Source organism: Haliotis rufescens, unplaced genomic scaffold (assembly GCF_023055435.1).
Source record: "Haliotis rufescens isolate VD_foot unplaced genomic scaffold, xgHalRufe1.0.p SCAF_2, whole genome shotgun sequence".
Taxonomy (NCBI): domain Eukaryota; kingdom Metazoa; phylum Mollusca; class Gastropoda; order Lepetellida; family Haliotidae; genus Haliotis; species Haliotis rufescens.
In genome coordinates, this window is record NW_025963890.1 from 26389641 (window position 1) to 26533819 (window position 144179).

General features: G+C 39.3%; 3 protein-coding genes across 9 annotated transcripts; 1 reads left to right on the forward strand and 2 right to left on the reverse strand.

Annotated features, from left to right (window-relative positions):
- Positions 1 to 5050: 5050 nt before the first annotated feature.
- On the reverse strand, positions 5051 to 70967 carry LOC124120538 (cAMP-dependent protein kinase catalytic subunit beta). Of its 7 annotated transcripts, none has more exons than XM_046483379.2 (10): positions 70502 to 70967; positions 46696 to 46757; positions 35074 to 35202; positions 33828 to 33926; positions 24939 to 25021; positions 18036 to 18162; positions 13240 to 13335; positions 11897 to 12019; positions 7125 to 7289; positions 5051 to 6808 (listed from the first exon to the last, which is right to left on the reverse strand). In XM_046483379.2, the coding sequence occupies exons 1-10, from the start codon at positions 70719 to 70721 to the stop codon at positions 6683 to 6685; spliced, it is 1230 nt and encodes a 409-aa protein (XP_046339335.1). In that variant the 5' UTR covers positions 70722 to 70967; the 3' UTR covers positions 5051 to 6682. The 7 variants fall into 7 exon arrangements, with proteins under 7 accessions (XP_046339335.1, XP_046339333.1, XP_046339334.1 ...); XM_046483377.2 differs by lacking the exon at positions 18036 to 18162 and adding an exon at positions 18346 to 18472; XM_046483378.2 differs by lacking the exon at positions 18036 to 18162 and adding an exon at positions 18638 to 18764.
- Positions 70968 to 71182: 215 nt separating this feature from the next.
- On the forward strand, positions 71183 to 73129 carry LOC124120539 (RTX-I toxin determinant A from serotypes 1/9-like). Its single transcript, XM_046483385.2, has one exon. The coding sequence runs from the start codon at positions 71864 to 71866 to the stop codon at positions 72740 to 72742; it is 879 nt and encodes a 292-aa protein (XP_046339341.1). The 5' UTR covers positions 71183 to 71863; the 3' UTR covers positions 72743 to 73129.
- A 101-nt stretch (positions 73130 to 73230) lies between these two features.
- LOC125381913 (repetin-like) lies at positions 73231 to 74233 on the reverse strand (the record flags this gene model as incomplete). Its single annotated transcript, XM_048399271.1, has 1 exon — positions 73231 to 74233. A coding segment is annotated over one exon (939 nt), but the record flags the coding sequence as incomplete, so codon positions are not given.
- Positions 74234 to 144179: the final 69946 nt, after the last annotated feature.

Genomic DNA, 144179 nt, shown 5'->3' on the forward strand with positions numbered 1-144179 from the left:
CACATGTTACCCCGTTCAACGTAGTGGTCCGTCACATCAGCATGACACGCACGAGATTTACCCCCCAAAAAAGAACATGCGCAACGGGTGTGTTTGGGCGAGCACTTCCACATTAGTCGAGTGTATTTGGACGAGCTATACCAACCCAACCAAGAACAACTGTTTCCTTCTGTTCAGCAAGCATGTGTTGATTAAGACCTATTCTACCCCGGATCTTCACGGGTCTCATTTCAGTATTGATAAGAGTATAATCAATACTTATCTTCTGTCGTATACAACATTGGCGACAACTTTCTTCATCCGACGAATGTGTATTGCGATACAAGATACGATGCTATAGATACGGAGATTACACCTGGCGTTGATTGATAGTGGACCTTTAGTGTACCAGGCAAAACACTTATTACTAACATCCGACGTTACTTATAGGGAATGGAAATGTTTATGTTGTCACCGTTCCCCTCGATGTTGATGAAATAACCGAGAACAGGCGTTCCAAATACAGAGAAATAGAGGATCAATTCTCCAATGTGTATTATTAATGCATGAGTGACGCGTGAGGCTGTATTATTTTATATCCATAAACTCATATACCACTCAAAGTTTGCAAAGGATCAACTTTTGGTAATATCAAAACATCACCCAACACATAAAGATTGAAATATCCTGGTACACAATGATTGAGTAACCCATATACTACCTTAATTTCATGATGACAGAGGCATGCAGTATTGCGCACGATGTGCACGAAATACGTGAAAACCTGTCTTTGGATACTAACAGAACTGTTGCATATTATCAGGCACCAGGCACGTTTGGATTGGGCTGAAGATCACGCCAATTGGCCAGACCAGAACTTCGCTCTAATAATTTTCACGGATTAATCGAGATAGCGTCTGAACGTCAGGATTCCAACGTAGCCGAACATGACCGCTATAGAGGGGATCAATCATGATTTAGGTGGGATCAGTAGAGCTGGAAGAACACAGATCTCCATGTCTTACAGCAGGGCACGATGACAGGTGTGCATCACAGGGATGACATTCTGGATGTATACACAGTAAAAAAAGTGTTGCACCCCCACATTAATACGTTTGATACATCACAACATTTAAAACGCCCGACTCTGGTTTTAATGGTAGGTATTCCTTGGGGATCTGATGTTAAATGTGTAATGTTTTCGGAGGGAAGATGATCACCAAAACGTAGCAATCAGCACGTGAATTGCATGGTGCATGACATTTGCAGATTGCAGTATCTTCTTAAGCTCAACATCGCCTATAAAAGATGTTCTCTGACAGCCCAGTTTATTGTAACCCACAATGCCGGGTAGACGATTGTCAGAATCAGTCAAGTGGCAGATTATTGGCCTTCATGGAGCAGGTCTTTCGTTCAAGGAGATTGGCAGAAGAACCGGACATCACTACTCAACAATAAGCCGTTTGGTCAGAAAACACGCACAAACTAATGATGTAAGGAATCGCAGACCCTCTGGCAGACCACGTAAGACCACAGTTAGAGATGACAGAGCGTTGTTGAGGGTGGTAAGGCGTCATCCATTTGCTACAAGCACAACCTTGAAACGTCTTTGGCTTCCTCGTCAACAGTTCAGTACCCAGACCGTGAGAAATCGTCTTAAAGCTGCAGGGTTGAAGTCCAGAAGGGTTATCAAGCGACCTAAACTCACAGACAACCACAAACGACTACGTCTAGCCTGGTGTAGACTGAGACAGAACTGGAACTTGAGGTCCTGGAGAAGAGTCCACTGGTCGGACGAAAGCAGGTTCCTTCTGCATGTTGTGGATGGCAGAGTGAGAGTATGGAGGCGTCCTGGAAAAGCTTATACTGCAAGAAACATCATGCCAACTGTACCATATGGAGGTGGATCTGTTATGGTCTGGGGATGCTTCTCATTTGATTGTAAGCTTGATTTAGTTACCATACGAGGCAACTTGACAGGGGAGCGCTACATCCAAGAGGTGCTGAATCCAGTTGTGGTGCCCCATTTTGACAATCATCCACTGGCCACCAGACCGATATTCATGGATGACAATGCCACACCACATCGTTCACGAGCTGTGACTCAGGTTATCCACAACAATGCTCTGACGCAGATTCCATGGCCAGCAATGAGTCCAGATCTGAATCCTCTGGAACATGTATGGGACATTTTGGGACGCTTGATTTATCGTCGGGACCCTCCTCCACAGAACTTGCGTGAATTGGAAGCAGCATTACACGAGGAGTGGCAGCAGCTGCCCATGGAGCGATTCCAACGTCTGGTGAGGAGTATGAGACGAAGACTTCAAGCTGTGATCCAAGTGCTTGGTGGAAGTTCTCGATATTGACTTACTGTGTTCGTCAAATCTCCATATGACATTCTTACCCTATTGGATGAATTTGGTCACTAAAAATTATTGAGATGTCACCATACTTAATGCGTCTTCGTTGTTCGTTCATTTTTCGTAAAAGTTCAGCATGAGATTATTACATGCCATAAGGTCATGGAATACCCCATTTAAGTTCATTGTATAGACAATACACTGGTTTGTTGGTAAACACGAAATCCTGGTTATAATATTAATTCGGTTATCTTTACACCCTTTCAAAACACCCCTCCATGAAAAAGTATAGGGGGTGCAACACTTTTTTTACTGTGTATATACGAGACCGTATGCTGCTGCAATCGGACCGGACTTCATCCTCATGAACGATAACGCCCTCCCTGTTAGGAGCAGGGTAATTGATGTCTACTTTGTGCAGGAGACCTCAACCCTATCGAACACAAGTGGAACGAACTGTAGATCGCCCTTCCTTTCGGCAACTCTACACAACTCGTTAACACTCTTACTGAAGAGTGGGACAATTCTCCCTTGGCAACTTATGAAGATGAGATGACGATGCCAGGCTGTTATGTCAAACACATGGATCACATACACACTACAGAAAGTTGTGGTCAGTGACCAAAATATTATAGGGTCTCCCGGACAATGAATTTGGTTTTCGTGACATTTTTGACGTTTCCGTCAGACTCATTTTGACGGGTGACCTGACTGATTATTGATCAACTGTTTGTTTGCATTGTGTGGCACATGACAACGGACTTTGTTCATGTTATAAATAGGTCTTCACGCAATTTTGTCTTTTGCTATTTCAACAGATGCACACAACTTGACGTATTACCTTTCAAAGTGGTGATCCTTATCAAACGTTAAGTGGTATATTTAACGCATGTTCTTATGATGTACAGCAGCGCAGCATCGAAGTTTGGACGATATTAAGTTATGAAAAAATGTGAAGAACATAAGAAATCAGTATCAACTGTCATTACCACAAATCTGAATCATTTAGAAATAATCTCGGAATTGGTTCTGTCGAAAGCTGAGGTCTGGTTATTCACCGTTTGCTAATAAATGTAATCAATATCAATGGGCACTCAAAGGTGAATATATCACAATTTGTGTAATGTACATATGTTATGCATAATATATTAAATTTAGCAAAACGAACTTTGAACCTATAACATCCAAAATGAGCAGCAGAATCAACATTGAAAAAAAAGGTTTTTGTGTTATTATATTCTATGGTTAATCTTTAAAACACCGGAATGAAAATTGTTTTTATAAAAAACGAGAATAGCATGATTTAGTCAGTAACAACATTGTGCCATTTTCTGCAGAAAGACACAATAATGTGATTATGTGTTCACTAGAGAAACTGGATTGACACCAAAGGGCAGAATGAAGTACCAATAATGTAGCAATACATTACCCCTTGTTGAATTATTTATGTGGCTATTAATGCCCACAAAACACCATGAAACTCCATTTATTTATAATATTCTCAAGAGGGTATTATTTTGACTAAACCACTTGGGTAACACGCAATGTTGGAGAACTCTACCATGGCCTTTGTGATTTTAAGGCATCAAATAAATGGGATGAGACCTCACCTTTAGCCTCTTCTGGTGAATATCTGCTACGGCCATCTTATACACAAGCGTATACACAAGCGTACACTCATGTACAGTTCAATTCTCATGGTACAGCTATTAATAGACCCTCACCCCAATAAGTAGCTGAACCCTCCACGTGGTGAGTTCTCTATCGGCCTACATTCAATTTCGCCAACAGTCTTAAAACATGACAGCGTCTATTATTGGTTGTGTATTCATGGGTTTGGAGACCAGCAGCATTGGGGAACCGAAGTGGGATTTTCCTTCCACAGTGGAGGTGATCCTCGAGTCTCATGATGCACTGGTCCAAATGCACTTAGTCTAGGACTAGATGTGGCTCCATGATCCAGGTTCTTTGCCCTGTCTGCCACCTCAACCATCTTGATTTGCTTCAGGAACTTGTGAATGTTTGGGTGAGATTTATCTATTCTAATTTCAGAGCAGGGAACCGGGCGTCGTGGTCTATCCAAGTTGTTGTCACGTAAACATTGAATATTAAACATTGAAGGGGGATTGTGCGGTGTTCTAACTCACAACGGTTCCAGAGTCTTGTAATAGTGCTTGGTGCCATGGAGTGAATGAGTATGGTTTTAAGCCGCTTTTAGCAATATTCCAGCAATATCACGGCGGTGGACACCAGAAATGGGTATCACACACTATACCCATGTCAGGAATCAAACCGGGGTCTTCGGCATGACGGGCAAATGTTTTAACCACAAGGCTACCCCACCGCCCCTGGTGCTGTGTAGAAAAACCTGACTACAGCTGAAGATGATTCTCCTGTTTGCAGTCGACAGTCAAGGCAGAAATGACATTCATTTTTTTAAACTTAATTTTGTATGGATGTCAGATATTTAAAATTTTACTATTTTGTTTTTTTTGTTTTTGTTTTTTTGAGTATACATAAAAGTGAGAGTGTTACTCGATGTAACAAACTGTTCACATATCATGTTAATGAAGAAAACAATACAAACCTTTACATGCTTATTTTGCTGTATATTACTTGTGTTATGAGAGGAAAGATGTTATTCCTCCATATCAGCAGGGCCAGTGTGGTATTTGAGTCAACTTTTGGCTGAAATTAAACACGAGACAGTGGTCTTTTCTCTTTAATGATGTCAGATCTAGCGTTAACAATCTCCAAATATGCCATATAATAATTAAAGCTAATAAACTTTGTTTTATACATCAATGCTGTACAACATAACAAAAGGGACAATAGAAAGATTTCTAGTTTCTCTTCTACAGGGTAAAAATGCTTCAATGTACTCTATGTACAAATTAATACACAATCTTGGAGGGAAAGTAAAATGAATAAAAGGTTAGTGAACCCCCAAAATCAGCCTGAAATGTCACATAAAGTATTAGCTGAAACAACCTGCTTCCAAACGTGACTAAAAATTCATGGCCTGGAATAAATATTAAGTTTATTGTTTAGATAAGTAAGTAAAAAAGCACAGCATTCATTCCCAAAATGTTCAAAATTGATCTTAATGATACATGACATCATATTCAAGTGTTTGAATTACAACAGAACAAGAGGTTAACTACATATAAACACAAACATAAACCTGGGGAACGTTGATCAGCACATTTACACACTTTTCAACTTGGCAGCTTGGACAAGCATTCATTCTTCTAAAGAACACCACACATGTACATTGTTAGATTTCAACATGTTAGAAACACAGGGTGCCACTCTAGTCTTGTTTAGAAAAATGACAACATTTGTGCATATGTGGAAACTGATGTAAAGACGACATGGTGAACATAAAATGAGAAATTTAGTTGTTTTGTCAAAGCACCTAAATCCTGTAATAGTAATTATTATTTTTTGTTCAAAGGTACACAATTTGACTTAAATTTAAGTGATTCAAAACCAAAAGCATAATCCAGAAGACTGCTTCTAAGGAAAGCTGTACAAGTAACTCAATATACAATACTGTGAAACACATTTCCATACATTGTAACATAAGAGCACTTATAACACTTGGATATTTAGCATCTCAGTGATGCCGACACTCAAAATAACTAACTAGAGGTTTTGACTTAAGTAAATTGATCATCACATAGATAAATATATTTCACAGCGGTTTGACTGTGCTTTAAAACCCAAACATACAGTTACAAAACATTAGTTGACAATGGAGACATGCTTTGGGCAGTGCTGACTTTCTCTGTAAATGATTCACATACATTTGTGTAACAGGGATTATGAGAGAGCATTATGTACACAGCAATGCCATGTTTGAGGACTTGTCTATCTTGTTAATTGCATTTGATTCCAAGAAGAATAGACATGCCTGAGTCGTGACTTGTCACCCGTGTTGTGAGTGTCAGTCTGATCTCTGTTGCAACACACATTAACCACAGGTAGTCTTAGGTCTCAAATTGAGCAAAACCATTGACTACTGTTGTAACATGTAGCTCTGACTAGTCTCACAAGGCAAACAAACAAGCCTGAATTGAAAAGTCCCTGCTCAGGCAATCAAGTCGTGTATGCAATCAAGAAAAACCAGAGAACGGTTGACCAATTCAAACAACCGATTGCTTCCTGCTATCACAAACATTTGTCTCCTTACAATGTTCCAAGGAGTGTGAGACTCGCGCAATTCTTTCCGACAACATATTGCACGATCAGTAGAGGACAAATGCCACTCAATTTGTTGTTTGGGAAGATGCCATGCATGAAATGATCTGTGCTCAGCACAGGAAACTTTAGGGGGCTCAGAAATCTGCAAACTCCTTAGCACACTTCTCAGTTGAAGATATGCGCAGAGGTTCTTCATCATACTCGTCAAAATTGCTAGAGTCACCTGGTCCTTTTTGTTTAGGTACAAATGGCGCTTCCACCTGAAAATAAATGGCACAGTTGTAGCATTAACTAAATGTCTTCAAATTGGATTTAACATTAGCTTTAATCTAATAATGAAAAGTATATGTTTTCCTGTCTCTCACAATCTGCTGCAGATAAGATATCTCAATTTAGGCCTGGGTACATGATATGATATTCACAACTTAATTTTGAATCATTCTAGAAAGGTGAAATATGATAATATTTTTAAATCGTTTAAAGTCATTACCATAAAACTCTTCTTTTTTTCAGAAACGAAACGAAAGGCAGACATTTGATAGACATGTATTAATATATCAGATTGTTATTGCATACTTTTTTCTGGTAGACTGCTATCCAATCTGTTGTGTTGAACCATTTGTGAGTTTTGATATCATTGACTCCATTTTTCAAGTTTCCAAAACGCTTGGTAAGGTCAACTTGAAGCAGGTTCCGGAGCAAATCTTTCAAGTCTCCACTGAAGTGGGATGGGAAGCGTACCTACAATACATAAATGAATCAATCAACATTCATCCCAGATTACTTATCACATGTACAAAATTAGTAAATACAAGAGCTCATATCAACTAGAAATGGGATTGGAAGGACTTGTAGAAGTAGTCCCCTTGACACCATGTCCATTAGGCCTGGATCTACAGTCAAGTCTCGTTAATCCGACACTCATTAATCCGACTCTTGGCTTTATCCGACACAAATGATGGGAACCGATTGATTCAGTGCTATTTACGAGGGGTGTTCATTAAAGATTTCCCCTGACCCACTTCCGATGGACCTAGTGGAATGAAACTTGGCATATGTATTAGTCTTTCTCCACATAGGAACCACCAAGAGTTACACACTTCTCCCATCGTTTTATGCAACTATGGAGACCTCGCTTGTAAAAGGCCTCATTTTGCGTCTCAAACCAGGACTTGACTTCAGAAATCAGTGTTTCATCATCTGTGAAACGTTTTCCCTTCAAAAATGACTTCATGGTTGGAAAGAGGTGGTAGTCAGATGGTGCAAGGTCAGGAGAGTAAGGAGGATGTGGAAGGATTTCATAGCCACAGGACCGCGCTTCTGTCTGGGCAACATGAGAGTTGTGTACTGGAGCATTGTCTTGCAGGAGACGGACACCCTTGGTCAGCATGCCACGCCTCTTAAGCTTGATAGCATCCCGCAATTTCCGCAGCAGTGAAGCATAAGCTCCTGTAATTGTGGTACCCTTTGCCAAGAAATCCATCATAACTACTCCGTGCTGGTCCCAAAACACCGTGAGCATGACCTTGCCTGCAGAAGGTTGGACACGTGCCTTCTTTGGGGATGGTGACTCCACATGCTTCCATTGCATCGACTGAACTTTAGTCTCAGGATCATAGTGATGGACCCATGTTTCATCCTGTGTGATAAGTCTGTCAAAAAAGTTTGCCTGTTTTTTTTTGGCACATGTCCAAAAGATCCTTTGAGCAATTGACTCGTTCCTGCTTTTGGAAAGGTGTGAGCAGCCTGGGAATGCAGACACCTTATGCATGTTCAAATTGTCATGGATGATTTTTTCCACAGACCCTACACTGATCTTGACATCTTGTGCTAACTGGCGAACAGTTATACGTCGGTCTGCCAAAATGGCGGTCTCCACTTGATGGATAGTGTCCTCATCAATGGCTGAATGGGGGCGACCAGGAATGGCAGCTGTTTCCACGGATGTCCGACCACACTTGAACTGGCGATGCCAGTGTTTAACAACGTCATATGATGGGGCATCTTCTCCATAAGTTAGTTTAATTTCATCGAAAGTTTCTTTTGGTGTGCGACCTTTTAAATGTAAAAACCTAATCACTGTTTGGTATTCTACTGGCTCCATTGTCACACCCTACTCGATCATAACACCTGTAAAAGTGGTAAGATTAATAGTTTGGTGCTGCAAATTCAGACATAACCCATAGATACATGTATCATTACACATGTGAAATTTCAACCAAATATGATAACCCTAAGTGATTTAGGGGAAATCTTTAATGAACACCCCTCGTAGTCCCGTTAATCCGACATTCTCGCACTACGACACACTTAATTTGCAACAAATTACCGAAATCACTCATTGATCAGTTTCGTTAATCTGACACAGTGGTCAGCGTACTCTGTGGTCATCTGCCCGCGAGTACACAACCCCGTGTTTTGACACGCACTGGCTGCAGAGATTAACTTAACAATTAACAGGAAAAGCTATTCAAACCTGTATGTACAAATGTTGTTTACAAATTGAAGCCAGATAAATGTGCATGAAGCCAGTTTATAATACGAACAGGTATAAAAAACATGGTCGACTCACCATGTTCGACTGGTATGTAAACAAGAAAGCATGTATGACTTCATTAATATTCAAAGCCTGGCTACTGATCTTGGATCGGCAAATGCGATTGGAGCGACGCCACGTGGTATTGCTGTTGGACAACGCCCCATCCCATGCTACTGTCGACTAAACTAATGTGAAATGTCACTTTTTGCCACCAAACACCACATCGCACATTCAGCCACTAGATGCTGGGATCATAAAGAATTTCAGTCTTTATTATAAGAAACAGCAAATGAAATTACACAATGCTGTGTCAAGCGAGCAGGGGACTTTGAGAATTAATGTGCCTTCAAAATGTGAGAAACAGAAAACACTGACAGACTATTTTAAGTAGATGAAGCAAGTTGTTAAGACAGTAGTGTTGCATTTATACGAGGAAAAGTGTTTCGCTGATGTGATAAATTCAGTGAGTAATGTCTCTATTGTTATGTATAAATGGGAAAATTATTATTATTTTTGCAATGTCATTAATTATAAATTAAGGAATAAATGAATAAACAACATAACAATATAAATATTTCGTTTTTAATGATTTTATTACAAGGTACACACGGTTATTATCTATCGTGAAGATGTCCGATTTTCGATCACAAATCACTTAATTTCGTTAATCCGACATATTCGTTAATCCGACACAATCATGTGCAACCAACGATGTCGGATTAACGAGACTTGACTGTATATACCTGTAGATTGTTAGCCTAAAAAAAAGAAAATTCTTGGTTCTCAGGCACCGCTGCATAATCACAAAGTCCGCCGCACGTTTCGTTTTTATTTCCATTTTTAAAAAAATAAAAAAATCCTTCATATTCCATGTCTCGAACACATAACCCAAGCAGTAAAATGCTACAATACTTTAAAACCATGCGATCCAATATAGCGTGCAGTTACTTCCCTTTACATGGCACTGCTTTACTTCACATCTCGTTTTAAGGTCATGGCGGCAATAGGAGTTTGTGTGCTTATTTTGCTGTTTGTAAATTTGATCAATGAGACATGAAATTTACAATAACATCACTAGACATAATGATTTACAAATTCAATGGTATTTGTGTACTGTATGCCGAACAATGTTTCTTGGCAGAGATTAAGATTACATGTGTATTTCTCTCGTAAAATGAGCTAGAAATAGAAATAAGCTGTTAGCACATTTTCTCCACGATCTATGATTGATTTAGTTTAAAAAATACTTAATGTCATGGCCAATATCATAACTGAAAAGAAATATCAATACAAGGATAGGGAGACCAAAGACTTTGTGTCTCTAATGACTAATGTTCGTTTCAAAGTGAGTTCATGGTGAGTTTATGTGATTTGTCGATCAGTTCATACACGATTTTCGCCGAAATTAATGTAGACACAATTGAATGAAATCTTGGATAAAAGTAATACATGTATAAGGGAGTACAAATGTAAGTCCAGATACACAATGAACACTTTTATAGCCAGAAAGTGTAATAATAGGACTAACTTGCGTACTTCAGTACGGATTTGTTGACACGCTACTTCCACAGTTGTGTGCTCAGGATAACATCTTCATGTTGTGAAATAAACTTGAAGATCATTGTATGTGTGTATTATGCGCACACTTACTGTATTCCAGTATTTTTTGCATCAAAGAATACAGTTATGTAGGGAGGCCCTTGCCCAGGTTGATTGTACACAACTGTATATTTGGTAACATTTTAGTTTGAAGAACAAAAATTATGAAAAAATAAAGGCCACCCGCCTGCACTATATTTTCAAAAGCAATTGTGCTGAGAACCAATTCTTTAAAAAAATTTAAGCCTTTGACATCAGTTCTTGATACTGATACAATGTCTTGTATTATACAAACACCACAAATGAATAAATCTAGTACCGTATTTAATATAATACAGATGTGTAGAGGGGCGTGTGCATAATACATGCATACAGTGAGTTCTGAAAGACATTACCGTGAGCATGTAACACCGGAAATACCATGTCAACAAATCTGTACTGAAGTATATAATTTAATCCTGTTATTACACTATCTGGTCATAAATTGTTCACTATATATCTTGACTTATTTGTCATGTAACTTATTAATTTTATTCAAAATTTCATTCAATATTTTCATAAATTTCGGCCAAATCATGTAAACTGATAGGCAGATCTCACCAACTCATCATTATTTACAGCAATCACGATCAGATTACCGCTATTGATGCCTTGAAACTAATCTTAGTTGACAGAGAAAGGATATTTATGATTAATAACAAACCTAGGCTTGTTAAAAGTCATATTTGTTGTCATTTGATGTCAACTAGTGTATTTGCGATTGAAATAACCAAAAAGCAGGAGGCATATCGTAAATCAGAATCGAACCTCTTGATCAAAATTGAATGTCATCACGTGTGGAAACAAGCAAGTGAAATTTCAGTGTCATTATGTTTACATTGTTTGGAAATGTACTTTGGTTTGAGAGAATTTAGTAGCATGGTCAAAGTGTAAATGTAAAAACATTTAAAAATTGCAAAAAAAGAAAGCTATGATTTGAGTCCCACTAACTATACACATACCAAGTTTCATTATATTTTGAAAGAAAATAGTCATAAGAAGCTTCAACTGTCAGTATGGTCAAAGGGCAAAAGTGAAAAATTAAAATAATAGCCTTAAATAGGTGTTTCATTATGGCTGCAATAGCATTATAACATGATTGACTGTGACATAATTATGTTCTACTGGTCTATTATAAGCGACCAGTTTTAAAATGCAGATTGTATCTTACCTTTCCTGAGACAATTTTCTCATAGATCTGGATTGGCTGATCAGCAAAGAATGGAGGGTATCCTGCAGCCATCTCATATATGAGGACACCAAGGGCCCACCAGTCAACTGCCTTGTTGTAACCCTGCACAAACAAATATTCAGTTTGTCAATAATGTCAACAAGATATTTAAAAATGAATGAAATCAAGAATAACAGTGCAACAAGGCCTGACTTTTTAAGAAATAATTTTGTGACCCGTCAACCTTATGTTGTGAGGGAATGCCCATACATATTAATTTTTACCTTGCCTGTTCAATACACCAATATAATTTCTTAAACGTGAAAGATACACCCAAATGTTAAACAAGAGTCATCAAAAAGATGACATATCCCCCCGGCAGCTGTCTGTAAAGTAACCACAAGTAAATGTGCTATTCTGTATGGTTTTTTTTATGCAAACAAATGACAAATTACAAGAAACAATGACTAAACAAGTGTACAGTCACGAAGTCATCTATATCCCCCACCCATTTTAACACGTTATGGTCCCAAACCAGGTAAGTGACCCAACATTTCTTTTAGCCCATTTCAAAATAGCTGCAATGGAAATTCTAAAATAAACATTTCTAAAACTTATTAACTTCCTTAATATCAAATGGCACCGGTTCAGTATATGTTTTGAATAGGTTTTGAGTTATGCTCCGGAAACGAACTCTACCCTATAGAACCTAAGTCCAACTTGTTGCCATGGAAACGTAAAAATTAAAAAATAATAAAATTCCTTAATAGCAAAAGGCACAACTTCAGTATGAGACTGATAGATTTGCCAAGTTGCGATCAAATACACTGAATGGTTTTCGAATTCTGCCCCAGAAACGAATCCCATCCCCAATTGAGTCTATGTCCAACTTCATTCCATAAAAATTTAAAAAAATAAAAATTAGAAAAATCCCAAAATATCAAAAGGCAGCACTTCAGTATGTGCCTGATAGCTTTGCCAAGTTTCGATCAAATACACTGAATGGTTTTGGAATTCTGCCCCAGAAATGAACCCCATCCCCAATTGAGTCTATGTCCAACTTCATTCCATAAAAATTTAAAAAAATAAAAATTAGAAAAATCCCAAAATATCAAAAGGCACCACTTCAGTATGTGCCGGATAGATTTGCCAAGTTTCGATCAAATACACTGAATGGTTTTGGAATTCTGCCCCGGAAAAGGAAATGATTACGGACGGACAGACAGACTGGGTGATCGCTATATCCCCCTGCATTATGTGCATTATGAAAAAGTAAGACATATTTACTCATTCATGGCTGTATTAGTACGATTTGAGCACATGAAAAGGGTTGTGATTTGTACCTTGCTGAGGATGATTTCTGGAGCCAAGTATTCTGGTGTACCACAAAGGGTCCAGGTTCTACCCTTCACACGCTTTGCAAAACCAAAATCTGTTACCTGTACAAATGATATATAGGGTACATCATATTTAAAATAAATTACACACATTGAAAAGAAGGATAAATGTATCTTATTTCCACATAGGCTGCTTACATTGCAAGGTTGGTTTTCTGCATATGGTATGGAGTATGAAAAGATGCACTTTTTATTTATTGACTTAACAGGACATTTTATCTATATTTTAAGCCAAATTTTATGAATACAATATTATTAAAATATTCTGCAGACATGACCAAAGATCAGGCATACTTGTCAGCAGATAGTATCCAAGAGATTACATTAGAATGCAAAACATTTGAATCATTGAAAAGAAACATCTTTTAATTTATCAGTTTGTTAAAAATGACTATTTCGAATGCACCACAGAAATTGATGAATATCTCCCATCAGACAACCAGATAACTGAAATTAACGTTAATTTTGAAAGATGAAAGTCTGGCATGAAAACAAATAAGTTCAAACCATCAGAAACAAACATTATTATTGTTCATCATTTGTACTACATTTGGTTTTACTAACTTTACTGTGCACTTCTTAGAAATATATGTCAGTATTTTCTAGAATGTGAATGTATTCAACTTCCAAATAACTTAAGTTTGCTCTAGACATTTCATAAACTGTCGTGCCAGCCAGCCAGCCATCCAGCCACAAGCCTTGCAGGCCATGCAGACTTTCACTTACCTTACCTTTCGAAAGGGTTGGGTTGACTGGCTGGCAACACCTGGTTGTCTGAAGGGCTACAGAGAGTGGCAACGAGAGATATCTCTATCTCGCTGACATAATAGTATACATTCATAGCAAACACTAGCAGCAGTCATCCATACATGACATAAACAAATCAATGGAAGCCTTGTAGGATTTGACATTTACATTTATTGGTAATTAAAGAATATCTGTTACTTTTTGTCTATAAAATTAGCAAACAGGAACTGGCATATGTGATGACATCTACTAGGAATAAACAGCATCTAATACATAATAACACATTCTAACTCATGCAAACTCAATACACAAACTAATCTAGCAACATCAAGTCTGCTCAAAACTGTGTGATAGCAAGGTACAGAAGAAGAGGTACTTCCTTTTTGAAATGTGAAGTAAATTGCCAACAGGCTTTATATGACAACTACAAATGGTGAAAATGTCTTCTTGCTCAATACCATTGATATACTTTTGCAACTCCAACAATTTGTTGATACCACACCATGAAATAATCCCAGGCAATGTCACAAACCTAAGACCCAGCTAAAATATTGGACAGCTATGAAAGACTGCCATCAGTGCCAAGTGTTCATGCAGTTATCCTGAATAACCTTTCTAGGTGGAGTATGTGAAACAAAACCATAAAGCAAAACTTGAAAAACATTATTATAATGGGCTTAACAAGGTTGAATGGTTGGAACAAACTTTCAGTAAGCAATAATAATATTCTAAGAAAAAAATGTGTTCCAAATCCCACAATTCGCCCAAAATCAGACGACAAATATATTGTTCATTATACACCATTAGCAACATTTTTACATTTGTATCCTTATCCTGCATATCTCCTTAATGCATTTACTGCTTATCTTATGACAAAAGAGACAGCGCCTAGCGATGGTCCTGGGTGAAAAAAGAAGAAGGCTGTTTCCATCTTAAGTCGTCTTTTTGTAGTACCATCGCCACTGTCAAGTGATGCCACATCAAATCATATTACAGTTCGTCAGACAAGCTATCAAAAAGAGATTCTGAAGCTATAGTGGGGAGGCAAGTCTGCAACGGATGGGTCCTTTGACATGGTAATGCAGGTTAAGTATACAAATGTAAAAAAATATTTCGATTTTATTTAATGTTCTTACTTATCCTGCATTCAGATGTCGTTTGTTTGTTGTTTAACATCGCACACAGCAATATTCCAGCTATATGACCGGTCTGTAAATAACCGAGTCACGATCAGACAATCCAGTGATTGACATCATGAGCATCGATCCACACAATTGGGAAACAATGACATACATCAATCAAGTCAGTGAGCATATGACGATTCTGTAAAATGTCAAACCGATCTTGAAAGTTTGAAGCTCTTCAAGTTTGGTATAGCTAATGTCTATTCAGATACCTCAGCATGAGGTGCTGCCGAAGATTGATGAAACCTGACCTCCTTTGAATGCTGAAAGTTCTATCACTGTCCGTAAGTGGTCTAGACGAATGGCTTTGGTCTCAGTCAGGTCTTGTTCTAAGGGCCAGATGAGAAAGCCTAAGCTTAAGTAAGTGTCTGACCTCGGCCTCAATGAAGACGAACCTAACATCTGGGATGCTAAGCATGGTCAGCATGGATGAGCCATTCATCCTTCATCCTCTGAGGGTCCTTCTACGTCTGGTCAGCCATTTCAAAGGCATGAATAGGAAAGTCATCTTTCCTTCACTTTGGCGTCTTAAACGCTGGTGCCAGCATCAACTTGGATAACTTTTTCTTCGAACGCCTCACCCATACCCCTGAGTGCGGGATCCGGTGATATCAGTGTAGGGTGGGGTAAAATGGTGTCCTTGTCAAACCTGGGCCTGGGTGATGGACCTACCACTCGTGAGTCAGTTTGCCATTCAATCTAGCATCTTGGCCAAACTGAGGTGGGTATTCCCTATCGCAGATCCTCGTCCGATGCACCTTCAGAAACCTTGGAACTGTGGCAATTCACTCAGCACAGCGATGAGCAACTTCTGGTAAGGTGCGTAGGCCTCACTACCAATGAGTGCTTGGCTGAAAAACGCCGGGTGAGACTGAACCCTGAGATGATATCCACGTATGGGTAAGTAGTATAAAAGCTTACTGACGTTGTACCCGCCGACATGAAGGGCATAGATGGTAGACGCTGACATACTAATAAGCGCTTGTGTCGTCTCCAGCGCTGAGGTTTGGTGGCTTGAGTGGCTGGTACATTGCCGCAAACGCTGGATACCACCGTGTCATAGGCTGCTGGCACATGGGCATACAAGTTGACGTATCACTGGCATCTGGTACGGCAGGCACTGATGAAACCGTAAATGCTAGGGTTGTATCATGAGCTGGTGTCTGATGTAGCTGGAATATTGGCACAAGCGTTGGATGCCTCCATGTCATAGACTGCTGTCCAAATGTGCCGAAGCGAAAACTCTATATAACGCCAAAGGCTACAGGTATTTAAATATACATAAGCATGTTAACACCTAGCCGAGAACTTGACTACCTTGGTAAGAATCAAAATAGCAGAAAAAAAGACTTTTTAAAGTCTTTTTACGTTGAAAACACCTGCATATTAATACACAATCAAGTGAAAGTAATATGAAAGCAATTCATCACCCATCGTAATTTAGTGTGGTAGCTGAATGCTAACCACCAAATGAAACGACAAGTTAGAGAGCCAAGCGAGACACATCCTTCCATGTTGAAGACAAGCAGTAATATGATTTGACGTCACATCCAGTCACAAGACAGTGGCATTGGTCCTACAAAAAGTTGACTTGAAATGGAAACAGCTTTTTCTTTTTTTTCACCCAGGACCATCGCTAGGCCCTGTCTCTTTTGTCATAAGGTAAGCAGTAAATGCATTTAGGAGTAATGCAGGATAAGTAAAAAATTTAAACTTTTCATGATTACACATTGGTGTGTTGGCATACAGCCATGCAAAACGGAAAACCTACAACCATATCTACCGGTACTACAATGTGTTTCCACTAACCTCAACCACAACCTGTGCTTCAACTACCAACAAACACGATCAGTTTACTATCTCAGCCCACACTTCATACCATGTACGGATTGGTGACAATTAAATGTGCATTTACTGCCATTAAGGCATCGTTAATGTGTTGTTAGTGTAGCAATAATACTATATTTAAGTACTAGTGATACATTAAGGTCTTTGGTTGTTAGTTACTCACAACCTTAACACTTCATTGCTCCATCATAAGGATGTACTAAATCTTACTACTGTAACGTCTTCCTGTTTTTACTTATCAGTTCTTGAGTATATTACCTTCAGAGTGAATTTGAACATAAATATCAGGGGTCTGTAAATAATCGAGTCACGACCAGACATTCCAGTGATTGACATCATGGGCATCGATCCACACAATTGGGATACGATGACATGCATCAACCAAGTCAGTGAGCCTGACCAACCGATCCCGTTAGTTGCCTCTTATGACAAGCATTGTCGCCTTTCAGGGCAAGCATGGGTTGCTGAAGACCTATTCCATCCCGTCAGTGACAAGTATTTCAGCCAACAGACTGGGGTGAAATTAAATGTAACAACCCCAAAATGGTATTTACTAATTATTGCAAGGTCACAGTAAAAACAATACTTTTGTCATCACTTGTCTTAGTTAAGTATTGAAATCATATAATCACGACATGCTCAAAACTTGCATTGTCTAGTGCGCCATAAAGATAGTTCCATTCACACCTTCAATATGGTTTTCCTCTTATATTATGATAATGCTAGGGTATGTATGTGTATTTTGTTATTAATTGTGTGGACAAGACATACATACTGTTTCATATGGTAAAACGTCATAATCTTTGGATAATTTGGCTGGAAGTTTCTTTAACTAAAGCCCCATCACCACAAGGTCACAGAAGCATGTGCTAACCTAAATTACCCAAGGCATACAGAATATTGGAAATATATATATGTGGTAGAGACAGAGCAATCAGTTGAGCTGAAGACACCTCGCCATACCTGTAAGTAGCCTGAAGAATCAACCAGTAAATTCTCAGGTTTTAAATCTCGGTACATAATATCCAAATGGTGCAAGTATTCCAGCACCAACACAATTTGTGCAGCATAAAATCGGGAATGCGGCTCACTGTCAAAGAGAAGTACAAAAACAATGGTTCAAAGTAACTGAAAGACAAGTTGACTGTAACGACGGATAAGAAAGTAAAACACATTGTCAAGAAACATGTTGGCGTGGACACAATAACAGCAGGACTGTACTACACACGGTCAGCCCTGATGGTGGATAGCATGTCCAGCACAGTCAACTTACTTTGATATAACCTTGTGGGTCAATTAGCATATTTTCTGGTTTGAGATCTCGGTACACTAGATCCAGGTAGTGAAGGTATTCAAAAGCCAAAACAATTTGAGCGGCGTAAAACCGGGAGTGGGGTTCACTGAAGCAAAGCAAAAGCAGAGGGTTACAGGAAAAATAAAACTAAAGACCAACAGAAAAAAATGGGAAAAAAATGAAAGGAATGTATAATGTGTTAATAGTAACAGTAGACTACGGAACATTCTCAACTACATCCAGTTAGGTGGCTTTATGAGAGCCAACTTACTTTGACAAAGCCATTAGTGTCAATGAGGATATTTTCAGGCTTAAGATCCCTGTATATAATGTCAAGGGAATGTAGATACTCAAACGTCAGCACAATTTGTGATGAGTAGAATCTGGCATGTTGCTCACTGATCAATAAAGAAAAATAAACAAAATTCATTACAAAAAGGAACAGCTTATTTTGACTTTAAATTCTCTTTATGCATACTGAAATAAAATGATCAACTGCTTGAGATTACAACGCCTGGAAAAAATTGAAATCATGGAAATATAGCAGGAAACAAATTTGCAACAAAATTAATAAATAATAACAATTTGCAAAATGTACATATGAACGTTGTCTTCAAACCTGCAATGAAATGTTCAGAAAGAACAAAAAGGTTAGTCACTAATTGTAAAGTGTGGAAAACATAGAAATCTCTTAGGTAGTTAATCCTACACCAACAATACAATATTAGAAAAGATTGGGAAGACATGGAAATATAATAGACAGTGAAAATTATATTAATTTTGTAATTGCGTTTGTCATCTAAGTATTCATAAATCACAGAAAGAAACACCAAAGTAGAAATGAACATTGTTCTGATACCCAAATGTAAATATGATCCACATATATTATGATGAATTTCCTGATTTTGTAAAAGATATTTGTGGATATAGATATAGATCACTATAATCATACCTATCATCTACAAATATGACCACTTGATACTGTGACCAGTGATAAGACTGATTATCAAAATGTTGTACTATATGAACAAGAAACTAGCCCATAGCTTTTTTTCGAAACTATGGACTAGTGTCCTTGATCAGGAACAATAACAAATTGCAAAGGATATGCATTACATACAAAAACAGAACAAGCCCCACAAGACGCTCCATAAAACAGTTTTACACGCTGCAATGCTAGAAGCCATCATGTAGTAACGTAAGTTCATTGTTACAAACAAACTTAAAAATAAAGCCTGGAGTCTCTGTAGCTCACCTGAAACATTTGACCACAAAGTTTTACACCACAGTAACAGTATTTTGGCAACATCACTCTGGAAGACACCAAGAACTGGCATCACACATATTATTTTCGATGCAAAGAGCAAGCAAACACTCTAAGTACTAGTCTCCCCAAAAGAAAGAAATTGGAAAAGGTGACACAAATTTCAATAAAACAGACATCTCATCTGCATGTAGATCAAAATATATACTGTGACACACAAATATTTGTAAAAGATTTTCAATTTTTCAATTATGATTGCCGTGTCAGCCACAGAGTTATATGAAGGTCAAAGGTCAATGTTGAGTCGAAGGAAAAAACACAAACACACAACAATGTTAATGGGCACACATGACCGAGATAAATCTGGGATAGCATCAAGTGGAAGGAAGCCCCCATCTTATAAAAAGGGGAATTAGGATGTTTATTTTTACTAATAGGAAAGATGTTCACACATCGACTACACAAATGAAACATAGTGGCACCTTATATTTGCATGAGCATTATCACCCTTTGGAATAATCATTTTGTGGGTATGTGAAGTGCGACCGAGATTTATCTCTGTTATTAGGATTTAACAGCAATATATCCAGAAATGGATGAATAATGGGCTAAAATTATATTTTCAATATGCCCATAATGGTTGCCATCATTAACTCTCAGCAGAATCGTGCAAGCACATTTGGGATCACATCTAAAAACTTATTCCTCAACATCATAAAAGTGTGGCTTCAAGGTAGAATGATGCAACTTTAAAAAACTATTTAAGGGTAAGTGAAGCTGAAAGATCATAGCGGGGGAAATATTATAGAGCCACAAGTCTCTGTAGCTCACCTGAATTATGAAGAAGTAATTTTATGACTTTATGGTGACCAACATCTATGGTGAATTAAATCAAATATGTGCAAAATATTCTTGGAAAAGAATGAATAGTGCCACGAGACAGTACCTCTCCTGCATATGAAGTTTATAGTTTCCAACAAACACCCACATCAAATTTGCTGTCAGCATTGATATTCAAATATGTTATGGGTAAACACTGAGAACTAAAACAAAACACTCAATTCCATAGGTTTGACCGAAATATGACGTAATCTAAAGAAGCATACATTTTAAGCTTCCAAAGTCTGGCAAATTCAGAGAAGATGCTTACAGAGCCTAGAATGCATGCTTGGAGAATGTAAGAGCATGATTTAAATATTGCAATAAGAATTTCAGAACACATATGATGAGCCCCACTAAGACCTACTCATGTGACACATTTCATTACATTTTAAAAACAAATGCCACTGAAGTATCCTTACATAGGTTTGTCAATATGGTTTGCCTTTGCTGGGGTATGTGAAAGTCAAAGGACGACATGTCGTAGCTGGATCAAAAATCAAAATATTCCCCCAAAATGTATCATATGTTATTTTGCATGATACATTCAAAAATGCCTCAACATAAATGATGTTTTCAATATGGGTGGCATGGTGGCCATATACATAATTGGAATTTGGTGAGCAGTTTTTAAAGACACCACGGCTGGGATCACTCATGGAAAGTTTCAGCTTCATTGAATTGTAGTTTCAGAAATGTCTAAAATGCAAAAGATGGACAGACACCTGGGCAGAGAGTTGCTGACCAATGCACTATAGCATATGCTCACTTGACTTCTAGTCAGGTGAACTAATACACACAGACACACCATAAAGTACACTATTAACATTTCGCATGTATGAATTACAATACTTTCCAAGCTTAAAGGCTGCACTTGAACCAAATACTCAACCAGGCAGCATATTTCTTGCAGGCATGAAAGTGACTAGGTATTCTCTGTTGACGAAAATGGACAATATTGGCTATCAAGCTGTCAACCAAGTATCTCCAACTAAAGCAACAGCTGTCCATGCAACATGGTGTCAACTTTAGGGGATGATGCTCTTTCCTTTGCCACTGTTAAGAAGTGGGCAAATGAATTCAAGAGGGGAAGAGAGAGCCTTGAAGATCATGAAAATTTTCAACTGCAACCACGAGGGAAAATGTTGATAAAATATATGATATCATTATGGATGATTGACACACCACACCTCACATAGCCAATACAGTAGGCATATGAGACTTGAGAACATTCCGTAAAAAAACCCCAAAAAACTCGGCTTGGCAAAGTTTCAGCAAGCTGGTTTCCAAGACTACTGACTCCTGATCAGAGATCAGAAACACTCGAGGTTCATCATCTCAGCTCAAACCCAACTGATTTTGTTGAGTGAATTGTACCCATGGATGAGTGTTCAATTCATTGCCATAAGCCATAGACTAAACAACAGTCAAAGCAGTGGAAACATCTAATGTCTTTGACAAAGGCAAACTTTGTTCCTTAAGGTGGTAAACTGATGGCCTTGGTTTTCTGGGATTCCAAAGGAAACCTACCAATGGACTACCTCCTGAAAGGTCAGACCATTAACAGCCAATATTGTGCTACCCTGCAAAGGCAACTGCATGAGAATATCAAGGCTAAACATCGTGGAAAATGCATTTTGTTCCACCAAGAGAATGTGCCTGCGCACAAATCTGAAGTCGCAACAGCTTCAAGATGAGACTGTGGCTTTGAACTCATCGAACATCTCCCATATTCACCAGATTTGGCACAGTCAAATTTGAATAAGAACTGTCTGGCAAACAATATGCAAATGATGATGATGTCATTTCTGCTGTTGAGGACTTTTTACACACACCACCAGGAGGAAGCCTTCTACACCAGTGGGATCCAAGCACTCCAGCATCATTTGCAGAAGTGTGCCGCAACTAACTTCCAGGGCCCCGTTCCTCAAAGCGATCTTAGCGCTAAGATGATCGTAAGCCTATTTTTAAGCATGGGACTTACGATCACCTTAGCGCTAAGATCGCTTTGAGGAACGGGGCCCAGTCCATTATAGTTAGTCTCAGAACTTTTCAGCCTCCATTCATACAATTTGATACTTGTAGAAATGGCTGAGCAGTGGGCTCCTTGTATGTATGGTCGGCAAGTCATTCTCTTCAAAAGTCTTCTTTTCAAACTTGGCATCCTTTCTCTCTCACATTTTCATAACCAAGTTCCTTTAGTCTGGATCCCTCTTATCGGCAGATGCCTCAAAATGCTGTATCCAAACTGTCCTTGCTAAATCTGTCTTTTTACTTGGAAATTTGAAGAGTACAGCCCCCCATGCAACACACTACCTATTTGGGCATCCTTAATAAACCCACAATAATGGAAAATCACTTCAGTGTCATGTTCATTAAAGCAAGAATGGGATGCACCACTACAACTACAGATCAGCCCAGGGATTATCCTGGAATTTTTTAAAGAAAATCTCCCCTGGTTCAAAAGCAATAAGAATTTGTTTGCATGTAATGGGATTTTGCTCATTTTCTGAGATATTTCGTCTTCACACAGTGGAAACTAATTGACTTTTGGTATTTGTGACTTGAATTATGTTGCAATTAATGTTACTTGATTTTATAGATATATCCTCAGATATCCTATTTTCGAACATTAATTATTCCGCTGCGAATATTTAAAAATACTTAGCATTATTATCAACAAAAAACTACATTCGTATTTATATTTCTGTTCATTGTCTTCTTCAGGAGAAATAACATTAATATTTATCTTTGTTTATGTATTTCTGTTCATCTTCGACTTTAGAAGGAAATATTTGCGGGGACAATTATAGATCTTTTAGTGAGCATGTTTACCACCATAAGCTGTTCATTTTGTTTGCATCAAGGAGACACACATCTACAGTTATCAAATTTCTAGGTCTTCGACAATGTATGTTTGGATCGTAATTTAATATATTCAAGTTATGACATGAAATTGTGACTGTTGTAAACGGTGTTACTGTTGGCAAAAAATGAAGTATTTACATTCCAGTGCTTTCCAGTGCTGTCTTATTTCCGTCTGTAGTGTGTACCATTATCAGTGCTGATAAATTTGGCCGAAACTTTCTTAACACGCAATGTTTTCTTTTTGAGGTAAATAAACTACTGATAGTTTTGATATTTTGCAAGCTGAGCATTTATGCATACCATACAAAACTAAAAATATACGCAAAGCCTACTCGTTAAACAGTTATAGAGAGTTTCATTTGGGGGTGTCCTTCGACTATGCGCCTGTCAAACGGGAATGAGGAATTCAGATCTTCAGCAACATTAGGATTCAGCATATCAACATGGCAAATCTTGAAAACTTTAAATATTCCTTCACCAAACTTGGCACATGGATAGGTCTAGTTTGTTTGTTTGCTGTTTAATGGTGCACTCAGCAATATCCCAGCTATATGACGGCGGTCTGTAAAATAATTGAGTCAGAACCAGACAATCCAGCGATTGACATCATGAAACATCAACCTGCGCAACTGGGATGTGATGACATGTATCAACCAAGTTTCCTCTTATGACAAGTATAGTTGCCATTCACGACAAGCATGAGTTGCTGATGATCTATTCTCTACCCAGATCTTCACGGGTCACATAGGTCTGGTGGTTAAATGGTGCCTTTCGATCTGACTAAAGTTTGTTTGTTGTTTACACCAGTCAGTTATAATCCAATAGAATCCCATCAAACCAATGGTTGATACTATGAGTAACGCCCATATTGTTGGAGGATTGTGCAGAACCGTCAGGTGATATTTTGTCGCAACAGCATCATAACTGTGACATCAGTGGCCTAACAAGCCTCTACAGTTGTAGTCATGAACAGTATCAAGGAGGTTAACATATGTGGCAGTGAAAGCATAAAGACGTGGGAGGAAACCATTTCCCAACATGTGATCCAGAAATCTCATTTTGTACATTTTGTACATTTTGGTCAAGAGGTGCCAGACAGAACTTGATGCTAATGGTTCTCACGACCTTGACCTTGTTTCATTTTCCAATTAATGTCTTCATATTGGACAAGTGTCGACTGTTGTCCTATGTGTAATATGTCATCACTCATCAAGTGTTCAAGATGTATGAGGTGTTTCATCTAACTGTTGTACAGCGGACTTCAAAGAATTCCCCAAAGGCCAATACCATTCAATTGTTCAAGTAAAGATAAAATATCAAGGGTAGTGTGTCAGTATAGTTCTATGCCGGTTTTAGCAATATCCCAGCAATATCATGATGGGGGACACCGGAAAAATAGGCCTCACGTGTTGAACCCACGTGGGGAATCAAACCTTGGCCTTTGGTGTGACAAGCAAAATGTTGATCAATAATAAATACTAATATGGGATTAAGATTGCATCATAGGAAATGATTAAGTATCAAATTTCAATGGACCGACAACATGCAATGATTTATGTACCTGAAACGTCCTATCCTTCTTAAATGTGAAAACATCTCTCCACCAGAGACAAATTCCAATACCATGTACAGGTTAGTGTTGTCCTGCAACAGAAGGAGAATAGAAAAATCAAGAAAATTACATGAATTTGGAAATTTATCACATTATTATACTTATCCTGACACATTGCAATTACTTTCTTCACTTCAATCATATCACCCAAAACACAAAATGTGCCTCTTCTAACTCCTGAATCATGTATGGGGATAAGTATACTTATATCATGAATATCTAAATTCATGTAAATTATTTCTTATCCTGACACAACACATTGTCATGTTTATCGCATCCTATGGTGGTGAGGTCTGCAGCTTGTGTAACAGGTAACTACCGCCACATTACGTGAGGATTGGACTGTGCCCTTTCACAAATCCTGGAAATACCTGTCACTGCCTATGTCAAGCTATGTTTCATGGTCAAGTACTTGTGTGGATTCAGATACATGGTATCCAGAGAAACAGAACTTTTAAGTTGTAGCACATAACAAACAGAGCCCAACAATCCCTCAGAATATTTATTTTGACACTATGTTGTGACACCAGGGAAATAGCTGACAAAGCACTGAGCATAGTTTTGTAGCAGAATGTCAAGTGGTAGTCAGTAACAACAAAATCCAAGCCATCCCTCAGAATATTTACATTAAAAGACACCAGAAAAATACCTTGTCAGCAGTCAGTTGGGCCACGTCCATGACACACAACACGATCTGACACATGGAAAAACAAATATAGACTTCATACATCTTCAAAGATCCCCCAGACAATAGTTGGTAAAGCCAGTGTCTGTTCGTTAAAAGCATCCCTTGATGACATCACCCACTGAGCAAATGGTTTGTTGTGACATTGTGGATGCCAGAGCCTGATTTTGTGGGGATGGTGCACTTGAGGCAGAGCCAAACCTGCATGTTGATATGCCTGCAGAATTGTCAACCAAAGTCAAAACGCCATGGTATTTTTCGTGACCTTGGCTATTTATTAGTTGCTAAAGGAAGAAACAGCCTCTTTCTCCTGGAAGTTTACAAGTACCTTCGAAGAGCATGCACCAGACATAATGGCTAATCAGCACGCCCTGCATGACAAATGCCCTAGAATTGTCTTCACCTAGTTGTTGGTTTCTGGCCATAATCCCACATAAGACTCATGTGAAGAAACCTTGGTATCTTGTCAAACTTTCTCTGGATCCAGAGCATGCATTTCTCCAATACGAGCTGCTGTAGCCAAGGCCATAAGTAAAAGTGTTTTGAGTCAAAAACTCTAATCCTGCCTGCTCTATTGGTTCATACGGTTGTGACACAAATTGTTGTAGCAATACCCCTAGGTCTCAAGCCTGCAACTCTTTAACCTACATGTGCTAGTCTTCACGAACCTTGAAGCTGCCAGTACAGAAATTATGTCAGCAACGTTGATGCCTCCTTTACCACACACCCTGTAATTTCTTGGCTGTGAGAAGAGAGTAGCCACAATGAACTGAGGCATGGCCTTCATAGGATTCAACCTCTTGATTGATACAAATAGTAGGATACAAATGAATTCCACTTGGGTGTCACAAAGCCTTCTAGTAGAACTCCTGTGTATCCTGCTAGAAAGCATTTGTATCAGCCTCATCTCCCTCAACTTCTGCAGTACTCTGGGTAGTATTGCTGGTGGCGAGAAAGATTTCCCGAGGAGATGAGGGAACAACGTGATCCCAAGGCAGAGAGTCAGGTTTTTGGAGACATGAGACATCTTATCGTGAAGCGATTGAATTTGGGTGTGTCCACCCATTGATCTATCCAGTCAAATCAACACAATCAAGGAAATATTTTCTCATTGGCAAGCACATGTGTATGCTTGAGTGTGATGAGAAGGAAAATGATAGATCAAGGACATAACTCCTAATTGGTTACCAAGTCCAAGGGGTGCCCTTTGAGGTAGAAAAGGCACATTTTGGGTTCAGTGTTATTATTAGATCAAAGTGAAGAAGGAAATTGCAATGTGTCATGTCAGGATAAAAATTAACTGCATTAATTACAGGCTTCCAAGTTCAATTTTGAATTAACTTGTCATTTAAGTAAAATATTTAACCCATTGGCCAAGTGGAATCTTTACTGGCCAGATTGTGATGAAATGTGCTTCGATAACAAAAAGGGCAAGCCAATCGATTGTGAAACAACAGCTCATATTTGACAAGCTTACATACACTGTTTTCAAGATATATAAACAAATCTTCAACAAGTATCGCCTATGCAATATTATATAATCAGTGGTTGATTTTAGGGCTGACATCAAGGCTGTCTTCAAGATATGACCAACCAACGATCAAAAGTATCAGTCAAATAGTATTTTTTACATTTGAATACTTATCCTGCATTACTCCTAAATAGATTTACTGCTTACCTTACTACAAAAAGAGACAGTGCCTAAAGATAGTCTTTGTAGAAAGAGATAACACTGTTTCCATCTCAAGTCCCGCTTTTTGTAGGACCATCGCCGCTGTCATGTGACCAGATGTGACGTCACATCAAATCATATTACCACTTGTCGCCCAAAGTTATAAAAAAGAGAAGGTTCTGAAGCTATAGCAGGTCTGCGATGGGTGGGCCTCTAAGACGTAGTAATGCAGTATAAGTATACAAATGTCAAAAATATTTAGATTTTACTAAATGTTATTACTTATCCTGCATTACTCCTTAATGCATCTGTATCAGGTATCCAGGTATGGAGGAGTATTTAAAAGCCTCAATAATACCCTTGAAAAGACAAACTACAGTCAAATAAGCGTAAGGCAAAAAAAGCAGTAGGGCTCGTTTAGTCTTATTTACAGACAGACCATGAGAATTGAGGATAAGTCTGTGTACACAAACTTGTAAAAACAGAAGATATCATTAGCTAAATTTTTACATGCTGTGTTACCAAGCCTAAGCTGATAAAAAGCTTGAAAATTCCTCTCACTGGGCAGGAAGAGAAAACTGGCTTACCAGAAGGCCAAAACTGTGAACGCCTTCGACGTGTTCAAGAGCCACATCACAAATATATTGACTTGAGAACACCATGTCAGACCTCTAAAATATCCTTGTATGATTGTTCTAATAGAACAATTGCTGTGAAGAGCCATGGCAGAGGCGATCTCGGGAGAGTTGTTCACTCTCTGCGGATCAAGTCTAGCAATCTCTAGGTTGCAGGATGACTGCACATAACCATAGAGATATGGTGTTGCAACTAACTTCGGTCCTGGACATACAGGATACTGGAATGAATAGCCGTTTCTGCAAACCACACCTACTTTTGGAGTGGCAGATGAAAACTTGTAGTGCGCGCACCTGACACAAAAGGAGTGCACCCTCATCTTCAAAGCCCACAATCGTCAAGATTGGTGGAATGCTAAAGAACGATCAGGTTGATCTAGAGGTTGATTTTTCGCCATGAAATCCCAGCACAACCTGAGATGTACTGCTCCCTGCATACCAATGCTCATAACGCAGCGCAGGGGCTGATCCTCAAGCCTGAAAGAGCGTAATAAGGCCTTTAGTTCCGGGACCTTGGTCATTTCGCGATTCTCCAGAACAGCTGAATTAAGTACTACCAAATACATTGTAATGGTGCTACCGTTCAAGTGTCTTTTGGTACCCAAATGTAGGAGGTATTCGGCTAAGATTTGAGGAGACCCTGTCGAGGGATTTGATTTTCAGCCTTACAAAAGGGATCAAATGATCTCCACTTGTCATCGTTTAACCCTCTGGTTGAGGGATGATGTGCCAAAGGAATAGTCTTAGCTGCCCGTGCCGAATAGCCCTTTGCGCTTAACGCCTTTTTAAGACGAACCAGGCATGCTGATGAAACCTGCCTGGCGATGGGTGAGGTAGTTTGCTGTGAGGATGGATGAGTAGGTTGGACGACTCTAGGAGGGATTGTGGATCGTCTTCTGCAAGGTTTTTGAGATCAACAAACTATCCCCTCGCCAGGCCACCAAGGCACGACCAAAGTCAGAGCAAGGCTCTTTTATTCTTTAATCTTTTACATCACCCTGGGAAGTAGTATAGGTGGGGGAAAAGTGTACGCTTTTAGCCCCTGCCAGGGGATGCTGAACGCATCCCCTGGGATTGATGTATGGTTGCCCGAAGCGCTGACGTACCAGTTTGAACACACCTGAGTGGGGATGTGCTGGACAAGGAATTGTAGTCTCAGATGATCCACTAGATGAAAGAACCTGAATGTCTGTTGAAGAAGGGTGTGGGAGTACATTGTCCCTTGATTGCGCAGGCACCACACCACCATGCTGTTGTCGGTGGATATTGCAAATTGGGTGGACTGTCGCTGCTCCTGCCAATGTGAGATGGCCAGAATGCAAGCATCAAACTCCAAATTGTTTATGTGCCAAGTTTTATTGTGCGCTCGACCACAGGCCTGAGGCTGTCTGGCCCTTCAAGTGAGCACCCTACCCCTGAAGGGAAGCGTCTACAAACAGATTTAGCTTCGGTGTTAGCCCAGATCAGGAGATGCCTTCTAAGACGTTTGACTCTTAACGTCCACCAGTTGAGGTTAATCCTTAGGTGGACTGGTAGAGTGATACCAAAAAGTTGATCCTGCCGTCTGATGTAAGTAGGCAGTAATTGTTTTATTGGACAAAGTTGTAGGCGGCCTCTGCTTGTCAAATCCTGGGCTGAAGTGAGTAGTCCCAACACTTGCCAATGGTGTAGTATGCGTGATTGTTGGTGTAAGATCTTTAGCCATCTGTCCCTCGGCACTGATAGAAGGTCCAGATCTGTCTGAAACAGGCACCCTATGTACTAAAGCCGATAATAGTTAACTCTGACTTCACCTCCTTGACTATCCATCCGAGTTGGAAAAGCAGATCCCTGGTGAAATCCTGATGGCGTACTAGGGATAACGTGTCCTATGTAATACTTGAATCTGATGTTCCTCAGGTGGAGAAAGGCAGTTATTGGCTTGATTATCCATGTATATAGCCATGGGCATCACTGCCCATTGGTAGTAGACCCAATTGAACTGGAACGCATCCAGCAGAATGAGGGTGATCAAGGAATCCAATGCGCTATTGTTCTGAGCAGTCTCAAAGTTAGGTGGACACTCAAGGTAATGCTCGTTGATAACGGAGAGATTGTAAATCATCCATATCTTGGCGGAGTCCTTCATGGGAACCAGAAAGGTGGGAGAGTAAAAGCCTGGTGTCAACACTGGGGCGTGTACAATCTCTACAGCTCTTTTCTTCAACAAAATGTCTATGTTGCAGATGATAATCCCAAGGTGGAGGAGCTGTGGTCAACGGTGGAGCTACCTCCATGTCTAGACGATAGCCCTAGCGCAGTACGTTGAGTACGAAAGTGTCCTTCAGTATGGCCCAGTTCTGCCAGAATAGGCATAGTCTCCCACCTATGGGGGTGGTGGCGTTTGGGACGATTGGGGGTGGGAGCTCTCAGTTGTAATTGTCCCACTCTTCAGTGTTTCTGCCTCTTATCACCATCCTTGCCCTGAAATTTACCACAGCAAGACTGATATGAGCCTTGTGGTTTGCCTCTCCCATGCCCTTATCACGAAAGGAATCCTGGTCCGAATCCCAGTTGGAGAGCGCTAAGTAACCAAGCCTGCGCGTAATGGCAATCTCCGCTATGGCTACTCAGAGGTGGTTACTTATTTTGTCAATCTGACGTTGTAACAACGCAACCAGAGTCTATGTAGTTTGGGTTAATCGCTGATAAATTCTGCTCCATCGCACGTGAGGATGAAGGTTTTTAGTACCCGCTAAAACTGATTTCAGTCTCAATGAAAGCGAATCTGGCGTCCGGGGCTTTGAGCGTGGTTGATCTCATTCTCTGTAAGTCCTAATTCAAAGCATGTGCCTGATCCGCTACAGCGAAAACATGGAAAGGAAAATCATGCTTCCTAAACTTGTTCTTTGAATGATGGCGCAAATGTAAGCCTTGAACAATCTACGTCTAGCGCCCTAACCATATCCTTGAGCAAAATTTTCACTGGTATCGATGTGGGCTCTGACCATATGGTATCCTTCTTATGGATACCCCGATACCGGGGGAAGGCACTACTGACACGAGACTATCTGCTACCCAATCAGGCCCCTGTGCTAGGCTAAGGTGAGTATTCCATTCAACTGAGGAATCTCCATCCTGACCGACTGATACTTCCGATGAATCCGAATGGCGGTGATGCTCTCTCCTTGTAGGTGAGCGACTTCTGCTATGGTGTGTAGCTCTTGCTCTAGCAGAGAGCTTTGAAGAAGCACCAGGTGAGAGTTAGAGGTGTAACGATACGGGAGGGTCGCGATACGATACGTATCACGATACAGGGGTCGCGATACGATACGTATCGTGATACAGTGTTTACTGGTACAAGCTAAGCCAAGTTGATGTCTTTCTGCTCTCTAAAAGATGTGACAAGTACAGTTGAAGAAGATATAAGGTGTTTATTTACTGTTATAGCAAATTGTCAGCAATACAGTATGTTTTACTGAAACAACAAACTGGCTTTGAAACTGTTAAACGTATTTCATGTTTAAAAGTACCCCCTCTAGCTGGTTCAATATTTTGGGAGAAAAAGAAATTTGAATATTATCCGCAGAAAAAAATTACACCGTACCCCTTCAGCGAAGTCGGGCAAACGAACAGGTGATGAGAAACTTTGTCAGTACAAATTCGAAATTTGAGATAAAAAATCACCAGACATGTTAATTTACCTTTTAAATTGTATTTTTTGTTCAGCTAGGCATTGTTTTATATCCAGGGATTAAGATTACCTTGTGCATTTTCTCGTAAACTAAGCCGAACACAGCAATCAGCTGTACACACGTTTTCTTGGAATCTACCGGTGATTCGGTCAAGACACACCCAATGATATAACTTTACAGGATTTTGATGCAAGGATTGGCAAAAGTTGTATCTGAAACTATTTTTTTATCAGGAATAATATATATTTCAATATCTTGTTAATTTAGATGCAGCTTTTACTAAACATATTTAAAATAATAATAACCCTAAGCGAAGCAGCTGATCGCTATTGCCGGGTATTATTTTTTACATGGAACCAGTCTGACCAGTCACTGTCAAGGCTCCCCTGCACGTGATCACGTGATCGCGAGAATTACGTGTTGACATAGAATCGTCCAACAAAAACAAATATGACTTTTAACGAATCAAAGTATGGCAGTTATGATATATGTATCCATTCTCTGTCATCTAAAGTTTGTTTCAAGGCGTCAATAGCGGTAATCTGACCGTGGTTGCTGTTAATAACGGTGAGTTGTGCGATCTTCCGATCGCTTCACACACGATTTCGCCGAAATTAATTAAAACAATATTAAAAGGAATTTTGAATAAAATTAATGAAATAAGTTACAAACATAAGTCTAGATATACAAAGAACACTTTTTATAGCCAGACAGTGTAATAACATGATTAATTTGCGAACTTCAGTATGGATTTGTTGACATGTATTTCCGATTTTACGTGCTCATGGTAATGTCTTTCCATGGGGGAAAAAACATCAAAACTCATTAATTTGTGTATAATGCGCACCCCCTTCTACACAGCTGTGTTTTTTGGAAAAAAAGCGTGCACTATACTCAAGGAAATATGGTAAGTAAAACTGTGTTATGAAAATATAGTATGTATCGCGATACATGCTTTCCAAATCGATGCATCGTATCGTGGGCTGTGCATCGGGATACAATACTGTATCGCCGTATCGTTACACCACTAGTGAGAGTGAGCCTTTGCGAGTTGCGACAAAATACATGTATGAGCTGTGGCGTTGGCGCTAACCGAAGTTGCAGCAGATCACATATTTGGCGTCTGATAAACGTTAGATGCAGGTGTAGGAGCTAGCGCTTGAGTTGTCTGATGCGTAAGCGTAGCAGCTGATGCTGAAGGGTGGTACGTTGGTGCAGGCGCCTTGTACATCTGTGCCATCAACTTTGCATCCAATTTTTCTCCTGGTACGGCGCTGAAGCCTGAGCATACACCTGTTGCGCTACTGGGTAGGTAGGCAATGCAGTGCTAAGCTGACCTAGAGTTGATGACATTGCAGGATACGCTGAAGCCCTGAGGCTGTAGTCATTGTAGAAGCACCTATGACGGCGTAGGCAACAAGCCCTCGGTGCAAGCCCTTTTGATGAGCTGCCTGTAGGTGTCGACTGGATCGTGGCTTGTGCATCTCAATAGAAGCACCATAAGACACATGCGGTAGTGTAGTTGGGATCGTCACAGTGAAGGCCATGGACGCCTGAAAATTTTAAACAGGTGCAATACTCACAGATGAGCCTGAAGTTGTAGAACATGGAGGTGAATGAATGTCTGCAGTCACTATCACAGTGGACAACGCTCCACCCGACAGTAAGGGTAGGGTGGTAATAATTGGAGACTGGAGGCTGGTAGCGTCCTGCAACTGAGACATCTTCCTCACACAACTACGGGTCTGCCCGTAGTTGCTGTAAAATATGTTTGTGAATGACCTGTCTATAAATGGAGAAGGTGAACAAAAATTACATTTGAAATTTGGAGGAAAATATGAAAGGAATACATCACCCACCGAAGACATAATTTAGTATGGTAGCAGAAGCTTACAACCAAACTAAACCAAACGTTGGAGTCCCCCCTCCAAGTGAGACACATCCTTTCTGGTTGGCGACAAGCGGTAATATGATGTGATGTGACGTCACATCTGGTCACCTGACTGGCAATGTCCTACAAAAAGCGGGACTTGATATGGAGAAAGCTTTTTTTTTTCACCCAGGACCAGCGCTGTCTCTTTTTGTCGTAATGTAAGCTTACGTAAATGCATTAAGTAGTAGTGCAGGATAAGTGAAAAATATGTTAACTCTAAAATGATAAAAAACACTCACCTTAAACGAATACTCTAATTTGACAAGAAATGGAAAATCTATGGCATTCAATATTTTCTTCTCATTTAATGTATGCTCCACTTGTTTTAATTTGACAACCTGCAAATGAAAATACACAATCGTGAAAGATGATAGCAGTGAATAAATTATTTTATTTTATTCAAAAATAACTCACCAGGTACATTCAAAGTGAGCTATCTGTCAATTGGGAGTCAAACCATCAGCTATTTAAGGGAAAAGGGGTACACGTTTTGACAAACTTTAACAGAGGGCAGATCAAGTCATGATCAAAATTTCGCTTGCCACATATTTCAAATCACTTGTCTGCCAAACCTTTGGATCGGCGTGCAAAATTTCAATCAACACATGAAACTACACATATCAGATTTCTTCCACTTCTGAGAAAAAATGGCTGTGTAATGGCTATAAATAGAGTTTTCAATATGAATTCATATAGTCATATTGAAATATCGGGTTGCCCTGTTGAGCAAATACCCCCAAAAAATGTAACGTGGGGGTTGGGTGGGGGTAAACCTAGGCTGTGAGGCTAAGGTGGGTATATGGTACTGGTGGTAGTTAGTGTTTCAGTTAAGCTGCAATATATATGCAGGCCCTAATAAAGAAAGAAAAAGGGGTTAAACAGTTGTTGATTTTGGGGGTGGAGTTGGGGTTGGGGGTGATCTTGGCTAGTCATGTGTTGAGCCGTGGCTTGGTGAGCGTGGGGTGCTGGTGGCTGGCTAAGTGAACAAGGAGTTGAATAGTATGGTTGATTCGGCCTAGGGGCGCGGACGTCGGAGAGGTCGGTTTGGATGGTGAATTTGGATCTCGATCCTATGTTGGGTTTTTGATGTTGTAGTTAGTTCGTGGTTGGATTTAGGTTTCGGGCGGGTCTAGAATCGTTTTGTATGTTCTGATTTTGTAATAAATGAGGCAATGGCATCGAAGATGTTTTGTGGAATGTATGGGCAGAATAGTTGGCTTTTTCAATATGGCTTACTGGCGGCGATTATGAACATCAGATTTGAGCCTCTTGAAAACATTGGGGTGTCACCATTGGTGGAGACAATTGTGTGAAATTTCATCTTCATTGGTCCAGTGGTTTCTGAGATGTTTCTGAGATATACACTTAATTTTCAGACAGGTGTGATATTAATACAAGATTGAAAAATACTCCATTTAACCTGGCAGTTAAATCACCCATAGGTACACATGAAAGAAATCAAACTAACATTTACCACATACATACCTTTTGCTTATCAAGGATTTTCATGGCAAGGTAGTTTCTAGTTGCTTTGTGTTGTACAAGCATGACACGACCAAAGGAACCTGTTCCTAATGTTTTTATTCGATCGAAGTCGTCGAGACATGCATTTGCCTGCAGATACAAAAAGGAAATCATTCATTTATTTAGTCGCACAAACCTGCAGTGAAGCTAGAAGCAAAAGACAAAAGACACTACACTAAAACACATTTGTACACATTGATATCATTTTGTGGTGCATAGTGTTTGATATTTTTCATAAGTAAGTGTTTGGCCTGTAATGATACACTAAGTCTTGATATACATGATAGATGTATCCCAGTCATATGTTCACAATGTGATACAAATGTCAACGAGCTCATGCTAGAAAGTTATTTCAAGATGTATTTGTGCAACAAAAATGTAATTAACTGACATTACGTTGATTTGCTACATCTAAAGGAAGATGAGAAGACCAAGGTGAGAAATAAACATTTTCCAACTAAGAACTGAATTTATATGCATTGTTTTGTATCGATACAGCAGCTCTTATCATTTCATTGTGTAACACGGTGTACTGAATTTTGAAACTAAATCCTATGCCAACAGCAACCTTAACAAAGTCATCTGCACTTCCAGTTTAGTTGTATCACTTCTGATTTGGGAAAACATGTCAATACCTCTAGCCACCTTATTAAGAAAGTTATTTGTACTTCCAGTTTTATGACTTTGACATTCAATTTAATCACGTGATTGATTATTTCTAGTTGAATTCTTGGGTATTTGCTCTTTTCTAGTTGAATTCTTGGGTAATTGCTCTTACAAACATCTAATTCCAACACAAAAGGTTGGCTAAGTACACAAAGAAGCAGAACTACCTCACAAATTACTATTCAAATGACCTTGACTTTCAATCGACAACAATGAAAGAGTGAAGGTGAACGTTACATGCACTTTCAGTTTTACTTCACATGAGTAATGCAACTTTAAAACAGAAAGTCTTATGTTTCTAACTACAAAGCCTGCTGAATGGTTTGATATATTGAGAAAATTAGTAAATAAATGTGTTTCCTTGTGTTTTATCAATAATGAAATAAATTATGTACATGGTACAGCAAATCTCAGAACATTAGTATTTCTAGTACACACTGTCTACATCAGTCAGGGTGGCCTCTTTGGGATGTGGATTTTCAATTCCTACCACAGGCCCCGGTTTTTTGCGTGCCTGGGCAATGTCACTGAAGCGTGTGTAAAAGGACTGAATATCCGTGTATTGGTGTCACTTCACCATTAGCGCTTAGCTGATTCCCGGTCTTCATTACCACCAGGAGACTTGTTTAGGTGGCCGCGGCCTGTGCGTTTAGCAGCTGAATGCAGATACATGAGAAGACAACGTGTGTGTACTTGAATGTGTGCCATTTTAAACTGACGTGTTGCACAATCAGGATTGTTAGTTTGAAAATTATTACGTGAACTTCATGAGTTTAGTGGTTTATCTATCCATTATAGCACACAATGAATGGTCTACGATTCAGTAGATGTTGAGAGTTCACATTATGTGTGTGTGTGGGCATTTCCTATATCAATTAGCAGCTGATTAGCTATTTCATCCACGTCATGGAACAGTAAAGGCATATCGTTTTGATTGTTTATTTCAGGATGTCAGAAATAAAAGTCAACGGAAGAAATCAGTATGCCTGTTATCTTGTTTCTTTGCTTTATGAAATATGTAGTCCCAACAAATATATACGTTCATTCTGTAATCATGTTCAGATGTCATCATTAGTCTGACAGCTCCATTATTAGTTAGCACGATCAGTAATAATTATGGGTTACATCAGCAGTCACCATGTGTTTCAGGCGGGTATTTATTTATAGCAAGTTCACTGCGCGTGTTATGTCAACAATATGTTGCAAAAGCTATAATTTACACTATAGCAATTGCAAGAATAACAAGCATGAAATACTCACATCCCCCGCCAATATGACATGTCGGGTGTGTGCAATGCATTAGCTCCTGATCACTGGGCCTTTTTGTAAAGAAATATAGTACGTTTTTCAAGATCTGCTCCGGAAACGAGGACTACCGCCATTTTCAGTCTAAATCAAACTCGTTGCCATGGAAACTAGAAAAATAACTTTAAAAAGAAATCCCAAACTATCAAAAGGCACAAGTTCACCACTAGACCTATCAATGTGCAAAATATGGTGAAGAAAAATGGTACGGTTTTCAAGATCTGCTCCGGAAACGAGGACTACCGCCATTTTCAGTCTAAATCAAAGTTGTTGCCATGGAAAGTCAAAAAATAATTTTTATTTAAATCCCAAACTATCAAAAGGCACCAGTTCACCCCTAGATCTATCTATGTGCCAAGTTTGGTGAAGAAATATTGTACGGTTTTCAAGATCTGCTCCGGAAACGAGGACTAATGCCATTTTCAGTCTAAATCAAAGTCGTTGCCATGGAAACTCGAAAAAATTTTTTTTAAAAATCCCAAACTATCAAAAGGCACCAGTTCACCACTAGATCTATCTATGTGCCATGTTTGGTGAAGAAATATGGTACGGTTTTCAAGATCTGCTCCGGAAACGAGGACTACCCCGGTACCACCATTTTCAGTCTAAATCAAAGTCGTTGCCATGAAAACCTCGAAAATTTATTTTTTTTAAAATCCCAAACTATCAAAAGGCACCAGTTCACTACTAGATCTATCTATGTGCCATGTTTGGTGAAAAAATATGGTAGTTTTCAAGATCTGCTCCGGAAACGAAATGTGACTGACGGACGGACGGACAGCACTCATTCCTATATCCCCCTTCCCACTTCGTGGCAGGGGATAACATCAAGTATCAAAATAAATGGGGAAGAAAACATGATCTTATTCAATGACTAGACAGATGGTTTACGTACTTGTCTTTTATCGACAGGTTGGATTTCGCTTTATGCAAATATTTTTACCCGGGCATAAATTCCATTGGTTGGTCAGTCGATTGGGCCACACCTGCAGGATTCAAGTTTTTGTTTTGTATATATTCTTTAACCGCTCCCACGGCACGAGTCTATGGTTTATGAACGTCCGTCTCATATTTATCGTCATCATAACACATTTCTTAGTGTCAGGTAAATCTTTACATTGGTGCCATGAAATTGAATCTTTTCGTCAGAACTTGCATATGGTACTGCTGCTATACATGGTATCAGGAAATATATATGTAGTGCTGTCATTCCCAAAGAGCCACAATAGAAGCGCCAGTGGCTAACATCATGTTTGCCAACATAGTTATTGTCTACAGTAATGGCAGACCTAAGTGTCATTACTGTTCACACATCACTACAGCCAACAATGTTTACTTCTTCAAGTTACATAACTCATAAAAATGGCAGTGGCAATATATTGCATTTAAAAGTTCCAAGTAATACAGCTTTACTAACTAACTAGAGAGGAAAATTAGTATATACTTTGGGTTCGGGAATTAAATTTCATATGCACTGAACTTGAAAACAGAAAGTTCCATTCCTCAAAGATTGTTATAATGAAGTTATATGAACTTACAGTTTTATGACTTCGCTTCCACTTTGGGAAAACACATGACTAATATATGATATCTTCAAGACAGAAAGAGCCGAGATTTCGAGGCGACGAAAGCCAAGATGTCATTTGATTTACATTACACGCGATCCCAAGAAAAGATGTAAATAATTACTTTGTAAGTTTGACAACTTTTAGACATATTTTTGTTGATTTTATTTATTACTTTGTAGATCTATACTATATTTAAAGATTTGCCTGAAATGCCTTTATTTTGCTCATTGACATGTTTGATCAGGACCTGTTGTCTAAGTGTGTGTGTCCAAGAATTTTATTTTTAATAACATTGCGGGAAATAGTGAATAATTTCTTAATAAAAAATGATAAATTGAAATGGAATACATATTTCAGACATTGTGAAATGTGATAGATTTAATAAATGAATGATATGACAGGTAGGTTATAAATTATATACTATTTTGACAAGCTTGAAAGGGTTAGACTGGCTACGGACTGGAACAGTTCATCATTTGCGTCTGGGGTTAGTTACCTGCTGGGCTACAACCAGAAGGCCAAAGCTACAAATGCCTTGACGCCACATCATGAAGATAATGGCTGGCCAAGACAGTGTCAGACCTCCAAGAACATCCTTCCATAATTGCTCCAATAGAACAGTTGCTATGTAGAGCTATGGTGAACTGACTGCAATGATCTCGTGAGGATTATTCGCTCTTGGAGGATCAAGGTTAGCGATTTCGTAAGCCTACAGGATGACTGCGCGTAACCATTGTGATATGGTTGTGGAAAGACAGTATAAGGGAATGAACAACCTTTTCCTCGTGCCACGCCTAGTTTTGGAGCAGCAGATGAATACTTGTGGTGCCCGTACAGGGCACAAGAGGAATTCACCCTAATATCTTCGACCCCTACAATCGTAGAAATTGGTGGAATGGTGAAGGACCAGTTGGATTGGCCTGGTTGCCTGCTCCCTGCGTACCAAGGTCAAAGCAGACACATGTGTTGTCAACTGCATGCAACTCACTCACCCATGATGCAGTGGCTACAGCCATGAGAAATATTGTTTTTGTGGTGAGGTCCAAAAAAGGATGATGCTTTTAGGGGCTTTAAGTGGGGCCAGCTCAATCCTTGATGTCCCAAGCAGGGGGACAGAATTGGCCTTCTGATCCTCAAGCCTAAAAGAGCATAGGACTGCTGGTAGTTCCAGGACCGTAGTAATTTTGCGATTCTCCGGAATGGCAAACACAGAATCAAGCGCTACCAAATACGTTGTAATTGTACACAAGTGTAGGATGTCTTGGCTAAGAATTGAGATAACGCTGTTGTTGGATCTTCATTCTTTGCCTTACGAAAGGTTTCAAATGATCTCCATTTGTCATCATAAAACCCCCTGGTTGAGGAAGATGTGTCAAAGCAATAGCCTTGGCTGCTCGCCCAGAATAGCCCTTAGCGCTGAAAGGGGCATCTGCGGTAGGAACTACCACTCTCTAGTGGGCGGAGCTTATACGAGTGATCTGTCAGGTCAATATGACGTCATGCTAACACACAAATTTCATTGGTTAAGGCATAAACGGGTGATGTCATGTAAACACCCACCCACATGGGCCGTTTGATAACAAGTACGTAAGTTTTAATGGTAGTAAATATCCATCAAACGATTCCAAGACTTTTTAACAAAAGCGTAGGTCTTGGGTTTCAAAACCTACCTGCCATGTCTTCTTCACATCTTCATAAAATTATACTCCCTGTTGATTTGGCATGACAAGGGTCATCCATATTTTTTGTATGTGTTTCTCCCCTCAAGCCTCAAGAGAGCGGGCGGACGAAATAAAATATATTACATATTAAAAATGTCTTTCAAAAATTGTGTAAGATCTTTTATGACAATTTAAAAAAAAGTTTAAATACTTGGTACAAGAATCTAGTTTATGAATTAATTGATGATGTAGATCTCTATCTAGTCGCCTTGCTTCGGAAACAAACTTTTAATAAACCGAAGAAAGATAAGGTTGACCTGGTTCTTTTATGATGCTGCAAAGGTAGATCAAGTAGTATTTCTTTTATTAGATCGGTGTGCAATTTTCCACAGCGGCAGGAACAATTGAGACACAAAATTAAATTTTGTATTATTTCACACCGGAATGGAGATAAATACGGACAGCCTCACATACTTCGAAACGTTGTTCAGATAAATATTTGTTCACATTCATTCTGTTATGTCTGTGAACATGGATTTTAACATTATTTTCATCAAGCTTATTCAGGTTGCTGGCTACACAGATCATCCTCTCTTGTAAACTACTTTGGCATGAACACATGTTTGGTCTTGATGCTCAAAGCAACAATGTTTCTCTCAGATGCATTTTTTTTCCATCCATGACCAGCATCTGTCATTCTTCCACATTCTTCCTGGTCAGTTGATTACAACAATGTAATACAAACAGCCTCCTTCACAAGATTCCTTCCAAATACCCAGGGTTACGACCTTGGGATGAATTAATAAAGTCATTTTCATTTTTAGAAAAGAAATGTTTTCGTGAATAATATTATACTGAACAACAAAAGTTCCTGTGACATTGAATAAGATTTAATGCAAAGTTATGTTTTTTACCAAATCTGAAACAATTTCGGTTTGCAACAGATAAAAGACTCCTGTAAGTGTTCAAATGGTTTAATTTGCAATACTGACTTCAGAAAATGCGTGATTTCATAAACAACATGAACATACCAAAATGTCAATTTACAAATCAATAGCGCGTGTCCACCTCTGGTTGCAATGCAAGCAACACATCTTCGTCTCATGGAATGGACCAGGCATCGCACAAAGTCCTGTGGGATATCTGTCCATATCTGCCTGAGCAGTTCCTGGAGTGTCTGTGGAACACGTGGTTGACATCGAAGGCACTGACCCTACCATTCCCACATCAGCTCGATGAGTTAGAGACTAGGGGAGCAAGCCGGCAAGGGGATGACATTCACGTTGTTTTGTTGAAGGGAATCCTGAACAAGTCGAGCAATATGAGGCCGGGCGTTGTCATGTTGAAAGGTAATGCCTGGGCCATGACGAAACAAAAATGGTTGAACAACAGGGCCGATGATCTTGTCGCGGTAGGGCTGTCTACCACTATCAAACGGGTCCTCTGTCTTGCTGTTATCCAACACCATACCATAACGCTTCCGCCCCCGAACTGATCTTCTTCCATGACACAATGATTGATGAAACGTTCACCTCGACATCAGTACACTTGAATCCGTCCATCGCTGTGGCTGAGGTGAAAACGAGACTTGTCAGTGAATAGAACTTGTCCCCACTGCATGACCATCCAGCGCAGACACTCTCTGCACCACTGTAGACGTGCTTGACGGTGGTTTCCTGTCAAAATGGGACGTCTTCTGGCGACAATCCCTGCACATCTGAGGTGACGACGTACGGTTTGTGAAGATATTCGTTGAAGGCCAGGGATGCTTCTTGCAGTCACTGTTGCTGGCTGGAATCGATTTTGTAGTTGTGTTGTTCCTATCCAGTTGTCTTGTCGATTATTGTTTACGTGTGGCCTGCCTCTCCGAAGATGGTCTGCATTTGTCTGTTGCCAACGTTGCCATTAACAACAAATGGTTTTTCTGCGGACGTTAAGTTGTCTTGCAACATCAGGTTGACTCGATCCTGCTTCAAGCCTACCAATGGCTCGCAGACGCTCATTTTCTGACAGGCGTGGCATTTCGTAATGTTGAATAATTGCGTATTTTTGTTGTTTTTCTGAGTGGTTGTTGTCAGCATGATGCTAAACAATGCATATGGAATCCCTTTAACTCATGTTTTTATACCCATTCTTGGGTAGTGAAATGCATGGGGCTTGCATAAAAGTCAACTTTTGCATGGAATGCATGCTTGTCTGTAGCAGTTGCGTTTTTGTGACTTGATTCCATACATGTACTACAATATTGAAAACCTGTTTGAGAATTACACAAAAATATTGGTGTTACAGGAACTTTTGTTGTTGAGTATATTAAAAAACATCCTGTACATGGTACTTTTGGATTGCACTGCAGATTTCTTTTTATTACTTTCTAAACTTTTTGTTTTCCCCCTTTCTGACCACGAGGTCTCTTAGCAACCACGCCCCACGAGAACATCCAAGTTGATTGCTGCTTACAACTGTCAGGAACTTTGCAAGCAGGCTTGTCTTCAATATGAGCAACAAAACATTTTCATGTGACGTTTAATTTGACGGAGAGTTGTTCGAGATGATCAGGGAGCCTTTGGTCATTTCGATTATGACATTGGTGACTCTATCGTGGAGAAAGTTCCAATTCAAGATGACATAATTCCAATCGTCAACTTGAATCGACAAGATAGCGCCTCTCTTCCCGCCCTTGCAAGTGCAACAGAAACTTTGACAAATTCTGTGCCTATTCTTGGGATTAGAGCATCAGTGTCACAGTGATATTTCATTGTGGAACCAATGAAGCCGAATATGTATGTTCACACTACTTTTGTCAACCATGTGTGACATAGCACATGCAATCGCAGTTAGGGAATGTTGCGGAATGAAGGCTGTGTACATATCCTTGCATCCTGAATTAAGGAGCCAGGAACTGTTGTATTGGACGCAGATATAGGCGGCCTCTGATTGTCAGAGCCGGGGCTAAAATGTAACCCCAGCAACACTTGCCATTGGTGAAGCGTGCAAGATTGTCGCGTAAGATCTTGAGCCATCTGTCCCTTGGTACTGATAGGAGGTCCTGATCTGTCTGAAACAGGTCTCTTATAAACTGGAGCCGGTAAAGGGGAGTTCACTCCAACCTCACCTTCTTGACCATCCATCCCAGTTGATATAGACTAGTAGACGCCTGGTGAAATCCCTATGCGCATCAGGGTGGACGTGTCTGGATGAATCAGGAGACCATCATCTATGTAAAACTCAGACCGGGTGTTCCTTAGGCGTAAAGAGGCAGCTTTTGGCTTGGTTACTGTTTAAATAGCCACAGGGCTACTGAAATGCCAAACTGCAGGACTGCCCATTACAGGAACCTGAGGAGCCTGCAGTCGGAGGGATGGATAGGTACATGCAGGTACGCATCCTACACAATGAGGCTAATCAGAAAATCGAAAGTGTTGATGCTTGTCCTGAGCATGTCTTAAGGTGGACGCTCGAGGTAGCGCTCGTCTAACACGGAGATATTGTGGATCATTCGCATCTTGTCTTTTTTGGGTACAAGGAAGATGGTATTGCTCAAAATCTACAAGTCTGGGAATGGTCTAGATGGTTCAGGTTAATCTCCGATCGTCCTGCTACATTGTTAGGGTTGAAGACACTAGTGCCAATGATGGTTGAGTAATCTCCTGATTTCTGTCTCCAAAAAGGCAAATCTGGCATTTGGGAGCTTAGGCGTAGTTGGGTTTGAAGAGCCAATCTGCAAGTTTCTCATCCAAAATGTTGTCCTGCTCTGCTGCAGCGAAGTCATGGATAGGGAAGTCATCTTTCCTGGACTTTGGCGCCTTGAACCATGGTGCAAGTGTCAACCTGGAAAAGTCTTCATCCAGCACCCTGACCATGTCCATTAGGCTAAGCCACTGCCCCTGAAAGCCCTGAAGATGTAGTCATAGTTGATGCGTCCGGGGATGCATAGGTAGACGCTGGCTCCAGCCCAGTAGAAGCATCTTAAGACGCATACACCAGCATCGCTGGGACCGTTACTGTGGAGGCCAGGGATGCCCGAAAATTAGAGACAGGTGCAAACAATGGTGTCTGGCGCTGTAGTAGGCGAAGGCAAATGTCGGCAGTCCCGAGAACCATAGATAACACTCCAACCGATGAGGGTTAAGTGGTGATAAACCGGGGAAGGGTGGCTGGAAGCGTCCTGGGACTCTGAGATCTTCCTCACAACAAGATGGGCTGCTGTAGATTATGTATGTGTGTGACCTGTATATAAGTTGTGAAACTCGACGGAGAAAGGTGAGCAAAAATTATATTTAAAATTTGGACTGCATACCCGAGTGCAGTCCAAACAAAGTGGATGAGGATGTTCAGAAGATACATCACCCATCACAGACGAAAGTTCACATGGAAGGGTAAAGCTAGCCACAAAATCAAGCCAAAAGCTGGAGGAACCAAATGAAGCACAACTTCCCAGCAGGAAAACAAGCAGGAATGTGATCAGATGTGACGTCATGGATGGTCACATGACAGTGGCGATGGGTCCTACAAAAAGTAGACTGAAGATGGAAACAACCTTTTTCTTCACATAGGACCATTGTGAAGCGCTGTCTTTCTTTGTTGTAAGGTAAGCAGTGATATGCATTAACCCTTTGGCCCCGACTGCCCGATTTATTGGGCAGCATAAACCAGTGCCAAGTCCACGGCTGCCCGATAAATCACAAAATGACACGTCATTCCATGGAATTTCCCAGTCTTTTTGGCGCGATATGTTACCTGTTTTCGTGACAGGTATTGTTTCTTGCTTGAATCAGTAAATCTAGTGTAATGGCGGCCAACTACGATTCGGATAGCGATCAGATGCCTAATAACAACTTTATCGGGAATAATTATGTGTTTGATTTGAATAATTTACGCGAAGGGGAGAGGGAATTTCGCAAATATTTTGGTGAAGATTTTGTTTTGACAAGGTGTCCTTCTCCCCCCTCCAACTTTCAAGAATGGGAGTGGCAGTGGGACTACAACAGTGGAGACATGAGGGGTTTGGAAGAGGCGACCGGACTCAAGAATACTTATTGACACGGTGAGGAAAGAGTTGTGCTATTGATTTTTTCCAACTGTTTTACAATGATTCTGTGTTTGAACAGATTATCAGGCCGACGAATGAGAATGCAGCCTACATGAGAACGAGCGATCACAACCACAACAAAGGTGAGTGGCATGACGTATGTCTTTCTTTTTTAAAAAAAATTATTTTTCTGATCGCAATCCGAATTGTAGTTTGACGGTTTGTCATATGTCCTTGTATTATGCTCAATTTGAATAAAGTTTATTTCCATATTTATGTTTGTTTTCTTGATTTTTACATCTCAGTTTAAATTTTAGTAACTGTAATAATTATTTATTTATTAATTGATTTAATAAAGTACTGATTAAAATTATTATGCAATTGTAAATAGCAGTGTATTGTAAATATGTTATCACAACTTGTATATTTGCAGAACTTGAATTTACGATCTTTCCGTCCTTTTACAATCTTTCCCTCCTATCAGATCAATCTGTGATATCTTCCCTGTGATTTCATTCTTATTGCAGCTGTGGTTCAATGTTCAGGTAATGTGATAAATTACTATTTAGCTACTTAAATACTTAATTTTTGTTTCAAATCCAGAAAAAGAACAAAATATATCTGATATTTGTGTTTTTACCTGTGTTAACGAGTTTATCTGCGTTTAGAAGTTTACCTGTGTTAACGAGTTTACCTAAGAGGCTGTAAGTGTATCATAAGTAATATGTGACATCAGTATAGAAAACAAAGTCAGTACCAAGTGTTGTAAACTTGTTTATTTGTTTACAGATGTCCATGAAGAGGATTTACCTGTAACACCTTGGATAACCTGTGCCGTCCAAGATGACAAGACCACCGTGTTATGTTTACCTTGCATCTGTGATTTATTTTTGTGATGTTTAATACAATTTGAGCTGAAATTCATTGTCTGTTTTCATTTTTTCAGTGTTTTCAAGTTTTATTTCACTTGTAAACACCTGTAATTAGAAAATAACAAAGGTTAGAGACAATAACAACAAAGAATATTACAGTATACTTAATCCTCTTTACAATGGTATATGATAAATGTATATTAAAAGCAAGTTTCTGGTGGAAAAAGATGTTTCACGTGCAGAAAATGCATGTGCATCAAAACTGTGTTACATCATGTCGTGTTACATTTTGTTTTGTTTTATTTAGGTTGTGCTTGCTATTATGTCTCCCTCAGTCCAACAATGATATAATTGATTTCTTTCCTTATCATATATGAATGCTACACTCACTATTCATGCGTTAATGTCTCTCAATATCAATATCACATGTGCTTCTGTTTTTGAGGAGTACAATATAACTATGCATGAAAAATCTCACTTACAACTGCTGGCTTTTCCCATTTTGCAGTGAACTGTTCTTTGGCTTCAGCAAGAAACTGTTTAACTGAAATAAATAAACAAGTATTAAAAACAAGTAGCGAGTGAGTTGGCTTTAGCATGCATAATACCACTTTGAATATTATTTCCATTATATGCGAGTGTGGCAGCTCAATGTGTAAATACAGTACCTGGTCTTACACATTTTAGCACTATAGTGAAATCTTTAAGCATAGGTATGGTGCCGACATCCAAGGATCATCAGAGTGAATATGGGAATCCAACCCACAACCGTGGCACTAGGAGGAGACAAAACACATTTCACTAATTGACTCTTTGAAAGAGACAAATACACTTTGTGACTTTTTTGTACAGCATGCTGCGACAAAATCAGATTTGATGCTAGATTTGCCAAAATATGGGCCAACAGACCTTATTGTTCACCCAGCAATGATATGGTGAAATACTGATATCTTTACGGAGCTGTCAGAGTGAGTGAGTGAATGAGGTTCAGTGATATCACATGATCATCAGATGTCAAAAATGTCAAAGCCCTATAAACATGATAAAGTGACACTTAATGTAATGGGCTTCACAATTTGTACCCATGGACCTATAAATAGCAACCAATTGTGCATGTTTTATTTGTGTGGGATTTGGTTTGTTGTTTAACTCTGCACTCAGCACTATTCCAGCTATATGACAGCGCTCTGTAAAATAATCGAGTCTGAACCAGACAATCCAGTGATAGGATCATAAGCATCGATCCACGCAATTGGGATACGATGACATGCATCAACCAAGTCAGCGAGCCTGACCACCCGATCCCGTTGCTCTTACTCCTTCATGTTACTCCTAAGGCGACACCATTTCACGCCTGAAGTCGTCGATTGACGCCGATTACGGTATCATTTAGTGCAACCAACTCAGTAAGCACTCCATTTCATGTCATGTAGTCCCTGCAGTCTCCTAATATTAGTGGTCGAAACAAAGTTTCAACTTTTACAACAGAAAACACATAAAATCATAATAAGTCCAGTCAGTCTACGATTTGATGGTTTGGCCTCTTAACCAATTCTGGCAGAAGCCATTGTTATTGCAAAACAATGGGAATACATGTAAATTAAACACAAAAAACCGAGAAAATCTGAAACGGGGATTATAGTGTATATTGCAACTAAAATGTGCAAAATAATTATGAAAATGTACAGGTAATATGCCATGTACAGGTAAAGGGAGACTCTTGTTTGAAGCGAATTAACACTGAATGATAATGTTTCCAGTAATTGGTGACCGATTCATAAATTTATCATATAACTTACCATTAACAAATAAAACATGTTTGTGCATGTTTTAGTGTGTTGTTATTATTATAATAACCATGCATTCCTCTGCTAACCATACATGACAAGGGCAGCTTCTTTATGCACATATGTTGTTACATGCTTAGTTTTAGTGAATCATTAGCTTAAGAAATTAACAGATATCTTGATTGCATTTCAACCACAATCAAATGATTATTTTATTAATATTGGACAGCATTATAATATTACTGGACAGCATGCTAGCAAAGGTACAGTATGTTTGGCATGTTTGGGTTTTGATTTGATTTGATTTGATTTAATATAAACCCAGTGATCTATCATGTATCTACTCATCTCAATTCTTGAGTATAGAAGCCAGGCAGCATGGTGCTCATTCCATCCAGACCTTTGACCAACTATCAGAAGGCCCTGATGATAATCGCAAGTGAACCACCTTCCAGTTGTCTACAGTCGATTGTACATGTGTTGGCAACCTCATATGCGGTTCTGGTCTACAGGAACTGCTGGAAACACTATACGCTCCAACCAGTCACTGCTTAGTGGTAAAGCTGCAACCAGAGCTGCCAAAGGCATTTCCTGGTAGATACTACACTGAATGCCCATTATGTTGTCAAAAACATTCCAGTATCAAATCCCTACATATGGAGACCTTACATCAGTAATGAGGCTTCTTCAGATATTCAACAACACCCTACTGTAGATTTCCGCAATGTCAATCCTGTCACAGCATGTACTGTTGATATGGATTTAGATCTTTGTAGTTCCCTGGCTGAATCTACTGGGGATGTTTTGTTTGTTTGTTGTTTCACGCGGCACTCCAATATTCCAGCAATATGATGTCAATCCAGTGATTGACATCATGAGCATCGATCCATGCAATTGGGATAGGATGGCATGGAAAAATCAAGTCAGCGAGCCTGACCACCAAATCCCATTAGACGCCTCTTACGACAAGCATAGTGGCCTTTTATGGCAAGCATTGGTTGCTGAAGACCTATTCTAACCCAGATCTTTATTGAGGATGTATCCAACAACAACCTTTCAGAAGCAGCAAAGATATATGACATGCCTCTAAATGACAAAATCTCAGCAGGGTGCGTATGTGATGTGGTTGTTCCTGACCAGAGTTCTGATAGAACTGGATACCTACAAAAGAATTGTTGGGAAATATACAAACAATTAATAGAATTCTATGCTCTAAGGAAGGTTCCTGCAGAAAAGGTATTCAAAAAAGTGATCAAGCCAGATCAACCACAAAATTAGACAAAAACGACAAAGTCCTGGTTTGATGGATAAATAGTTTTAACATACATGTTGACCCTGCACTAAGCAATATTCCAGCTATATGACGGCGATCTGTAAATAATCAATTCTGGACCAGACAATCCAGTGATTTACATCATGAACATCGATCCACGCAATTGGGATATGATGACACGCAACAACCATGTCAGCGAGCCTGACCACCTGATCCTGTTAGTCGCCTCTTACGAAGCATAGTTGCCTTTCACGGCAACTATGGGTTGCTGAAGACATATTCTACCCGAATCTTCACAGGTTTCTGACAAAGCGTAAAGCAAAAGATAATATTTTATGACTTTCTCCAACCTAAATTTTCGTAGACTTTCAATATATTATTTTCGCTAACTATCACAATAATTAAAAGGTTAAAAGTGGAAACATTCATGTTTCCCAGGAATTGCGTCCCCAATGAAGACAGGATATTTTGCAAAAAATCTAAGAACATGTAGCAGGGAACCAGCTCTGGAAAAAATAGAATTTATGACACCAATTTTCTAAGAGTCTTAATTAGTATCTCTTAGATGATGAGCTTGCAAAATCTCTTGAGCTTCAGTAATTTTCTAAGAAAACTTGACCCCATTTCACTTCTCTCTCTAACATTTCATATCTCTAAGGGGCACTGGTGGCCCAGTCGTCTAAGGCGCCGGGATTCGCTGTGTAGAGTTGCGTCCCTTGGGCACGCCAGAAACCTATAATTGCGGGTTCGAAACCCGGTTCGCCCCGATTATGTTTCTAGTTTTGTCAGCACCATACCTGTGCTCATGGGTTTCACCGAAGTGGAAGTCTGAGACCTGCATCACTTCCGGCTTTCCTCCCACACTAAGCTGACACGCCGCGATATGACTGGAATTCTGTTAAAAGCGGCGTTAAACCCTACTCACTCACTCACTCATATCTCTAACTTAAATGTTTTTTTCAAAAATGTTCGAAATACTAATGAATACATATCACAAAACGTTTAAAATACCAGTACATCGTGTGTCAAAAGCAGGCATATTTTCACCTAATTGGTTTTACTTAGCAAAGTGTACATAAGCACAAGTACCAAGTTCTGAATGACAAGGTTGATTGGTTGGTTGCTTTTTTTAACGCCACACTTAGCAATATTCCAGCTATTTGACGGCGGTCTGTAAATAATTGAGTCTGGACCTGACAATCCAGTGATCAATATTATGAGCATCAATCCACGCAATTGGGATCGATGACATGCATCAACCAAGTCAGCCAGCCTAACCACCCGATCCTGTTAGTCACCGGGATCGGGTGGTCAGGCTAGCTGACTTGGTTGATGCATGTCATCGATCCTGAATGACAAGGAACTGTTCTGACAGATGTACTGTATTTCACATGCACCCACTGCTGACGTGTCCTTTGTCAAGTTGGCAGCTTTGATGACATTAAATCACCTCTCATTATAATGGCCAAACAACTATCAATATGGTTGTTCGAAAAGGTGTTGTACATAGTTTTAGATCTTTTATTATCAACCAAAACTGTCTCCCACAGGAGATATGCTTGGGTGAGATCAAGACATATCTACATTGCAGATATCACTGCAATGAAATTGCATCACAATGCTTTGCAAGTCATTGTGACATCATTGGTTACCATGACGTCACAATCAAATGACATCACTAATGGCTCGGCTACTGGGCCACATTCCTCAAAGCGATCTTAGCGCTATGGTGATCATAAACCCATGTTAAAGTATGGGACTTATGATCACCTTAGAGCTAAGATCACTTTGAGGAATGGGGCCAAGAAGCAGTAAGCATTACTTTTTACACTTAAGACACTGCTTATTACTGTCTTCAAACTGAAAAAGTTGAAAGAATGATGTTGGATGATAAATAAAGTCTCACCCTCATGTCTTTTGATATAAAATATATCAAGACACGTTGGTGCAAGTGGAAAAACTCGACAAGCATCAGTGGGAGCATTGATATGTTTGATATCAAAAGACACGAGGGTGAGATTCTCTATTTATCGGACAAGTAAATTTTAGCTGGACCGGTATTTTGGTTTTGCTATCGGCCCACATGACCGGCAGATAAAATGCCACCAGAAACACTGTAGATCATGGGGGGAGTAACTTGAGCGTCAAGACATTAGCCCATTACGACATATCACAAAAAGTGTACCGGTACTTTATCGCAGGACTTCGATCTTTTAGAGAAGCATCTCAGAAATCGCAATACATGAATCATCACTGCAATAAATTGCAATATGGAAGTCAGGCCAATACCCACCACTTGTTCTTAGGTGTGAGTTTAGTTAAAAAAAGAAAATACAGTAAAGAATGTTTCTAAATTGTGTTAGACTTGTTAGACATGTTAGATGAACCAAATGAAAAGTAGTAACACTCAACTTGGGATGAGAAATTCTTGTCAATTTCACTATGAAAATATCTGATATGTAGGGGAAAGAATACTTAAATTATTGATTCTTCAGAACTTTTTAAGACTGATAAATTAAAAAAATATATATATAAAAAATCTCAATTATTGAGAACTCGAGACACAGTGTAAAAAAATAAGTGTTTTCTTTGAAATTGTCCCATGAAATTGCATGCCAAATATGAGCTGTCCAATAAAAAGCAATTTCAAACACAAACAGTTAATAACATGAATAAGGGACTCTAAACACTGGAATGGATATTTATCATGACCTTGTTTTGGAATACAACTTGCGCCATATACAATTTGAAACAAGATTTTCAAACATGGATTAATGTTTATATTGCAGGATGTTTTTAGTTACCAGTAAACTATGAAGTGGCTTTGCATGTGTGACATATTGACAGCCTACTTTTGGTTCCAATATCACCTTATCAAAGAAGGCTTTTACACATTTGAGCTTGGTCTTGCAAGTAACTAAATGATAATATGCAGCCACAGGTTTCAGAGTGGGTGACAGGAATTCTCCAAGCCCATACAATCCTAGGTAGCAAGTGCGTATTGGTGAGGACAGACCAACTATGTCTACACACCTATGGCATCTGTTTGAGTTTCCCAGCCAGAAGGCCAATCCTGATCGGGGATAGACATGGTCACTAGTCTGTTTGTTCAAGACTAGTGAAGACTTGGTGGGACTAGTTGTTTAATTTGTTTTATCTAAAACTCTCGTTCTTTCACATCAACCACCGGTCCAAAATGAGCTTCAGACTAGTTTGATATGACAACTGCTGTCTACCTGTACAGATAACACATCAACATCTCCAGCAGTGCAAACAACACGTGCATTGGCCAACACGTTAGTGTTCTTAATGTTAATGTCTTACCCTGATGTGTCACTAATCAAACATGTCTTGGATATAAAGAGAACGCTTGTGATGTCATCCTCTGATATGGAATGCCACTCCCCAGAGTTTTCTTCAACATTAAGTAGCCTTGAAAGGAAAAAGGTGTCATGTCTGCATCAATGCACTAAAGTACTCACGGAAATGAAAAAAAAACTGGGTTTTTTATCTCAGATTTTAAATAAATGCAGTTAATATACAAAATATATAAATATTCAAACAACTCAATTAGTACTAATAGGGCCTTGGCACAAATACAGCGTATCAAAGGTTTTTATGTCTTTTTACACGTAAAAGTGTGTAAAAATATGAACAAAACAGACTTGTGAAACTGAGCATAACCAGGTGTTAGTAGATCAAGGTGAATGTCCATGACCTATGACGACAGGTGAAAACAGGTGCTTGAAACCCACGTGCATGTGATTTGTCAGTGGTTAGTGATTTGTGAGTGGTTTTGTGGGATAGTGAATCATCGTCAAAATATCAGAACGTAAAAGTAACATATTCCCTTCTCAAACAACAACTTACATGTCATTATTATTATGTACATGAACATAGCTGTTATTTTTATTGTTGTTTTGATAACTTTTTTCCAAGGCTAATTTGCATAATGCCTATAGCTTGTTTCTGCCATGTCAATTTGGGCTTAGTTTTATTTTTGAATGTTGAAAGTGCCTACAAATTACCTCCTGTAAAGTACATTTTGTATTGAGCACTGAGATAAAACTAGCAAATCCAGACTAGTACTTTTCCAGTTGTTTTGTTATTTCGTATTTACATCTACGTAATGCTTTGTGTCGATTATTAAATCCAGCAAAACAGGTTTTTTTCATTTCCATGAGTACTTTAGGTGGACATACTTGTGCTCTCTGTGTGAACTCAGCTCATTTTCATATGGCAGGAGTTCAAACAATGTTCTTTCCATGTGATGTCATTCCACTCATGGCAGGAAAATGGTTTCAACTGTTTTCATTGTTCTTATTATGTCACAATAACTTTTGCCTTTGAGTACATAATACCACAACTTTGGAAAATACTTCATTCTGATTGGTCAATCAGGGGTTTCATATCCCAAAATAGACCTCAAATTGAAACAACTTATTTAACAAAAACTTACTAAAGAGTTACATAATTATAGTATAGAGATTGAGACTTAGATTTTTTCAGTCTATAAACCTCATACCTTTACATCACAATGAGCCATGTGACGGTCTAATATTCAGTGTTTGAAAAGCATGGAAGTCATGAGATCGTCGTCACAACCCTAATTCTAAAAGATTTAGGGTGTTCCTAGATTCAAATACTAACAAGAGTTTGCCACTAACGTGGCTATATCCCCCACCCCTGTTGCAGAATAATTAAATCTAAACAAATCCTAACCTTTTTTAACCGAGGTGGAACTTGTCATGGAAATTGTAAAAAAAAGAAGAGTTTGGAACCTAAGTCCATCTATTTGCCACGGAAACGTAAAAAATAAACATTTCTAAAATTGCTAAATAGCAAAAGGCATCAGTTCAGCATGTACCTGACAAACATGCAAAGTTTCATGAAAAAATATTGAATGGTTTATGAGTAACGCTCCGGAAACGAACCCTACCCTCACAGAACCCTAATTCTAAAAGATTTAGGGTGTTCCTAGATTCAAATACTAACAAGAGTTTGCCACTAACGTGGCCATATCCCCCACCCCTGTTGCAGAATAATTAAATCTAAACAAATCCTAACCTTTTTTAACCGAGGTGGAACTTTTCATGGAAATTGTTAAAAAAAAGAAGAGTTTGGAACCTAAGTCCATCTTGTTGCCATGGAAATGTAAAAAATAAACATTTCTAAAATTTCTAAATAGCAAAAGGCACCAGTTCAGCATGTACTTGACAGACCTGCAAAGTTTCATGAAAAAATATTGAACCGTTTCAGAGTTATGCTCCGGAAACGAAACATGACGGACGGAGCCCGTTTCTGTATCCCCCGCCAACTTTGTTAGGCGGGGGATAATCTAGCCACTAACGTCAAGGACCCACCCCCCCCCCCCACCTAAAAATTGCTAGGAGCAATGTGCGGCGAGAACTAGTAACTCTGCAAGACATCAGATCTCCAGATAACTTTTTGAGCAATTGAGTTTTTACTTGAAGGTTTCTATCTTAATCATGTTAATTGGGTTATTACATTTTTGATTAGGTAATCCATATTCTATTCATCACTCTAATAGGTAAACATTTTGAGATTAAAAAGTGTATGCAATAATGTTTTAGATGTATATAGCGGTTCTCAATACAGGCTTGACTCTGAAAGTAAATAAGCTTGTAATTTAGTTTCGAAAAATTAGCTTCGCTGTATGCATGCTTAAAAAGCTTAATTGGGCATTTACTCGTGCTGTTTCTATACATTTGAGTTTTTCATTAAATACATGCGCTTCTGTACGAAAATTAAATGAAAGTAATTGGGTTTGAATATATATATTTATTTAGGGGGGGGGGGGGGGTAATTTTACGCAAATAGGCAGGTTATCTGTAGCTCTTTCTTTTCTTAGGGATGATCACTTTTTATTGACTACAGATGTCACGATTCACCAATACAACGATAATATTCTCTGACAATATGATATGTGAAACGCACTTACCTGTATCGATTCATATTTTAATCCTGTAATCGATTCATATTTTATTTCTGTATTGTGTCACAGATGGACCCATATACTCAATCATTTCTTTTTGTGGGCATATCTAAGGTACTTCATGAACAGGGAATTTGCTATTTCTTTAATGATAGAAAATACTTCTGTTGACAGTATGACACTCAGGTACAATAAAGTACTGATTGAATGAGACATATATATTTTCCAATACGAGAGCAGATATTCAGGAAGTTGCAAGCCTTTATTAACGTTTATACCCAATGAATCATAAATAAATGCAAAATTGTATCGCGATATGTATGATATCGTGAGCAAAGTATTGTGATGCATATCATACCAGGAGACATGTCTTATCGTGACATCCCTAGATGCTACTTGTGTTCAATGCCTCTCACATAGAGGTATATTGAAAAAAACAAGCATGAAATACTCATATCCCCCACCAATATGACATGTCCAGTTGTGTGCAATGCATTAGCTCCTGTGAACTATGTTCACTGACCTTTTTGTAAATGGCCTTATTGCAGCACTAAAAAGGTTCTTACCTTACTGGTGAATTAATTACAGTTTATGATAGAATATGTAACTGAGTTGTGTTATTACTTAAATAAATTTCTAAAATTTATAAATAGCAAAAGGCAACAATTCAGCATGTGCCTGGTAGATATGCAAAGTTTTGTAAGAAGGTATTTAACAGTTTTGTGTTACACTCCGGAAATGAACACCACCCTTATGGAACCTAAGACCAACTTGTTGCCATGGAAACGGGAAAAAAAATAGAAATTTCTAAAATTCCTCTAGGACTATAGTACAATCTCTGCCTTAGGTCTCAAAGACCAGCAACTAGTTTTTAGTTTTTGTGAGAATCCATCGGAAGCAAACTCACGATCTTCGGATTGGTAGCCCAACAGCTAACATACTGAGCTACGTCCACACTGTAAAACTTAGTGCAAATTTACCTAGTCATGCCTAAGACGTTATGAGTGAGTGAGTGAGTTGGGTTTAACGCTGCTTCTTACAGTATTCCAGTTATATTGCGCTGTGTCAGCTTAATGTGGGAGGAAAGCCCAAAGTGATGCAGCTCTCTGACATTTACCAATTCGGTGAAACCCACGAGCACGGGTATGGTGCTTGAAACATAATCGGGGCGAACCAGGATTCGAACCCACAATTATAGGTTTCTGGCGTGCCCAAGGGACCTAACTCTTCACAGCGAATCGCGGCGCCTTAGACTGCCCCCACCCCCCTAAGACATTATATAAAGGGTAAAAAAGGTGACGGACACGTACGAAGACTACAGGTAGGCATGATGTCACATGACTTTAGTCTATGGACACCTACGAGTGAACTCCGACGCCATTTGGTACACTTGTCCCATTCCGTAATCTACATGATACTGAGTGATGAGGAATGAGACAATATGGCGCGGACAGCGCCAAGCGTCAGATGTTGAATTCACAAGTATGCATGAATGACAGGCTTTTAATAATTCGTTGGGTGAGTTTGTCACAGAAAAGCATGGGAGGATACAATGTAAGGATATGTGGATCATAGTAAGGAACTAGGAAGGCATAGGCATGGCTACTGATGCCACAGGGGTGAGTCAGCTTTTGAAAATGGGGTCAAGGTCACCAAAACCGACTGGTGTCTGCATATACACCATAGTTCCAAATATGAAGACAATCCAGTGTTTAGTTCTTGAGATATCGCGGCAACAAACAGGTGGGACGTACGGACGGACGTACGGACGGTCGTGAATACTATATCCCCCGCTTCGCGCTTTCGCGCGGCGGGGGATAATAAACATTTCTAAAACTTATTAACTTCCTTAATATCAACTGGCACCAGTTCAGTATGTGCTTTTTATATATATATATAGCCTATTAAAACTGTGTTCAATCTTACTCCACTTATTTAATTACATGTATTACTATATTGTGCCTGAGAGTTAGAACACAGTTTTAATAGGCTAGCGCTTTCAACTCGTACCACGTACAAGTCTCATCAGGCCATAACTGAATAACGGACATGAAGTAGTAACGTATAGTTACGTGACGTCATAACATTTAGGAAACTATGACGTCACAATACCAAGGTGACAATGGACAAATAACTTACACCTTTACATTTAACTTAGGCGCGTATTTATGAATGAAATGTTGCTCTTTTTGAAACAATGTAGGTTCATAATCAAAATTTAGCTTATATAGCGGGAAAACTAAAAAGTTGCCGTTTCCACATGCTTCTAAATGTTCACTGAGTGGAATCGTGCGGTTGTGTGGCTGCTTTATTTGTGAACGGTGAAGATTCATTCTTCTTTTTAATTTAAGTTCTGTCTTTCCGATATACTTTTCATTGCATCCACTGCAAACAATCAAGTAAATAACATTTCTAGTATCACAAGTCATATTTTGTTTTACAGTAAATTTAGTGTCCTTTGTAATTTGGACTGAACAGCCTTCAATTAATTATATTGCTGCAAGTTAGGCAACGTTTGTCACCGCACTTAGACACCTGTGGAGTGATGACAACAGAATCAAATTTAGAACTTGTCAAAATCTTTCTAAGATTTTTGGGTTGTCTCTGGCTGTTGATAATTTTGTATTTGCTCAATATCTTCTCCATTTTAATACTTTGATTCAAAATAGGCAGGTATCGTTGAACCATGGAAAATGTCTTTTCATGATTAGGGTTGAAGGTAGATACTAGAGTTAAATTATTCCCCATATTGTTTTCTTCAGACTTTTCTCTCAGTTTTAGTTGCTTAATACTTAGCGCCTTCTGTATGCTACCTTCAATTAGCTTTGCTGGATAATTTTGATCCAGAAGGAAACTCTTAAGTTCAGCAAGGCGGGTAGTTTTAACATCATTCCCGGAAACAATGGTACAAATACGTCTTGCGAGACAGTAAGGGATATTTCGTTTTGTATGATACGGGTGACATGATCCGAAATCCAAATATTGGTGTGTATCAGTATCTTTATAAAAAATATCAGTTTGTACAAATCTCCCAGATAGTAAATTGATTCTTACATCGAGAAAGGTTAAACTGGATTCGCTTTTTTCCATAGTGAAATTGAGTGACGCATTAAGTGAATTTAAAATTTCATGAACAGCTGTAAGTTGACTTTCACTGGTTTTTAATATGATAAAACAGTTGTCTAAAAACCTTTTCCATGAATATTCAATTTGTTCTTTCATAGATTCACCAAGAGTATCTCTCACCTTATCATATAACAAATCCCAACACAAGGGTTGCATAAGTAGGGGCTACCTTAGTACTCCTTTCTTTTGGGAATAATAAGATCCATCAAAATAAAACATGTTATTGGTAATAACCAACTTTAATGCATCAATGATAAACTCATCCGAAAATCTATCTGATATTTCATGGCGGTATTCTTTCAGCCAGTATTTGATAGCTTCCAGCCCGAGCTCAGTTTCAATATTACTATACAAACTAACAACATCAAAACTAACTAACATAGATCCTTCCGGTACCTCAGTAGGTAATTTACATAAAAAATCAATGTCATCTCTGAGAAAACTTTTTACATGTTTACATAAAGGCTTAAGAATAACATCTATGAAATTGCTAAGACGCTGAGTACAGCTCTCGGGTCCTCCCACAATTGGTCTAAATGGTAAATCTTCGAGATTTTCAATAGAAATAACTTCACAATTTTTATCATTAATTTCCTTTTGAATACATTTACTTTTACGTAGTTTGGGTAGACCCTAAAAATAGCGGTTTTAGGTTCAAAATTGGTAAGATAGTCCTTTTCTTTGTCTAGAATTTCGTCATCATACTTATCTAACAATTTCTTAACCTTATTCTGGACAGATTTTTCTTCTCTTTTACTAGAATTGCTATAATATTGATCATCATTTAAAATGGACATTATCTTTCTTTGATAAAATGATTTATTCATAATAACAATAGCACCCCCTTTATCGGCTTCTTTAATAACGATGTCTGTATTATTTTTAAGATTAGTAAGGCCTTTCAATTCACATAGGTTTTGTTTTGTTTGTTTTACATAAATAGGAGCACTTTCAAGTCTGTCACAAAAGTCTTCCAAATATTTTTCTCTCCCGAGTGGAGGTATAAAACTGGATTTATTTTTCACCAGACTTTCACCATATTTCCTATTGCCTGCGTCATCATCCCATTTAACGTCGTTGTCCTCTTCAGGTTCAAAATATTCAGCCAGTCTCACTTTTCGAGTAAAGTTCTTTTAGTCTGTTTTGATAGCCTCCTGATTGGGCGTAGGTGTAGGTGTAAACTTTAAACCTTTTTTCAGTAAACTGACTTCATTTACACTGAGGGGATGACAAGATAGGTTTATGATTTTAGGATCTTTTATGTGATTCCCTGCCTTTTCCACCTTGCGAGTCTTGGCTTTTCGTGGAAACTGCCTCTTGCTAAAAAATATTTCTTGATTGCATTGCCGATGTAGGTAACGTTGTCACCATTACACTTGTTTCCAAACGATTTGTTTTTATAATCACGTCCTGGTCCGTTGGGACCCTGTTGTCGGCCATATGTTTTAATATTCTTTAGTTTATCCCCACCTTTGTATCTATTACCGATGCGCCTTCGTAGTCCACTCAGTGAACATTTAGAAGCATGTGGAAAGGGCAACTTTTTAGTTTTCCCGCTATATAAGCTAAATTTTGATCATGAACCTACATTGTTTCAAAAAGAGCAACATTTCATTCATAAATACGCGCCTAAGTTAAATGTAAAGGTGTAAGTTATTTGTCCATTGTCACCTTGGTATGGTGACGTCATAGTTTCCTAAAAGTTATGACGTCACGTAACTATACGTTACTACTTCATGTCTGTTATTCAGTTATGGACTGATGAAACTCGTACGTGGTATGAGTTGAAAGCGCTAGCCTATTAAAACTGTGTTCAATCTTACTCCACTTATTTAATTATTACTATATATATAGATAGACATGCCATGTTTGGTATGGATATATTTAACGGTTTATTTGTTTTATTCAATAAGTGAACCCACCCTATATTAAAACTTAACTCCATCTTGTTGCCATGGGAACTTAAAAAATATAAATTCATAAAATTCCTAAATAGCAAAAGGTACCAGTTCAGCAAGTCAGATAGACATGCAAAGTTTTGTTAGGAACTTTTGAATAGGTTTTGAGTTATGCTCCGGAAACGAACTCTACCCTATAGAACCTAAGTCCAACTTGTTCCCATGGAAACGTAAAAAATTAAAATTTATAAAATTCCTAAATAGCAAAAGGCACAACTTAAGTATGAGACTGAAAGATTTGCCAAGTTTCGATCAAAAACACTGAATGGTTTTTGAATTCTGCCCCGGAAATGAACCCAATCCCCAATTGAGTCTATGTCCAACTTCATTCCATAAAAAATTTAAAACATAAAAATTAGAAACATCCCAAAATATCAAAAGGCACCACTTCAGTATGTGCCTGATAGATTTGCCAAGTTTCGATCAAATACACTGAAAGGTTTTGGAATTCTGCCCCGGAAAAGGAAATGATTACGGACGGACGGACAGACAGACTGGCTGATCGCTATATTCCCCCGCATCATATGCCGGGGGGATAGAAAGTACTACAATTTGTACTTTACTCAGAAAGTGTTATCCCAAATATAACATTTGTTATAAACATGATAAATACGCTATAAAATAAAATAATGCATATAATAATTACAACTATTAGATAAGCGATTGTGTATCAGCTGATCGGAAAAACATGTGAGACAAACAAACTTGAATAATGATCTTCAACAGGCGCTGATTGGCGGTTAAAAAATAGCACCTTTTTTACAATGCTTGAGGGAGCTGCAAGCAAGACACACAGGTATACTACTATTCATTTAGTTTTAGTGATTTACAGTGATTCTTATGAAACAAGTTTTCATGTTATATGCCCAAATGTAAAGAAACAGGTGGGTACAAACAATTGAATACCCTCCAACAACTGTGAATACCCAATCATAATCAAACCCCTGGGTAAAATACCCAAATAACCAAAAGCTTATCTAGAGCTCTGAAGTGCATTTATTTGCACACTTCGTTTCTTCAGGATGTACAATCCCCTTAGACCCCTGTCTCAGGTCGAAAATTAAGCCCTGTATCCAAACATGTCACTACAATCTTTATTTATGTATTCTAAAGAAGTCCCACAGTAGATAGTGATCGGACTGGCGACGTTTTGATGTGTGCAACATCAAAAAATATATAAATAAAAAACTGCATTCCTGTGTATAATAATGAAACTGACTGTGGACTAACTATGGAACAACATGTAAGCCATATCTCAAAGTCCTGCTTGTTTCATCTCAGCAACATTGGAAGCGTTCGGCATCTACTTACAAAAGAAGCTGCACACACTTTGACTAGATCTTTTGTCATATCACGGCTTGACTATTGCAGTAGTCTCATGAGTAACACAACAAATGAACAACTCCACAGGTTCCAATGTGTACAAAATACAGCAGCACGTATTGTCACGAAGACATCAAAATGGACTCCAGTAACACCTGCTCTGATGTCAGCACAGTTGCTGCACTGATTACCACTCAAAGCCAGAATTGAATTCTAAATTCTAACCCTGGCCTACAAATGCTACATGGAAACAGGCCCATTATATCTTAACGAACTACTGCCTAAATACAAGCCTTCCAGATGTCTTTCTTCTCAGAATAAGCACCTGTTATTCCAAAGTCCCAGAAAGATGTCTCAAAACTTTTGGTCAGAGATCTTTCCAGTTCTGCGCTTCCTCGCTGTGGAACAAACTACCATCTGATCTTAAGCTGTCATCATTGTTTGCATCCTTTAAGGCTCATCTGAAAACATACCTTTTCAGACAACACTATCCACTCTAGCTCTACTCACCTTTCATCAGCACTATTTGCTACAACTATGTAGCGCCATGAGCATTAACTTGGTGAATGGAATCTGGCGCAGTATAAATGGACTTATTATTATTAAAACTGCCTAAGTGAAAAAATAAAATATGCTTACCGTATTCGACGTAATAAGCGCCCCGCTCTAATAAGCGCCCACGACGATATTTGCTAATATATTGGCGAGTGAACAATCCCAATTAGCACCCTTCCGATTGATCAATGTACACAAGACTTATTTATTCGTATATAATACACACTCGTGTGTTATATGCACCGTTAATTATGGGGAATTAAATTCTGAAAAATATATCTGTCGTACATAAACATTTCAGGCTGTCAGCATAAACCACAAAATGTATCTTTCAACTCTGTTTTTTTTACCAAAATAATATTCTAATAAGAGCCCCCTATTTCTAATTTTGAGAGCGCCCAGGGCGCTTATTACGTCGAATACGGTATTAGTTCCCATTTACCATGTTTACAATCCATATATCTTACTGAGTTAACACGGTTAAGTAGAAACCAAAAAAAATAATATATATCAAAAATAGACATGTTCATAAACTGGCTTCTGCTGCAAAATGCATCGCCTCAGGCTCATGTAGATCATCGAGAAGAGCTTGTGTACACTTGATGACCATTGACGTCACAGGGGATTGTTTCGCCAGTGTATCTGGCCATAAAATTACACACATTACATCCTAGGGTATTATGACGTGTTTGAACAAGTTTGTGGTACTGTATTCTAAAGGTAGGCCTATTTTGCTTCTGAATTTTTACGTTTATTTCATTTTTTTTCTTAATTCAAGTGGCTAAAATGATCAAAATTGGGAACTAATATACATATATTATTGTTTCAATTTACAATTTCCATTATTATGCACAGGAATGCACATGCATACCCATAACCTTCATAAGAGTTCGTCACTTATTCGACCCTTTTCAGTTCCGTAATGTTGTAGGCATGACTAGGTTGTTGGTTTGTTGTTAAACGCTGCACTCAGCAATATTCCAGCTATATATGACAGCAGTCTGTAAATAATCGAGTCTGGACCAGACAATCCAGTGATTGATATCACGAGCATCGATCCACGCAATTCGGATCGATGACATGCATCAACCAAGTCAGCGAGCCTGATCACCCGATCCCGTTAGTCGTCTTTTACGACAAGGATAGTCACCTTTTACGGTAAGCATGGGTTGCTGACATGCTGAAGACCTATTTCTACCCCGGAATCTTCACGGGTAGGCATGACTAGGTAAATTTGCACTTAGTTTTACAGTGTGGATGTAGCTCAGTCGGTTAGCTGTTGTGCTATATCAATCTGAAGGTTGCAAGTTCGCGTCTGGCCGATTCTCACAAAAACTAGTTGCTTGTTTTGGAGACATGTGACCTAAGGCAGGGATTGTCCTCACGAGAAGTTGTGGTACTGTATTCTAAAGGTGGTCTGAAAGAGTATGTTGATAACTGGGTAAGACTTCCGCCCATATCTCCTAACATACACACACACACACACAAAATGAAAAGGATTGAGTGTCAATGCATACATAAACTTTTGGAGGGGGGGATACGGGCAGAAGTCTTTCCGATACCTCAATGTCACTTAATGAGATTGTTTTAATGTGCAGAATACCCATGGAGTATAAAATGAAAGAACAGCAAAGAAGATATTAAAAGGACACACTGTACTTCAAATAACTGATGCACATCTTCTACATTTGTTCAAATTATGAGATATTCCTGGGGCAAATAATGTCAGATTTCACGGTAGAAACTGCAAAACATCAGCAAAGAGATGTAATTGTCTTCAATGAACATCAACTATGATACATGACTGCTTGAAGCTGTAATGAACGTGATGGGTCCTCAGTTTCCATGACAACTAGTCACCTGTCAAAGTGACATATACTGTATAAATTGTACATAATTAACGACAATATTGTTCAAATCATAGCAATGTAGTGGTACCAAAGAGAAGAAGGTAAAATACTATGTATGCAACCCTATCTGTAAGGCAATGCACACCAGATATAGTGACGACGAGAAGCCATTGCAAGGTTCCACAGTCAAAGCATCAGGCTAACAAATTTGACCCATATCCTGCTGTTATTTGCACATATCTGCTCACCATTTTCAGCCGGATCACCCTTTTTCGCCGTGGCAGTATTACCCATATCCTTTTCTTGGGTGTAACTCCCCTAAAAGGAGGCTCTTTCGTGAATGATTGTTACAGAAAATCCAAACACAAGGTCACTATAATATAGTCTACAAGGCCTTTCCACCATGAAAACGAATGGCTGACAACAGTATTCTTCCGTGCCTGCGATCCGACAAACACACTAACACTTTCCTAACTGCAATGTCTAGTGTGGAAAATCCTATTTGGAAGTCGTTGTCTTGATGAAATATACACACTAAATACAACAAGGCGAGTAAAATCGTAAGATCGATGGTGAATGATTGGGAATTATTTTCTCTCGCGGCTGTCGAGTCGTTCTCAGACTGCGCAGTGTATTATGGGATGTAGGTCGTAAACATTATGTATTCCTCCAGTGTGGCTTGAGAGGGCCTCTTTGCTGTACATGCTTCAATAAAGGCATGAATACTTGCTCGTTTTTAGTTCAGCTTCCTGCAATTTTGTGCTTTTAGACACACACATTAGTATATATATAATAGGCCCTATATACTCTGAATTTGTTAACACTCTATCGCCTAGGCCTAATGAATGCGCAAATGAGACTTGCCTTTGACGACCTAGTCTAATAATAGCCTACAAGTATGAAATGTGAACAGTCTTCCAAAATCGTACTATCCATGATATAACAATGCTAAACTCTAAACTGAGCCTCGTGAATCTGTGTGTGTCAGTGATACGTTGATTGTATAATTTTTGTAGCCGCTAACTTAGTTAAAGTACATAAGACGGGAGCCATACAGCCAACCACAGGACCATGCCGTCTCTAGCCTAGATTTAACTTGGCTAATAATAATAACAAACTCGCAAATTGAGGTAATATAGCAAAAGTATGAAATTAATTAATCGACGAACAAAAGCACAGACAAATAAATATGAAAAGACAGAGCCCCCAAAGTTTGTCTTTAAGGTATTTCTAATCTGTAGACAGCAAAATTACGACGCCCCACACGTAGCCTAGCCTAATATGGAACCGACCAAAAACGTACAAAAAGATGGGTGATAAATGGGTTTTGAATGACTCGAACTGAATTCAACTTGTTATTTGGAGCGAGCCTAACGCCTACTTTCCAAACAAGTCATAAATTTTTTATACCATGAATTCGTGCAAAACATACAATCACAAGTACCCGCGAATCACAATATTATACCAAGACTCCCAAAGCGTCTACCCAAAATATAGCGTTGATACTGAACCTGTCACACCAAGATCATTTGCCTTATAGGCCTGGACATAGAGCACCACAGGACTTATCTTTCATCCATCAGTAAAAGCATGTGAACGATAAACAAACCTACCCTCGGGCATCGATTTACCTTCCTCAAGGTCCATACTTTGTTTATTTTTCACAATGATTTGTGGCATTGTTATTGACGTTCTAGAATTTAAAATGGCGATAACGTTAGCGCGTCTCGTCAATTAACGGGGAATCTCGCGCTATTAGCCTAATGATAGACTCGATTTTCATTTAAATCCGCTTTACAAGGGCTTCAGACGAACATGAAAATATACGTATAGGTGATGCTATGTTATTGCTAACTAATTATGAGGTTGGTGTATTATTTTAGTGATTGCAAACCGATTTGGCAATTTGTTGCCACGGGGAAGCCGAATAACTAACTGGCTAGCGAGATAGACAGATCAAGGGTGTATGGTTATGGTATTTTTACGCATGCAAATAAACATTTTACTGTAGTAACTGCCTTTTTAGGATGGCTACAAGCAAATGTAGTGTGTGTGGCGAAATAGCGTTTGTGTATATACATATACACAAGACAGTGCAGATGATCATTTCAAGAAATACTTGACCCATAACAGTCTATTTGCTTCGGGGCAATTCTATATTTAACATTAACATCTCAAGGCTGGTTCCTTTTGTCACTGTTACTAAGAATAGTGTAATGCAATTTCGTTGTTTTCTACGCGTCGTTGATCACAAGAAGCTACTCCATATACTCAGACGTTTGTAGTCAGTCGCTATACATAAAGGAATAAAGGAGATTTGACAAGCACAAATATCTGGAAAGTGTGCTTACACACCCGAAGAGAATACTTAATTATATATGTCATGCAACGCTCGAATATATGAATATATGAACACACACACACACACACACACACACACACACACACACACACACACACACGTCAAGTGTGTGTGTGTGTGTGCGTGTGTGTGCGCGCGCATTAATTTAGTGCTCAGCAAGGATGAGTGGAATGGATGTTTACTCCGTGTCTGTGGCTCCCATGCCAAATGTCATGCAACGCTCGAATATAATTTCTGCTTTGCAATGTCATTGCGATTTCTGATCAATACTTAGGCTAGTCCAGAATAATAAGATTCAAACTAATGAATCTGGTGTCGCTTGAAGAGGCAGTGCAAGCAATAAAGCATCACCTAGTCCCTTCATGTATGACAGTTACCACTGTCATCCAATGTGCAAGGCTGTTCTCGACATTATTCATTATGATATAACAATGGCATACGTGGTGATCATACGGCATACCGTCCTATAAAGACACCTCACAAGGCATACACCACTGCTGTATGTCATAGTACTCAATAAAATGCAACATGCAAAGCGTGCATCACAACTGTGTGCCATTGTGTTCTGTAAGTCAGCAACATGCATTCATAAGAATGTACGTTACAGTGTCCTTAGGTAAGCCACAAACAAAGAGTACATATGGATGTACGTCATGGTGTCCTCAGGTAAACCACAAACAAGTTACACATATGGATGTACGTCACAGTGTCCTTAGGTAAGCCACAAACAAGGTACACATATGGATGTACGTCACAGTGTCCTTAGGTAATCCACAAACAAAGTGTACATATGGATGTACGTCACAGTGTCCTTAGGTAAGCCACAAACAAGGTACACATATGGATGTACGTCACAGTGTCCTAAGGAAAGCCACAAACAAGGTGTACATATGGATGTACGTCACAGTGTCCTTACGTAAACCACAAACAAGGAACCAATATGGATGTACGAGTTTAGTGTGAGTGGAGCAACATGCAGGACATCGACGACAGTTGTGTGTGAAAGTGAGCAACATGCAGGACATCCACGACAGTTGTGTGTGAGGGGAGCAACATGCAGGACATCCACGACAGTTGTGTGTGAGGGGAGCAACATGCAGGACATCCACGACAGTTGTGTGTGAAAGTGAGCAACATGCAGGACATCCACTACAGTTGTGTGTGAGGGGAGCAACATGCAGGACATCCACTACAGTTGTGTGTGAGGGGAGCAACATGCAGGACATCCACGACAGTTGTGTGTGAGAGTGAGCAACATGCAGGACATCCACGACAGTTGTGTGTGAGGAGATTAACATGCAGGTCATCCACGACAATTGTGTGTGAGAGTGAGCAACATGCAGGTCATCCACGACAATTGTGTGTGAGAGTGAGCAACATGCAGGACATCCACGACAGTTGTGTGTGAGGGGAGCAACATGCAGGACATCCACGACAGTTGTGTGTGAGAGTGAGCAACATGCAGGACATCCACGACAGTTGTATGTAAGAGTGAGCAACATGCAGGCCATCCACGACAGTTGTGTGTGAGAGTGAGCAACATACAGGACATCCACGACAGTTGTGTGTGAGGGGAGCAACATGCAGGACATCTACGACAGTTGTGTGTGAGTGTGAGCAACATGCGGGTCATCCACGACAGTTGTGTGTGAGAGTGAGCATCATGGAGGACATCCACTACAGTTGTGTGTGAGTGTGAGCAACATGCAGGGCATCCACGACAGTTGTGTGTGAGGGGAGCAACATGCAGGACATCCACGACAGTTGTGTGTGAGTGTGAGCAACATGCAGGACATCCACGACAGTTGTGTGTGAGGGGAGCAACATGCAGGACATCCACGACAGTTGTGTGTGAGTGTGAGCAACATGCAGGGCATCCACGACAGTTGTGTGTTAGGGGAGTAACATGCAGGACATCCACGACAGTTGTGTGTGAGTGTGAGCAACATGCAGGACATCCACGACAGTTGTGTGTGAGGGGAGCAACATGCAGGACATCCACGACAGTTGTGTGTGAGTGTGAGCAACATGCAGGGCATCCACGACAGTTGTGTGTTAGGGGAGTAACATGCAGGACATCCACGACAGTTTTGTGTGAGGGGAGCAACATGCAGGACATCCACGACAGTTGTGTGTGTGAGTGAGCAACATGCAGGACATCCACGACAGTTGTGTGTGAGGAGAGCAACATGCAGGACATCCACGACAGTTGTGTGTGAGGGGAGCAACATGCAGGACATCCACGACAGTTGTGTGTGAGGGGAGCAACATGCAGGACATCCACGACAGTTGTGTGTGAGGGGAGCAACATGCAGGACATCCACGACAGTTGTGTGTGAGGGGAGCAACATGCAGGACATCCACGACAGTTTTGTGTGAGGGGAGCAACATGCAGGACATCCACGACAGTTGTGTGTGTGAGTGAGCAACATGCAGGACATCCACGACAGTTGTGTGTGAGGGGAGCAACATGCAGGACATCCACGACAGTTGTGTGTGAGGGGAGCAACATGCAGGACATCCACGACAGTTGTGTGTGAGGGGAGCAACATGCAGGACATCCACGACAGTTGTGTGTGAGTGAGCAACATGCAGGACATCCACGACAGTTGTGTGTGAGGGGAGCAACATGCAGGACATCCACGACAGTTGTGTGTGAGAGTGAGCAACATGCAGGACATCCACGACAGTTGTGTGTGACGGGAGCAACATGCAGGACATCCACGACAGTTGTGTGTGAGGGGAGCAACATGCAGGACATCCACGACAGTTGTGTGTGTGAGTGAGCAACATGCAGGACATCCACGACAGTTGTGTGTGAGGGGAGCAACATGCAGGACATCCACGATAGTTGTGTGTGAGGGGAGCAACATGCAGGACATCCACGACAGTTGTGTGTGTGAGTGAGCAACATGCAGGACATCCACGACAGTTGTGTGTGAGGGGAGCAGCATGCAGGACATCCACGACAGTTGTGTGTGAGGGGAGCAACATGCAGGACATCCACGACAGTTGTGTGTGAGGGGAGCAACATGCAGGACATCCACGACAGTTGTGTGTGAGAGTGAGCAACATGCAGGACATCCACGACAGTTGTGTGTGTGAGTGAGCAACATGCAGGACATCCACGAAAGTTGTGTGTGAGGGGAGCAACATGCAGGACATCCACGACAGTTGTGTGTGAGAGTGAGCAACATGCAGGACATCCACGACAGTTGTGTGTGAGTGTGAGCAACATGCAGGACATCCACGAAAGTTGTGTTGTGTGTCCGTGAGGAACATGAGCAAACAAATGTTTCAGAAAATGCTGGGAAGTGGGAATGAGCACACTTTTCTCTTTCTCAGTGTAATAATTGTGCTTCACGGCATGTATACATTTGCATGGAAGTGGTGATCTGTCATTAATTATATTAGATATATTTCTTTGTACCCGCGACTCCACGTCCCCTAGTCCTGGTCGTGTTGCCTATGCTTATACTTGGATGATTTTCTTTCATGGGTCAGTAAATCAGAAATGTATTTTTTCGTACAAAATTGAAGGATTACGACGCCTTTCGCGCAGGGGATAGGTCAAGATCTTTGCTAAGCGAAGGAATATGCAGGGAAAAATTGTTGCCAATCCATATGTACATTCATCTCTTCATTGTGTGTGGTACGTCAACAACATTTTATAGACAATTATGTTACAATCATGTTTGATGGAAGTGTGACGTCCGTTTCATGTGATGTCTTATTCTAACTTGCTACAGAAAAGTTCATATTGTCCGACTGAATAGAATATTGTTGTTAAAATAGTGTAAGAGGTAAATGTTGTCTCCAACATATACGCCGTGTTATTATGTTCAGATGCCGCAAAGACGCCAAGCGCTTAGTCTGTGGAGCGTGCTCAGCCCTCCCTTCCTTACAATATCTCCCATGTGTAGTCATAATGCCCCGCTATAACACCTTGTACGCGGATTTACCGGAGATGATTCGAGTTTGAGTGCCGTTTATTGATAATCACCACACATAACAATCAACTGATGTGAGGAGCCGTATGTATACAAATATATTGCCCTGGACGTCTGCTTAAATGGTTACGATGGACTCTAAACTTACCGTCCCACAAGTATAACCTTTGCAATTCCCTTCTCATGCGATCGTCTTTGACACGAGTGGCCTCCCGCGTGTCATACTTCTTCAGAAGCTGCCCCTTGTCTCTCCTTAGTGGGGGGAGGTCGGGACAGCTAGCACCCTTTCCAGGGGATGCCTTTAATTTACTTTCCTCCTTCTTTCTGTTCTTTTTATCAGAATCAAACAGATCCAGGAAGAAATCCATCTTTGGATTCGACTGTAACCCAGTCTCTTTGTTGTGATACTCGCATCCGTCACTATCTCGGGATCAGATCGCAACAAACTTCGTACAATTCTTACTGTACTTCCACAATCTTTCCTTGACCCAACTAGTTTGTGTCCAGACTCTCTAATGGCAACCAAATTGTGCTCTAGTTTCAATGTTTATGCAGATCCGGTGCTGACGCCAGGAAGCTGTAGAGCGGGGTGCACTCTGCGCCGCACCCTCACACAATAGGAGCAAAGGAAGACAGAAGCTGGCCCACAGGCCGACAGGGCGTTGAGTGATCGAGCGAGACGGGTCACTCAGTTGGACAAAAAGGTGGACTAACCAACATAGGTTCACATTGGAATAAATGGCAACTAAGTTGATACAGTGACAGTGAATAACATAATATATGGGGTGACAGTAAACAGCTTACTATACGGGGTGACAGTGAATGACGTAATATATGGGGTGACTGTGAACACCTTATTATACGGGGTGACAGTGAAAAACGTAATATATGGGTTGACGGTAAATAACTTACCATACGGTGTGACAGTGAATGACGTAATATATGGAGTGACAGTGAATAACTTACTATACGGGGTGACAGTGAATGACGTAATATATGGGGTGACTGAATAATTTACAATACGGGATGACAGTGAATGACGTTATATATGGGGTGACTGATTAATTTAATATAAGGGGTGACAGTGAATGACGTAATAAAAGGGGTAACAGTGAATAACTTACTATATGGTGTGACAGTGAATGGCGTAATATAAGGGATGACAGTGAATAACTTACTATACGGGGTGACAGTGAATGACGTAATATATGGGCTGACAGTGATCTGCTTACTATACAGGGTGATAGTTAAAAACGTAATATACGGGGTGACAGTGAATAACTTACTATACGGTGTGGCAGTGAAACACGTAATATAAGGGGTGACAGTGAATAACTTACAATTCGGTGTGACAGTGAATGGCGTAATATATGGGGTGACAGTGAAAAACGTAATACATGGGACGACAGTGAATAACTTACAATACGGTGTGACAGTGAATGACGTAATATATGGGGTGACAGTGAACAGCTTACTATACGGGGTGACAGTGAATGACGTAATATATGGGATGACAGTGAATAACTTACTATATGGTGTTACAGTGACTGACGTAATATATGGTGTTACAGTGACTGACGTAATATATGGGGTGACAGTGAACAGCTTACTATACGGGGTGACAGTGAATAACGTAATAAATGGGATGACAGTGAATAACGTAATATATGGGGTGACAGTGAAAAACGTAATATATGGGGTGACAGTGAAAAACGTAATATATGGGATGACAGTGAATAACGTAATATATGGGGTGAGAGTGAATAACGTAATATATGGGGTGACTGTGAAAAACGTAATATATGGGGTGACAGTGAAAAACGTAATATATGGGGTGACTGTGAATAACGTTATATATGGGGTGACAGTGAATAACGTAATATATGGGATGACAGTGAAAAACGTAATATATGGGATGACAGTGAATAACGTAATATATGGGATGACAGTGAATAACGTAATATATGGGATGACAGTGAATAACGTAATATATGGGATGACAGTGAATAACGTAATATATGGGGTGACTGTGAAAAACGTAATATATGGGGTGACAGTGAAAAACGTAATATATGGGACGACAGTGAATAACGTAATATATGGGGTGACAGTGAAAAACGTAATATATGGGGTGACTGTGAAAAACGTTATATATGGGGTGACTGTGAAAAACGTAATATATGGGGTGACTGTGAAAAACGTAATATATGGGGTGACTGTGAAAAACGTTATATATGGGATAACAGTGAACAACGTACTGTATGGAGTGACTGTGAAAAACGTTATATATGGGATAACAGTGAACAACGTACTGTATGGAATGACAGTGAATAACGTAATATATGGGATGACTGTGAACAACGTAATACGTATATGGGGTGACAGTTAACAACAGTATACATGTATATGATATGTTTAGTAATTGTGTATTGTATCCATCGTATGTTCTGTGACTCTCACGTGTATTGTTTCCTTAGCATGTGCTGTGACTCTCACGTGTATTGTATCCATAGTATGTCCCGCGACTCTCACGTGTAGTGTATCCATAGTATTTTCTGTGACTCTCACGTGTATTGCATCCATAGTATGTCCCGCGACTCTCATGTGTACTGTATCCATAGTGTGCTCTGTGATTCTCACGTGTAGTGTATCCAAAGTATGTCCTGCGACTCTCACGTTTAGTGTATCCATAGTATGCTCTGTGATTCTCACGTGTAGTGTATCTTTAGTATGTCCTGCGACTCTCACGTTTAGTGTATCCATAGTGTGCTCTGTGACTCTCACGTGTATTGCATCCATAGTATGTCCCGCGACTCTCACGTGTACTGTATCCATAGTGTGCTCTGTGACTCTCACGTGTAGTGTATCCATAGTATGTCCTGCGACTCTCACGTTTAGTGTATCCATAGTATGCTCTGTGATTCTCACGTGTAGTGTATCTTTAGTATGTCCTGCGACTCTCACGTGTACTGTATCCATAGTGTGCTCTGTGACTCTCACGTGTATTGCATCCATAGTATGTCCTGTCACTCTCACGTGTATTGCATCCATAGTATGTCCCGCGACTCTCACGTGTACTGTGTCCATAGTATGTCCCGCGACTCTCACGTGTATTGCATCCATAGTATGTCCCGCGACTCTCACGTTTAGTGTATCCATAGTGTGCTCTGTGATTCTCACGTGTATTGTATCCATAGTATGTCCCGCGACTCTCACGTGTACTGTATCCATAGTGTGCTCTGTGACTCTCACGTGTATTGCATCCATAGTATGTCCCGCGACTCTCACGTGTACTGTATCCATAGTGTGCTCTGTGACTCTCACGTGTATTGCATCCATAGTATGTCCCGCGACTCTCACGTGTACTGTATCCATAGTGTGCTCTGTGACTCTCACGTGTATTGCATCCATAGTATGTCCCGCGACTCTCACGTGTACTGTATCCATAGTGTGCTCTGTGACTCTCACGTGTAGTGTATCCATAGTATGTCCTGCGACTCTCACGTTTAGTGTATCCATAGTATGCTCTGTGATTCTCACGTGTACTGTATCCATAGTATGTCCCGCGACTCTCACGTGTACTGTATCCATAGTATGTCCTGTCACTCTCACGTGTATTGTATCCATAGTATGCTCTGTGACTCGCACGTGTACTGTATCCATAGTACGCTCTGTCACTCTCACGTGTACTGTATCCATAGTATGCTCTGTGACTGTGTCCTGTATTCTGTGTGGGGTAACTGTCCCGTGTCCTGTATTCTGTGTGGGGCAACTGTCCCGTGTCCTGTATTCTGTGTGGGGTAACTGTCCCGTGTCCTGTATTCTGTGTGGGGTAACTGTCCCGTGTCCTGTATTCTGTATGGGGTAACTGATTACTAAGCGAGTGTTATCGCACTGTGTACAGATTACTACGCAAGCGTTATCGCACTGTGTACAGATTACTACGCGAGGGTTATGGCACTGTGTACAGATTACTACGCAAGGGTTATCGAGCTGTGTACAGATTACTATGCGAGGGTTATGGCACTGTGTACAGATTACTACGCGAGGGTTATTGCACTGTGTACAAATTACTACATGACGGTTATCGCCGTGTGTACAAATTACTAGGCGAGGGTTATCGCCGTGTGTACAAATTACTACGCAAGGGTTATCGCCGTGTGTACAAATTTCTAGGCGAGGGTTATCGCCCAGTGTACAAACTACTACACCAGGGTTATCATACTGTGTACCGATTACTACACAAGGGTTATTGCACTGTGTATAGATTACTATGCTAGGGTTATCGCACTGTGTACAGATTACTATGCGAGGGTTATCGCCCTGTGTACAAATTACTACGCGAGGGTTAACGCACTGTTTACAGATTACAACGTGACGGTTATCGCCCTGTGTACAGATTACTAGGCGAGGGTTATCGCACTGTGTACAGTATTCTACTTAATAAATGCTACGTGGAAGATACACTCTCTTGTTGTGACTTCTGTGGTGACTTTACCGTGCACCTCTAACCGTGTATTACATACACAATGTTATTGCCTTACGATATGCAGCCTCGTGGTGGAGAAGCCGGTGAAACGAGATACATCCAATAGACGGCCTGGCATGTGGACGGGGACACCTCATGCAACTTATGGACTGTACTTGTTAAGTAATAGCGTATGCTAGTGGCCAGATCAAACACCAAATAAATACAATATCGCGGTGCATTACATAGACTCAGGGTACGTTTAGAACTTTCAAGTTGGCACAGAACCGTTCGGGCGGAACAGGCCAAACACTGTTACTTCTAACGCGGGGAAGCGATCAGGTGATCGTGTATTACTCCGCGCTCCCCTGCAGCAAGAAGGCGGTTGTAGATATTGGGTTGTATATAGGTACAACATTGACGTCAAGGCATGTCTTGCCATTAGGCATAATGTGCGTCAACATTTAAAGTCGCCTCAAGGTCATTCCATCACAAGCTCACATGGAGTAAAGAGTACTTCCGATCACTGCACGGCACACTCAGGTGGCCTTACAGGAACTCCATACATGTATTGATCCATGAATGTGTTGTAATCTGATGGGAAAGACAACAAAATCCTCTCTCATGTAATTTTACTGCCTACAACATACTTTAAAAAAACGGACGGGGTGGGGTCCGGACCCCCTGGACCCTCCTCTGGATCCGCCTATGAATCACTACAATTAGAAAACGAAGATCATACATTTTCGCTCTGAAATTCTAGTCGACTGAAAAACGGACAATACACTATCATTTTGTACAGAGCACCTGTCATCTTGAAAACCAACACATTTAAATACACGCACGTTGTACAAAAAGATTTCCCATTTCGCAATGAAGTGCAAACCAACCCCTCCCTTGAGATGCTCGTTCATTTTCTCTAAGTGCCTCGTACATATACTATTTATACACATGCGAGTATGTTCCATGTTATACAGTGATTAAATATGTTTTTGTAATTACTTTATTTTAACAACGTGTAAGAGTTCTAAGGCACAAGACACAAACACAGTTCTTCAATGCGGTGTATTTGCGTTCTAAGACAAAACGAGTTATCTCCCTTCAACAAAACACTGATCCTCAGTCCACGAGCATTTTCTGTCCTGACGTTTGTCTAACTTGGTTGGTTTCCTGTGGTATCCTTGGTTTCCAGGGTTGCTGTTAGTCTCACTTCTAAGATAAGACTTTTTGGTATACCCAGCAGATAACTATCCAGATACAGGTGGCGAGAGATAGAGGACTGGACAGTGTTGCCTTGGGCAGAATGTGGATAGAGCTCGCTGTTAGTAACACAGTCAGCTGTGAGCGTGCTCAGTTCACTGGAACCATAGTCGACAAGGGAGAGCTTGTTGCGCGCAACGGATCCCTACACTCACCAAGGTCGAGGCAGACGCTCCCTTGGAGCCTTTGCCAAATATACACCAATATAGCTCAGTAGCAATAATGCATATATTTATAGTTGAACAATACATTACAAATACCTATCCGTTGTCTAAATTAAGCAATTAAGCACGCGTGCGTGCGTGCGTGCGTGCGTGCGTGCGTGTGTGTGTGTGTTGCTGCTTGTACTAGTCCGGACTGATGCCGATTTATAGTGCTAGCTCACTGAGATACCATGCCGCAGTTTAACATGAATACCCCGATCAGACACAGTATACTGACTCCGAGCAGACCAGTCCTCGGTTTAGGTATAACGCGGCCGGGGATCGAACCTCGAACTCTCCGCTCTCCGGGCGGACGCTCTACTACTAGACCACAGAGGCGGTCATTTACCCAGTGACCTACGCAGTAAACAGTGTAAGTCAAGTACAACAGACTCGAAGGCATAAAGCTAAACGACGATATGTGGAAGTGTATGAAGTTACATTTACGGAGACATCCGACTACGAAGCTGTTGATTCCTACTGCTGCCCTCACCCCGCCCCCAACCCCCCCCCCCCCCCCCCCCACCCACACACACCTCCCCGCCAGCTGACACACGGAGTGCTGTAGGTACAATGTGTCTGAGCCAGTCCCGGATAGCTATACATAAATTTGGAATAACAAATCGCATCTCCTGTATTGTGAAAGGAATATTGGTTTGGTAATGAATCGTAAGGAAGGTCTAAATTGAAACATTCCCCGTGTTTTTATGTGTGAGCGTGCTTCTAGGAACACCTCAGGTCGTGTGTTACACTGTTCAGTGCTCGAATGAGAAGGTTTGAATTCAAGTGACACCGCACCAAGGAGCGTCAATCTTTGGTTAGTGGTCCATCAGTTCTGTAAGCGATTTAAGATCGTATTTGGTTAACTATGCCCGCTGCAGCAGAATAACACTGCTCATTCCGACACTCCGACACTCACTTATTCCACCAGAGTAAGCCACATATGGTTGCGAGTGGTTTTGGCATTACATTTATCCTCCAGGTAGAACCAATAATGAGGGGGGGGGGGGGGGGGGGGGGGGGTGGGGGGGGTGATGGGGTTGAGTGTTAGGGGGTAGACATAAATAGCCTCCATCAACAAAACCACAACATGCCTGTGAATCAATCAGGGAGAGTGCATATACGATGTTGGTAGACACGCTAGTTGAACAAAATTAGAGCTGAACAGGCGGAGAATATTTCAGAACGTGTGCTAATTTTGCCAGCATCCCAGAGATGGCAAGCCCTTCATCCCCGGGGAATGGGTGTTGCAAGGAAGGACGGGTCTATAAGTGGTACAGGGAATATAGCACAACTTATGGCGGTAAAACCGAACATGTAATGAGCCGACAGAAATATCTTCCCCACATTTGCCTCACCAACAGTTTGCAGGTAAAGGAGAGAGCGAAACGTTCCCTGTGAGGCATTACTACCTGACTCGTACTCTTTTAATTCTATCTCCTTCACCATTAGCGTTAAGACATAGCAATGCTCGACTGCTCATCTTCGGTTTGGATGATAAAGTTGCCTTCACATTGTAATATAATTATCTTCACACGACAATATAGCTGCCTTCACACGACAATACAACTGTTTTCACACGACAATATAGCTGCCTTCACACGACAATACAGCTGTTTTCACACGACAATATAGATGCCTTCACATTGTAATATAATTCCTTCACTCGATAACATAGCTGCCTTCACACCGGTAATACAGCTGTCTTCACACGACAATATGACTGCCTTCACATTGTAATACAGCTGCCTTCACACGACAATACAGCAACCTTCACACGACAATATTGCTGCCTTCGCACGACAATACAGCTGCTTTCACAATGCAATATAACACTACCACATTATAATATAGCTTCATTCACACATCAATATAGTTTACTTGCACTGTTAAAGTGAAAATTTAATCGCCAGAGTGAAGGGTATTTTCCAGTCGCTTGAAGTACATTTTAAGCTGAGAGATTCCGTATTAAAACAAGAAATTGCTACGCGAACAGCATGTCATCGCTGTCATTGATTGTTTGGAGGACGTGGCACGTGCAGTGTGTTGTGCTGGAGAAGATCAACTGTGGTGTTTGGGTAATGATAGTAGAGAAGAAGATTCATCAATATATCACAGTTACCCTGCTGCACCCAACACTGGCTATAGAGTGCGCGAGAGGGGTTTTAGGTCACTTTGACAAGTATTTCAGTTATCTCGTCAGCTAATAGTGAGAGTAATCACCAAAGTGATGCAGGTCTGAGCACTTTGGTGAAACCCATGAGCATTGTTCCCACGATTTTAGGATCCAGGCACGCATAAAGGACGCAAATCTGCACAGCATATTACGGCACCTAAGACAGCTGGGCTGTCCGTGCCCGTTAGCTAAAGAAACAGCACACGGGTAGGGTGTTGGCCACGCGGAGCGTCACCTGCCCGAAGGTACAGCTAGGGCATATACAACTCGCCTGACAACTTATATCATGTAAGGTTCCTTTGTTAGGGGTCGGCGGCAGAGCATTAACATAGCATGATCCAATTTATCAAGGTGAAAATCAAAACTGTTTTTTTCAGGAACATGTTATTTGTGGACGATCATAGGGGATATTATAAATCCAAAGTCGCCTCTGAGAACTCTGCAAGCAGGCAGGATAATCATTAGGCTCACCATCTGCAGTAAGAGTGAATGTCCATTATGATACATCATAATTTTTCTCGAATTGCAGAGATCGTAGGATAAGCTTACGTACTGTGTCGTGTCATATGTCAAGTCGCTGGCACTCTATCTACAAGCACATCTAGCGTGTATTGTGTCGACCCTGGCCAAACGTAATACGATACACCTATACCACTCGTCTATACACACTATTAAAATGCTTGGCGTTGACTTGTGTACATTTTTAGGAAGCGAACAATTCGTGGATGGCACTAGAGACCATTCTGTCCCAGCGGAAGACAACTGACATTTTTTTTTCATGCTTGCAGACACTCATCCTTGCAAGCATTCCTTATAACGTTCAGTAGGAGACTTAGAATCCCCCGCACTTTACTGTCTGTTTCATGGTATGAACGTATTCGTGTAAGATACAAACTGAAACCATTGTGATGACTATTATTTGACAGGAACATTAGCCGTAAATACGAATCATTTCTTTATCAAATTATGTTGGCTGTCAATGGTCAGCTGATCAAAAACGACATTGCATATGCAGAAGATTGTGAGTCGATGTCATTTGTCATATATTTTCTGATTTGGACCTTCAGTTAGTAGTACAGAATTAATAAATCAATGGACAATGGCATACCTCCTTTCAGTCACGAATCAGCCTCTTTGTATTACTTGTATGGATTGCGTACTATGCTATTAGCCATAGAACGTTGGGAGACATGTTAGACTATCAACTTACGCATATCAAGCGGGTATAAAGGGTGATCGATCTTCTTTCAATGACAGTCCATGAACATACTTTATATCATTATCCTGCCACGTTAAACGTTCACAGTGAATAAGCATGTATTGTATAATAAAACATGGCGACACAAAGCAATGAGCTCAGCATAGCGTTACCAAACAAAACTATTCAGGTGTTATCCTGCTTTGTCTTTGCCATCTCCAATTACATTGTTGTATCTGCCCTTCTCTGTCTGTGATTGTGTTTAACCATTTGAATATGAGTGTATGTAAATGGTCCCCCTGGGCATTCCGTTTTAGAATTGGCCCCTAGCAACCTATAACTGTCGCCTGACGTCTCGGCTAGGAGGTCAGGCTCGCTGACTTGGTTGAACTTGTGTTATCGAGCCCCGACGGCGAATATCGATGCTCATAATATCAAACACTGCTTTCTCTGGTCTAATCAATTATTTAGTGTTATTTGAGCATGTATGTGCTGAGTGTGTGACACGACACACCAGCGCATCCCCCATTACAAACAGCTCGATATATTGAACGGTACGATTCAACAACGATTCAACGATTCAAGGAAAATAAATTTTATCAAAATTTATCACAGTTGAAGACCTTTTACTTCAGGGATATCCAGCCAACCATTAGACCATTATTATGATTCATATCCATAAGCTCTCATATATTGGTGTCGCACCAACGCTTTCACAAAATATTACCATCCTTCAACCAGTGAAAAGACGTGTCTACATTGCTAAAGTTCTAACTGGAATTGAAACATTGTAAAACGCTATAAGAGAGGGCAACTATGCACTCCATTCGTTTCACATATGTACGTGACTAACACTACCGATAATACTAATAATAAACACAGAAACGTTTTCAGCCTAACAGAGGGGAAACTAGGAAGCTATCCACAGATGTGCAAGACTTCAATGGAGCATTTTGTTTCCATGGCAACTGTAGAGTTCTCCCTCCTCGCCATCTCCCATGTAAACTTTGGAGAAGTTGTATATGGATGTAAACACAGTGAGAACTGGCTGGCAAGCACAGAACACCAGCCTCTTCATCCCAACCAAAAGCTGCAGGGACATTGCTTGTTATTCTCATTCCAGAAAAAGCTCCTAAAATGATAGCTTTTAGCTTGTTTAGCGTTCCATTCCGAGTGTGTGTTTCTAGGTCATGTCGGGTAGTCAGTGTGTTACCGTTCCATATCTACACCACGCTGATCGCTATAGTCTTATTGATAAAGCTACACAATAATATCTCAATCCTGTCAGGACAACCTTTCAAGTAGCGTGTTTAGTCGGTCAAAGAGATTATCGCTACAGTGATTACACCTACTTAGATATAACATATTACAGTGCTACCCTGAAACGCTGGACATGTATTGCATGTTCGTAGCATTTATTGCAGTGTATAAGGCGCCCTGTGGATTTATTAACAACCTTAGTTACATGCCAATGTCAACAAGCACACAGTGAAGGCTTACCTCCATGATATCTTTGAATACTGCTATTGTTTCTAAAAAAAATCGCAATAACGTTATTCGGTAACAGGACACAGCACTCCAACCGAGTGTTTCTAATAGGTTAGACAAATGCATGTTAGTGTTCGACAGTTAATGGAGCAAAAAGTACTTACAAAATGTCTTAGCATCGCCAGACTTTGAACTTTCTGCCATTTCGAATCAACCCAATGCAATCGATCAGCAGTACTCCTTGGGTTAATGGCACTGTCACCGCCCAAACACGTTGTGAAAGTAACTGTGTACAATGTCAGTCGAGACAGGTGTCCAGAAAATTATTAATTTTCTTTGGTACTTGTGGTCCACAAGGAGACGCGAGGCCCTAATGATGCCAAGGGACGGAAGGTGGGTGGTGTGCGCCGACTCCGCACCACTACAAAGTACGTCCTGTAGTACAGCCCCGCCTCAACATTCAACTGTTATCGCTGTAGGAGCGAGCTCGCCAATGCGCGAACTTCGGTCGGTAAGCAGGGTTCGAGTCCAAGCAGGGGTTGTTGCTTACTCTTGTTGAACGGCTCAAAATGAGATTTACTCGAACTGTCGTCGAGAGCTAACGGTTATTCAAGCCAAACAATAACGTAAGAGGAGTATGGCTAGAACTGAAACGCTCGACTTCACCGGCGCTGAGGTAAACCATTACCAAAACGTCCTTCTTGAATATCGGTCTGCTATATCTAGCTTCAGGTACAATATAACGAGACGCGCTCTCTTCACTTAGTTTGTTTGTACAGAAGGGGGTGATTTTTCCGAGACATTATAAGCACATACATGTTTCTTTCACGTCATCATTCACTTAATGAATTCTCTTTTGTAGCGATATAATTAAGGATTGGCTGTGCATTTCTTTCGGTTCATTGAGGTATGAATCGAAAAACCGATGTGCAAACTGTATGTATCCGCGTATTCATACAGTTTGCACATCGGCTAGTCAGACTGTAACGAGCCGGAACAAATGTGTCCGGGAGAAGGCGGCTGTTTCAAATGACATAGTCAGTTACCGCCAGATTCGAACATTAGTTCCCTGAGAACGGGAAGACCTAGTTGGAAAAATGCTAGTTAGAAATGAAACCCGAAGAAATGAAAGTTGTGGCACCGAGGCGAGCGTGACAAAAACAGGCGAGCGAGTCTGCACATTTGCAGTTTCATTCCTTCTCAGCCCTGGGTCTCAAGGGTTGTATGGACAAGGAATATGCATGAAAGTCGCTAAATGTCCAGTGCATGGCGATACACGTGAGCAGAAAGGGAATTCCCTCGCATGTAATATTAGGATTCCCCGACATTCCGTAGTAATAAAGGTAGTAAGCCTCGGTGGGCGTGGCTTACTTTTTACATTCATTGGGAAATGAATGGTATAACACGTGACCAATTCAGCTAATCAGAATGCAGGAATTTCAATGACCACAGGGAAAATTTTCTTATTATTTCTTGAATGATATTTGTAGCGGAACATGTTATAAATTATGTGAGTCAATGACTAAAACAAAGTACAGTTTGTTGTGTTCTTTAAACATAACCCGCGGATGGCTCACGTTCATCCCTGTTTTCTCTCTCTCGATAAGCTTGCACGTAACACATCGAATTATATGCATGCATGCTGCTACTTTACACTGACTAGATAGATGCAAACACCTGGTCCCCTGGATCACGCAGCGTATCTAGATCAAAGGTCCAACGGAACACCAAATAGTGAACTCGGTGGTGATAACAAAGTGCTACAATAACATTAATCGACGCTTCTAGCTCGTGTGTAACAGAGTGACATGTAATATGCTGTACTCGCTTGCATCAGAGAGACATATATAATATGATGTACTCGCTTGTATCACAGAGACGTATATAATATGATGCACTCGTGAATATCAGAGAGACATATATAATATGATGTACTCGCTTGTATCACAGAGACGTATATAATATGATGCACTCGTGAATATCAGAGAGACATATATAATATGATGTACTCGCTTGTATCACAGAGACATATATGATATGATGTACTCGTGAATATCAGAGAGACATATTTAATATGATGTACTCGTGAATATCAGAAAGACATATATAATATGATGTACTCATGTGTATCAGACAGATATATATAATATTCTGTACTCGTGTGTATCAGAGAGACGTATAACATGCTGTTCTCGCTTGTATCAGAGAGACATATATAATGTGCTGTACTCGCTTGTATCAGAGACACATATATAATGTACTGTACTCGCTTGTATCAGAGATATATATAATGTGCTGTACTCGCTTGTATCAGAGAAACATATATAATATGCTGTACTCGTGAATATCAGAGAGACGTATAAAACCCTGTTCTCGCTTGTATCAGAGAGACATATATAATGTGCTGTTCTCGCTTGTATTAGAGCGACGTGTAATATGCTGTATTCGTTTGTATCAGAGAGACGTTTTATATGCTATACTCGTGACTATAGAGACATATATAAATATGCTGTACTCGTGAATATCAGAAAGACATATATATTCATGCTGTACTCCTGTGTATCAAAAAGACGTGTCATATGCTGCACTGGTCTGTGTCAGAGTGAGTGAGTGAGATTTTACGCCGCTTTTAGCAATATTGCAGCAACATCACGGCGGGGGACACCAGAAATGGGCTTCACACATTGTACCCATGTCGGGAATCGAACCCGGGTCGTCGGCGTGACGAGCAAACGCTTTAACCACTAGGCTACCCTACCGCCCGTGTGTGTCAGAGAGTCATGTTTGATATGATGTTGTATATTGCTATGTGTCAGAGCACATGTGACATGTGAGATTGATTGTTTAATGGAGTACTTAATAAGAACACTTATGAGGAGTGTTTCAGATTGCTGTCATTCTCGTCCCCCTCCTGCAATCTCACAATAAAGAAAGACGTCTTAACATACAATTATGTACGCTTCGTAAGCTTCGATAACTTGGTACCTGCAGCATCAAGAAGACACGCCATTGATATAGAAGTGGATCCAACAAAAAAAACAACTACAAAGGGCCACGAAACTCACTTCAATGTGAAGAACATTAAATCTTACGTTCAGACATACCAGACATTATGGCTATTATAGACACAAATTCCACGGTTAAAATGACTCCAAATGGCTACAAATTTATTCAGATTGTCAGAGAAGACAGGGATTGTGGCGGGATAGTGTGTACCAACCTGTAGACGTGGAACTCGCCAACTACTTTTGAAATGCTGCCATTACAGTCCACGCCAACAAGCAAAGTATGAACGTTTCAGTAATACACATGCCCCTGTAAAGTAAACATTACTTCTTTGAAGAGTTTAACACACTCTTGGAATCACTGACGACTTTATTAATCACATGGGTGACATGAAGAATATAGACGCATTGAAACTCCTCTTGGAATCTTCATTCACTCAATGTTCATTGAAATAACTAGATATGATTGTTCTGTCAAGTCCGACCATCTTGCGCATCTGTTCACTACATGTGTCAAAGTATCTGCACGTGAGACAAAGAAACTTTCGTTCAGAAAATGGAAAGACATCAGGGTTGATATCTTCCAATCTGACCTATCGACGTACCGGGCTAACTACCAAGAGATTTCAGTGTTTAAATATATGAACTTGTACAAAGGCAATGTTAACACATACATTGTAACACTGGATCCAGATGCATATTGGTGCAATGATGAAATCCGCATAGAAAAACGAAAACATAACAACCTTGAAAACAACTTTGGAAAACAAATCTGAAAAGCAAATACTTGATGTGCAAAGGAACTACGTCACGTCTTTGTCTGAAAAGGCAAAACTGATATTCTACAATGATGCGTTTAGGGTTGTCACTGGACAGAAAGGTGTTTTCACAGACGCGTGTGTATGCTATTCAACACTTCTTAAGATGAACTTTCCAAGTACTTCTTGTACAGAATCACCACCATAAGATCAATACGTACCACTGATACATACATGCATGGATGCATACATACATACATACATACATACATACATACATACATACATACATACATACATACATACATACATACATACATACATACATACATACATACATACATACATACATACATACACACACACAGACGCACACACAGACACACACACACACACTCACACACACACACACACACACACACACACACACACACACACACACACACACACACACACACACACACACACACACACATACATACATACATACATACATACATACATACATACATACATACATACATACATACATACATACATACATACTATATGACCCACATTTTCAATCTCTCCTTAGCAGAGTCAAACCTTATCCAATTGATGTTGGAAGTAGATATCACTGGCCGAGACTGCTCTGACAAGGTTCCAGAACAGAAAATGCAGGATTGGTATTGCAGGATGGAATATATACTACACGTAGGGGAGACAACAGTCAGCATGCATTAACGGCCATATGTCAAGCAAGAAAGATATTCTGTTCGGCGTACACCAAGGATCTGTTCATGAGGTCTATTCTATTTACAATCTACATTATATCACAGGGAGACATTTTCCAGATCGCAACACTTTGGGTTTAACCTTTTAAGCCGATGATACTTAGATTTATCTTGCCTTCAAACCATCAGAGAAATCTGCTGTGTTGAACGGGACTTTCATATTCTCCTCAAACTCAAACAGACAAGGAGTTCACCGCCATAGTTCATACACAGGCAGCTGAATAATTACCACAAGCCCACAGCCTCGGAACCTTTGCGACAACTTTGACTCTTGTCTTAATCTTGAGTCACGAGCCAACACCACCTGCAAGATCATGCCATCATATCAGGATGATGTCCTTGTCATCAAATGTGTAAATGGACAATCTCCTTAATAGCTTAACCATCTCCTTAATCACCACCAACCGATTGTTGAGGTCCAGTGAACAGCACTTTCTGCAAGTTCTGTCGACACGGAATAAAAACGTTTGGCGGTCGCTTTCGAAAGAACAGGACCTTACCTCTTGAACAAGCTCCCTGTTCATATCGGGTCACGACCATATGTATGTACTTCAAAGTCTAATCTTTAGACTTGTTCAAGAATACCTTTAATGTGTGATATATACCAGTCTTAGCCACATCAGACAAACCTGTCTCACTTGGGTCTCTGATGAAGATTCAGCCCTTGAATTCTTTTGTCAGAACACAAAAGCGCTTTTGAGCTGTGATAGCTTAAATTTGAGAGCTATATGTATGCTTGCATGTATGATGTATGATGTATGTGGTATTCCGGTGTTTGTCAGAGAGACAGGTGAGAAGTTAGCGGTGCATTTGTATGTGCACTCCTTGAAAGGGTGATGGCATAGTAGCATTTCAAGGTTAATAAAGTCGAATAACCAACCACACACTATATCTGTAACTATCAGGAGATAAAGACTCTCTATAACGGATGGATTTAAATTACAATAGCTTCATCATATCTCTAGTGATATAACATACACTCTGAACGAAGTTATTTGGTCACTGTATCTAGTCCGGCTTAAACCTTAGTTGTCCTGCACCATTACTGTGGAATATATGTATTTAATGAAAACAAAACAAATCTTGATTTATATAAAACAAGTCTAGCCAGCTCTAACGAGCTCTATTCTACAACCAGCAGCAGGGAAATTAACATAACGTGTAGTGTATATTTCGTGGAACTTGTATAATTACCTATGCTCTAAGATAGTTAGAGAACTTGTACCAGTACGCTTATATTCGGGAAGTCCTTTGTACTCGCAACAGTACGTTGTATCCCGATAGAGTACTGGGACTTGTCCAATAGCTACTATATATACGCCTTAACAGAGGCAGTAGTTTAATAAAAGCGACAAAGCTATAATCATAAGAATTATCTGCCAAAAGCAGAATCGATTGTGCGATTCCGACTATATCATGAGCATGTGGTTATGAATCACTATGAAATAGTGATGACGACAGGATCATGTAAGTAGGGATACGGTAGCAATACACACATCGTTAAGAAACGAGTGCTATAGAATAAAAGCATTGAACGCAATATCATCTTAGAGATTAAAGAAAGCAATATGAATATGTTGTATTGGGATGTATGTATGCACAACGTCTCACGGACATAAATGAGGAATTGATATAGGAAAGAAGCGTTCATAATATGCACAAAGGAGTCACTTCCCTCGGGCTTCAAGTCTATGAAATCTTTTATCACACAAAACATTCCTCCCCTCTTAAATAAAACACTTAAATAAAGTCATGTCATGCTGAAATGTACAAGTTTCACGAAGCGCGAGAGTCTCGCAATCTCGCAATCTCGACTTATCTCGCATTCTCGTGTTTTGGGCATAATTAGCTCGTTTCGAAAAGTCGAGATCACGAGGATGCGTGATCGCGAGAATGTCCCTTACATTATTCCATAGTCTGCCGATCCTCAGTCTGATTGTAACTATGTGATCAAAACTCTATGGTGATGTTTATCGCTAGTAAAATGGATATTTCTTGAAATGCGCACTTTGCATTTCTTGTAATTACTATAAGTAATATTCCTTTTCGGCGGAATGGCTTGTTTTCACTTTATAAGTATTAGCACGCATGCAGCTATATTCATTAATTAACCATCGCGATATTTCGTGATTCTATTTTCAAGTGGCGAGGACAAATTGAACACTTCGCCTTTTTTGGTTGTTTCAAGCACATTTTTGCATTGTTGTTTGCATCGTGATGGTGGCTGTGATGTCAGCGGGTACGGCACACAACTATCTTGTGCAAATGTGTATTTCGGTGTTTGCGAACACTGAAACGTGATTCATCCTGACCAGCAAAGTGGGTTGGTGCCAGACGGGTGTCGTCCGATGAATGAAAAAAACCCTATTGATTATTCTTGGCCTGAGGTGTAAATGAAATTATCACCATGACCTTGGAGTTAGGTATATGACGTACTCGCTTCGCTTGAAGAGTATAACAGCTGTACCTCCTAGTTCAGCTCTAATTGCTAACTACATAACTGTTTCCCCGCTGAGTATGTACAAATAATTATGTTTACCCACACAAATACACATATGCTTGATGCCACACGGTTGTTTGCACGTACATGTATACCCTGTCTATAACTGCAATGGTATGTCTTTAGTTCTTACTGCGTCTCTCATAGTGATCTGTAGGTTCCTTCAGTGATCCGTGAGAATAACTGTCTCCTTTAGCAATCTGTATTTATAACTGCGTCTCCTATAGTAATCTCTATTCATAACTGTGTCTCCTATAGTAATCTGTATTTATAACTGCGTCTCCTATAGTAATCTGTATTTATAACTGCATCTCCTATATTGATATTTATTTGTACCTGTATCTCCTATAGTAATATTTATAACTGCGTCTCCTATAGTAATCTGTATTCATAACTGTGTCTCTCATAGTGATCTGTAGATTCCTTCAGTGATCCGTGAGAATAACTTTCTCCTATAGCAATCTGTATTTATAACTGCGTCTCCTATAGTAATCTGTATTTATAACTGCGTCTCCTATAGTAATCTGTATTCATAACTGTGTCTCCTGTAGTAATCTGTATTAATAACTGCGTCTCATATAGTAATCTGTATTTGTACCTGTATCTCCTACAGTAATATTTATAACTGTGTCTAATACAGCAATCAGTATTTATAACTTCGTCTCCTATAGTAATCTGTATTTAAAACTGTGTCTAATATAACAATCTGTATTTATAACTGCATCTCCTATAGTAATCTGTATTTATAACTGCGTCTCCTATAGTTATCTGTATTTGTACCTGTATCTCCTATAGTAATATTTATAACTGTGTCTGTAATAGCAATCTGTATTTGTAACTGCGTCTCCTACGGTAATCTGTATTTATAACTGTGTCTAATATAACAATCTGTATTTATAACTGCGTCTCCTATAGTAATCTGTATTTGTGACTGCGTCGCCTACAGTAATCTGTATTTGTACCTGTATCTCCTATAGTAATATGTACTTATAACTGTGTCTGATATAGAAATCTGTATTTATAACTGCGTCTCCTATAGTAATCTGCATTTATAACTGCGTCTTCTGTAGTAATCTGTATTTATAGCTGCGTCTCCTATAGTAATCTGTATTTGTACCTGTATCTCCTATTGTAATATTTATAACTGTGTCTAATATAGTAACCTGTATTTATAGCTGCGTCTCCTATGGTAATCTGTATTTATAACTGCGTCTCCTATAGCAATCTGTATTTGTAACTGCGTCTCCTATGGTAATCTGTATTTATAACTGTGTCCAATATAACAATCTGTATTTATAACTGCGTCTCCTATAGTAATCTGTATTTATGACTGCGTCGCCTATAGTAATCTGTATTTGTACCTGTATCTCCTATAGTAATATGTACTTATAACTGTGTCTGATATAGAAATCTGTATTTATAACTACGTCTCCTATAGTAATCTGCATTTATAACTGCGTCTTCTATAGTACTCTGTTTTTATAGCTGCGTCTCCTATAGTAATCTGTATTTGTACCTGTATCTCCTATTGTAATATTTATAACTGTGTCTAATATAGTAATCAGTATTTATAGCTGCGTCTCCCATGGTAATCTGTATTTATAACTGCGTCTTCTATAGTAATCTGTATATGTACCTGTATCTCCTATTGTAATATTTATAACTGCGTCTCCTATAGTAATCTGTATTTATAACTGCGTTTCCTATAGTAATCTGTATTTATAACTGCGTTTCCTATAGTAATCTGTACTTATAACTGTGTCTCCTACAACAATCTGTATTTATATCTGTGTCTCCTACAGTAATCTGTATTTGTACCTGTATCTACTATTGTAATATTTATAACTGTGTCTAATATAGTAATCTGTATTTATAGCTGCGTCTCCTATAGCAATCTGTATTTGTAACTGCGTCTCCTACGGTAATCTGTATTTATAACTGTGTCTAATATAACAATCTGTATTTATGACTGCGTCTCCTATAGTAATCTGCATTTATAACTGCGTCTTCTATAGTACTCTGTTTTTATAGCTGCGTCGCCTATAGTAATCTGTATTTGTACCTGTATCTCCTATAGTAATATGTACTTATAACTGTGTCTGATATAGCAATCTGTATTTATAACTGCGTCTCCTATAATAATCTGCATTTATAACTGCGTCTTCTATAGTAATCTGTATTAATAGCTGTGTCTAATATAACAATCTGTATTTATGACTGCGTCTCCTATAGTAACCTGTATTTATGACTGCGTCGCCTATAGTAATCTGTATTTGTACCTGTATCTCCTATAGTAATATGTACTTATAACCTGAATTTACATCTGTGTCTGCTATAGTAATCTGTATTTATAACTGTGTCTCCTACAGTAATCTGTATTTATAACTGTCTCCTACAGCAATCTGTATTTATATCTGTGTCTCCTACAGTTATCTGTATTTATAACAGTGTCTGCTATAGTAATCTGTATTTATAACTGTGTCTCCTACAGCAATCTGTATTTATATCTGTGTCTCCTACAGTAATCTGTATTTATAACTGTGTCCGCTATAGTAATCTGTATTTATAACTGTGTCTCCTACAGTAATCTGTATTTATAACTGTCTCTCCTATAGTAATCTGTATTTATAACTGTGTCTCCTACAGCAATCTGTTTTTATAACTGTGTCTCCTATATGGATGTGTATTTATAACTGTGTCTTCTATTGTCATCTGTACTTATAACTGTGTCTCCTATAGTGATATTTGGCTATAACCGTGTCTCCTATAGTAATCTGTATTTATGACTGCGTCTCCTATAGCAATCTTTATTTCTAACTGTCTCCTATAGTGATTTGTGGATACAACTGCGTCTCCTATAGTGATCTTTGGATACAACTGTGTCTCCTATAGTAATCTGTATTCATAACTGTGTCTGCAATAGCAATCTGTCTTTATAACTGTGTCTTCCATAGTAATCTGTATTTATAACTGTCTCCTATATGGATGTGTATTTATAACTGTGTCTTCTATTGTCATCTGTACTTATAACTGTGTCTCATATAGTGATCTTTGGCTATAACCGTGTCTCCTATATGGACCTGTACTTATAACTGTGTCTTTTATTGTAATCTGTATTTATAACTGTGTCTCCTATAGTGATCTTTTGATATAACCGTGTCTCCTATATGGACCTATACTTATAACTGTGTCTTTTATTGTAATCTGTATTTATAACTGTGTCTCCTATAGTGATCTTTTGATATAACCGTGTCTCCTATATGGACCTATACTTATAACTGTGTCTTTTATTGTAATCTGTATTTTTAACTGTGTCACCTATAGTGATCTTTGGCTATAACCGTGTCTCCTATATGGACCTATACTTATAACTGTATCTTTTATTGTAATCTGTATTTATAACTGTGTCTCCTATAGTAATCTTTGGATATAACCGTGTCTCCTATAGTTATCTTTGGATACAACTGCGTCTTCTATAGTGATCTTTGGAAACAACTGTGTCTCCTATAGTGATCTGTATTTATAACTACATCTCCTATAGTAATCGGTATTTGTACCTGTATCTCCTATAGTATTATTTATAACTGTGTCTAATATAGTAATCTGTATTTATAACTGCGTCTCCTGGAATAATCTTTATTCATAACTATGTCTCATATAGTAATCTGTATTTATAACCATATATCATGTAACCGTATTGCTATCTCCTATAGCAATCTTTATTTCTAACTGTCTCCTATAGTGATCTAAATTTCTAACTATCTCCTATAGCAATCTTTATTTCTAACTGTCTCCTATAGTGATCTTTGGATACAAATGCGTCTCCTATAGTGATCTTTGGATACAACTGTGTCTCCTATATGGATCTGTATCTATAACTGTGTATCCTTCAGTGATCTGTTGTTATAGCTCGTGCCATATTAGATACGTAATAATTGGCATACATCCCAATTCATACTGTGGTTGCCATAGATGGTATTGACAAAACTAGAACTATATATAGTTTGCACACCTTCCTCTGGAGAATGTAGGTCCCGACTGCACCGGCACTGCGCGGAATTCATTTCAGGTCCTCGTTTTTATGTACAGCTATGATGTGTGCATCTCAGATATTAAGTTGTTTACAAGCTATATCAAATACATATTTTTACCATATGGAGCTATTTGATTAATTTTTTGATTGAGAAGTAGAAATCTATATCAGTGTGTATCATTTTAAACTCAATGTTGAGACGTTTGCGCACCGAGCAGCTGTCTTTGCCTTTATGAAACTACAGTTATTTCCCTTGCACTGTTGAAGCGAACTTCAAGACGTGTCATCATCTGGCAGATGGTCTCAGTGACTACGAACGTATACGCTATTTCACATGATATTCAAAATTGACGAATGGTCGATAGGCTGACCCAGCTGACACAGTTAGGCCTCCAGGTGACGATTTACGTGCAGGATTGTAAATCACAAGCTGTAAACTCATGACATCCAAAACGACGACAGATAGCAATTTGGAGAAATTACCTTCTCACCTAAAGTCGGACAGGTGGTAAGATCCAAATGAATTGTAATATTTTTTCATTTTGAATTGTTGATTGATGAAAGTATATATAACGAACTGCGACTACCCAAGTATGTCGTCATGTGTCTATTTCAATGTTTTCCAAAAGAGTGGATGCTCATTTAACTGTTTCTCCCTGAATGCAACAGTGAAAGAATAGTGTCTGTGTTATTGATGATAACTGAGAAAGATTCAAACATAAACAAGAACTTTTGATATTTATCTTTTTTTTTGCATTACACTTCAAAGGCACGTTATGCCGCTCATGACAGAGAGGCAGAAAACTGCAGGCAGCTGATTTAAGTAATTCTATATACCTGTCAAGCAGACAAAACCAGAATGATACCTCTCAAGCATACAAGATCTGTATCATAACTCTCAAGCAGACAAGATAGGTACCATACCTCCCCACCAGACAAGATCTGTATCATAACTTTCAAGCAGACAAGATAAGTACCATACCTCCCCATCAGACAAGATCTGTATTATAACTCCCAAGCAGACAAGATAAATGTCATTCCTCTTAAGCAGACAATACTGTATCATACCTCCCAAGCAGACAAGATCTGTATTATATCCCCCCAGCCGACAGGATCTGTACTATACCTCTTAAGCAGACAAGAGTAGTATCATACTTCTCAAGTTCTGTATCATACCCCCCAGCAGACAAGGTCTGTATCATAACACCCCCCCCCCCCCCCCTTTATTGTACCCCTCAGCAGACAAGATCTGTATTATACCTCCCAAGCAGACAAGATCTGTATCATGCCACCTCAGCAGACCAGATAAATGGTATAACTCTTCAGCAGACGAGATCTGTATTATACCCCTACAGCAGGCAAGATAGATATTATTCCTCCCCAGCAGATACAATTAGGATTATACCTCTCAAGCAGACAAGATCTGTATCATACCTCTCCAACAGACTAGATCAGTATCATACCTCTCCAACAGACAAGACCTGTATTACACCTCTTCAGCAGACAAGATCTGTATAATACTCCTCAAGCAGACAAGATCTGTATAATACCTCTCCAACAGACAAGATCAGTATCATACCTTTCAAACAGACAAGATCAGTATTATACCTCTGAAGCAGACAAGATCTGTACTATACCTCCCCAGCAGACGAAATCAATATTACACCTCTGAAGTAGACAAGATCAGTATTATACCTATCCAGTGGACAAGATCTGTATTAAACCTATCCAGCAGACAAGATCAGTATTATACCTCCCCGGCAGACAAGATCTGTATTATACCTCCCCAGCACACGGAATTAATATTATACCTCCAAAGCAGGCAAGATCTATACTTCTCAAGCAGACAAGATCAGTATTATACCTCCCCGGCAGACAAGATCAGTATTATACCTCCCCAGCACACGAAATTAGTATTATACCTCTCAACCAGACAAGATCTGTACTATACCTCTCAAGCAGACAAGATCTGTATAATACCTGTCCAGCAGACAAGATCTGTTTCATATCTCTCAAACAGACAAGATCTGCATCATACTTCGCCAACATACAAGATCAGTATTATACTTCTCAAGCAGACAAGATCTGTATCATGTCTCTCCAGCCGACAAGATCTGTATCCTGTCTCTCAAAAGCAGTATTATACTTCTTCAGCAGACAAGATTTGTATTATACCCCTTTAGCAGACAAGATCAGTATTATACCTCACTAGCAGACAAGATCTGCATTGTACCTCTCAAGCAAACAAGATAAATGGTATGCCTCTTCAGCAAACAGCATCTGTATCATACTTCACCAGCAGATAAGATGGTATTCCTCTTCAACAGGCAAGATACGTATTATACCTCTCAAGCAGACAAGATAAATTGTATTACTCTTCGGCAGACAACGACGATAGCATACGTCCCCGGCAGATAAGATATATAGTATCCTCTTCAACAGACAAGAAGAAGATCAGCATTATTCATCCAGCAGACAAGATCAGTATCATACCTCTCAAGCAGACAAGATCTGTATTTTACCTCTCAAGCAGACAAGATAAATGGTATTCCTCTTCAGCAGACAAGATCGTATTATACCTCTTCAGCAGACAAGATAAGTATTATATCTCTCCAAGAGACAATATCAGTAGTATATCTCTTCATCAGGCAAGATCAGTATCATACCTCCTCCGCAGACAAATTCAGTATTATACCTCTCCAGCAGACAATACTTGTATTATACCTCTCCAGCAGACAAGATCTGTATTATACCTCTCAAGCAGACAAGAAAAAATGGTATTCCTCTTAAGCAGACAAGAGACAGACAAGATAAGTATTATATCTCTCTAGGGGACAGGGTCTGTACTATACCCATTAGGGAGATTAGATGAATGGTGTTCCTCTTCAGCAGACAAGAACTGTATTATACCTCTCAAGCAGACAAGATCTGTATTATAACCTCTTCAGCAGACAAGATCTGTATTATACCTCTCAAGCAGACAGGATCTGTATTATACCTCTCAAGCAGACAAGATCTGTATTATACCTCTCAAGCAGACAAGATCTGTATTATACCTATCAAGCAGACAAGATCTGTATTATACCTCTCAAGCAGACAAGATCTGTATAATACCTCTGAAGCAGACAAGATCTGTATTATACCTCTGAAGCAAACAAGATCTGTAGTATGCCTCTCAAGAAGACAAGATCTGTAGTATGCCTCTCAAGAAGACAAAATCAGTATTATATCTCCCCAGTAGACAAGATCAGTATTATATCTCTCCAGTAGACAAGATCAGTATTATACCTCCTCAGCGGACAAGATCAGTATTATACCTCTCAAGCAGACAAGATCTGTATTATACCTCTCAAGCAGACAAGATCTGTATTATACCTCTCAAGCAGACAAGATCTGTATTATACCTCCTCAGCGGACAAGATCTGTATTATACCTCTCAATCAGACAAGATCAGTATTATACCTCCTCAGCGGACAAGATCAGTATTATACCTCCTCAGCGGACAAGATCAGTATTATACCTCATCAGCGGACAAGATCAGTAGTATACCTCTAAAGCAGACAAGATTAGTATTATATCTCCCCAGTAGACAAGATAGGTATCATACCTCTCCAGCAGACAACTTTTGGCAAATCAGTATGGCAATTACACGGTTAAAATCTATGGCGAAATGGCCTATTCACATACGAGACCAGATTCTGCCTCCTCGACGAACCGATCTTGTAATCGTCTGACGGGGTACCATGGCCGGTTCATGGTATCGGGCTGAGATCATCACAGCTGTTATCCTTCCTAGGTGGGTTGTCTTACCTTTATGTTGATGGCGATTGTGTTCCGTGTTCACACTATTAGACATATGAACTGGTCTTCGAGATATCCTGACCTCAACATTATCGAATATAATTGGGACAGCATAGAGACACTCTTCGTGCATGTTTAGCCCCAGGATCTTGATCACATTCATTGCGGGTAGAATGGCAGAAAAGTGCCCAGTAGCAACTTGATCGTCTCACTTGATCAATATCACGACGCTGTTTAAGCGAACATTCGCACCAATGGTGGACATGCACGTACCAGATCTTGTATGACCATATGACCAGAATAGGTGATCGTTGAAAAATCAGTGGATGTACTGACTGGTGCATGTTATTTTCAAGGGTGGATCCTTATGCGCTCCTCGCCCTTGTTTGTACAGTGAACTGTTCGCGGCACTTTTGCTATTTGGGTGCAAACAATTAAGTGTGTTGTTTCATTACTTGAGAGTTGCAACTTAATAAATAAATAACATATGTTACTTATTTTTAGCGAGGAGTTTACTTTAGAAGCATCAGTTATAGTATCAGTATAGTGAGATCAGATACTCTCACTGTGATCCTCTCACTGTGACTCTTGTGATTCCATTCCATATTAGAAGAGATCCTTCATCATAATCAATACAGTGTGTGTGGAACTGGTAGACGCCACTATAGTACGCACTATTCACAAAAAGGTTTGCACAAAAATAGATGTCTGAATTATGATTCCAATACAATAATGCGGATTTCATGACCTGTGGAGAAGTTTTACAGGATGTGTACCTCGCACCACCAGTATACTGACAATGACCGAAATACTTATATTACCCCAAAATCAACATTTTATAATTATTCTAATATTATATAAAACTTATTCATCATCGCACTGAACGAATATACAAAACACGTCTTCTGGGGTCATCTTCTTGTGACGTCACAAATAACTATAGTCGGCTTTTTCGTCAGTAAATAATGCTCTTGGTGAAACAATAGACTGACCTTTCGCTTTTGTCCTTGTGAAAATAGTTTACTGTTGAGCGTAAGGGTGAACAATGAGACAAAGCGTCATTTCCTCCAGTTCTCTGACACGGAAACTTATCGAGGACATCTCTATAGAGGGGCAATAGTTGATGTGTTGTTTGTCAAATATGGGTAAAGCTTAGGTGAACAGTAGATTTATTGCCAACGGACAAGGTGAACAGTATCAGGTATCCTGTTGTGACTCTTAATGAGTTAAGAGCAAGCGAAATACAATAGTATAACAGTTGTAAAGCTGTCTTTTTCTGAACAGGATATGGCGCACTCGCACAACCACTTTGACAGTTATACGATACAATCTATTTTAAACCCAACACTTAAAACTGACAAGCATAAAATTATATCATTCTCAGTGTCAACTTTTCTTGTCACGTACGTAGTGTCATCGTGAAATGAAACAGAGGTTTCCAAAATAAAATAATCCTATTTATCTTCTTAATCACTGATAAACGTAACGGTTTCTATAAGTTGTGTTCACTCTGGCGGTGAACAGCTTCACTGGTAAAACAAGATCAATACATGACAGACCGGGCCAGTTGAAATCTGGGTGTCTTGGTGTTTCTCAACACGTGATTTTTCTCTGCAATAGTTTTATGATGTTTTTTCTTTCTGTATGTATCGCGAGGAAGTAATGTTGTTGTCTCACAAAGACCTTTTGGACTGCACCCTGCACAATGTGGAGAACACTTGATTCAGATTAGTAATACCAATAGTAAGATCGGTGTCAATCAGAAACCTTTCGCTGTTTTCATACAACATTGATCTTATACAGAACTCGAAGTGGGGATATATCTTATCATCAATAATAATGAGCAAAATGTCAGACAAATGTGCTGACAATATGTCGAGGTGATGTTAATTTATAGGTGATAATTTTATATACGCAAACAATCAGATTAATATCTAGTATAAAAAAACATCACGTTGGAATAATGTGTTATGAATTTATCTAAGTCAATGACTAAAATAAACCACTTTTGTTCTCTTCTCCTTTAAGGATATAAGTTTAAACTTCATGGAAGTAAATGCCATGAGGTACTAACGTCACATCTATACGTCTGTTGTAGATAGATAATCTTAGAAATAACATAGATGTTTTGATGTCTTACTTTCATTTTTGTTTAATCTTCTATGGTGTATTTACATTAGCATTGTTCGCTTTATCTGCATCAGCTGATGGTGTTAGGAACAGTGTGACCGTTATGGTAATAACGCTTGGATCTCCACTTCACACGCCTCTCCACCAGGAACGCCTTCTATTGTGCAGAGTTGAAATCGGCCTGGATAAATCACATAATCACAGCGAGTAGTATAGGTAATAGGGGTTCTGCCGCAACTCCACTGGAGCCAGATTTATATACCTATACCACCACTACAGGGGGAATTTTTTATGTAAAAATGATGATGCGATTCAACGATAGTCATGAGATTAAACTAAATTGACTCTAGCTCACCACCACCTGGAGTCAATCAATGATACCATAGAGGGAATTTTTAGTACAAAAACGATGATAAGACTAAACTAAATTGTAATGAAAATATTCTCTATTATTTTTTTACTCATACGTATACCATTATTTCTAACGAAGTGATATTCAACATTTTTACTAAGTTCTTCGTTCATTTTACTAGGAGTATTCTTCTTGGTAATTGGAAAGAAACAATTTATGACCGTATTTGGTTGGTTTGACATCACTGATATAATATATACCTTGTGGTAATTCTCTCCAGTTGATAATTTTGTCCCTGAGCATAAATGTTTCGATAGCTTTTTCGAGTTTTTCCTTTGTTGGTTTGTAATTCTCCATTATTATATATTTACGTAAGCATTCTTCTAAATGTGATCTAATGATAGTAAGCAATCTATTTTTAATCTCCAACCATTTCTTTGGTTTTGGCACGGAATAATTGTCGCGCTTGTTGTCTCCCCTGTTCTATGAACTTTTTTTTCTCATCTTCGCTAATACCACTGGTCTTACGAGAATTAGATCGAATCTCCTGCTTCATTGCGTTGTATTTGGTGAGTTCTGACAACACTAAACGAAACTCCTCCTCGGATATCTTACAATCAGGCATTGCTGTCGAAATATGATCCTCAATGCTGTTCAACTTTGCCTCGGCGAGTATCCGAATATTATCGTGTTTTAATGCTTTCTTTTGCAACTTACGAGAAATGAATTTTATCGCTATTCCTGCCAGTCCTGAGACTCCGGCAGCTATTTCCATGCCAAGTACGATAGGCGTGGCGATTACAGTTGATAATAAACCAACACCGGCTACACCGAGTCCCATGCCAGCCGTTACAAGCACGGTGTCAACTCCGTCGAGAGCATTCACGGCTCTGCGATACTTTTTATACAATCCAAGTCTAAACTCCCTCTCCTTTTCTATTCATTGTTTTATGTCGCTTATTTGATGTAATCTAAATCCATCAACAGTATCCATCTTTTCAGATGCCTCATCGAGCGCCGGATATAAACTCATAGTGTATATTATGGTCATATAATAGTCTTTTATTTGCTCTTGCTTAAATGTTTTGAGAGTATACATCAACCTTATCAAATGAATATTATACGGCATGAATATCTTAGTAAGAGAAATTCTGTCACTTTTAATAATTTGGACCCCCTCAAGGGTTGCAACTGGTGATGCTCCAATATGAATAATACTGCAACGTTGACGCTCATGTTTCTTGAGCCATTTAATCGATAGACCTGGTAATATTTCGAAGGCATTTTCCGGTGCATCTCCGAACAAAACTTCAATAATAAGCGTAGAAATATTAGATATTGCACTCAAGTTCTGTTTAATATCATTGAATTCAGTAACCAAATTTAAACTAACATATTTTACTGCCGGAAGACTATATAACATATGACCTGGGTTTTCTGGCAGGGGGGTGACTAACACACTTTTTCTTTTTGATGGGATATAAGCCCCGAGTACGCTGCCACTATTTATTATATTAGTTAAATTATGTGCTTTACCCATCATCACATACGGTGGGGTAATGACGATATTCAATAGCCACTCGATGTTTGCTTCGACCATAGTCCATTTATTATCACCGTTGAGAATAAGATTGTACAAAGTGTTTTTATGGAGTCTACTAACGTCAACATCGCTTAAATCTCCTAGATCACCTGTGAATGTAACTTCTTTCCGCTTGTATACATTATCTTGTAAGTGTAAAGTGTATAACTTACCATCGGTACCCGTTTTACCGAATCCTGTGTCTCTGAGATCGGAAAGCGCAATTGTATTACATTGTCTGAGCGTTCCAGGGCCTGATGAATCAACCATTATTTATAATATGGAGTGTTACACTTAAGTATCCTATATGTACAGGTTGGTGTTTTACATCTAATACAGAAATTTTGAGGTCTGAAATAATACCACGCTTTAATTTTTAATATTGTAATGATGAGAAAGATTCCGTTCTACCGCTATTGTATTTTTCATCTCTCACTGGAACAGCTCTGAGTAGAGTTGAAGGACTTTCTAGTTGAATATTATCCGTCGTGCTTATCTGATCAAGATGGATGCACAACTCTTTATAGGGAACTAAATCAGGTAATTTAACTCCATGTGTTTCGTTGGGTGGTATTAATCCCGTTTTAAGATTAAATCCAAGTGTATCTTCTAAGCGCTCGACAAGAACTACTTGATCTTCTCCAGCTTTTAAAATCAGCATCCCATTCGACTCATTTTGTGTAAGACTAACTCCCAAAGGTTTAAAAATTTCATCATTGAGTGAGCATATGCTGTAATACCCATCAGGTATAACAATGTATTTGTTTCCATCTATTATACCAAATATCCCTATCTTATTATTTTCTCTCACATCACCTATATTGGTCCACTGCGGGTAATACGTTACATCACATAGGGCGACTTCAAGTTGTCCATCCAAGTTATCGATAGTATGAGGCAGTTGAATAGACTGACTATTTGTTATTCCCGGGAGTGTAACATACATATTAAATATACAATGATACTATATCATAACTTAAATATGAAATCAACTTACATTACTAATCAGTCGATTTTAGTAAGTGCCTCTTCGTTAAATTCCCTGATATCTTTGAAAAATACAGGGTCACGGCAACTAGCGATAAAATGGTGCACGATTGGTTTCACAATCCGATGCAATTTTGGCAGAACCAGTTAAACTTTGCCATATGGTGTGCCACAACAGGATGTGGTGTATCTCTTTATTCCCCAGGGTTTGAACTAAATAAGTCTGTTTTATCATTTCACGTGTATTATCAGATTAGACGTATACTTAAAGAAATTAGTGCCCCATTACCGCAGGATCGAGCATGGAATGCATCAAATAATCCGTAAAATAGGTGGGCATTCGAACGTATTTGTCAGGAATTTAATATTGCTACGAGTAAAGATTGGCGTATTAAAGGAATTAACCATGGTCTAGGTGTTCCATACAGTGGACAAAGAACTGATAAAGAAGAATGTGATGATTTAGTTTAAAAAACTCATCAACCATTCAATCCATTTAAGTTGTTACAGAAAAACAATCTTTTTGTAAGAATGCATAATCTTTATCATGGCTGGGAACTTTCGAGTAACGTTTGGAGTGGTTCTCTTATGAGTTTTAAGGGTGGTTTGGCTTATATTGTTACAAAATTTGTACAACTGAACGATACCGCAAACGCTTGGAATGAATTTCTTAATGATAAAACGGAAAATAATTTTACTAACCCAGGAGTTGTAAGAGTTAATGAATCGATAAGAACTTATGTATGGGCAATTCTTGGTGCACAATCGCAAACACGAACGTCCATTATCGGTTCTGGGATGGCGCTCGATGCACAAAAACAGTTTGTTGCAAACGTAGAGGATGCTATTAATTCACCAGTTGACAAACCATCTTCTATAAAGTGTTATCAAGATGTATTACAGTACGCTCAATCCAAAGTAGACTACGTTTATGCGCCGGGACTATACATGTCTCCGAGTAATATGGAACTTAAGATCGGTCAAGTGATAGGCTATAATAATAAAATTGTCATTGCTACCGATCAACAAAAACCAGGTATAAATTCAGATAGTAATGCCGAATTAATAACGCAAACAAACACAGGCGAAACGGGAATAGTCAAGCCACAGATATCTACTAACACATCTACTAACGCACAACAACAAGTGCCACCAGATATTGCGGCTAAAAATCAACAACATATCGATGAAAAAACAGCGCTTGTAGTAGGTGGAGTCGCGGCCGGTTTACTCATGATTTGAATTACTAGATTCCCACATGCCCTTTTATCAAGCATCCCTAGGCGATAGGTTAGAATACGAACTCACTTTTAATGACTACGGTAGAGTAATCAGAGCCAGAATTAGCCAGACAAATTCGTAACCAGTATACAGGAAGTTTTGCCATTTCGTACGATCCCGTGCTTCGACACCGAAAGATCACGAGGAACAAAAAAGATACGATGTGGAATATCAATCTAAACGTCCTCACGAGGTCGTTGAAGGGTATTTTAATGTTGTTCGAGGACCCCTCCGATGCATTTAAAAGAAATACTGAGAAGTTCTATAATCCCAAGATTACAAAAGTAGAACTGACTATCGAGGGCGTTCCTAATCAACTATATAGTCAAGGAATGCTAGCGTATCCGCAGTGGGATGAGATTAAAAAACTCCCTTCTATTAAACGAAGCCCAGAAGTTAACGCGGTCGTGAAAGATCTGTCTCTCGGGGATGTATCGATGGGTAAATACCTCACCACGAAGTACGTGCTATGGCTCGACATGCGAACCACGGACGATGACCAACTACACAGCAGTCGGAGGAGAATACAAAATGCCAGCGAGGGTGTCACTATACAGATGACGAAGCTCTTGGAATCAGCTGGTAAATTAAACATATATTTGTACGTGATTATGGATGCGCAACTTAATATACAGAATGGACGATTCGTGCAAGCAATCTATTGATAATCTTTTACCTAAAGAACCGCACTGCGCTATCATATGCGGGCAAACGGGTTGTGGAAAAACAGCTTTTATTCTAGATATTTTAGAAAGTCATTATCGGGACGTTTTCGATCATATTATTATTCTGTGTCCGACTATAAGCGTTAATAAAACATATCTATCGAGAGATTGGGTAATGAATGACGATGGGGTACACAGAGTTGATCTGGGCGATCGTTTACAAGACTGTTTACGAGTATGTCACGAAAAATACAAAGGAGAATCAACCCTTTTCGTAATAGACGATTGCAGTGCGAGTAAAGAACTCACCAAAAAGAAAGATATGCTTTCGTATTTAGCATTCTCCGGACGGCATACTCAGCATAGCGTTTGGGTACTTACTCAAAAATACAACTCTGTCCTGAAAGATCTCAGAGAGGAGACCAAATGGGTAGCCCTGTTTCATTCCAAAGACCGAGATTCATTTGAGGAATGTCTACGCGAAAATGATGTTATTTATACCAAGCTTGAATGAGATAAAGTCAGAAAATTGTTAGCAGCAACAAAGCACTGTAAACTTATATTAAAAACCGATCAAGCAGCTGGTTATGCAATTGCTTAGTAAATTATATCAAAATAATAGCAAAATTATAGCAAATGTAGCAAAATTATAGCAAAAATATGGCAAAATTATAGCAAATATAGCAAAATTATAGCAAAAATACGATAAATTGAACATTAGCGGCTATTATGACATAATGTGGTTTGAAATCATCATTCTTTTGCAACAGTTTATTATTACGGGCTGTATTGGATATGGCATATTTTATTATGTTAGACTAAAATATCTCCTTAGGTATTACATTATGGAATGCGACGAACTCATCGAACAAATGCTCAAAGATGAGCCTGATCAACATGCAGATAAATCTTTAGATAAACATAGAGAAAGACTCGCGGCTTTGGTAGCCGGTGGAAAATGTTCCCAATATTTGGGGGAAAATTATACCATCTAAAAAATTGATAAAATGATAACTGTACGCGCGTTAAGAGTCTCGACTGGGAGTTACCATGACTAAAACGATAGGGTCGGCTATATTACAACTATACACAGTCGTAGCTAGCACGTTTCTCTCTATCCCGGCAGAACATCGCATGTATTTATGCGAATCTCTCGAGAAAGACCCATTCATCAAACACGCTATAAGCTCAGTAAGCTGTGAGTTTTACCATAGATACGGAATGTTCTTAGTTCCACTCACCACAGCTTTAATAACGGCTAGGTATTGTCAATTTAAACATACGTGCCCACTTAATAATAATGGAGACTCAACAGGTGACACCACAACAGATTGCGGAAACACAACAGATTGTGAATGAGGAAATACCAGCGATTGCACCACAACCACAACCACAAACACAAAAACAAGCCAGAGTGACGAGGAAGAACCCCCCAAAAATCGCGGCTGGTAGGATGGGCGGGCTGGCGCGGAAAGCGAAACTAATGCATAATTCAAATATTGATCCGATTAAAACTTGGTCATTAGTAGGAGTTGTTGCTATAGCGGCTGTATGGTTGTTTTATAAGACCGGAGAAGAGAAAACGTCACCCCTGATTACGCAACAAGTTCAATTAGACGTTAGCCCTCATATAATGCTATAAGAAGCATGACTACTCCAGTTACAGACGGTAAAATGTTGGTAAATGCAACATATCATTCAGCAGTGGTCAGCAGCTTGGCCATTGGCTATGCCCGTATAGCTAAAATGATTACTAAAGCCACACCACCCAAGCTAGATTTTAATGGTTATGATATCGATATGATGATTCTCGATATTGGATTGGCTATGGTAACAAAAGATATGCTCATCAAACAAGGGCTTATCCCGGAAGACATAATGAAGTAATTAAACATTTAGTAGTATAGGTAATGGGGGTTCTGCCGCAACTCCACTGGAGCCAGATTTATATACCTATACTGCTACTACAGATGGCATTTTTTATGCCAAAATTATTATGCGATTCAATGATAGTCATGAGGCGTATTAAAAGAAACATCAATATTAATTAATAATGAATAAAATTTACTATAGCCCACGAGGATATTGGAAAGGTATAGGAGCAATAAAAAAATTAGCCACCGCGGCTAAGGTATCTAAAGATGTGGCCAAGGATTGGTTAAACAAACAAGTGATGTGGCAAATATAATTACCGGCACCGCGTTATATACCGAGGAAGAAGTTTGATATTTTTACAACGAATGAAGTTCATCAGGCTGACCTCATGTTTCTTCCCCACGATAAGGTAAAACGCAAAACGTATAAATACGCTTTAACCGTAGTGGATGTGGCTAGTCGATACAAAGAGCCTGAGCCATTAACCTCGAAAGATTCAACAGAAGTAGCTAATGCACTGAGTCACATATATAAACGCAGACCACTAAAATGGCCTAAGTTATTTCAAGTAGATCCCGGTCGCGAGTTTATGGGATCCATAACTAAACTGTTAACAAACCACGATGTCAAAATCAGGTGTTGTGAAAGAGAGGCCCACCGCAGTCAAGCTATCGTTGAAAGATTTAACCGGACATTAGTGGAACGTTTGTTTGGCTATCAGTATGGGATCGAAATGAAATCCGAGCAATTGAGATCAACCGAATGGGTGACACGATTATCAGCCATTGTATCAGCGCTGAATAATGAAGTAACGAGATTAATAGGGAAGAAACCATCCGATGCGATTAAAATGAAATCTGTGACTTCCGAATCTTCAGCACCGGGGAGAGGCAAAGAACGAAAACTTCCGGATAGAGTAAGGGTAAGATATTTATACCAGCCCGGTGAACTCGAAGGAGGCCTACATCATGCAACAGATCCCGTATGGTCCCTCAAAATGTATAACATTAGTCGATTGGTTACGAAAGAAGGAGAGGCTATTCTTTATTATCTTCAAGTTGGACCGGGTAGGGCATTTGTACGAGAAGAGTTGTTCATAGTTCCCAACGGTACGGTATTACCACCATAACCCTAGCATAGGTAGTTACACCATCATTATCAATCCATCTCTTTGTATCTAAGGGGGATAATGATGTCTTGTTCATTCTTAATCCATATATCCTATGATTGTAACTTCTTAAAGAGTTCATCTCGTGTTTGAACGTTCTACCATTGGATAATGCTTCTTTATACTGTTCTTGTTTGATATGCTTTTTTACCACATACCTTTTAATGCCCTTAGCTTTTCTTATCTCTCCATTATCGGACTTCTTTATAGAATACATCTTAAGTCTTAATCCTACATACTCCGCAATAGGAGTCCCAGCACATTCATCCTTCATCTTACCTAACACCTTTTTATTTACTACGCTGTGCAGTGGATTATCTTTTGGGTAATCGCTCATGTCGTACATATCTATTTTTTCTGCCATATCTTTATACACATCCTCAGTTTGTATTTCCATCAACAAAGAATCTGTGTCGGTTTATAACACCTCGCATCTATCGCCGTATTGCTTCTTAAGTTCGTTGTAATAAAAGTCATACATTAAGTGTTTTGACAAGTCGAGAATACTCATACCAACGTACACCAGTCTGTTGAATTTTATATAACTCTTCTGCATATGCAACGCGGCTAAGTCGTTATCGAATATCTTGCTTCTTTTAAAAGCCGCACTGGCTATAAGTTTCCTGAGTCTTTCTTCCTGATTAGATCTGACATCAACACGCTTCCTTAGATTCTCCATAGTTTTACCAAATACTGAGTTATTCATGAGCTTATATAGATTCTTTTCGAAATCGCTGGTAGCAATCTTTCTTAAATCTGTGTTCAACCTTATATAGGGCTCCATCCAAGGGCTTTGATCAAACTTTAGAACTCTGTGTATTTTCTTTAATTTCATACCTAACGATAGATACAACTGGAGATTTCTGTAGTGAACTATATATTTTGTCTTATCCATCAAATTTGGTACAAGTTTTTCTACGTTAGCTAACCTACTATTACCCATCAAGGAGCATTGATATTCCGACATCCAATCTTTATTAACCATTAATCTTTCTGGAGCTAGAGGATAACTGTTATGATCTTTATGTAACGAACTTGGATATTCCAAGTCAACTTCTAGTATGTACCCTTTATTCGCATCATTCACACTGATATTATTCACATCGACCCACTCAAAACCACTCGTGGGTAAAGGTTGACTCATAGCGCATCCGTACAAATTGTTAGCGTCGAGAAATAATATATGCGTGTCGGGTTTACTCGGATCGTATTCTTCCACTAATTTATTATTAGCCTTTGAATACCTTTTCGCTGCCATCAATATACCACCTCTTAATCCTTTCTCAATAAACAAGTGCATATCGTAATCTGTGAGTAGATTTAGTTCTACGCCGGTCTTCTTCAACAATGCATCCCACGATAGTCCGGGACTGGAATAGTACCATGCAGGGTCCAAGCTGTATTGTTTTAAACATGTCTTTCTAAATATCTCGAATATATTGGCGAGTAACAGTACATCGGTTTTTTAGGACAGATCGTGATAATCGCCTAAATTCTTACAACCTAATTTATCCCACACCGCCAGAGCATGTTCATAATCGGCATCTGTTATTTTAGATTCTGTTAAGTTACTATAGAATGATTCAAGGAGTGGTAATTCAGTTTCTTCGAATCTAGACCAATCATACATATATTCGTAAGGATATACACCTTTTCTCAGCAAAAAATGATGAGTTATCTTATCGGTATATTTATTTGTTATCGCAAAGTCATCGGGATTGTTCGCATTAGCTAAATTGTCGAGGGAATATAACAGAAACTGTACGGAGTCTATGAATCTAAGCCCATTACTTTGCTTTATTCTAGATTTCCCATCCTTGTCCCTATAATGTATAGGTTTAGTCAACGAGAATGATATGTATTTTTCCATATTATTAGGAATGCACGTTAAACCGCCGTCGGTCTTTGAGATAGCTTGCATAATGAGATGTGAATCGTATCCCCTAAGGTTGTGAAACACAACGGGGATGGGTATTGTTTGAGAATTCATTTTTAGTTTCAAGTTACACTCGTTATGCGCGGCTCCCCGATAATTACCCGTGATGTGACAATGATCTCTTAGGGAATCCCCATCCAGGGGTTTATTACAAACATGACAACTCGTTGACTTCTTATAGGCCCTCCAATCATCCCTCGTCATACACATGGGTTTCTTACACGATAATTTTTCCCTGATTATTCTCTCTTCATTTTGTAGATATTCTAGGAATTTTCCTGCTGCATCGGGACCTCTGTAAATCACAGGCGTGTTTGTTTTCCCATCATACCTTACAACTAAATATCCAAACCCACAAGGAATATGTTCTTGAGTTTTGTACGTAAAACTACTATCTTGATTGCTACGGTTGGTATTTTCTATGGGTTTGATAAGCGCTTCGAAGTCGGCGTAAATCACGTACCTTACTTGCATTTGATTACAATAATGTTCAAATTTTAATATATTTTTTCCCTCTTTAGGCATATCGATCCTGATAGCGGTCTGTCCAACACCTCTACAGTCTTCTTTATGCGCTTCTAATAGATTTTGTCTGCTGTACCCATGTAGGCATCTTTCGCAGAAATATTTCTTTTCTTTATGTTTTGTTTGATCGTATAATAGCCTGTTTAAACTCTTTATCCACGTATAATGATATTTTCCATCTTTTTCGATCAGAAATAAATTGATTCTGGGGATATTTTCCGGAGCGGAGCTTATCCTGTGTACAACAATTCCTTTAGATTGTCCGAAAACATTTATAGCTAAATTATTTTGCTTTTCCACCTTATCAATTTGTGATATTGGTGTAGGTTCGTCTATACCATCGAAGTTGAGTCCATCGTTTTGGGGATAGCTAGAAGGTCTATTTGCAATTTTAGGATCTACGGGGAACAATGCAGATCTTATCATCATTCTTAAGCAGTCATGAGATTTATTTTTAATGTTAATTATGGCTTTTTTATTTTTATAATACGGGGGTAAATCTATATAAGAACCACCTTTGAAGGGCATATAATTTGCTATATCTAAATATAAACTATCGATTTTATCCACACCCCAATCCGAACCTCTATTAGTCCAGCATTCTAAAGTTTCCTGTATTCTCTGAATTGATGTATCTAATGATGCGTTTATAGTATCAGATTTGGTTATAACTTCTATAATATGACATATCCAATACATCCCGTAATAATGAACTGTTGCGAAAGAATGATGATTTCAAACCACATTTTATGTCATATTAACCGCTAATGTTCAATTTATCGTAATTTTGCTACATTTTGCTATAATTTTGCTACATTCTGCTATAATTTTGCCACGTGTTAAGCAATTGCATAAGCAGCTGGTTGATCGGTTTTTAATACGAGTTAACAGTGCTTCATTGCCGCTAACAGTTTTCTGACTTTATCTCGTTCGAGCTTGGTATAAATAACATCATTTTCACGTAAATATTCCTCGAATGAATCTCGATCTTTGCAATGAAAGTGTGCTACCCATTTGGTCTCCTCTCTGAGATCTTTCAGGACAGAGTTGTATTTTTGAGTAAGTACCCAAATGCTATGTTGAGTATGCCGAAATACGAAAGCATATCTTTCTTTTTTGTGAGTTCTTTACTCGCACTGCAATCGTCTATTACGAAAAGGGTTGATTCTCCTTTGTATTTTTCGTGACATACTCGTAAACAGTCTTGTAAACGATTGCCCGGATCGACTCTGTGTACCCCATCGTCATTCATTACCCAATCTCTCGATAGGTATGTTTTATTAACGCTTATAGTCGGACACAGAATAATAATATGATCGAAAACGTCCCGATAATGACTTTCTAAAATATCTAGAATAAAAGCTGTTTTTCTACAACCCGTTTGCCCGCATATGATAGCGCAGTGCGGATCTTTAGGTAAAAGATTATTAATAGATTGCTTGCACGAATCTTCCATTCTGTATATTAAGTTGCGCATCCATAATCACGTACAAATATATCTTTAATTTACCAGCCGTTTCCTGGAGCTTCGTTATCTGTATAGTGACACCCTCGCTAGCATTTTCTATTCTCCTCCCACTACCGTGTAGTTGGTCATCGTCCGTTGTTCACATGTCGAGCCATAGCGCGTACTTCGTGGTGAAGTATTCACCCATCGATACACTCCCGAGAGACAAATCTTTCACGACCGCGATAACTTCCGGGCTTCGTTTTATAGAAGGAAGTTTTTTAATCTCATCCCACTGCTGATACGCTAGCATTCCTTGGCTATATAGTTGATTAGGAACGCCCTCGATAGTCAATTCTACTTTTGTTATCTTGGGATTGTAGAACTTCTCGGTATTTCTTTTAAACGCATCGGAGGGGTCCTCTAACAACATTAAAATACCCTTCAACGACCTCGTGAGGACGTTTATATTGATATTCCACATCGTATCTTTTTGTCCCTCGTGATCTTTCGGTGTCGCAGCACGCCATCGTACAAAATGGCTAAACTTCCTGTATAATGGTTAGGAAATTGTCTGGCTAATTCGGGATCTGTTATCATACCGTTCTCCAGCGAGATATTGTCAATGGAATAGCTAGCATCTTCACCAGATCTGATTACTCTACCGTAGTCATTAAAAGTGAGTTCGTATTCTAACCTATCACTTAGGGATGCTTGATAAAAGGGAATGTGGGAATCTAGTAATTCAAAGTCTAGGGGAATAAAGAATCGGTTACCTAATGCGTCGGCAACGGCCTTATCTTTTACGACGGTACTATCACCATTTTCAGCACCTACGCGCAGTCTCAATGTGTTCCGATTACAAATACCTTGGTACTGTAAGTTTTCCCGCTCTTTATCCGTTCTCCAGAGATCCGTGTGACAATAGTATACATTGCTATCGTCGATACTCAAAACCTCATTACCACTAATTTTAATGGCAATTTTCTTAACAATAGCACCACCTATGTTCTGAATGGGCTCCCTGTTAACGTCTGTAGAAGTCAAAATAATCGTAAATGCTAGTCGGACAGTTCCCGGAACTAACACATCGTGTGCGCCGAGATTAGGAAAGCGAACCAGAAGCGTTTGATTCTGATCGATGGTACTAGGGTTATTAGTTATAGTTACAGACTGACGAATTGCTTTGACCCGTAATGGATCTCGAAGTCTACGTTGTTGGTTTAACTTGCGTCCGTATTGCGAAGACATTGTTTATCGAAATTATATAACCATATGTTTAATATAAAAATGACTGTTTCTGATCTAGATTATTTAGATAACCCGAATCCAATCGAAGAGGGTACTGATGAAACCAGCTTTACGAATCTTATGGATGAACTTTTGAACCCAACCGTAAATGTTGAACTTTTGAAACCAGCCGTCAATGATTATTACGATACCTTTAAAGATGAAAGTCCTATTGTTCGTGACTATTCAAAGTTTACGATAGATAGTAAAGGAATATTGCGACTGCGTGGCTCTCCGGATATTGACCTTATGCATTCTCGTACTCGTAAGCCCCTAGCCTTGTCTACGATAGCCACTAAACACGGTATCAGCACTGTTCATGATAAATTAGGTTTTGTGGACTACTCACGACTTTCCGCGAAGACTACTAAGGCTCTTCGGACTGTGCTTAGTGAACTCGTTAACAACACAGATAATTTGGAAGCTTCCTCGAAGGTGGCCTCGGACGGACTCGAAGAAATCTTGGGTACCTACTACGATAATTCCACAGTCAGTGTATCACCATATGCGAACAATGCGGGGAGAACTCACAAATAATATGACCAAGATATCCGAAATCGATAAGCATATAGTTTACGAGAAAACAAAACTTGAACAGGCGGGTGATGAGTTCAGTAGACGCCGCGTAGCGGAAAGATTGCGTAACTTAGCAGACGAAAGATCTGCCCACCTCAAGGCTGCTTCCACTAATAGAGAGGCACTTCGTTCGCAAATCAGTCGTATTCGAGAAACTATCGATTGAGTCCTCAACGATGACACTACACTGGCCAAAAAATTAAAACATTGTTCAGAGAACAGGGAATAACAATTGCCAGTATTTTAACCGCGTTGGGATTTATTATATCGACTTTGACTCTCGCGTTAACCGGTGGCACAGGTGGTACAGGTGGTGGCGGATCACCGCCTACGTCGGATGGTATAAAAGAGTGGATAAAAAAGCATTTAAAAGCATAAGGCTCAGCACTGGGAAAGCTCGCTGAGAAAGCCGCGGCCGCACTTCTCGGTATAATAGGGAATGTTGTTTCCTGGCTCTTGAATTTATTAGCTAAGACCACCACTTGGCTTAGTCAAAACTTGTGGGCACTGATCGTAGCAATTGCAGGGCTGTTGTACGTATCCGCTAAGAACTATTTATCCAAATCAGTTCGCTAACCAAATCATGAGTAAACCAGCCGCGACTCCACCTAATACAAGCGCTGTTTTTTCATCGAAATGTTGTTGATTTTTAGCCGCAATATGTGGTGGCACTTGTGCGTCAGTAGAAGTTTGCGCATTAGTAGATGGTTTAGCGATAGTTGGTGTTTGCGGCTTGACTATTCCCTTTTCGCCTGTGATTGATTGCGTTATTAATTAGACGTTAATATCTGAATTTATACCTGGTTTTTGTTGATCGGTAGCAATAACAATTTTATTATTATAACCAATCACTTGACCGATCTTAAGTTCCATATTACTCGGAGACATGTATAATCCCGGCGCATAAACGTAGTCTACTTTGGATTGAGCGTACTGTAATACATCTTGAAAACGTTTTATAGACGATGGTATGTCAACTGGTGAATTAATGGCGTCCTCCACGTTTGCGACAAACTGTTTTTGCGCATCTAGCGCCGTCCCAGAACCGATAATGGACGTTCGTGTTTGCGATTGTGCACCAAGAATTGCCCATACATAAGTTCTTATCGATTCATTAAATCTTACAACTCCTGGGTTAGTAAAATTATTTTCCGTTTTTTAAGAAATTCATTCCAAGCGTTTGCTGTATCGTTCATTTGCATAAATTTTATAACAATATAAGCCAAACCACCCTTAAAACTCATAAGAGAACCTCTCCAATCGTTACTCGAAAGTTCCCAGCCATGATTAAGAATATGCAATCTTACAAAATTTAAGAAAGAATTTAAAAGGATTGAATGGTTGATGAGTTTTTTTAACTAAATCATCGCTGACTTCTTTAACAGTTCTTTGTCCACTGTATGGAACACCTAGACCATGGTTTGCTCCTTTAATGCGCCAATCTTTACTCGTAGAAACATTAAATTCATTACAAATTCTCTCAAAGACCGTCTTATCATAATTATTATTTGTGGATCCAGCGGTAATGGAGCACTTATTTTTATAAGTATACGTCTAATCTGATAGTACACGTGAAATGTTATAACAGACTTATTTAGTTCAAATCCTGGGGAATAAAGAGATACGCCACATCCCGTTGTGGCACACCATATGGCAAAGTTTAACTGATTCTGCCAAAATTGCATCGGATTGTGAAACCAATCGTGCACCATTTTATCGCTAGTTGCCGTGACTCTGTACTTTTCAAAGATATCAGGGAATTTAACGATAAATTCAGCACAAGAGGCAGTTACTATAATCGATTGATTAGTAATGTATCTCGATTTTATATTTAAGTTATGATATAGTATCATTGTATATTTAATATGTATGTTACACTCCCGGGAATAACAAATGGTCAGTCTATTCAACTGCTTTATACTATCGATAACTCAGATGGACAACTCGAAGTAGCTCTCTGTGACGTAACGTATTACCCTCGGTGGACCAATATAAGTGCTGCGAAAAGAAATAATGAGATGTATATATTAGATGAAAAAAATCTAATTGAAAAATTCATTATTATTCCTGATGGGTATTACAGTGTATGCTCACTCAATGATGAAATGGAATTAGTCTAACACAAGATGAGTCGAATGGGACAGTGAAAATCAACACTGGAGAAAAAGGTATACGGATTTTAGGGAACTTATCAGCTACACTTGGATTTGTACGCGGAATTTTATCAATATACAGGTCAACATTTGATGGAGAGACATTGCCCAATTTAGTTCCCTATAAAGAGTTGTGCATCAATCTTGATCAAATAAGCACGACGGATAATATTCAACTAGAAAGTCCTTCAACTCTGCTCAGATCTATTCCAGTGAAAAATGAAAAATATATTAGCGGTAGAACGGAATCTTTCTCATCATTACAATATAAAAAATTAAAGCGGGGTATTATTTCAGACCTCAAAATTTCTGTATTAGATGTAAAACACCAACCTGTACATATAGGATACTTAAGTGTGACACTCCATATTATAAATAATGGTTGATGCATCAGGCCCAGGAACGCTCAGACAATGTAATACAATTGCGCTTTCCGATCTCGGTACCGATGGTAAGTTATACGCTTTACACTTACACGATAATGTATACAAGCGGAAAGAAGTTACATTCACAGGTAATCTAGAAGATGTCGACGTTGTTAGTAGACTCCTTAAGAAAAACACTTCGTACAATCTTACTCACAACGACGATAATAAATGGACTATGGTCGAAGCAAACATCGATACCACCGTATGCGATGGTGGGTAAGGCACATTATTTAACTAAGATAATAAATAGTGGCACCGTACTCGCGGCTTATATCCCATCGAAACGAAAAAGTGTGTTAGTCTCTCCCCTGCCAGAAAACCCAGGTCATATGTTATATAGTCGTCCGGCAATCCAAAACGTTAGTTTAAATTTGGTTACTGAATTCAATGAAATTAAAGTTAACTTGAGTGCAATATCTAATCTTTCTACTCTTATTATTGAAGTCTTGTTCCGAGATGTACCGGTAGATGCCTTCGAAATATTACCAGGTCTATCGATTAAATGGTTCAAGAAACACGAGCGTCAACGTTGCAGTATTATTCATATTGGAGCATAGGCCCGTTGCAACCCTTGAGGGGGTCCAAATTATTAAAAGTGGTAGTATTTCTCTTACTAAGATATTCTTGACGTATAATTTACATTTGATAAGGTTGATGTATACTCTCAAAACATCTAAGCAAGACCAATTAAAGACTATTATATGATCATAATATACACTATGGGTTTATATCCAGCGCTCGATGAAGCATTTGAAAAGATGGATACTGTTGATGGATTTTGATTACATCAAATAAGCGACATAAAACATCGATTAGAGAAGGATAGGGAGTTGAGACTTGGATTGTATAAAAAGTATCGCAGAGCCATGAATGCTCTGGACGGAGTTGACACCGCGCTTGTAACGTATAACGGCTTAACGTGCATTCCTAATAATATGGAAAAATACATATCATTCTCGTTGACTAAAACTATACATTATACGGACAAGGGTGGGAAATCCAGAATAAAGCAAAGTAATGGGCTAAGATTCATAGACTCTGTACAGTTTCTGTTATCTTCCCTGTACAATTTAGCTAATGCGAACAATCCCGATGACTTTGCGATAACAAATCAATATACCAATAGGTCACTTGTTGTTGAGAAAAGGTGTATATCCTTACGAATATATGGATGATTGGTCTAAATTCGAGGAAACTAAATTACCACCCCTTGAATCATTCTATAGTAACTTAACAGAATCTAAAATAACAGATGCCGATTATGAACACGCTCTGACGGTGTGGGATAAATTAGGTTGTAAGAATTTAGGCGATTATCACGATCTGTACTTAAAAACCGATGTACTGTTACTCGCCAATATATTCGAGATATTTAGAAAGACATGTTTAAAACAATACAGCTTGTACCCGGCATGGTACTATTCCAGTCCCGGACTATCCTCGGATGCATTGTTGAAGAAGACCGGTGTAGAACTAAAATTACTCATCGATTACGATATGCACTTGTTTATTGAGAAAGGATTAAGAGGTGGTATATCGATGGTAGCGAAAAGGTATTCTAAGGCTAATAATAAATTAGTGGATGGATATGATCCGAGTAAACCCGATACGCACATATTATATCTCGACGCCAACAATTTGTATGGATGGTCTATGAGTCAACCTTTACCCACGAGTGGTTTTGAGTGGGTCGATGATATCAAAGTGGATGATATCCCCTCAGATTCCGATAAAGGGTACATACTAGAAGTTGAGTTGGAATATCCAAGTTCGTTACATAAAGACCATAACAGTTATCCTCTAGCTCCAGAAAGATTAATAGTGAATAAAGATTGGATGTCCGAATATCAACACTCCTTGATGGGTAATACAAGGTTAGCTAATGTAGAAAAACTCGTACCAAATTTGATGGATAAGACAAAATATATAGTTCACTACAGAAATTTCCAGTTGTATCTATCGTTAGGTATGAAATTAAAGAAGATACACAGAGTTCTAAAGTTTGATCAAAGCCCTTGGATGGAGCCCTATATAAGGTTGAACACAGATTTAAGAAAAATAGCTACGAGCGATTTCGAAAAGAATCTATATAAGCTCATGAAGTACTCAGTATTTGGTAAAACTATGGAGAATCTAAGGAAGCGTGTTGATGTTAAATTAGTCAGATCTAATCAGGAAGAAAGACTCAGGAAACTTATAGCCAGTCCGGCTTTTAACAGAAGCAAGATATGTGATAACGACTTAGCCGCGTTGCATATGCAGATGAGTAATATAAAATTCAACAGACCGGTGTACGTTGGTATGAGTATTCTCGACTTGTCAAAACACTTAATGTATGACTTTTATTACAACGAACTTAAGAAGCAATACGGCGATAGATGTGAGGTGTTATATACCGACACAGATTCTTTGTTGATGGAAATACAAACTGAGGATGTGTATAAAGATATGGCAGAAAAAATAGATATGTACGACATGAGCGATTGCCCAAAAGATAATCCACTGCACAGCGTAGTAAATAAAAAGGTGTTAGGTAAGATGAAGGATGAATGTGCTGGGACTCCTATAGCAGAGTATGTCGGATTAAGACCTAAGATGTATTCTATAAAGAAGTCCGATAATGGAGAGATAAGGAAAGCTAAATGTTTTAAGAAGTATGTGGTAAAAAAGCATATCAAACACGAACAGTATAAAGAAGCATTATTCAATGGTAGAACATTCAAACACGAGATGAACTCTTTAAGAAGTTACAATCATAGGATATATGGATTAAGAATGAACAAGACATCATTATCTCCCTTAGATACAAAGAGATGGATTGATAAGGATGGTGTAACTACCTATGCTTATGGTTATTTAGGGCGATAATATTGTAGTACCGTTGGGAACTATGAGCAACTCTTCTCGTACAAATGCCCTGCACCGCTCCATCTTTAAGATAATAAAGAATAGGCTCTCCTTCTTTCAAACCAATCGACTAATGTTATATGTCTTAAGGGACAAAATCGGATCTGTTGCGCGACGTAGGCCTCCTTCGAGTTCACCGGGCTGATATAAATATCTTACCCTTACTCTATCCGGATTTTTTTGTTCTTTGCCTCTCCTCGGTGCTGAAGATTCGGAAGTCACAGATTTAATTTTAATCGCATCGGATGGTTTCTTCCCTATTTATCTCGTTACTTCATTATTCAGGGCTGATACAACGGCTGATAATCGTGTCACCCATTCGGTTGATCTCAATCATTCCGATTTCATTTCGATCCCATACTGATAGCCAAACAAACGTTCCGCTAATGTCCGGTTAAATCTTTTGACGATAGCTTGACTATGGTGGACCTCTTTTTCACCACGCCTGATTTCGACATCATGGTTTGTTAACAGTTTAGTTACTGATCCCATAAACTCGCGACCGGGATCTACTTGAAATAACTTAGGCCATTTTAGCGGTCCATGTTTATATATGCGACTCAGTGCATTAACTACTTCTGTTGAATCTTTCGAGGTTAATGGCTCAGCCTCTTTGTATCGACTAGCCACATCCACTATGGTTAAAGCGTATTTTTATGTTTTGCATCTTACCTTATTGTGGGGAAGAAACATGAGGTCAGTCTGATGAACTTCATTCGTTGAAAAAATATCAAACTTCTTCCTCGGTATATAACGCGGTGCCGGTAAATATATTTGCCATATCGCTTGTTTCTTTAACCAATCCTTGGCCACATCTTTAGATACCTTAGCCGCGGTGGCTAATTTTTTTATTGCTCCTATACCTTTCCAATATCCGCGTGAGCTATAGTAAATTTTATTCATTATTAATCAATATTGATGTTTCTTTTAATACGACTCATGACTATCGTTGAATCGCATCATCATTTTTACATAAAAAATTCCCCCTGTAGTGGTGGTATAGGTTTATAAATCTGGCTCCAGTGGAGTTGCGGCAGAACCCCTATTACCTTTACTACTCAGCGATATATTGTTTTGTAAGAGAAATGGCAGCAGTTTGCCTTATTGCATTGGTTTTGAAATATGTTGCCTGACCAACATGCAACGCATCGGGTTACCTGTATACCGCTGATTTCAGATACAATGTAGTTGATGTGCTTCACACTTCACTCCACGTGTGTCTATGAGGTTTTCCGGTCGTAGTGGGAAACGGCAATAGAAGCTGATTGATTGATGACGAGAACAAGAGTAATGCATCCGGTTACATCCCATTAGTAAGACATCCCATTAGTGAGACACCCATTGTAAGACAGTGGAGTAGGTGGGATTAATTAAACAAACACAGGCAGTCTACCCACTTAACAATGGTCACAGCCCATGATTAGCGGATTAATTAATAAGAGTAGGCCAGTAATTCTGTTTGAATATTCTCAGGAAATAAATGAGTTAGGAGCTAGTAGGAGCTTACTAAAAAAGTTGAGATGCATGTTTTGTTCAAACTTACTTATTACACTGTAATTTCACTGTACACAACCACCCACCAGAAGACACCAGCAGAATCCAGTTCCTTGGCAGCTTAAGGAAGAGAGCAAGCGAAGAACCAACCACTCCTATGCCAGCCCTCTACAACGACGAGGTATTGAGACATGATCCGGAGGACCAACAACAACCTGGAGGGTTTCCACAGTCGCCTCGTCATCCTAATCTCTACAGGTTCATCGAGATCATCAAGAAGATTGAGAAATCTGAGAAGATCAAGCTATCTCAGTTAGACCTAGGTGCAGCTCCACCAGCAAGGAAGCGTGTGTACAAGGAGATTGACAATCGACTTTCCAGACTGAAGGATCAGCTATCCCAGGGTGTCAAGACTGCACAACAGTTCTTGGATGCTGTTGGCAAACTTCTGAAGATGGATTAAGGTTGTGTCAGTGTGACAACCTCGATGTGAACTGTGATGTGAACTGTGATATTAACTTTAACTGAACTCTAAGTGGCGAATATGTTAAAACAATGGATTTAAGGGATGGATGAATTAAAATGTTGAATGAAATAAAGTAAAAGGGGGTATCAAGCATCTTGAGTCATTTCTTTTGTCTATAATAGTGAGTGAGTGAGTATGGTTTTACGCCGCTTTTAGCAATATTCCAGCAATATCACGGCGGGGGACACCAGAAATGGGCTTCACACATTGTACCTATGTCGGGAATCGAACCCGGGTCTTCGGCGTGACGAGCGAACGCTTTAACCACTAGGCTACCCGACCGCCCCTTGTCTATAATAAGACAAGTCCATTTTCATGATAGGGGTTAATTACCTGATTAACATGTGCAACCAGGTATGACATTGTTGTTTTAAGGTATCTCACAACTGGGCTGTCTTACTAATGGGAGGAGACCATGCATCCATGTATTTAAGAAACCGATTCAATCGATGAAGAATTATTGATGACCGGGAATGCAAGAAGGAAGGCGATATATCGTCACACTAAAGCTGCAGAACAATCACAGAATTGGTCAGATTAGGCTGGCACTACCAAACTAGTCCACTTTTTCTGCTGGATCAGAAGCTTTCACTCACGGTTTCTTTTCCTGTCTTGTTGCCACTGTGAAATCAAAATTTGCGACAGGTTCTCAAGGATGCGGGAGGCAAAGATAAAACTGGGACGATATTGCTTCACACTGAGTATTGCAGTTTTGTATAAATGTCGGAAAATCTCAAACGCCTTTAGATTCTATTATGGTCATGTTCGTATCAATTGTTCTCTGAATTATCTGACACGGGTTGACTTATCATAAATCGTAGTATATAGTACGTTATATGATATGGTATGACATGCGAGTCAGCGCATCTCGGAAGTGTACCATACAAACATGTTGCTACTTTCTCTCAAGGTTCAGGGGTTAGACAACAGAATGTAATGTATTCTATGACCACATACGACCGTCCCCATGACATGCTAACTTGAGAACACATCCTGAACCCTAATATAGCATATGTATCTATCCGCACAACGAGCACATTATGAACACCATTATATCAGATGTATCTTGTCCCACATTGAACACATTCTGAAGCATAATATACCATATATATCCCCCCCCCCCCCCCCCCCCCCCCCTACGCTGAATACATTCTGAACTCTCATATATCATATGTATCTTCCCCCACATTGAACACATTCTGAACACTAACATACCATATGTATCTTCCCCCCCACACTGAATACATTCTGAACACTAATATATCATATGTATCTTCCCCCCACACTGAACACATTCTGAACACTAATATACCATATGTATCTTCACCCCACACTGAACACATTCTGAACACTAATATACCATATGTATCTTCCACTACAGAGAACACATTATGAACTCTAATATACGATATGTATCTTCCACCACAATGAACACTTTCTGAACTCTAATATATCATTTGTATCTTCCACCACACTGGGCACATTCTGAACTCTAATATACCATATGTATCTTCCACCGCACTGAACACATTCTGCACTCTTATATATCATATGTATCTTCCCCCACATTGAACACATTCTGAACTCTAATATAGCATATGTATCTTCCCCCACACTAAACACATTCTGAACTCTGATATACCATATGTATCTTCCACCACACTGAGCACATTCTGAACTCTAATATACCATATGTATCTTCCTCCACATTGAACACATTCTGAACACTAATATACCACATGTATCTTCCCCACACACTGAACACATTCTGAACACTAATATACCATATGTATCTTCCACCACAATAAACACATTCTGAACTCTAATATATCATATGTATCTTCCCTCACATTGAACACATTCTGAACTCTAATATACCATATGTATCTTCCCCCCACACTAAACACATTCTGAACTCTGATATACCATATGTATCTTCCACCACACTGAACACATTCTGAACTCTAATATATCATATGTATCTTCCCCCACATTGAACACATTGTGAACTCTAATATATCATATGTATCTTCCCCCACACTGAACACATTCTGAACTCTAATATACCATATGTATCTTCCACCACACTGAGCACATTCTGAACTCTGATATACCATATGTATTTTCCACCACACTAAACACATTCTGAACACTAATATACCATATGTATCTTCCACCACACTGAACACATTCTGAACACTTATATACCAAATGTATCTTCCCCACACACTGAACACATTCTGAACTCTAATATATCATATGTATCTTCCCCCACACTGAGCACATTCTGAACTCTAATATACCATATGTATCTTCCCCCCACACTGGACACATTTTGAACTCTAATATATCATATGTATCTTCCACTACAGTGAACACATTCAGAACACTAATATATCATATGTATCTTCCCACACATTGAACACATTCTGAACACTAATATACCATATGTATCTTCCTCCACAATGAACACATTCTGAACTCTGATATACCATATGTATCTTCCCCCAACATTGAACACATTCTGAACACTAATATATCAAATGTATCTTTCCCCCCCACACTGAACACATTCTGAACACTGATATATCATATGTATCTTCCCCCCCACACTGAACACATTCTGAACACTGATATACCATATGCATCTTCCCCCACACTGAACACATTCTGAACTCTAATATATCATATGTATCTTCCCCCCACACTGAACACATTCTGAACACTAATATACCATATGTATCTTCCCCCCACACTGAACACATTCTGAACTCTAATATATCATATGTATCTTCCACTACAGTGAACACATTCAGAACACTAATATGCCATATGTATCTTCCCCCACACTGAACACATTCTGAACACTAATTTACCATATGTATCTTCCCCCCACACTGAACATATTCCTAACACTTATATACCATATGTACCCCCCCCCGACACTCAACACATTCTGAACACTAATATATGATATGTATCTTCCCCCCACACTGAACACATTCTGAACTCTGATATACCATATGTATCCTCCACCACACTGAATACATTCTGAACACTAATATACCATATGTTTCTTCCCCCACACTGAACACATTCTGAACTCTAAATATATCATATGTATCTTCCCCCCACACTGAACACATTCTGAACTCTTATATATCATATGTATTTTCCCCCACACTAAACACATTCTGAACACTCATATACCATATGTATCTTCCACCACAATAAACACATTCTGAACTCTAATATACCATATGTATCTTCCCCCACATTGAACACATTCTGAACTCTAATATATCATATGTATCTTCCCCCCACACTGAACACATTCTGAACACTAATATACCATATGTATCTTCCACCACAATGAACAAATTCTGAACTCTAATATATCATATGTATCTTCCCCCACATTGAACACATTCTCAATTCTAATATACCATATGTATCTTCCCCCCACACTGAACACATTCTGAACACTGATATACCATATGTATCTTCCCCTACACTAAACACATTCTGAACTCTGATATATCATATGTATCTTCCCCCCACACTGAACACATTCTGAACTCTAATATATCATATGTATCTTCGACTACAGTAAACACATTCTGAACTCTAATATACCATATTAGTCCAGTTCCTTATGTATTTTCGTTGGATTTTTTTTGAGATTTGCTAAACCATATATTTTTAGAATTGTTAGGATACAGTGAATAGGAAAACTGATGTTCCCATTTTTTTCAGGGTTTTAATGGCGGCCATCTTGGATTTTCAAAATGGCGACCACAAAAACCAAAACTTGCTCAATAACTCTGCCTCACGGCCACACATATTGTAAGTATTGCTGAATAAACATATGATTTAAGTCAACAGGAATCCACTCAGACTAACAACAATCATCCGAGTAAAATGTGAAGTCAGATATTTATTATGAATAACCATTTTTTAACCACAAAAATATTAAAATTTACAACAAATATACTGAAATAGTGTCTCTGCTTGCGATTAACATCTTGACACCTCTATCAAACAATCTTCATATAACTTCAAATCAACATCAACTATGGGCACAGTTTATGATTGTCATTATAATGTATCAATCATTGTTTTCATCATCATTGTCATCCGAATCCCAGTTTTCAGTACGTGAGTCTTCATCATTTTCACACTGGGTAGTGCATAAGCAGAGTTCAGTGCACTTTGAGCTTTTTGACCTGCAAGAACACCTTTGTGACGAACAATCTCCTTTGCATTGGTATCTCACCATCTCGATAATGGCCTTTGGTGCAGGAAGAACATCAGTGGTAGTCGGTGACCTCCGACGTCCTTGTGGTAGCCATATTGCATCAGATCCAGTAGAACTTGTTGTTCAATGCTTGCCTGGCCCCAAACTCCAGCCTGTACTTGTACCCTGTTTAAGGGCACCGATTGTGGGTGGCAGTTTATCACTGTCCGCAATGTACTTGCAGAATAAGTGCCATCGCAATGTTGCTAATTTTTATTCCTGTCGGCAATAAACAGAACACACAAACCTAGCCAAACTTGTCATCAGATCTTCTGATAGTTTGACATCATATGAAAGCATCCTGAAGGCTTCAAATGTTTCATCATCAGCTTCAAGGAAGATCTTGAACCAAGTAACTTTACCAACTCTTGCAAACTTTCCAATGTTGTCAGCGCCTGAGAGAGCATGGAATGCAGGTAAAGCTTTAGCCTTTTTAGTGGACCTAGAACATCCCAGAATGGTTTGATCTGCAGAACATCCGATGTCATTGAGATGGGGGTGCTCTTTGGTAGCAAATCATAGTTGGCTATGGCCAGGATCAGAACATGAGTGTCCGATGAAAAATATGTTAGTTGTACGTCTTGGTTGTACCAGATGCTGAAGTGATGACAAGCTTGGATGAACTTCTGCTGTAGTCCAGAGTCCTTTTCTCCAAGTACACAGTCAAATCTGCTTTGGTCTTGTCATGTGATAGGAATCTGCCCATCGTTATGTGCTTTATACTCGTCTCATCTCTGACTTGGTACTGAACTGGGTCCTGACCATGGCGTCTCTTTTCCCTGGTTGTACTCTTCAGGGAATCAGATTTATAGGTGTCAAATACAAGAGTAATCTCATCAAAAGATTCATCAGTTTTTCATAGAGAACCTGGCTCAGATCTCTCACTGTAACCATTGTTGCTGGTTTCTTAGTCAGCTTCTGGACAAGTACCATTCCGTCTACAACTGCAATCTGCTTGCTGTGATGGGCCACTTCAGTGGCCTCTTCGTCTGGCAAAGAGTCCCCTTGTACTGTTTTCTCAGATACCAGCTTCTCTAGGACATGTATGAGCTTGGACTTGTCACCGCATGTCTATACGATGCAGGTAGTTCATTAATGATCCAAACATAGCATTCTTTGACTTATCTGTTTCCCAATCCTGAAGCTTCTTCACCAGATCCTCCTGAGTCAAAACTTGCAACAGATGAGCATTGGTTTGCTTCACATATTCGGCCTTCGTATGTTTGTCCTGGACTGCATCTTCTACATGTGCCGTTGCCTCAATGCACACCACTTTCAGATGAGGGTTATCCTCCAGGAATTGCTCTAATGCCAGTTCATGTACTGCCATGTTTGAGTATATGTTATCAAAATTGCGTGGATCGGTGCTCATGATGTCAATCATTGGATTGCCTGGTCCAGACTCGATTATTTACAGACCGCCGTCATATAGCTGGAATATTGCTGAGTGCAGCGTTAAACAACAAACCAACCAACCAAACCACCACTTGAGGATTTTCTCTTGCATGCTGGGATCGAAATCCTAATTGTTCAGTTTTTGGTCGGTATGTCACCTGCCTCTTGGATTTGAAACCAAACATCAAGGTTTGACTGATGGTGAGGGCAGCTCAGTCTCTAATTTGTCTGCATGCCCTGCCATAATCAAGCGGATAAGTGTATACAGCTCCATGGGCACATCTTCTACTGTGCTGGAAACGGCAATGCAATTTTGTGACTGCTCTTTCTTAGTGAATTCTGCAATACTCTGACGAACAGCTGTGCATACCTGTAGACCATCTTCATGTTGTCTGTGTCATCAGAAGTTATTGCACATTGTATCATCTCTACCTCCCAGGCATCTGGGCAGTGCAAGAGAGGTGGTTTTCTTCTATTCCTTTGCAGAGCGGACTTAACACTTAACAGCCATTTTCTAGTATAAGGAGGTTTTTGAGTTGCCAAAGCATGTGCTCCTCCTAACGTATTCACATAGGTATTCTGGTGTCTGCCATAGAAAGATAAGCACCACGTTTGGTTTGTACATCAATGAGTCCACAAGTTCAATGAAATTTGCAATTTGTAATGGACACCCAGGCTTCTCATCTCCTTTGCTAGATGTGGCTTCATCTCTCAGAACATGAAATACATGTTGTGTCCAATAATCTTTGTGATATTGGACATCAACAGAGTGGGCATCTCCTTCGGCGATGCAAGATGCAAGTCTAGTTTTAAGTTCTGGATTGGAGTAGAGGAACACATCTTTTTCAGAGCTTGACCTGCATTCTCAGTTCTAACTGCACACAACGTTTGGTCACAACCCCTTTTGACAGAAAAAAACCCACAAGTCTCTGTCCAGCGGTCGTGTCGCTGACTGTGTTGTTGCCGCAGCAGAAGTTGATGGTTCACTTGTATCAACGCCTGAATGACGCCCCCGTTCCCTATGGATATGTGATCCAGTAGACAATGAACGTTGGTAGTGATCTCTAGCACGTTGCAAGTGGCATTAGAGTAGCAAGTCCTATGCCAATTAGCCTCACTGTTCCTGAGAGTCTCTGTTGTGCAGTTTAGTTGCCTCTTGTTAATTACGATGAATTCACCATCCTGCAGTGATGCTCGCTCCTTTACTGCTAACAACAAGGTCTGGTAGGAATCTAATTGTTAATGTTCTAATTACACTGTCTGCTGGATGAATTACTGGTTTGAGAGGTACAGTAATCCTACAATAACAACACCGATGTGCCACAAAGCAAACATGCCTTACCTAGCAGCCTGATTTTTTTTTCATTTATAAATCTACCCGTGGTTAGCTGGAATATACACTTCTACAAGACATACAAGGAGTCAAACACTCAGAAGCTACCAGTCCTAGGCTAACTCAAATATCATACCACCTGCTTCTTTTCAGCAAATACGTTAATCCCTTCAGGAGCCCAGGTTTAGGTTAGATGCATTGTTTCATTGCAGTATCAGACATGATTGCGTTGGATTCAAAGACGTAATCATAATTTCAAATAATATAGACAAAAATGGCCCATGGGAAGCCAGATTAGAATTATCATTTACAAGTTATTTCTTATTTTACCCTTTTTGGGACCTCACAAGTACATACATATATGTATGTTTTGCCAACATTTTTACCACTATTTTACCTTTACAACATTTTTAAGTGACGAACCTGCTGAAATTATGATTTAACCCTCATTAAAAATAAGTACATGAAGAATCACCTTTCCTACTTGTTACCTGTTACTAAAATGCAAAATTACCCCTTAAGGAGCCACTTTTTCGCCTAATTTGTTTTAAATCTTTTCCATATTGCTGCAAGTATTTCCAGTGTGTTCATTGTCTCAAAAATATAGAATTAGCCAAGAAAATTACAAGCTAAGTTGACTTATCTTTTGAAATATAGTAGAAAACCAGTTATTGGTAGACGCCATTTTGAAATTCCAAGATGGCCGCCATAGGGACATTGAAAAAAATGGGAACATTGGTTTCCAGGTTCAGTAGGTCCTAACCTTTCCAAAAATGTATAGTTTAGCAAATCTCCAAAACATTTGAACGAAACTTTTCATGAGAACATTGTAAACTGAACTATATGTATCTTCCCCCACAATGAACACATTCTGAACACTTATATACCATATGTATCCTCCCCCCACACTGAACACATTCTGAACACTAATATACCATATGTATCTTCCACTACAGTGAACACATTAGGAACTCTAATATACCATATGTATCTTCCCCCACACTGAACACATTCTGAACTCTGATATACCATATGTATCTTCCACCACACTGAACACATTCTGAACACTAATATACCATATGTATCTTCCCACAAATTGAACACATTCTGAACTCTAATATATCATATGTATCTTCCCCCCACACTGAACACATTCTGCACTCTAATATATCATTTGTATCTTCCACCACACTGAGCACATTCTGAACTCTAATATACCATATGTATCTTACTCCAAACCGAACACATTCTGCACTCTAATATATCATATGTATCTTCCACCACACTGAACACATTCTGAACACTAATATACCATATGTATCTTCCCCCACATTGAACACATTCTGAACTCTAATATATCATATGTATCTTCCCCCACACTGAACACATTCTGAACTCTAATATATCATATGTATCTTCCCCCCACACTGAACACATTCTGAACACTAATATATGATATGTATCTTCCCCTCACACTGAACACATTCTGATTTCTAATATATCATATGTATCTTCCACTACAGTGAACACATTCTGAACACTAATATACCATATGTTTCTTCCCCCACAATGAACACATTCTGAACACTAATATACTATATGTATCTTTCCCCCACACTGAACACATTCTGAACACTAATATACCATATGTTTCTTCCACTACAGTGTACACATAATGAACTCTAATATACCATATGTATCTTCCCCCACACTGAACACATTCTGAACTCTGATATACCACACTTGCAGTACAGTGATAGCTGTAATATACGAGATGAGTTTTCTCTCACACTTGGAGTACAGTGATAACTATAATATACAAGAAGTATCTTCCCTCACACTTGGTGTACAGTGATGACTCTAATATGCCAGATGTATGTTCCCTCACACTTGGAGTATAATGATAATGGAATATACCAGATATATCCTCTCTCACCATTCGAGTACAGTAATAAATGATATATACCAGATGTATCTTCCCTCACACTTGGAGTACAGTGACAACTGTAATATATCTGATGTATCTTCTCTAATACTTGGAGTATAATGATAATGGAATATACCAGATATATCCTCTCTCACCATTCGAGTACAGTAATAAATGATATATACCAGACGTATCTTCCCTCACACTTGCAGTACAGTGATAGCTGTAATATACGAGATGAGTTTTCTCTCACACTTGGAGTACAGTGATAACTATAATATACCAGGTGAGTCTTCTCCCACACTTGAAATACAGTGATAACTATAATACACAAGAATTATCTTCCCTCACACTTGGAGTACAGTGACAACTGTATTATACCAGATGTATCTTCTCTCACCAATTGGGGTATAGTGATAACTGTAATATACCAGATGTATCTTCCCTCACACTTGGAGTACAGTGACAACTGTTATATACCAGACGTGTCTCCTTTTACACTTGGAGTACATTGATAACCCTAATATACCAGATGTATCTTCCCTCACACTTGGTGTACAGTGATAACTGTAATATACCTGATGTATCGTCTCTCAGATCAGCGTATAGTGATAACTGTAATATACCAGATGTATCTTCTCTCACACATGGAGGATAGTGATAACTGTAATATGCCCGACGAGTCTCCTTTTACACTTGAAGTACATTGATAACTATAATATACCAGTTGTATCTTCCCTCACACTTGCAGCACAGTGATAGCTGTAATATACGAGATGAGTTTTCTCTCACACTTGGAGTACAGTGATAACTATAATATACCAGGAGAGTCTTCTCTCACACTTGAAGTACAGTGTGAACTATAATATACAAGAAGTATCTTCTCTCACACTTGGAGTACAGTGATGACTCTAATATGGCAGATGTTTGTGCAGAAACAACAAAACAAGAAGTAAAAATACACGATTTTTTATAAAACTTGGCAGAAATTGGGAGCTGGCTCGGTTGTTGCTTATGAATGATATAAGTTTTGTAAGATTGGTTGCAGGGGTAAGCCGGCCTGGACAACCGTGAGGAAGCAGCTGATTGTAGGGGCAAGCCGGCCTGACAAAGAGCTGTGTGTGTGCAGGGGCAGTAGCCGGCCTGCGAAGAGGGATATGAATTATGATTGGAATGTGAAAATGAATTGGGGGAGATTATGAAATAAAATGCCCAAAGCGAGGTAACAACCGAGAGCCCCCAATGAATATAAGGTGAAAATAAGAATAAATATATACATGAAATGGTGGTTTAGGACCATTGATACAACGATAATACTGAAGTAAAGTAAACTAATGATTGTCACTGCGACACACGAAAGCCAGGTGTAGCTGAGAGTCTAGGGAAGTGTCCCTGTCGTAGTGTCAAGATCGAGCCATGGATGAGTGAGCTCGTCGGATGTCATCTTCAGGGGTACGGATATACCTGGTGAAGCAGTCTGAAGACCAACGACCTAAGGTCTTGATCATGTGATCTTGAATATTGACGTGGGCTGCTGTAGTGGCAGCTCCTATTCTAAAAGAATGACCTGAGTACAACGAGGGGTTCAGGCCGATTCTGCACAGCACTATGTTAAGCCAGGACAGGAAAGCAGATCTAGCCACAGGAAGACCAGCTCTATCGGTAAACATTGCATCACAAGGCTTCGCACCACACTGAAGCCGCACAAACATAAGTAACCTCATACTTGAGAAAGGGCAGCATGATCCTGAAGTAGCGAATACATTCACCGTGACTCCTTGGCGAAACGGGGCTGTTTTAGTGGTTTTAAGGTTAACAGAGCACTTAGCTTGAGTAGGGTGAAGAACTACATCTTTAATACACACATTGACTTCTGGGTCGAAAGACTTTACACAGGTGAACTCCCCGCACCGCAGGAAGCCAAAAAATGCTAGAGAACACATAGCTTCCATGACAAGGTCGTCATGGGCACCAAACACTCCATTCCTTAATGCCACAACAATGCATGTCAAGATGTTGTAGGTGATAGGTAGACGTTTCTTAGTGCTTGAAATATGCAGCTTCTTGTATCCTAGAAGTAAGGTCTGTAATCTACTCATACTAGGCGCAGTAGGGTGATCAAGGCAGGTATCAATACCTGCTCGAAGGTAGACGAAACGGATACCTGCTAGATAGTTCTTGACTGTAGCACATTGGAGATGCAGGACGCTGAAACAGTAGGCAATGAAATACTGTAGCAGTATCTCGCTTACAACTGGCAGCTGGTGATGGTTGCGTAGAGGATGGCACAGTTGATATCTGATGAGGAAGTTAAGGTTGGCCCTGATAACCAGTAGAGTAGGTAGTCACGGTGCGCGGGGCGAGGGAAGCTGTCCACATGTTGATTAACTGCTGGTTCAGTACCATGTCACGGCTGAGCTGTCTGGGCACGGCGTGGCGCTGGGGGCTGCATGAGGGGCTAGCTGGCGGAACTGGAAGCGTGAGAGAGCATCAGCAAGTTCATTATGCACTCCCTGTACATGCTTGGCTAAGATGACATAGTTATGAGTGGCAGATAACTAAGTGAGTTTACGCATTAATGCCATGACGTGCTTACAACGAGCTCTGCCTTTCTTAATGATATGAACGACAGCGAGATTGTCACTACGAAACAAGATCTTTCGTCTAAACCAATGTTTTCCCCATACAAAAGCTGCTACCCCAATGGCATAGAGTTCCAAGAACGCGGTACTCTTCATCAGAGTAGAGTTTGATCTGATCTCTGGGGGCCAAGTATCGGCAAACCACTCTCCTTTGAAAAAAACACCAAAGCCTGTAGATGTAGCTGCGTCAGTGAATAGTTCGATGTCGTAGGAATCCGTGATTCGGGTATCGTGGAAAAAGGACACTCCGTTCCATTGAAGAAGAAACTCTCTCCACATGCACAGATCTACTCGGCATTCCTTGGACAACGAAACGTGGTGATGTAGTTTGCTGACTGTCGTGGATAAGCTGATTAGATAAGAGACAAAAGCTCTACCGGGAGGTATCACTCTGCCTGCGTAATTGAGGTGGCCAAGCAGGGAGAGTAGCTCCCGCTTCGTACACTTTTTCTTGTGCATGAAGGTTTCAATGACGCTGATAATCCGCAGCACTTTGTCTTGGGGTAGATGAGCAGACATAGTAGTGGAATCCAATATGATGCCTAGATACTCTAATCTTGTTGTAGGACCCACAGTCTTCTTGGCTGATAGAGGAATGTTGAGCAGCTGGAAAACATAACGTAGGTCTGTCATGGTTTTATCCGCTGGGTAGTTGGCAGAATCAACTGTCAAAAAATCGTCCAGGAGGTGGAGAATATTCAGAACATGGTAATTGTGTTGGAGAATCCAGCAGAGGGCTTGAGACAGGTTGTCGAAAATTTTGGGGCTTGACCTGCATCCGAAAGCCAAACGTTTGTAGAAATAGTAACTACCGCGCCATTTGAATCCGAAGTAAGGCCAAAAGTCTTTCTGAATAGGGACCTGTTTAAAAGCGTCTCTAATATCGGCCTTACACATGAGCGCATTTGGTCCTAATTGCATAATAATACGGATAGCATTGTCTATAGTCACATAAGATAGAGAACATGTGTCCTTGTCAATTAATTCATTGATGCTATGATTGCTGTCGTTGTGTGGAGCGGACAAATCGAGAATCAAACGCTGTTTGCCAGAGTATTTCCCCACTGCCAGACCGAGTGGATTAATACGACAAACTTTGAAGGGAGGTAGGTGAAAAGGTCCACATACATACTCGTTATCAACCTCTATTTGAACTGCTGTATCCACGGCTTGTGGATTTCTCCTGGCAGTAAGATTATTCGCACATTCTAAAGTCACAGTTGGTGCTGCAGAAATCATGGGATTGAATCCGAATGTAAATCCTTGAATAACGTAGTTTGCAAAATCACGATCTGGATGTGCTTGGAGTTCATGTGTTAGGACACTAACATTCACTGGAGGGCTATCCACTAAGTCTTGTCATTGATCAGATTTGCGTTTATTCTGCCGGCAGACGGATTTACCGTGAGAGGTAGCTTGGCAGGTCAGGCAAGTATGTGCAAAATTACACCGTTCCCTGGAGCACCCGAGTTCATTGAAGTTATTGCATACTTCTCTGTTAGCATGGAACACGCGTGTGCGACCTTTCGAATCTTGTTCTCTGCTGGTTCGGGACTGATAGTGGATTCGATCGCCAGGGAACTTGACTGGCTTGAAGGAGAAGGGAGCATTAGGACATTCTGCTCTGATGTGATCTATGCTGTCACACCCGGAACACACTTTCCTCTTCAAATGGGCACAACAGGCATTAAACATGTTAGTATCAGGTTTTGACCAATCTATTGGTTTTCCAATAGCTGCATACGCTGCCACTCTCATGGCGAATCGCGTGGGGTGGGTGGGGGTGGATTTCTGATGACACCGCTGCCGTAGTGTGTCCAACCTGAGGAAACAGATGTGGTCCTGGAAAAGTTGTATCTTGGGAACGTTGGTAGATGCCAATCTGAGACAAATCTTGACATGCAGGCGACGTCGCTGGAGGACCCTGGGCCGTGTGAGTTGGAGAGGCTATGTTGCCTGAAGCCTGTTGTTGTGCTGGAGATGACCGATTCTGTGCCAAGGTGTAGACAAGGTCTGTTAGTTCCTTCAACTGATTTTGGAGGGACGTGACGGTGGGTCCATTGCTAACATGATGATCCATGTCTAAATTATCCTGGGAGGCAACCAGGTCTGGGTCTGCTGGTGGGTTGTCGGGTGCCCTACTAACAGTGGCAGCAGGTGTGGGCAGTGACCTCCCAGTAGTCAACCGCGTTGGAGATTCGCTGGATTCAACTGTATTCTTGTGGGGATTCTCAGTATATAGTTGCAACAGCATCTTCCGTCCCCAAGCTTTTGGAAGTTTGAACCCCATGTCTTCTAGACGTTGACGCAAGCCTTCGGTTGTAAGGTAAGGGATCTGTCTTCTAGCCTGACGTGACCGTGAGGCGCTAGTCGATGTTTCTGTTTCGTCCGTTTCTGACAATGTACGTCGCCGTGTGCTAGCTCGTGCGGGTCGCCGATTAGCCATTATGGATATGTGACTGTATCCGGGCACGTAGGATGCGGTTTGGGGCTAATAGATGAAAGTTACGTACGCAATTGCCCGAGAAAATTGGTGAAACATGGCGGACGAAGAACTGAGGAGGAACATAGAATACGCATGCGCAACATGTCGGAAATAATAAGACCGTGATGCACCATGAATTAATATTTAAGAAATGGTGCCTGCGAATTATTAATAGAAATGTACAATATATAGATGCTGAGATTACATATTAATATAAGAAAAAGATAATAGTTGATGGAATACGTAAGTATATTTAGGATTACGATAAAATTGTGAAGGTACATTATGTAGCTGTGAGACAACGGAAGTAAACAGCTTTTTAAAAAAGGCGGGATGTGAGGTAAACACGTGCTTGGATATAACATAGAAAATGTTAAAGTAATTATGCATTGATGGATTAATTTAGGAATAAGGCAAGTGAGTAAAAGGGAATTAAAGAAATATTTAGTGGAATAATATTACGTAATGAAGGGAATAGCTGATATAATAGTAAGAGTAGGCTGGGAGGTAGTGGTAATTATTTCTGCACAAACAAAAATATTAAATTTACATTATGTTTCTTCACACTTGGAGTATAGTGATAATGGAATATACCAGATATATCTTCTGTCACCCTTCGAGTACAGTGATAACTGTAATATACCAGATGTGTCTTCTCTCACACTTGGAGTACATTGATAACTATGATATACCAGATGTATCTTCGCTCACACTTGGAGGAGAGTGATAACTGTAATATACCAGACGAGTCTTCTCTCACAATTGGAGCATGGTGATAACTGTAATATACGAGATGTATTTTCTCTCACTCTTTGAGTACAGCGATAACTGTAATATACCAGATGTATCTTCCCTCACACTTGCAGTACAGTGATAACTGTAATATACTAGACGAGTCTTCTCTCACACTTGGAGTACAGTGATAACTATAATATACCAGGTGAGTCTTCTCTCACACTTGAAGTACAGTGTGAGCTATAATATACAAGAAGTATCTTCCCTCACACCTGGAGTACAGTGATGACTCTAATATGGCAGATGTATGTTCCCTCACACTTGGAGGATAGTGATAATGTAATATACCAGATATATCTTCTGTCACCCTACGAGTACAGTGATAACTGTAATATACCAGACGAGTCTCCTCTTACACTTGGAGTACATTGATAACTATAATATATGCCAGATGTATCTTCCCTCACACTTGGAGTATAGTGATAGCTGTAATATACCAGATGGGTCTTCTCTCAAACTTGAAGTACAGTGTGAACTATAATATACAAGAAGTATCTTCCCTCACACTTGGAGTACAGGGATAACTGTAATATACCAGATGTATCTTCCCTCACACTTGGAGTACAGTGATGACTCTAATATGTCAGATGTATCTTCCCTCACACTTTGAGGATAGTGATAATGGAATATACGAGATATATCCTCTCTCACCCTTCGATTACAGTGACAACTGTAATATACCAGATGTATCCTCTCTCACCAATTGGAGGAGAGTGATAACTGTATTATTCCAGATGAGTCTTCTCTCACACTTGGAGTACATTGATAACTATGATATACCAGATGTATCTTCCCTCACACTTAGAGGAGATTGATAACTGTAATATACCAGACCTTTCTCATTTTACACTTGGAGTACATTGATAACTGTAACATACCAGATGTATCTTCCCTCACACTTGGAGTACATTGATAACTGTAATATGCCAGATGTATCTTCCCTCACACATGGAGTATAGCGATAACTGTAATATACCAGATATATCTTCTCTCACTCTTGGAGTACAGGGGGCGGTCGGGTACCCTAGTGGTTAAAGCGTTCGCTCGTCACGCCGAAGACCCGGGTTCGAATCCCGACATGGGTACAATGTGTGAAGCCCATTTCTAGTGTCCCCCGCCGTGATATTGCTGGAATATTGCTAAAAGCGGCGTAAAACCATACTCACTCACTCACTTGGAGTACAGTGATGACTCTAATATACGAGATGTATCTTCCCTCACTCTTGGAGTACAGTGATAACTGTAATATACCATATGTATCTTCCCTCACACTTGGAGTACAGTGATAACTGTAATATACCAGATGTATCTTCCCTCACACTTGGAGTACAGTGATAACTGTTATATACCAGATGAGTCTCCTCTTACACTTGGAGTACATTGATAACTATTATATATACCAGATGTATCTTCCCTCACCCTTGGAGTACAGTGATAACTGTAATATACCAGATGTATCTTCCCTCACACTTGGAGTACAGTGATAACTGTAATATACCAGATGTATCTTCCCTCACACTTGGAGTACAGTGATAACTGTTATATACCAGATGAGTCTCTTTTTACAGTTGGAGTACATTGATAACTATAATACGCCAGATGTATCTTCCCTCCCAATACAGTGTGAACTATCATATATTACAAGTGCCTTCCGTCACAAGTTGTGCAATGTGATCTGTCATTGTCTGAACGTACTTTCCCTGACGGGTTGGTTCCACCAGTAGTTGGATCGCGTCCATTCTACACATGCACGCATTGTCAGGATTATTTGCACTCATTAAAGGTTATGCTTATCCTTATGCTCATGAAGACATGAGGAATACCTGGAGAATAATTAAATAAATAGGAATATACACACTAATCCTAACTGAAAAGTGTCAGACCCTAAAAATGCAAGCACTATACCTTATATACAGGGTGAAAATAGTAATTACAATACTAGGAGCTACTTATAACGTTACTTACAAAATTCGTGTTGTTGTTTCGTGTAACTTTCTCCTCCTTTCGAAGAATCGGAGTGCTTCCCATGACCGTGCTTAGGTCCAAACAGTTTATGAATGATATCCGCCATATTGCCGTTGTATGAACCTGCTGAACGTTTTCCTTATTGCCTTTATAAAATGAAAAATTGATCTTAAAATGCAAGGATATATATATGTTTCCGGTTTGGTATTTGCATCATTGTATACTTACTTTATTTATATGAAGAAAACATCCACATGATAGTGGTGACAAAGTGTATTGTTTTAAAGATCGAAACCCTTAGAGCGGCGTGGTGACAAAGTGTATCGCGGTACAAGCAGAAACACTTAAAGATGTGTGATGATGAATTGTATCATGGTACAAGCACATACATTTAGAGTAATGTGGTAATAAAGCCTATCGTTGTGTAAGCAGAAACACTCAAGTTGTGTTGTGACAAAGTGTATCAAAAAGTACCAACAGAGACACTTAACTTGTGTTGTGACAAAGTGTATCAAAAAAGGACGAACAGAGACACTTAGGCTGTGTTGTGACAAAGTGTATCAAAAAGTTCAAAATAGAGAAACTTAGGTTGTGCTGTGACAAAGTGTATTAAAAAGTACCCTCAGAGACACTTAGGCTGTGTTGTGCCAAAGTGTATCACAAAGTACCAACAGAGACACTTAACTTGTGTTGTTAGAAAATGTATCAAAAAGTACCAACAGAGACACTTAGGTTGTGTTGTGACAAAGTGTATTAAAAAGAACGCATGGAGACACTTTCCTTGTGTTGTGATATAGTGTATCAAAAAGTACCAACAGAGACACTTAGGTTGTGTTGTGACAAAGTGTTTCAAACAAAATGTTTCAAAGACACTAAGGTAGTGTCGTGACAAAGTGTATCAAAAAGTACCAACAGAGACACTTAGGTTGTTTTGTGACAAAGTGTAGCAAAATGGACAGAGACACTTAACTTGTGTTGTGACAAAGTGTATCAAAAAGTACAATGACACTTAACTTGTGTTGTGACCAAGTGTATCAAAAAGTACACTCAGAAACACTTAGGTTGTGTTGTGACAAAGTGTATAAAAATGTACAATGACACTTAACTTGTGTTGTGACAAAGTGTATCAAAAAGTACCCTCAGGGACACTTAGGTTGTGTTGTGACAAAGTGTATCAAAATGTGCAGAGAGACTTAACTTAGGTTGTGACAAAGAGTATGAAAAAGTTCAAACAGAGACACTTAGGTTGTGTTGTGACAAAGTGTATCAAAATGTACAATGACACTTAACTTGTGTTGTGACAAAGTGTATCAAAAAGTACAAATAGAGACACTAAGGTTGTGTTGTGACAAAGTGTATGAAAAAATACCCTCAAGGACACTTAGGTTGTGTTGTGAGAAAGTGTATCAAAATGTACAATGACACTTAACTTGTGTTGTGACAAAGTGTATCAAAAAGTACAAATAGAGACACTTCGGTTGTGTTGTGACAAAGTGTATGAAAAAGTACCCTCAGGGACACTTAGGTTGTGTCGTGACAAAGTGTACCAAAATGTACAGAGACACTTAACTTGTGTTGTGACAAAGTGTATCAATAAATACTCTCAGAGACACTTAGGTTCTGTTATGACAAAGAGTATCAAAATGTGCAGAGACACTTAACTAAGGTTGTGACAAAGAATATGAAAAAGTTCCAAAAGAGACACTTAACTTCTGTTGTGACAAAGTGTATCAAAAAGTACCCTTAGAGACACTTAGGTTGTGTTGTGACAAAGTGTATCAAAATGTGCAGAGACACTTAACTTAGGTTGTGACAAAGACTATGAAAAAGTTCAAACAGAGACACTTAGGTTGTGTTGTGACAAAGTGTATCAAAATGTACAATGAAACTTAACTTGTGTTGTGACAAAGTGTATCAAAATGTGCAGAGACACTTAAATTAGGTTGTGATAAAGAATATGAAAAAGTTCCAACAGAGACACGTGGGTTGTGTTGTGACAAAATGTATCAAAATGTACAATGACACTTAACTTGTGTTGTGACAAAGTGTATCAAAAAGTACCAACACAGACACTTAGGTTCTGTTGTGACAAAGTGTATCAAAATGTACAGAGACACTTAACTTTTGTTGTGACAATGTGTACCAAAAAGTACCCTTAGAGACACTTAGGTTGTGTTGTGACAAAGTGTATCAAAAAGTACCAACACAGACACTTAGGTTGTGTTGTGACAAAGTGTATCAAAATGTACAATGACACTTAACTTGTGTTGTGACAAAGTGTATCAAAAAGTACCAACAGAGACACTTAGGTTGTGTTGTGACAAAGTGTAACAAAATAAAAAGAGACACTTACCTTGTGTGGTGACAAAGTGTATCAATAAGTACTCTCAGAGACACTTAACTTGTGTTGTGACAAAGTGTATCAAAATGTGAAGAGACACTTAACTTGTGTTGTGACAAAGAATATGAAAAAATTCCAACAGAGACACTTAACTTGTGTTGTGACAAAGTGTACCAAAAAGTACCCTTACAGACACTTAGGTTAGGTTGTGACAAAGTGTATCAAAATGTACAGAGACACTTAACTTATGTTGTGACAAAGTGTATCAATAAGTACTCTCAGAGACACTTAGGTTCTGTTTTGACAAAGTGTATCAAAATGTACAATGACACTTAACTTGTGTTGTGACAAAGTGTATCAAAAAGTACAAATAGAGACACTTAGGTTGTGTTGTGACAAAGTGTATTAAAAAGTACCCTTAGAGACACTTAGGTTGTGTTGTGACAAAGTGTTTCAAAATGTACAGAGACACTTTACTTGTGTTGTGACAAAGTGTATCAATAAGTACTCTCAGAGACACTTAGGTTCTGTTTTGACAAAGTGTATCAAAACGTGCAGAGACACTTAAATTAGGTTGTGATAAAGCATATGAAAAATTTCCAACAGAGACACGTGAGTCGTGTTGTGACAAAATGTATCAAAATGTACAATGACACTTAACTTGTGTTGTGACAAAGTGTACCAAAAAGTACAAATAGAGACACTTAGGTTGTGTTGTGACAAAGTGTATGAAAAAGTACCCTCAGGGACACTTAGGTTGTGTTGTGACAAAGTGTATCAAAATGTACAGAGACACTTAACTTGTGTTGTGACAAAGTGTATCAAAAAGTACCAAAAGAGACACTTAGGTTGTGTTGTGACAAAGTGTAACAAAATAAAAAGAGACACTTAACTTGTGTTGTGACAAAGTGTATCAATAAGTACTCTCAGAGACACTTAGGGTCTGTTGTGACAAAGTGTATCAAAATGTGAAGAGACACTTAACTTGTGTTGTGACAAAGAATGTGAAAAAGTTCAAACAGAGACACTTAACTTGTGTTGTGAGAAAGTGTACCAAAAAGTACCCTTAGAGACACTTAACTTGTGTTGTGACAAAGTGTATCAAAATGAACAGAGACACTTAACTTATGTTGTGACAAAGTGTATCAATAAGTACTCTCAGAGACACTTAGGTTCTGTTGTGACAAAGTGTATTAAAATGTACAATGACACTTAACTTGTGTTGTGACAAAGTGTATCAAAAAGTACAAATAGAGACACTTAGGTTGTGTTGTGACAAAGTGTATCAAAAAGTACCCTCAGGGACACTTAGGTTGTGTTGTGACAAAGTGTATCAAAATGTACAATGACACTTAACTTGTGTTGTGACAAAGTGTATCAAAAAGTACAAATAGAGACACTTAGGTTGTGTTGTGACAAAGTGTATCAAAAAGTACCCTCAGGGACACTTAGGTTGTGTTGTGACAAAGTGTATCAAAGTGTACAGAGACACTTAACTTGTGTTGTGACAAAGTGTATCAATAAGTACTCTCAGAGACACTTAGGGTCTGTTGTGACAAAGTGTATCAAAATGTGAAGAGACACTTAACTTGTGTTGTGACAAAGAATATGAAAAACTTCAAACAGAGACACTTAACTTGTGTTGTGACAAAATGTACCAAAAAGTACCCTTAGAGACACTTAACTTGTGTTGTTACAAAGTGTATCAAAATGTACAGAGACACTTAACTTGTGTTGTGACAAAGTTTATCAGAAAGTACCAACAGAGACACTTAGGTTGTGTTGTGACAAAGTGTATCAAAAAGTACCCTAAGGGACACTTAGGTTGTGTTGTGAGAAAAGGTATCAAAAAGAACAAACAGAGACTCTTAGGTTGTGTTGTGACAAAGAGGATGAAAAAGTTCCAACAGAGATACTTAGGTTGTGTTGTGACAAAGTGTATGAAAAATTACAAACAGAGACACTTAGGTTGTGTTGTGACAAAGTGTATCAAAAAGTTCCCTTAGAGACACTTAGCTTGTGTTCTGATAAAGTGTATCAAAAAATACAAACAGAGGCACTTAGATTGTGTTGTGACAAAGTGTATCAAAAAGTACCGATACACTTAACTTGTGGGGGCGGTCGGGTAGCCCGGTGGTTAAAGCGTTCGCTCGTCACGCCGAAGACCCGGGTTCGATTCCCGACATGGGTACAATGTGTGAAGCCCATTTCTGGTGTTCCCCGCCGTGATGTTGCTTGAATATTGCTAAAAGCGGCGTAAAACCATACTCACTCAATCACTCACTTAACTTGTGTTGTGACAAAGCGTATCAAAAAGTACCAACAGATACGCTTAGGTTGTGTTGTGACAAAGCGTATAAAATTGTAAAGAGACGCTTAGGTTGTGTTCTGACAAAGTGTATCAATAAGTACTCTCAGAGACACTTAGGTTCTGTTGTGACAAAGTGTATCAAATTGTGCAGAGATACTTAACTTAGGTTGTGACAAAGAGTATGAAAAAGTACAAATAGAGACACTTAGGTTGTATTGTGACAAAGTGTATCAAAAAGTACCCTCAAGGACACTTAGGTTGTGTTGTGACAAAGTGTATCAAAATGTACAGAGACACTTAACTTGCGTTGTGACAAAGTGTATCAAAACGTGCAGAGACACTTAACTTAGGTTGTGATAAAGAATATGAAAAAGTTCCAACAGAGACACTTAGGTTGTGTTGTGACAAAGTGTATCAAAAGGTACAATGACACTTAACTTGTGTTGTGACAAAGTGTATCAAAAAGTACTCTCAGAGACACTTAGGTTCTGTTGTGACAAAGTGTATCAAAAAGTACAAACAGAGATACTTAGGTTGTGTTGTGACAAAGTGTATCAAAAACTACCAATAGAAACACTTAGCTTGTGTTGTGACAAAGTGTATTAAAAAGTACCAACAGAGACACGTAGGTTGTGTTGTGACAAAGTGTATCAAAAAGTACAAATAGAGACACTTAAGTTGTGTTGTGAAAAAGTGTATCAATAAGTACTCTCAGAGACACTTAGGTTCTGTTGTGACAAAGTGTATCAAAATGTGCAGAGACACTTAACTTAGGTTGTGACAAAGAGTATGAAACAGTTCCAACAGAGACACTTAGGTTGTGTTGTGACAAAGTGTATCAAAATGTACAATGACACTTAACTTGTGTTGTGATAAAGTGTATCAAAAAGTACAAATAGAGACATTTAGGTTGTGTTGTGACAAAGGGTATCAAAAAGTACACTCAAGGACACTTAGGTTGTGTTGTGACAAAGTGTATCAAAATGTGCAGAGACACTTAACTTAGGTTGTGACAAACAGTATGAAAAAGTTCCAACAGAGAAACTTAGGTTGTGTTGTGACAAAGTGTATCAAAATGTACAATGTAACTTAACTTGTGTTGTGACAAAGTGTATCAATAAGTACTCTCAGAGACACTTAGGTTCTGTTTTGACAAAGTGTATCAAAATGTGCAGAGACACTTAACTTAGGTTGTGATAAAAAAATGAAAAAGTTCAAACAGAGACACTTAGGTTGTGTTGTGACAAAGTGTATCAAAATGTACAATGACACTTAACTTGTGTTGTGATCAAGTGTATCAAAAAGTACAAATAGAGACACTAAGGTTGTGTTGTGAGAAAGTGTATGAAAAAATACCCTCAAGGACACTTAGGTTGTGTTGTGAGAAAGTGTATCAAAATGTGAAGAGACACTTAACTTGTGTTGTGACAAAGAATATGAAAAAGTTCAAACAGAGACACTTAACTTGTGTTGTGACAAAGTGTACCAAAAAGTACCCTTAGAGACACTTAACTTGTGTTGTGACAAAGTGTATCAAAATGTACAGAGACACTTAACTTGTGTTGTGACAAAGTTTATCAGAAAGTAGCAACAGAGACACTTAGGTTGTGTTGTGACAAAGTGTATCAAAAAGTACCCTAAGGGACACTTAGGTTGTGTTGCGAGAAAAGGAATCAAAAAGAACAAACAGAGACTCTTAGGTTGTGTTGTGACAAAGAGGATCAAAAACTACCAATAGAAACACTTAGCTTGTGTTCTGACAAAGTGTATTAAAAAGTACCAACAGAGACACGTAGGTTGTGTTGTGACAAAGTGTATCAAAAAGTACAAATAGAGACACTTAAGTTGTGTTGTGAAAAAGTGTATCAATAAGTACTCTCAGAGACACTTAGGTTCTGTTGTGACAAAGTGTATCAAAATGTGCAGAGACACTTAACTTAGGTTGTGACAAAGAGTATGAAACAGTTCCAACAGAGACACTTAGGTTGTGTTGTGACAAAGTGTATCAAAATGTACAATGACACTTAACTTGTGTTGTGATAAAGTGTATCAAAAAGTACAAATAGAGACATTTAGGTTGTGTTGTGACAAAGGGTATCAAAAAGTACACTCAAGGACACTTAGGTTGTGTTGTGACAAAGTGTATCAAAATGTGCAGAGACACTTAACTTAGGTTGTGACAAACAGTATGAAAAAGTTCCAACAGAGAAACTTAGGTTGTGTTGTGACAAAGTGTATCAAAATGTACAATGTAACTTAACTTGTGTTGTGACAAAGTGTATCAATAAGTACTCTCAGAGACACTTAGGTTCTGTTTTGACAAAGTGTATCAAAATGTGCAGAGACACTTAACTTAGGTTGTGATAAAAAAATGAAAAAGTTCAAACAGAGACACTTAGGTTGTGTTGTGACAAAGTGTATCAAAATGTACAATGACACTTAACTTGTGTTGTGATAAAGTGTATCAAAAAGTACAAATAGAGACACTAAGGTTGTGTTGTGAGAAAGTGTATGAAAAAATACCCTCAAGGACACTTAGGTTGTGTTGTGAGAAAGTGTATCAAAATGTGAAGAGACACTTAACTTGTGTTGTGACAAAGAATATGAAAAAGTTCAAACAGAGACACTTAACTTGTGTTGTGACAAAGTGTACCAAAAAGTACCCTTAGAGACACTTAACTTGTGTTGTGACAAAGTGTATCAAAATGTACAGAGACACTTAACTTGTGTTGTGACAAAGTTTATCAGAAAGTAGCAACAGAGACACTTAGGTTGTGTTGTGACAAAGTGTATCAAAAAGTACCCTAAGGGACACTTAGGTTGTGTTGCGAGAAAAGGAATAAAAAAGAACAAACAGAGACTCTTAGGTTGTGTTGTGACAAAGAGGATGAAAAAGTTCCAACAGAGATACTTAGGTTGTGTTGTGACAAAGTGTATGAAAAATTACAAACAGAGACACTTAGGTTGTGTTGTGACAAAGTGTATCAAAAAGTTCCCTTAGAGACACTTAGCTTGTGTTCTGATAAAGTGTATCAAAAAGTACAAACAGAGGCACTTAGATTGTGTTGTAACAAAGTGTATCAAAAAGTACCGATACACTTAACTTGTGGGGGCGGTCGGGTAGCCCGGTGGTTAAAGCGTTCGCTCGTCACGCCGAAGACCCGGGTTCGATTCCCGACATGGGTACAATGTGTGAAGCCCATTTCTGGTGTTCCCCGCCGTGATGTTGCTTGAATATTGCTAAAAGCGGCGTAAAACCATACTCACTCAATCACTCACTTAACTTGTGTTGTGACAAAGCGTATCAAAAAGTACCAACAGATACGCTTAGGTTGTGTTGTGACAAA

Excerpts from the sequence above, each read along its gene's own strand:
- LOC124120538 (XM_046483379.2), bottom strand. The coding sequence starts at position 70,721 with ATGGATTTCTTCCTGGATCTGTTTGATTCTGATAAAAAGAACAGAAAG. Across the intron at positions 33,927-35,073 it reads AAATCCTTGATAAGCAAAAG|GTTGTCAAATTAAAACAAGT; the intron begins GTATGTATGTGG and ends TTTCATTTGCAG. Across the intron at positions 13,336-18,035 it reads ATTCTTCAGGCTACTTACAG|GTAACAGATTTTGGTTTTGC; the intron begins GTATGGCGAGGT and ends TCATTTGTACAG.
- LOC124120539 (XM_046483385.2), top strand. The coding sequence starts at position 71,864 with ATGACAGTGAATAACTTACTATATGGTGTTACAGTGACTGACGTAATA.